Source organism: Nelumbo lutea, chromosome 5 (assembly GCF_056320005.1).
Source record: "Nelumbo lutea isolate HS-2025 chromosome 5, American lotus-T2T, whole genome shotgun sequence".
In the NCBI taxonomy this organism is placed as follows: Eukaryota; Viridiplantae; Streptophyta; class Magnoliopsida; order Proteales; family Nelumbonaceae; genus Nelumbo; species Nelumbo lutea.
The window spans coordinates 16,660,589-16,782,484 of NC_142688.1; the positions used below are offsets into that span (position 1 = coordinate 16,660,589).

Below are 121,896 nucleotides of genomic sequence, written 5' to 3' on the forward strand. Positions count from 1 at the left end.
ACCTCTCGCCGAGGTCGGATGCTAGACAGGTTTGGTCCCTCGACCATGACGCCTGAGGGGCTTCAATCCATACTTATGTCTTACAACCTTCCTGGGGGGTATACATATTTTATTCCTTCGGGTAGCTTTCCTTGGGAACACGGTCCTGATGAGATCGTGATTTTTCGAGAGCAGCTCGCTGCGGGGTTGCGAATTCCTTTCCACCCCCTTCTCGTCGAAGTCATAAACCACTTCGGTGTCACCATTGACCAACTTCATCCGAACTCTATCCGGAACCTGGTGGGGACAGTTTCCCTTTTTTGCGAGCAGAATTTCCTCTTGGACTTAGAGATATTCTCCTCCATCTTGATGCTCAAGAGACAGGCGGGTTCTCTTCCTAGGGGAAGGCGGGCGTATTACCTTTCTCCTCGCTAGGGTTTTAAGCTTCTGCACGATCTTCCTAATAAGGTCCCGGCGTGGAAGCGGGGCTACTTCGATGTGCGAAGTGCACAAGGATGTCCCTTTCAGACCGGGTGGGGTGAGGCCGCTCCTGATTCAGGTGTTACTCTCGATAAAGAGACGGTGAAGGGCCTCCGGCAATGGGCACGACAAGGTTTAAAGTGCCATCACTACTTAAACGGAGGCCAAGCTTATTGCGGCCGGCCTGAGTTCGGGTAGGTTTCTAGCTATGCGGTTTCTTGCTTGCTTTGTTCTTTTCACTTTTTCTGATGTCGGACTCGTTTCTGCAGGTGTGATAGACGCGGAGAGAACTCGTGGGGGGCGTATGTTCCAAGGTATGAAGAGGAGGAAGCGGGTCGCCAATCGAACTCGTACCGAGCTGCCCCTGGATGAGGAGCCCCAAGTTCCAGACCACACGCCGGAGGATCTGCCCAGGGAGCCCGAGGTGACTCCACCGATGCATGAAACTACCGGGGCGCCTTACGCTGAGACCACTCATACGGGCGCTCCTACATACTCAAGTGCTCCTGCTCACTCTGGGTCCGCTCATACGCAGGCTGGGCCCTCGGGTTCGGGAGCTCAAGGGGAGTTCAGGAGCATGTTGACGCCGAACTACGCTCTTCATAAGAGTAGGGAGGCTACTTTCCCTGAGGAGATCGCGGCGTGGACCGGTCTTTCTTTGAATCAGGTCGCCTGCCGCGCCGTAACACATGCTATGGTGGTAAGTTAGATTCCGTCTGCCTTTTTCATTTTCTGACGCTTTTGCTGTTATTGCTCACTTGTTTCTTTCGGTAGGTGAATTCTTCAATTCATGCCTTAGCGGCCCAAGTGGAGAGGAGCTCGCGACAGGCGCGAGCTGCTGAGGCTGCCGCTCATGCTGCTGAAGAAGCTTTCCGTGCTGCAGAGGCGAATACCCGAGCTGCTGAGGCGGCCGCTTATGCTGCCGAAGAGGCTGCTCGCGTCGCGATTGCCAGGCAGGCAAGGTCTCAGCGTGACGCCGAGGCCATGGGGATAGTTGTCAAGCATATGACGGACTTGAAGTTGGATTTGCAGCATCAAGTCGAATATCTTCAGGAGGACATCAAGGAGAGAACACAATTTTTTTCCCAAGGCATTGAAGACGCCAAGAAGAAGGCCTTTGAAGACTACATTGCCTCTCCGTGTTTTGACGATCTGATGGTGGATTCTTACAGGAGGGGGTTCAAACTGAGCAGGTGGATGATCCGGAATACGTACCCCAACCTCGATGTTAGTGACATATCCACTTCACGTATAACTCAGGAGATGGCCAATGCTACCGATGGTGAGCCGGACTCTGAAGGAGAGGCAGGGCCTTCGGGTGTTGTTGAAGTGCCTTCTAATGGCGAAGAAGTAGCTCCGGGCATGTAACAACCTTTTTTTTTGTAAGTTCCTTCTGATGGCCAATGTACTCCTGTTTCTTGCAACGAAATAGATAATCTTTTCGCCCAAGTGTTCCTTTTTCCCGAACTGATTCTTTGTCGAACTGTATGCCACTTTCTTGTCCGGGTTATTATACTTCCGCAACCTGTTTTGCCGCGAAGGCTTTTTGCAGTGAACTGATTTTTTGTCGAGCTGATAATATGCTCGACTTCTTTGCTTGTTTACGCCGAGGTTCCTCTTGGCTCTGCATCGTGGCACATAGGTCCTGATTTCGTCCACTTCGCTTGGCGGTTTATAGGTAGTATCGCCTTAAGTTCATGATGTTCCATGCTCGAGGTACTTGTTTGCCTTCCAAGGTTTCGAGTTCGTATGCCCCCCCCCGAGCGCTCTTTTTACTTTATAGGGCCCTTCCCAGTTTGGTCCAAGTTTGCCCACGCCGGGTTCGGGTACCATAATCTTACGAAGGACCAGGTCACCGACTCGGAAGCTTCATTGCTTTACTCTGTTATTGTAGTAACGAGCTACCTACTACAGGTATGCCGCTGTTCGGATGTGCGCGAGGTCCCTTACCTCGTCCAATAGGTCAAGGTTGGTACGTAACTCGTCTCCGTTCGTCCGATCGTCATATGTTTCTAGTCGCAATGTTGGTACTTCGATTTTCGCCGGGATCACTGCTTTAGTGTCGTAGGTGAGGTTGAAGGGGGTTTCTCCCATGGCAGTTTTTTCTGTAGTTCGGTGAGCCCATAAGACACTTGGTAGCTCTTCGGCCCATAATCCCTTAGCTTGATCCAGACGTGCTTTCAGTCCGCACAGGATGGCTCTATTCATTACTTCCGTCTGACCGTTTGCCTGCGGGTGCGCGACTGATGTGAAGTTTTGCCGAATCCCCATGTTCCGACACCACTCTTGGAACTTGATATCCTCGAATTGCTTGCCGTTGTCGGAGATTAGTATCAGAGGCAACCCGAAGCGACATACTATGTTCTTCCAAAAGAAGTTCTGTATGTTTCGGGCCGTAACAGTTGCTAGAGGTTCGGCTTCTACCAATTTCGTAAAGTAGTCTACTGCAACAACTAGGAATTTTCTTCCACCTGTTGCTGGTGGGAATGGCCCCAGGAGGTCGATGCCCCATTGTGTAAAGGGCCACGGCCTGGCAAGGTATTTGAGGTCGGAGGCAGGTTGATGGTGGATATTGGCGTGCTTCTAACACTTGTCACATTTTCTGACGAGCTCGACAGCTTCTGCCTTCATCGTTGGCCAGTAGTATCCTTGTCGAAGTGCTTTTTGGGTGAGTGATCTGCCCCCCAAGTGTCCGCCGCACAGGCCTTCATGAGTGTCGCGGAGTACGAACTCGGCTTCGGCAGGTCGCAGGCAATGCAAGTAGGGGAGCGTGTACGACCGTCGGTATAACCGTTCGTCTATTATGACGTATTTGGCTGCCTAGCGCTGCACCCTCTTGGCCGCATTGCGTTCTGTAGGGAGGGTTCCTTCTATCAAGAAGCTCGCGAGTGGGTCGATCCAGCTTGGCTCTGCTTCCAAGACGGGAGCGACCTCCTCTGTCCCCCCGAGAATACTAGGCCGAGGTAAGTCCTCTATGTACACAGTTCTCGTGTTGTTGTGACTTGTGTTGGCTAACCGGGATAGAGCGTCGGCCTTAGTGTTCTCTGACCTTGGGATTTGCCTGATGAAGTGTGACTAGAAGTTGAGCAGGGCTTCTTTTACTTTCGCCAAAGATGCGATCATGGAAAGCTCGCGTGCTTCATACTCGCCCGTAACTTGATTGACCACGAGCTGGGAATCGCTGTAGATGACCAAGTGTTTTGCCTTTACCTTTCGTACTAGATCCAGCCCAACTATCAGTGCTTCACACCCTGCCTCGTTGTTGGATGCCGCGAACTCAAAGCGTAGTGCGTATTCTAATTTTGTGCCGCCCGGGCCGCATAAGACTATTCCAGCTCCGCTGCCTTGCCGGTTCGAGGAACCATCCACGTGAAGGATCCAGGGCTCCTCATCCCAATTCGCGTTTCGCCTGACCAGGAGAGATGCCACACTGGTTGCTACTTCACGGGGTTCAGACTCTATTGACTCGGGAGCTCCGGGTTCGCCCGAACTAGGGACTTCGGGCTCGACCTCTGGGGCTTCGTGGCTGAAAGTGCACTCGGCGATAAAATCTGTCAAAGCTTGGGCCATAATAGCAGTTCTTGGCTTGTACTGGAGGTCATACTCGCTGAGTTCGATGGTCCATTTCGTCAATCGACCGGAAACCTTGGGTTTGAGTAAAACTTGTCTCAGAGGTTTGTCAGTCATGACGATGACGGGGTGAGCCTGGAAGTATGGGCAGAGTTTCCGAGCTGCTGTCACTAGTGCGTATGCTAGTTTTTCTATCTGCGGGTACCTTGTCTCTGCTCCCTGCAAAATTTTACTAACATAATAGATGGGTCGCTGGACCCGGTCTGTTTCTTTTATTAGTACCGAACTGACCACCTCGTCGCTTGCCGAGAGGTACAGTTCTAGGACCTCGCCCTCCTCGGGCCGGGCTAAGGTTGGCACACTAGCGATGTAACCTTTTAGCTCGTCAAACGCGAGCTGGCAATCCTGGGTCCACTCAAACCCTTTGCCTTTGATTGCTTTGAAGAAAGGTAGGCAGCGGTCTGCCGATTTGGACATTAAGCGGCTTAGAGCGGCTATGCGGCCGTTTAGCCTCTGAACTTCTTTTACTTTCCGAGGTGGTCTCATATCTAGAATGGCTTTTATCTTGTCCGGGTTGGCCTCAATACCGCGCCGATTGACAATGTACCCTAGGAATTTGCCCGAGGTGACGCCGAAGACACATTTGTTGGGGTTCAATTTCATGCTAAACTGACGCAGGATTTGGAAGGCAGAATCTAAGTCTTGTATTAATTCTTGTGAAAACTGAGTCTTGACGACCATGTCGTCTACATAGCACTCTATCTTCATGCCAATCAGGGGCCGAAACAAGCTATTTACAAGTCTTTGGAAAGTCGCCTCGGCATTTTTTAGTCCAAAGGGCATGACCTTGTAGCAATATAGGTCAAACTCGGTTATGAAGTTGGTTTTTTCCTCATCGGATGGGTCCATCTGGATTTGGTTGTAGCCCGAGTAGGCGTCCAAGAAGCTTAGCAACTCATTTCCCGAGGTCGCGTCCACTAAGCGCTCAATTCTGGGGAGGGGGAAGCAATCTTTCGGGCAAGCTCGGTTCAGGTAGGTGTAGTCGACGCACATGCGCCACTTGCCGTTTGCCTTTTTTACCAACACCGGGTTGGCCACCCAGCTCGGGTAATGGACTTCCCTTATGATGTTTGTTGCGAGGAGCTTCTCGACCTCCTCGTCGACCGCCCTCCCGCGTTCTGGCGCTAAGTTGCGTTTCTTTTATCTAACGGGTCTGACTACAGGGTCAGTATTAAGTTTGTGAGTTATCAGGCCGGGGCTAATGCCGGGCATGTCGGCCGCGGACCAGGCGAAAATATCTAAATTTTGAAGTAAAAAACTCACCAGTTCGGTTCGTAGGGGTTCCTCCACGGAAGCTCCGATCTGAAGTGTGCGAGCTGGGTCCGTAGCCGAAGTCGGGATTGTGACCGTTTCCTCCGTGGGCGAAGCTCGTTCCGCACCTTGCTCCGCAGGCCGCTCCAGTTCGAGGTCGTCGGCCGCCTTGGTTTTTCCCTTCAGGGCGGCAACATAACACTTGCGGGACTCGAGCTGGTCGCCCCGCGCTACCCCCACACCGAAGTCCGTAGGGAACTTCATGGCCAAATAGTAGGTGGAGACCACCGCCCGTAGGATATGCATGATCGGCCGCCCTATTATGGCATTGTATGGGGAGGGGGTCGCGACCACCAGGAAATCATGGTTGAGTCTGACCGCACAAGCCCATGTGCCGACTTCCACAGGTATTGTTATTTTTCTAAGGGGCCTGACTTCCTCTCCGCTGAAACCCACTTGGGGAGTGTTCGCGGGCTTCAGCTCGCTCCTCTGTAGCTGTAGCTGGTCAAATGCAGATTTAAAGAGGATGTCCGCTGAGCTGCCCGAATCTACGAGTATGCGTCTGACCTCGAAGTCGCTGATCCTTAGCTTAATGACAAGCGCGTCATCATGGGGGTAGCGGACCCCTCGCGCGTCGTCCTCCGTGAAGAAGATTGGTTCTTCGGTCTTTGGTCTCTTTGGGGGGTTCCGTTCCTCGAGGGCCGCTACGTGAACTGAAGTCTGGGTCGCTGCCGAGGTACACCCTGCTACCACCGAACCTCCCGCAATTACATGGATGGTTCCCCGAACTGGCCTCTCTTCCGGAGGCTGTCACTGCAACGGTTCGGCAGGTCTGCTGCTAGACTCAGGGGCATCCTTTTTGTGCTCCCCTTGCCGACCTGCCTTATTGTTATTATTGTTGTGTTGTACAAAGTTTCTCAAGTATCCGCGATGGATGAGCCCCTCTATCTCGTCCCGGAGGTTATTACACTACTCGGTACTATGACCATGGTCTCTAGGGAAACTACAATACAAATTCATATTTCTCTCGTTTGGATTTCCCTTTAGGCGAGGTGGCCACTTCACGTACGGGGCGTCTTTGACCGTCATTAAGATCCCGGTCCGCCTTGTGTTTAACGGCGTGTAATCTGTCCGAACTGCTAGGGGAGCTCGGAACGACTGGTTCGGCTTCGGCTTCGGCTCCCGGGCTGGGTTTTTCCTGTCGACCGGGTTGGAGAGCTCGCCTTCCCTCCTTCTTTTCTCGTTCCCGCCTTCAGTTCGTTGGTTGATTTCTTCCTCTGTCCTCATGAACTTGTCCGCGAGCTTGAGGAATTCGGCCACGATTGCGGGCTGGTTAGCCACCATGTGCCATTTGAATTCTTTGTGCGTTATCCCTCTTTTGGCCGCCGCGAGCTGCACTGCGGGGTCCAACCGCGGTATCCGCAAGCATGCTTCGTTGAATCGCTTGATGTAGCCCCGGATGGATTCTCCTTCCCTTTGGACTACTCTGAAGATGCTTTCCTCTGTTCTGGGGCACCGCTGGCTGCTGACAAAGTGTGCGGTGAAGACCTGCGCGAACTGGGCCTAGCACTTTATCGACCCGGGGGCCAGGTTCCTGTACCAAGTGCGGGCTACTCCCCTGAGGGTGGTGGTGAAGGCCACGCACATGCACGATTCGCTGGCCCTGGCGAGGTGCATTTGGGACTGGAAAGCGTCAACGTGGTCGTTGGGGTCGAAGGACCCGTTGTACTTGTCCAGAGGTGGGAGCTTGAAATTTCTAGGTAAGGGGACCGCCAGGAGTTCTGATGCGAGGGGGGAAGGAACTGAGAGAATCGGGGCAGCTCCTACCTCATCCGAGCTAGTCTCTTTGCCTCTAAGTTCTGACAAGACACGGGTGGTGGTTCGGCGACTTCGTTGCTGAGTGGGCCTTGTACTGGCGCTACTGGCCTCCGTGTTATCGAGCTCGATGGGCTCGGAATGCTGGTAGTCTGCCACCAGGGCACCGAATCGGTTTTCCGTGAGCGGGAACTCGGGCTTGGAGCGCCGGGGTGCCGGTCTCGCGGGCGAGGTTCCCGACCCGCCTGCAAATTGCGAGGCGGGGATGATATTTTTCTCTCTTCGGCCTGGGGACGAGGCCTGGCTGTTAGGGGGGTTCTGGGGCCGGGAGGCCTTTCCTCGGTGAGGGCATCCACCCTGAGGGGAAGCCTTAACCGGCTTCGGAGTAGGGTGTCGAGGTGGAAGCAACGACTGGTTCAAGGGCAGTTGGGGAAACTGATGCTGATAGTGATGTTGAGAGAGGTGGTGCAGTACTTGGTACTGCTGGAATTGTTGCATTTGGGCTTGCATTGCCCGCATGCATTGCATCAGGTTGTCAAACTGGTTCTAGCTGGTCGCCAAGGGCACAGCAATTGATTCAACAAAAGTTGTTTCGATAGGGACTGGAAGGGGGATGCTCATGGCAGGAAGGCTTATGGGTGCCCCTGTTTGTGGTGCATTCAAGCTGGGGATCCCATCCACCCAAAGGGGGATGGTGAACTGTCCAACGCACACCACGGGAACTTGAAGTTGTTCCCCGGTGGTGTTTGTCTCCGTGCCACCTCCGGCATTGCTAGAGGAGGCCATGAGTGTTGGGTTTTTTTGAAGAAAAGGGGTTATGAAAGTTTGGAGGGAGGCTTTTTGAAGCGTTCCCACAGACGGCGCCAATTGATGAAGCGCGATCCGGTCGGTCTTAGCTGTCAACGACCTTGCTCTTGAACTGGGTAGCAGGGAACCTGAAATGGAGGAGATGAGGAAGCTCCGGGGGGGAACCCGATGTAGCGGCTCCGAAGCTCAAGTTAGAATCCTTCAAAAGCAAGATAACACCAGATAGCGCAAAGTTTGCATACCTTGTTTGTTGGGGGCAGGGGGCTCTTATAATCACTTCGCGCACTCGCTCCGAGGCCCTTGTCAGGTCGGGTATGATTACCCTTGCGCTTGTCAATTTGGCCGTCATCCTTTCTGTTGGGACAGAACCGTCACTGCCTAACCGTCTCTCTAACTGGAGATGGCGGTGTCAGTGGCGGTGGCAGGTGGCCGTTTAGAGTGCGGCCGCCAAGCGTTAGATCCCAAGTCTGTCAGGTGCGGCGCCCTCAGGCACGGACTTCCTCAGTGTCAGGCATGGTACGACTTGTTTGGTTTTGGTGACCAGAAGGTGATGCGGAGTGGTGAGCGAGGCGAAGTCTTGAGTTCGGAGGTATCTATAGGGCAGGTCAGTTCGGCGAGGTGTATCCCGAACTGTTACAAGGTTGGCCAGTTCGGCAAGGCATATCCTGAGCTGTTACAAGGTTGGCCAGTTCGGTGAGGAATATCCCGAGCTATTACAAGGTTGGCCAGTTCGGCGAGGTATATCCCGAGCTGTTACAAGGTCGGCCAGTTCGGCGAGGTATATCCCGAGCTGTTACAAGATTGGCCAGTTCGGTGAGGTATATCCCGAGCTGTTACAAGGTTGGCCAGTTCGGCGAGGTATATCCCGAGCTGTTACAAGGTTGGCTAGTTCGGATTACTCTGGTTTTGGGCCAAGGGTGAGTTTGGGCCCCACGTAGGGAGTTCGGTCCGCTGGTGTCCCCTTGTTCACGCCTTAGGCTTGGCCCTTTTGCCGAGCTGTTGTTTCTACCACGTGTCGCATAACTGTGAGATCGGGCCAAATCTTCCTTTATCAATTTCCACCCAAGAAACTAAACCTACATTTTAGTCTTTTTCTTTTTTCTTTCTTTTCTTTTTCTCCCATAGTCTCTCGTTTCTCATGCCAGGAAATGTTAAAACTTTATCCTTTCTTGGCCAAAAATTCCTTCAGGCTCAATTTGGAAGGAGTATAAATACAAATATATACACTATAAATACAAACAAAATACAAGGTTTTGCAGTTAACATATTTCTATTTATAACCCTTCCAAATAGAGTCTCAAGATTCAATCTTATTTTTTGTTATTTCTTTTTTCTCAGGCAATCAATCGTCGTTGTGGTTATCGGAATCCATGGCAATTTGGTCAGTGATGTCTTTATCACCATTCAAATAAATAAAAAAAGGACAGTTTAGAGATTTAAAAAAAAATAAACAGTTAAATGAAAATCTTTTTTGAAATTAACTGAGAGAAAGTCTTTATCTCGCAGATAAAGTTCAAAGAGATCAATGTCGCAAATTAAAGTATAGGGTCTTTTTCATTTACCCCATAATACTGGGGGTCTTTATAATTTACCCAAAATTAATAATTTTTTTTAACCCTTCTCATCATTTAGCATGTAATCTTCGCATTGGGGAAGGTGTAGCATGTGTAATGAAACCTGTGTCTCTCCCTAGATAGGACATCAAATTGAAATTGGTAGAGCCGTCAGTGGGTAGACCCGGTGGCGAGTGCCGATGAGAAAGTCCAAAACCCATGTACATCCAGTCTTGAATCAGACCTTTATAATACACGACCCAAAACCTAGCCAATTGTCAACCGAGCTATTTGGGTTTGACCCAATAAGAGCTGATTACACCAAGGCATGATTAAAATTTCAATATTATAATGAGAAATTATAAGCATAACCACCATTTTGGGAATCTGCTGCTTGCACGACTGTGTATCAGTTGCTAGTTGCTAAATCAATCACGAGTGAGCAAATTCTTTCTTTTGGAAAGCGCCTCTTTCAGGGAAGAACGTGGATGGGAGTTTTATATGTACGGGCAGGTTAGGTTTTGGTGCAATGCTAAGGAATGAAATTGGTACAGTAATTGTTGTAGTTTTTGGCAAATCTTCAGTATCATCTCCTATTCAAATTGAAGGTCTGCAGGTTTATTCAAGCTCTAGCTAACCAAGACTTAGTTAGACCTTGACTGATTTTGTCCCGTATTTGATGACTTTGTTTAATTAATGATATCAGCTTGCTTATCTTTATCAAAATAATAATAATAATAATAATAATAATAATACATGATACCTACAGATCTCTGGCGTGTCCATTTCTGATTGGTTATGTAACAAGCGATAACATTGCAAGTAGTACATCCAAGTTCCAAAAGACTTGGCCCATTGAGCTATCTCATGGGCCAATGTGTTCTTCACTGAGGAATATTTCTAAAAGACATAAGAATATTTTACAGATAAAAAGTGGCATGGATTAGGTGCTATGGTTTGGGCCTCTCCTGCTTTTACGTTTTCAATTATGGCATGGATTGAGTGTCATGGTACTTGTTTTCTCTATACCCTTTGAGGGTTTTACATAATGGATCCAAACTCATTTGATAGGGAGACACTTGCTGGCTTCATTTCTATTGAAGGCAGTTAATCGACCTTTTTGGCGTCACTTAAATTTGCACAAGTTGCAGAAATTTCTCAAATCATTTTTTCTCTTAATATTTGTGATTACATTTTTTTTTGTCTCATCACGGTTAATATGCTTTTTTTATTGTATTTTTCATTATTGTTAATTTTTCTACTTTATAACCTGAGTATTTATAAATGAACTTACTTTTAGGCGTAAGAAAAAATGTGTATATGCACTTTGGCTTGTATTTAGTAACAATGCATATTTATGTATAAAAAGTGACAGCTTTCGCAAATCTCAACAATATGCTTGCATCCAAAATGAATGTGACGTTTTTACAAATTTATCAATGCAAAATTGATTAATTTTGCATTTTGTATTTACATTTTTCCCAAACGGAACCTTATGTATTTACGTCAAAGTAACCATCCTCGATCTAAAACAATTTAGTATTGCTTTGGATCATAATTCAAATTATGAATCAAAACATTAGAAGACATGGAATCATCTTGTCATCTTTTTTGTCAAAATGATATTATCGGACTATACTTGATATTTATATCAATTAACGAAGGACCAAAATGCAAATACACAAAAAAAAGTACGTTGAGTTTTTTAAACAATTCGAATGATCGCAAGGTTTGTCTTTTTGGTAAAACAGATAAAAGAATATTGAGAACATGGTAACCGGTTGTACATCAAAACATATCTTGCATGTTTATTTATTAAATTCACGGAGAGATGTTCCTCACGTGCAACAATGCTAAAATGGTTTTTGCTTTTAAACTCCTCATGTTGCAGAGCACTCTCTCAATAGCAAATCTGAATTCTTTAAAAAAAAAAAAAAAATCCCATTCCTTTCCAGCATCCAAAATGAATCAAGATCCCTTAAAATAAGAACTTGAACACTAAGAGAGAATAGGCATCGGTTGGATATCCAGTTCTCAATTTCTCATATTCATAATTTTTAAACCACCATTGATTTGGATGGTCCGATCATTTGTCTCAGGAACCGTAAGGCAATTGGTTCCGTTTTATCTTAAATCTGATTTTTGGTTAAAAATCATTGAATCAGTGAACGATCTGTTGATTCAAGCAGTCGAACTGCCGATCCATTCAACCTGTTCAACGATTTTGAACATTTTTATTTTTTTTTTAATTTATTTTGTCAAAACAGACTATCCATTTGGACTGGATGGTCGAACCATCAACCCAAAAAACAGTGACTAAAACAGTTCGGTTTCGGGTCATTTTTTAAAACATTGCTCATAGATTTGTTTTCAGGAGATCCGAGCTACCATAGTTTTTCTTAGTTTTAATATACTCCCAACAAAATACATTCCAGACACACCTCCAACATGATTAAGGACTAATATTTCATACATCATAGGTCTGTCTTATGGTGAGATGTATGATGTCAAATCATGTTGGAAGTAGGGCTTCAAATTGAATCAAAACCTTTTGGAATCTGATTTTGATCAAATAAGAGTTGGATTCGGATACATCCATTGATCTCAATAAATCGGATCGAATTGGAAAAAAATCGTTCCATTTAATTAATGAATCAAATTCCAATATACCCCGATCTGAACTGCCATGGCCCAATCCAATCACTTAATTATGAATTATTATTATTATTATCATTATTATTATTATTATTATTGATGGAGCACGATTTGGATGCTTCTAGTTGGGGTATGATTTGGAACTTGGTTGTGTGGCGAGCTAGTTCGGTCTGCAAAACAGTGAAGCTCAAAGAACCCGGGGTGGCTAACCTGGCGAGGTCACTTCAATGCTTAAGTTAGTATTGTGAGCTAAAAAGTTGAATGATAAGTGTACTAGTGAGCAATTAATCGCGCGTACTTGGGCCCTGGAGGGGTTGTTGCCCTTATATAGCTGAGTTGTCGTGTGTCTCACGAAACGGTTCCAGGATCTTTGGCCTGAGTGGATGAGATCCGTTTCCGCTTTAGTTGGGGGAGTAACATATCGGTTAACGGAGTCTATCATCTCTGTCCGATCCAAGCGGAGGGAGGATAAGGCTTGCCATCACGCAGCGTGATCCCGTGAAGTTCGGAGTCTGCTGGGAAGTTTCCAGAATCGATTACGTGTCACTTCGATTCTTGGGCCCCGAATTGGATTAGGTGCTGAGGTGCCTTTACGCAGAGTTGGCTTTATTCCGAGGTGGCTTTGTGCTAAGGTGACCGAACACCCGAGCTCTAAAAACTGCTAACTAGGCTCCTTTTGCTGAGATGTCATCCTTTGGGCAGATTGCATTCATGTGACCTTTAGTTACTAGGTCGTGCCAAATCACTCCTTATCAACTATTATTATTGTTGTTGTTGTTGTTGTTGTTGTTATCATCATCATCATCATTATATTATATATAAATAATATATTAATTTTATTGGATTTCAATAGTTGTATTGGGAGAAAATCCAACTTGTTTTTCCTAGTAGTGGGAACTTCCCTTTGATTTTGTTAATGTCCACTATCAATCTACTAGGGGTGGCCATGAGTCGAGCTTCTCACAAGCTATTCGAGTTCAGCTTGTGAAAATCTTAGCTTGGCTCGGTTTAAATCGAGCTTCGAATCAAACTCGAGCCTAATATATAGGCTTGTTTGCTAGTTGAGCCAAGGTTCAAAATATTAGTTATTTATGAAATTTAATTATCCATATAATCATAATATATACTATTATTGCATAATTTCATTATTAATTTTGTAATATATTAAATTATTATTAATTTCAATATTATGTTATAATTAATTTTCTATTTTAAAGAAATTTTTAAATTTATTACACAATTTCGTTATTTTAACTATTACATATTATTAAATGTTTGAAAAACATTTAAATTGATGATAAAAAGCCCAGTAAAGCTCGGCTCGTGAGGCTCACGAGCCTAGTATAATAAATAAATAATTTTTTATTATATACATACATACATACATACATATACATTTAAATATATAAATATATAATAAATATTTTTTATTATATAATATTTTTATTTTTTATGTATAATGGTAAATCATTTTTACAATTTCTAATTTTTTGTATGTAAAATAAAAACATTATTTATATGTATAATAATAAATGATTTTTATAATTCTTAATTTTTTTGTATGTAAAACAAAAAAAAAATAAATGTATACTTTTAATTTTTTAGAAAAAAACCGGCTTGCAATCGAGCTTGAGTCGAGCTGAGCTTGAACTTGCGAGCTTTGAACAGAGTCGAGCTCGAGCTCAAATCTCTATTTCGAACCTAACACAGTTTTGGCAAACTGAACTCGAATAGCCAAGTATTCGGCTTGCCTGAAATTGAGAATGGAGTGGGGATGAGATTTGCATATAATTCTCCAAACCCACCCCAAACTTAATGGTATATTGTTAAAATATTTATAGGTTTAATATTAAATTTTAAAATACCCTTTAATCCCCTAAATTTCAAAAAACCTAAGATCCCATCATCACATTTCTAAAATAACCCCTAAAGTTTAATATATTTTTAGGTATTTTTTTAGAATAAGGAAAATTCCATGATTCCCCATTTCCAATAGGGAAGGATGCCACACCCAGAACTCGCCCCATCATCAATTGATGATGTGCATTTCGCAGCTCCCGGCTGGCAGGTAACTTAGATGCCTGGTTGAATAATCCCTACCAGGAATGTGGCTTGGATGCCTAGCTGAATGGTTCTTATTTGGAAGGTGGCTTGGACGCCTAGCTAAATGGTGACGAGCTGGAGAGGTGGCTCTGATGCGACCTGCAAGGACACAGTGTCAGAGTGCCCGGGTTGCTTTACCTGGGGTGGATATTCCGATGCTTAAGTTAGCAAATCAAAGACTTTAGGATAGCTAAATGTGAGAGAGCTGGAGAGCTGCGAGAACTAAATTGCGCATCTCCCCCTGGAGTTGGAGGTAAGGCCTTTATATAGGCATTGTTTTGCGTGAGCATCACGCAACACATCCAGGATCTCCAGGAGGACGTGCCTAACTGCTCTGAAGTCCTCAGAGGTAGTTGTGCATGTAGGCCAATCTTTGCGCCTTACTCGGTTTCTCCCAAAACATTCGATGTGAGAGCTGACTTCCGAGAGACCTGGGAGTGATGGGATGCATGTAGAAATCGATGACGAACACGTCTCATAGGTTGCCACCTGGACCTCAATCAGGTCGACAAGCCCTCGAGGGAGGTCGCTCCCCACGTCGAGGTCGCTTCTGCCGACTTTCGACCCTAGACGAGGTGTTGCTAGCTGCCCTGAGTCATGGACGAGGTCGCTGGCTAGGTTTCTACTAGGTTGGGGGTGGAGGTAGGTCACCTGGTTGCCGCTAGAGGCAAGTCGCCAAGTCGGTAGTGGAGGCAGGTCACAAAGTTGGCAACAAGGGCAAGTCACCAGGTTGGCGCTAGAGGCAGGTTGCCAAGTCGACACTAGAGGCAGGTCACCAGGTCGGCGCTAGAGGCAGGTCGCCAGGTCGGCGGTAGTGCCAGGTCGCTAGCTGGGACTCCATCGTTTTGGCTAAGGCAAGTTGTCGCCTAGGTGGTTCTGTGTGTCACCCAATTGTTCCGAGATGCTATGTGTCATGATGTTAGTGGAGGGACAAATCTGCCCTAATCAATTGCCCCCCACTCCCGATAAGAGATCAGCTCAGCGAAGGGAGTAGATTTGTGCTTCGTTGTAGGTCCTTAGGCCTATTACCAACATATTTTGAGGTCGGGTTAGGGGCCCTTGATGCTAAAGGCAGTTTGGCTTCCCCTTGTGATATGTGCGTCGATGTTGGAATTTAAATAGCGGGTCGATGTCACAGCTGCGTTGTATCAGTCCTTTAAGGTGTTGGTCATCTACTCCTACGATAAGCCACAAGGAGCTCAACCTGTGGGGGCAGCTTTACAAACTGCAAGTTGTCAGCTCGCATGGGAACCTTGAAAGGTTCAACCCGCAGGGGCGATTGTAGTCTGTTGGCCACTGACTCCTGCAGGAGCCACAAAGGGCTTGACCTGTAGGGGCGACCTCGCGAACAAGGCTGACAAGGCTCATCCAAGCTGATTGCGTGTGTCGCCAGGTCGTCAGAACTTTGACAGTCTAGTTTTGCTCTCAGCACCTCAGCCTATAGGCACATCGTCACCTCGGCAGGATTGACCTGTGAGGTCAGCTCCACAACCTGCTGGCCATCAACTCCTACGTAAAGCATTGAGGGCTCGATCTGCGGCGTGACCTCACAGTTTGTTGGCTATCAACTCCCACGGGAACCACGGTGGGCTCAACCTGTGGGGTGGCCTCATATTCTATTGGTCATCAACTCTCACAAAGAGCACGTGGAGCTTGACATATGGGGGTGGCCTCACAATTAGGGAGATTCTGTCAGGACAAGACTGCGATAAGTCATCTAGGCTAATCATTTTGCTTCTGCCCAGCTAGGGGGTTCTTTCGATCAAGCGTTGTCGTTGTTGCTTGAAGATGTTATTACTTGAGGCTTAGAGAATCGGGTGAGAAAATAGCCTTTTGTAGCATTTCCCACAGACAACGCCAATTGATGATGCGCATTTCACAGCTTCCGGCTCGCAGGTGACTAGGATGGTTGGCTGAATAATACCTACCTGGAATGTGGCTTGGATGCCTATCCGAATGGTTCCTACCTGGAAGGTGGCTTGGATGCCTAGCTAAATAGTGACGAGCTGGAGAAGTGGCTCTGACGCCCAACTGAATGGTGACAAGCTGGAGAGGTGGCTTTGATGCGACCTACAAGGACACAGTGTCAGAGTGCCCGGGTTGCTTTACCCAGGGTGGACACTCCAATGCTTAAGTTAGCGAATCAAAAATTTTAAGATAGCTAAATGTGAGAGAGCTGGAGAGCTGCGAGAACTAAATTATGCATCTCCCCCCTGGAGTTGGAGGTAAGGCCTTTATATAGGCATTGTTTGGCGTGAGCATCATGCAACACGTCCAGGATCTCCAGGAAGACGTGCCTAACTGCTCCGAAGTCCTCGAAGGTAGTTGTGCACGTAGGCCAATCTTTGCGCCTTACACGGTTTCTCCCAAAACATTCGGTGTGAGAACTGACTTCCGAGAGACCCGAGAGTGATGGGATGCTTGCAAAAATTGATGGCAAGCACATCTCGTAGGTCACCACCTAGACCTCAATCAGGTCGGCAAGCACTCGAGGGAGGTCGCTCCCCACGTCGAGGTCGCTTCAGCCGATACTGGCGAGGTACCACAAGTCGGCCCTGGACGAGGTGCTGCTAGCCGCCCTGAGTCATGGACGTGGTTGTTGGCTAGGTTTCTACTAGGTTGGGGGTGGAGGAAGGTCGCTAGGTCGGCGCTAGAGGCAGGTTGCCAAGTCGACGGTGGAGGCAGGTCGCCAAGTCAACAATAGGGGTAGGTCGCCAAGTCAGCACCAGAGGTAGGTTGCCAAGTTGGCACCAGAGGTAGGTCGCCAGGTCGGCGACAGTGCTAGGTCGCTAGCTGGGACTCCATCATTTTGGCTAAGGTAAATTGTCACCTAGGTGGATTAGCGTGTCACCCAGCTGTTCTGAGATGCCATGTGTTATGATGTTAATGGAGGGCCAAATCTGCACTCATCAAAGTAGTAGCGGGTAAAGGATTTTGGTTACTATGTAGGGAAATTCAAATCTACACGTCGTGGGCGCCCCACAACACATCCCAACCCTGTCCGTATTTCTCCGATCATTTTATTCCACAACGGCCATAGAGCGCTCTCCACAGTCCATACGCGCGGCACAATTCTATGGTGCTCTCCACAGTCCACACGCGCAGCACAATTCACCCGTTCATTGGCTGGTGTTGGTGGCGATTAAATTCAGCTAAAACCTTTTCTTGCGAACCTGATTCTGTAGCGAGTCGGATTTGGTGTTCACACCGTTTTCATAGCACTTTTTAGCCGTATATTGGAATTATCTCCTCACGAATAAAAAAGAAAATACAAATATAAAAATATTTCCGATGTATGGCTGAAAGGGGCTGTACATGTGAGAACGGTGTGAAGACAATTGTGTGGGACTTACTCCGCCTTCGGTAGGCAGCGGCCGCGAGTATGCGCTTAAGCCAATACTTCACTGTATACGTATAAATTCAGTAAAAGCGATGCCGATACATACATCAGACCAGACCAGAGTGTAGACCGTAGACAAAGAGGAGATTGGAGAAGGCTAAAAAGAGCTCCACCTGGTTAGAGCTTTGCCGCAACTGTTCTAAAATGGAGCTCTATACCTCTCTCGCCATCTTAAATCTTCCTCCTCACAAATTCTACAGGTCCAGCGCCTCGCTTCTTCTTTCGACGACAACATCTCTACCACTGAAGAAAACCATAATCTCTTACAAGAAGCCAGGTTCATTTCCTTTCCCGCTTACCACTCTCTTTATTACTATTTACGTTCCGCCACAAACCAAAACCCTAGGTTTCTTTCTAAGAAAGAAAAAAGAAACTACATAATTTATCTCCATTCCTCCATTGGGATATATGCCTCTGCACATGCGGTTTTTTCTTCCACTGCAATTGTCTATTACTCTGTATTTGCTTGACGTCGTCTTTCGTTGCTTTTCCTATTTTGTAATGCCTGCTATCTGCAATTGATCCTTATTTTTTCGCAAAATTTCGTTCTGAAAATCATAGGAATGCTTTAATTTGTGGTTTATGCATGAAAACTTCACTAGAAGACGTGTGTGATGAACAATCAATGAAGAAGGTTTTCGAAATTGAGTGTGGTTCACAAGTAATAATCAATCGTTGAAGTGACCGGAAGCAGCTTGTGTGCCACCGAATGACATAGGTCATATTTTGTCAGGAGCAAGGTTGTTTTGATCTCTAACATCTCCTGATTACGAGATTCCTTTTCATAGAACAGTAAGGGATTCCATGTGCTGGTCAATTCCAGTATACTGAGTTTGTTTTTGGATACTATTTGAATTATTCATCTGAATATTCCTAGCATTTCATTTTCATTTATTCCTTTGATTTTGTCGTGCTAATTCAGACATATATCAGAGTTTAATCACAAGTTATTTGTTTTGCAATTTCTCTTTTCTGCATTTTCTAACATATGCATTACTAGTAACTTTATCTTTCAAACTGGGATCTTTTATTTGATTTATTCATGATTTTTTTTATAACCTACCATTGGGCCTTATTACTTGTATGCCTTCTGGAAGGATGGTTGACGGACATGTATATGGACAATTCTGTCAAAATGTCTAGGTGGGCTTGCTTCGAGGCCTTTTCTTTTTCTTTATTTCTCTCTCTCTCTCTCTTTATGCGGCACTTGTTTCTGTTTTACAAAACAAAATCATCCATATTGGTGAACACCCCCTAAATCTATTGTCTAGTTGACAAGCATTCATCATTTGATTTCTGGCATAAAAAATTTCTACACATCTTTTCCAATGCTACTTGATTTTTTTACCTTAATTTAATATGAAACTCAAGATTTTAAAATGCTAATCTTAACCATCTAGTCTCTATAATGATACAGTTGGATTGGGAACTCAATAATGCAATCCAATCTAGTAATCATGGCTTTAGAAGAGATGATCTTTCCTTGTAAGACTCTCCTTTTGTTCTACCATTCCAAGATATTGAAACCCACCAGTCTTGTTGAAATAAAAAAAAAGAACGACCGGTCTTGTGAATCCATATTGATAGCCGTGAGGGGCTTTACTAAGAAACAAATATTCAGGTGGTTGGTGAAGAATCTAGTAAAGACTTTGGAACACATTAAAATTTCAAGCTTCAGAATGTAACATTCTAAAATTAGAAAGTTAGACACATTGTAATTTGGACACAATTTTCTAAAAATAATATTATTTCTAGGACTAGATCATGCGACAATTCTTAAAACAAAGAATGTTTTGTGAAAAAAAAAGAAAAAAAACTTGTAAAAAAATAGAATGTTTTGTGACAACCATACAAAAGTGAAGTGTCTTTATTGATGGAAACATTAGTGTATGCATTGTCCATATTCTGGCCATAAATCACATATATATTATTAATTATATATACTCTTTTGGATAGGAAAGATGTAAGTGGTCTGTGGTTAGAGATGAAGGCAGGATTTGTTCAACCAACTAGCTAGTTGGCAACTTCAATATCTGTTTCATGCATATAATGTTTATATGTGTTTATATATATATATATATATATATATATATATATATAGTGTTTTTTCAATTTATTAGAGAAAACTTTCTATGTAACTTACATCCTTCTTAGTACACAAGATACCCATATGAGCCAAAAATGATGTTAACATGCCATTATGGAAGCTGGTAAGATAATTTATTGTCTGGTAATGAATGATCCTGTGAGCATGATCTTATGTTGTTCCTTTCAGGTTTGCATTATTTTGCTACTCCATTGCTCAGAGCTACAGCATCTGAAGAGGCTCCAACTAGCGTGAATGAGCAGCTCAAAGAAGCACCTGATGGAGTAACAATTGTGGAAGAAACCCCACCAGTCCTAGCAAATGAACAGAATGCACCCAATGAAGCAGCTATGGGTGAACAGCTACAACCTTTGGAATTTCTAGATAAGCTTGACATAAAGGTTTGATTGAATCCTTAGAATTTTATTCTGCCTTTGTAATTGTGTCGTTACATGTATCTAGCATTAATTAGCACAATATCTTTAGCGGCATATGTGTCTAAACCTATATACAGATTAAAAAAAAAGTGCAAAATTTCCTCCTTTATCTGGGCTTGGGACTGGTGGTGTAAGATGAGCTTACACTAGTGGCGTTAATAGTTCCCTGCTTAAGTGATTTTTAACATAACGACTCTATCTTATGCATGTTATTGGAATTCCTTATTAATGATTTTGGAAATAGCTCTTCCACCTTCCACTTTATCACCTTCTCCTTTACCAGATTTTATGGTAATTGCTGCAAATACATCTAGGATATTGTAGAAGGTCAAAGGAGAAGTGTTGAACGAAGATGTAAGCTTTGTTTAAGTTGCATGAAGATTTAACTTGTGTATGGGTTATATACATACATTATAAAATATCTCTACATGTTTAGTGATTCATTTTTGTCACTTTGGCAATGCTTTGTTGACTCCTAGGCAACAGCTAGCCACCTAAGCTATACTTAAAAATAGAGGATAGTCTAAACGTTTTGGGGCATGCAAATAGAATTCCACTCTCTCCTTTTATCAAACCAAGGCTAGTCATCATATTAGGTGCTTTACTCTTTACTTTGCTTGTGGATGCATGCTGGGTGGTGTTCATGCTGTTGAATGTTGGAGGTTTAGTGTCATCTTTCTCTTTGCACCAAAGGGATTCATCTAGAGAGGTAATGCCTTGGCTGCTTTGCAAATGTATTGACTATTAATCAAAAGCTAGGAAAAGAATGAGGAGTGATATGAAGATATCAGAGAGGGAGAGAGAGAGTGAATCCAAAAAATTGTAACATAGGTACTCTCTGTGCTAATCGATCTATCTAACCTTCGTTAAAAACCAAAAAAATGCAACACAAGTACTCTAATCCATTGTCTTCTGCCATTAATAGGGCTTTTGTTAATTTCTCCAAAAGCAGAATTGTGGGAATAAACATAGCAGATGGGAACCTCCTGGAAAGTTTCGAGATAGTTTTTGGTTGCAAAGTGAAGGATCTTCCTATATCCTATTTTGGGATACCGCTTGGAGGGAATCCAAAAAGTGAAAGATTTTGGGAGATGATGGTGGAGAAATGTGAGAAGTTGGTTATGTGTAAAAGGAATTATCCCTCAAAAGGGGGGAGGGTGGCTCACTCTAATAAAGGTTTCCCTTGCTAATCTGCCTATTATCTTCCCTAGGTGTTTCAAATCCCAAACAAAATTAGGAATCAAATTGAAAGGCTTCAAAGGAACTTCTTATGGGATGGTAGAGCCGTGGTGGTGAGGAAAAAAAAAGCCATTTAGGCATTTAGTGAGTTAGGAGCATGTGTTTAAACCCAAGGAGGCTGGTGGTTTGGGAATTGGGCATGTAAAAGAAAAGAACGTATCTCCTTTTGGCAAATGGCTGTGGAGAATCTAGAGATTTCCCCTTGAACCCAGCTCTCTTTGGGTTGTCATCATCACCAGCAAATATGGGATAAATGCTAACAGGCGGGATAGCAAAATCTACTTGAATAAGGTTAAACCTGCCAATCCTTGGTAAAACGTCCACTTATAATATTCTTCTAAAAACTTTTAATGTTTGGTTAGAATATTACCTGCAAAATGCATAGGTTTTTATGAAAACTGGTTTACTGGAGATGGCAGCAGTTAACCGGAGGCAGGGGGGGTCCCCAGCCCCCGATGAGGCTGGGCCAAAAAAGATGTAATCTTTGGGGCTACCGCTGTTTTCTTAGAAAAAATATGCAGAAGGGAAGAATATTTCAAGGACTGAGAAGATCTTCAACACTCCAGCTTTGGCCTTCCCAGGGTGAAGTGCTAATCAAAGCCAACTCCAGATCCTTTTTCCTGGAACTGAACAGGAAAAGCACGCTGGAACAATCCGAGTTCCTGCAATCTTGTTTGGTAGGAAGTTTCGACCGGAAAAAACTTGATCTGGAGGAAGTACGTTCCTGGTCTTCAAGGGTGTGGAGATGTAATCAGGGCTTCGACGTGAGGCGTCTGGATGGAGAAAATTGGCTGTTCTTCCCAATCTCTAAGGAAGAAGCTCGGAGAATTTTGAATACCGGTGCAAGGTGTTTTGGGGGATCACTTTTGCACCTAGAACCCTGGACGGAGTACATCAGGGTTTGGCAGAAAAGAGAGGATATGCAGGGAACTTTTGGATTAGAGTGTTCAGCCTCCCGGTACATTTGTGGAATAACGAAATAGGACGGAAGATTGGAGATATGTGTGGGGGTTTCATGGAAGTGGACGACTCAAGAGGCTTCAGGGAATCTTTCGAATGTATGAGAATAAAGGTACGGTGGATGGGGCTGCCTCCACAAACAGTTAATGTAGTGGTTGGGGAGACGATGTATGCAACTACGATCTGGCCGGAAATCAAAGCTGAAAAATGAAAACCCCAGCGAATTACAAGGAGGCAGTCTCAATAGGCATGGACTGTATCTCTCAGGTTTTAACAGGGAAATCAGCCGAGGAAGAAGCACGGGCAGTGCTGGAATATTCTGAGAAAGAAGAAATGTAGATTGCTCCAGTCTACACTTCTGGTAACCTGCAAAGTGCAGAACTCGCTGGAGGTCAGGAGGAAGGATGGAAGAAAGTGGAGAGGAGGAAAAGAAGAAGATGAAATCCTAGCCATAGACCTTCAAACAAATCCTACGGTTAGGAGTTTTGCGCGTCTGACAAAGGAAAAAGGACAAGGTGGGGTCGGTTTCAAATCTCTTTAGTTTGAAATATGCCGACGTGGCCTTAGTAGATAAGCTGGCTGACACAATAGCGGACTGGCTAAAAAATACACTCAGGAGTTGGGCTTTGAAGCCCGCGATTTCAGGGAAAAGAACAAGCCTGCCCATCCTTTTAACCCAAGCCCAGTCCGTTTTAAAAGCCCAGCCCAAAACATCAATCGGAAGCCCAACACAGGTGGATCTGAAGGAAAAGGCAAAATGTGTTTTCGGCTTCATCCTCAGAGACTGAAGATACTGTATTCGATGGAAAAGGATCAAGCTTTCAGGAGAGATGGGACGCTGTGTATCAATGCAATAGTGAGAGAAGCGGTGAAACTCTGTATGACAATGTGCTATCAAGCTCGGGTGAAGCTGGTGAAGAAGAAGGTTCCTCTAGTAAAAGTCCAAAGGCAAGGGGCAGGTCGATTATTCCGAAGGACCCTGTTCAAGGCAAGTCATTCTCAGATGCAGTCAGAGGCTCGGAAGAGAAGGAAAAGGGCATGACAGCGAGTTTGGAGGAACAAAATAGCATGGCAATGGTAGGTACAGCAGTGGAAGCGTTGGAGAAAAAGAAGATTTTCCACCGCTATGTCAAACACAGTTGCAACACACTCTAGAACCTCTTGCAGTGGTCCTACCAGCTGATGGATACTCTCAGATCCATTCTCAATCAGTAAATCTAAGGTACGTAAAAGAAAACGAAATTTCAAATTGGGTTCTCTCTAAGTTTTTGAGTTTTGGGGATTTTCTGCAAGTTTCTTTCAAAGGGTTAGAGGAGGAAACGAAAGCACTGCTGGCTGCCATTGAAAATAGATTTTTGGTGGAAAAAGGAAAAAAGAACAGGAGGCAGTCGAAAGAACTGTTGAGACTAACCTGGGGTTTAAACAACTCGGCAGGAAGTGGGAGATGTAATAGGAAATTTTAAAAATCAATAAATGGAGAGAATTAAAATACTTTCTTGGATTGTTCGAGGCCTGTGCTCAGGCAGAAGGAGGATGGTAATCGGGGACTTTATAAAAGACAGGAAACCTGATATCCTAATTTTACAGGAGACCAAGTTACAGAATTTAACCTTCAGAGAGGTGAGAAGTGTTTGGGGTTTTGACCCAGTTGATTGGGTCGAACTCCCAGCGGTGAATACTGCTGGTGGAGTAGCTTTATTGTGGAATAATAGTGCCTTCAAACTTTTGGACAAGAGGATAGGTTTGTATTCCATATCAGTCAAACTTCTGTGGGAAGTAAAGAACATACAGCTACTGATAACAGGGGTGTATGGGACAGCGGACTACAGAGTACAGACTGAAAGAAGTTTTCTGGGAAGAGCTGAACTCACTCAATTAGAAGAGATTGGGGAGACCCTTGGGTGATGGGAGGACGGGATTTCAATGCCATAGTAGACCCAGAAGACAGGAAAGGTTGTAAAAGGAGAAACAATTGCATGAGTCTATTCAAGGATTTTATTCAAAATTGGGAGCTAATCAATTTGCCATTCTCTGGAGCTAGGTATACCTGGACCAATAATCAAGATAGGCCTTCATCGGTAAGAATAGGCAGATTCTTTTTTTTGATAAATAGACTAGGCAGATTCTTGATCTCTACTGATTGGGAAGATGCCTTCCCCAACTCAAAGCAGGAAGCCCTTCCAAGATTTGTTTCTGACCACATTCCACTTCTATTAGACACAGGTGGTTTGAGAAAATTTCCACCCCCTTTAGATTTGAACACTGTTGGCTGGAATCAGAGCAGCTGGTTTCCAATATCCAGCAATGGTGGGCTGAAAGTTTCTTCGAAGGCACAGCCAGCCATGTGTTTTTTTAAAAACTCCAGTGGCTGAAAGCTAAACCAAAACAGTGGCAGAAAGAAAGATCAAGGAAAGATGAGGAGAAAAAGGACTTTTGCTGGAAATTAATTGCTGATTTGGATGCAGAGGAGGAAACTGGACCTTTGGATGAGGAGAAGAGAAGGAGAAGGGCAGGAGCAAAGACGGATTATGAATCCTTAGCTTACCAAAATGAAATTAAATGGAGACAAAGGTCAAGGGCTATGTGGCTAAAAGCTGGAGATAGTAATTCAACTTTCTTTCACAAATTAGCTAATGCTAGAAGAAGGCTAAATTCCATAAACCAGGCAGTGGGAGATAAGACTGTATCTCAAGAAAAAGAAATTGCTGAAGCTTGTGAATTCTTCTTCAAAAATCTTTTCAGTAAACCTTGCAACGAAGACCAAAGCTGAATGGTATTCAGTTTGAAACCCTCATGGATCAGCAGGCCAAGGATCTAGAAAAGCCTTTCTCGGAAAGAGAAGTTAAGAAGGCTATTGACAGTTTGGAAGGGGAAAAGGCCCCTAGGCCAGATGGATTTACTATCCTTTTCTGCAAGAAATTCTGGGAACTAATTAACAGCGAATATGGCTTTAAATAGAATGGATTGGCAAAACAGGAGTCATGTAGTTGATCCCATATAATTGGGATAACGCATGGTCGCATAGATGACGATGATGATATTTATATACACTTATTATACACACAGCTTTTTAGAACTTTTTTTATTTTTTGGTCATTTTAAAACAATAAGATGGTTGTGGATTAAATCCAAATCCAATCCAAAATTCAACATGATAATTGGATGTGGATGCGGATTTAGAGGTCTCATAATCGGATGTGGATGAGAATTGCAGATGCAGCTAGATACGGTCCGTTTATAGCCCTATCCCACAGTACTGAGTACTCATAGTTGTAACTTGTGGGTCACAAGCTCCCATCTATTTAAAGGTATTTCTATTAGTGACCTGTATAAGAACATCATCAGGCCCCTATCCATCCCCTGAGTTCAAGGTACTAGAAAGGAAATGGCAATGACTACTAAACTGAATAGAGTATGTGTTTCTCTCGTATCCTGCACGAGGAGGCCCTTTTGTGTCACAAGTACAAAGGATGTGGAATGGGCAGGGGGAGGTGCTAGAATATAGGTAAGGGATTTTAGAGGGCAGTGAGGTACAGAGGGAAGTGCTTGGGGCCAAAATGCATGGGTTGGTTCAATAATGTATGGGAGTGCATGCCGTTGGACATTTTGGTCATTTAAGATGATTATTTGTGATTAAATTCAAGTGATGGAAGGGAATAAGAATAATGGTCATTTTCACTTATTACATTACAAAAACGATTAAACCAACCAAAATAATGACACATTAACTATATATATATATATATATATATATATATATATCAATTTTCCTGATATTTTTCTTTGGCTACAATACAAAACCTGTAGATAGATACCGGCTTTAGAGATTCAGTTCTGAAACCTTCTGCTACCGGCTTAACCTAGCCATATCTTATTAACTTTTGCAGCTAGATTTGGAAGATACGTACTCGATCCTTCTGTATGGAGGTAGTGCTCTGGTGGCCGTGTGGTTAGCATCAGCTATTGTTGGTGCCGTTGATTCCATTCCTCTGGTTCGTACTTCTTCTTACATCTTCATCTGAGAAGTCGAATTCCATTAAAGTTTCTTTTTCTGAGATTACTCTCTTTTATTCTGTAAAACAGTTCCCAAAGGTGATGGAAGTTGTGGGTCTGGCCTACACAATCTGGTTTACAACCCGCTATTTGATCTTTAAGGTAGTGTGCTTTTGTAATGTTTTGATTTTCAACACTTCACTGTTTATAAGGAAGCGAATTTATTGATTAATGCTTTCTCACATTTTTGCAGAAAAGTAGGGACGAATTGGCAGCTAAAATTAAAGATGTTAAGCAGCAGGTTCTTGGTCCAACTGATGATTGATTGATATGTATTGAGATCATTTTTATGTATTGTTTTGATTGCTGTTGCTGCATCAAGCAAACTGTGTACAGTTTTAGTGGAGGAGATCGTGCGTGATCATTTCATGATGACTTGTGATTCATAATTATCTTCTTATGGGGATAGTATTTTGTTGAGGGTGATCTGGTGTTATTTACCACCTTCCCCAGCTGGGAATTGAGAGCTTCATGCATTCCAGTTGCTGATTAGTAACAATGCAATCGATTTTGTACTTCTATGATAGCCAAACAATTCTAACTGTCCATTGTGGGCATCCAAGCGAGAAATATCTGGATTCTGGAGAGATCGTTGAAGGCTCAAGTCGAATGGGTTATCGTCTATTTTGCTACAATTCATCGTCGCCCCTGTTTGGCTCATAATCGAGCGTTGAGTTCAAGCTTTGCATTTGCTATACCAAAATTATACTGTTCATGGATGATGGCGCCACCTACCTCGCTGGCTGTCTCTGTTGTCTGGGAATGAAATTATCTAAAGTTTTGCTTGTAACACGGGCTGTCTCAACACGCCACATCAATTTTGTATCACGTAGGCAGCTGTCCTTTGTTGTTTCTTCTTCACGGGACTTGACTTGGCAGGTTCTGATTGGCCCAGTACCATAAAATTAACGAGATAAATCATATAGGATTCAGGGTGGTTTGGTACATCGCCTTGTTGTAACTCGGTTATCCCATCAGGGCTGTTTAATTGGTGTCACCACCTTTCTCGAGTTCAGTTTTCCTCCTCTCTGCACGTTGCAGCCGGACATCGGGAATATCTCCCGTAGATTATGTTCTCATTCGTGGGAGATGTTTCTCAATGCTCCAGTGCACGTCTGCAGCCTGCAGGTGCTGTGATGTGTGAGCCATTCTGTGAGGAGGAAATCCGGGTTCTATTTTCCTGGACGTGAGAATAGCTCCCGTCAAACTCTCAAAGACAACAGACCTCTAGCCGAGTAATCTAGATTCCAGATGCACACGTATAGCACATTTCATTTTGATATTTTGGTACTGGGCAATAGTTTCAGTTTCTTCTAATTCTTGAATCTGGAAATTTCAGAACTCTTTGAGAAAGCAAACGTAGCATAAAATTTTAGATAAGCCGGTGTGCTTTGTAATCGTAGCGAATGGATGGTTCAATAAAATCTAGAAAATTTTTAATATTTCTGGTAGGAGTTTGGATTGAAAATTTTGTCTCTGTTTCCTCCTGGAAGGAGATCGGATTAAATGTTTTTTTTAAACCTCTTACAGAGGAACGTTTTTTTTTTTTTTTTATACTTTTTACAGAGGAATCGGGGATTGGATTAAAAAGATTACTGACTTGTTTTTTAGCAGGCAAAATTTTACACTAATTAGTGTGTTGAGGGCCGAGTAAATGGGTTGATTTAGATGTATCCTCGCGTATCATATGAACTATCTTGATTTTTATCCCAAAAAAGAACTATACTGATTTGAAGGAGTTCGCCTTTTGAAGTTTGAGAAGTTCTTTGTGTGTTCTTTTTCGGTAATAAGAGAAATTCTTTGTTTTTTTTTGCTACTATTAACGTGAGAAATTCTTGAACCTTCTTCCGGACTAATAAAGGTTGGTTATCTTGCCTTTTAGTTGGGACCCATACAATGGTGGGATTCCATTCATTCAGACTCATCAAAGTCCTGTATCCACGAACTCAGAACTCTTTTCTTTTATGTGGTTTCCGTTTTTGCTAGGCAGTAATATATGCGTAGTTGCATTGCCACTACTAGGGTTGGGGGGTTATGGGTTTGGGGGATGGGCATGGGCATGGGCATGGGCATGGGCTACGGACTACGGGCTACCCCGTTGTTCTGTACTGTGGCTGGCCCCATGAAGCCAAAATATCTGCGTAGGAAGTAGGAAATCTGGGTTCTTGTCGCTTTTTCAAATCCTTGTTTCTATCCGCGCACATTCTTGTTAAGTCTGGCTCTTTTTATCGAACAGTTGACGCGCCAAAATAGCGACTAATGGCTGCCGTCTTTCTCTCAAATGATATCTCCCTTCACGGCTTTACCCTTTGAGGATCTCTCTCAATGATTATTACAGGCTACATGCGAATTTACTTCAAGTGTCAACGCTGTTTCTCCTCCTCCTCAGTCTCGCTTCCATGGATCTCTCCTCTCCAGTACCTCAAACCCACCAGGCCAAAACCAGATCCTCCACCCCAGACTTCCACATTGCTCCAAGAACCCCAAAGAAAGCCCAAATTCATCTCGCACGAGTCCGCTACCAACATGATCAAACGCGAGAAAGATCCCCAACGTGCCCTAGAAATCTTTAACATGGTGTCGTTGCAGCGGGGTTTCAATCACAACCACTCCACATACTCTGTTATCCTCCATAAACTTGCTCAATCCAAGAAATTTAAAGCCGTTGATGCGATTCTTCGGCAGATGACATTTGAAACCTGTAAATTTCATGAGGGTCTGTTTCTCAATCTCATGGCCCATTATTCCAAATGTTCTCTACACGAAAAGACAATAGAGATGTTTTATGCAATCCAGCCAATTGTTCGTGAAAAGCCCTCACTCAAAGCTGTTAGCACTTGTCTCAATCTCCTCGTTGAATCACATCGGATGGATTTGGCCCGGAAGCTTCTCTCGGATTCGAAGAAGAGTCTCAACTTGAAGCCCAACACGTGCATTTTCAATATCTTGGTTAAGCATCACTGCAGGAAGGGAGACCTAAATTCTGCTTTTGAGGTGGTGAAGGTGATGAAAAAGGCAGAGATTTCTTATCCTAATTTAATCACCTACTCTACTCTAATGGGTGGTCTTTGTGACAATGGAAGACTCAAAGAAGCAATTGAATTGTTTGAGGATATGGTTTCCAAAGATAAGATCTTACCCGACACCCTAACTTACAATGTTTTGATCAATGGTTTCTGCCGAGGAGGGAAAGTTGATAGGGCCGGAAAGATAATGGACTTCATGCGAAAAAATGGATGCCAACCGAATATATTTAATTACTCAGCCCTGATGAATGGGTACTGTAAAGAAGGGAGACTGCAAGAGGCCAAGGATATTTTCAATGAGATGAGGAACTCTGGTCTGGATGTCGATGCAGTTGGTTATACTACTTTGATAAATTGCTGCTGTAGGGCTGGGAGAGTAGATGAAGCTATTGAACTGCTGGAAGAGATGAAAGAGAAGGAATGCAAAGCTGATGTTGTCACTTTTAATGTGATACTTGGTGGTCTGTGCCGGGAGGGAAGGTTTGAAGAGGCTCTGGGAATGCTTGAGAAGCTGCCCTACGAGGGTGTTTATCTGAACAAGGCAAGCTACAGGATCGTGTTAAATTTCTTGTGCAAGGAAAAGGAGATGGACAGAGCATCATATTTATTGGGTCTGATGCTGGGAAGGGGATTCCTGCCTCATTTTGCAACTTCAAATGAATTGCTCGTTGGTCTATGTGAGTCTGGAAAGGTAGCAGAGGCAACTGTTGCATTGTCTGAATTGGGAGAGATGGGTTTTAAGCCAGAGCCAAGTTCATGGACTCGGTTGGTTGAGTCAACCTGTAGAGAAAGGAAGCTAGTAAAGGTATATGAACTGCTTGACGAGTTAATTATTGCAAGAAGGTGAATTTTCTGAAACATTTTCCTTTCAGCATTTAGATTTCAATGCATCTAGGGGAAAGTATGCAAACAATAGAGTATTGAATCACAGAAGGATGAAGAAGATATTGAAGTAGAGGGGAATAATTGTGAGAAGAAAATTTGTCTAAATGGTCACGAGGAAAGGAAATTGTGGGATTTTAGTGTGTGTATTTTAGGCCATAAGCTTCATGGTTACTGCCTTACTCCTCAAAAGATGGTGAATGATGAATAAGATTGCAGAAATCTCTCCTCAATAGTGGAGATTAGTGGACAGAACTGGTTAACTGCTTGTAGTCGCATTATGAGTTGTATTTCTTCAACGGAAGTCTCTTTGGGTTAATTGCGAGTCACTGAACAAAAATTAGCAAAGGTCTCTGATTTGGCACTGCTGCTTGAGAAGTAGGCTTTGAATTTTTGTAAGCAAAATATCATCATGAAAGGTAAAAGGGCAACACCTGTCTGCAGGAGACTATTGAGCAACAACAGACACATGCATGAACTACTTGTGATCCTGCTTCTTGCATACATCAGCATTCTTCAGTTGAACAGAACAATAAGTGGATTTGCTCAAAGTTCACCTTGTGATGAGAGCTTTGTTGCCTCTGGGCCAAGCAGCTATTGCAAATGAGTTAAAAAAATTGAGGATTCGTGCCTACAATTGTGACGTCTTCCTCTATGCAAGTATGAGTCCAAAAAATTGAGGACTCGTGTCTGGTTGTCTACAAGTCTAGGTCATGCATGTTTCGATTAAGAACTAGTTGGCTCTGTCATCAACTTGCCATCATCAATCTGCACCACTGAAGGTATATGGTTAAATAGCACATTCATCAGTGCAGCTTGGGACCTTCAGGGTCTGGAATTATAGACTCTATAAGGAGCTTTTCATGCTATGTGGTGAAGGTAAAGAGCTTCATTTCCAATACCACCATGCCATCTTTATTCTCAGCAAAGAAATTGGTAGGCAATGTCCTAGAATTGAAAGTCGCATACTATGGACTTGCAAATATTACTTCTCTTCTGTGGATTCTGTAGTCTAGCCACTTTGTGCATTATTTTGATTATACTTGGATATCAAGATTGACAACATGCTACATGTGACGTCTTCCTCTATGCAAGTACGAGTCCAAAAAATTGAGGACTCGTGTCTGGTTGTCTACAAGTCTAGGTCGTGCATGTTTCGATTAAGAACTAGTTGGCTCCGTCATCAACTTGCCATCATCAATCTGCACCACTGAAGGTATATGGTTAAATAGCACATTCATCAGTGCAGCATGGGACCTTCAGGGTCTGGAATTATAGACTCTATAAGGAGCTTTTCATGCTATGTGGTGAAGGTAAAGAGCTTCATTTCCAATACCACCATGCCATCTTTATTCTCAGCAATGAAATTGGTAGGCAATGTCCTAGAATTGAAAGTCGCATACTATGGACTTGCAAATATTACTTCTCTTCTGTGGATTCCGTAGTCTAGCCACTTTGTGCATTATTTTTATTATACTTGGATATCAAGATTGACAACATGCTACATGTGACGTCTTCCTCTATGCAAGTATGAGTCCAAAAAATTGAGGACTCGTGTCTGGTTGTCTACAAGTCTAGGTCATGCATGTTTCGATTAAGAACTAGTTGGCTCCGTCATCAACTTGCCATCATCAATCTGCACCACTGAAGGTAATGGTTAAATAGCACATTCATCAGCGCAGCTTGGGACCTTCAGGGTCTGGAATTATAGACTCTATAAGGAGCTTTTCATGCTATGTGGTGAAGGTAAAGAGCTTCATTTCAAATACCACCATGCGATCTTTATTCTCAGCAATGAAATTGGTAGGCAATGTCCTAGAATTGAAAGTCGCATACTATGGACTTGCAAATATTACTTCTCTTCTGTGGATTCTGTAGTCTAGCCACTTTGTGCATTATTTTTATAATACTTGGATATCAAGATTGACAACATGCTACATGTGCAGCATCATGCATTGAGAGGTTGCTTTGTATCCTTGTTGAGACATCTTGTAGGTGAATCAAAGAGTGCATTGGGACATGATGAAACCAGTGATGGTGAATGTACCATACAGAAGTTGAACTATTGTAATGCCAATATGTCATGCAATTATTTAGAACATACTGATGACGTTATGTAACTTAGATTACCAGCAAGATCTAAGTATGATGCACATCAGTTTTCAGGGTGGGCAATACACGAAATACTGAGAATTTGGGAGAGTGAAGATGTTCAAATCTTGATATTCATTAGGGAAAACTAAGATTTCAAAGCTTGTTATGAAATTCTGGCATTTTCAAAGAGTATTGATGTTCAAATCTTGGTTGCCAGAGCACCAACGGTAAAAACTCAAATCAACTCAGCCTTTAATTACTTGGACTCTTGTCGGCCTTATTCAATTGTTTGGCTCCTTGCTATACATACAACCCACGTCCTTTTCTCACTCACTCCCCTTGACTCTGTTGAAACCCTTGTATCATCAGTTATTAGTGGCACAGTGATGATGTATACTGTACCAACTTGTCTGGATTCGAATTTAATTAAGTATAGCAGAGTCTAATGCTGTTCTAAATTTAACAATTAAAATATCATAGGCAGGAAGAAGCCGCACTCTGAAACCTGCATATTCATGTAAGCGTATTCAATAGGCTATATTGGCACAAAGATTTCATGCTAAAAATAACCATTACAAACAGGAGAAGGGCCAGAAGGCCTGATATTTTACTTATACTTTATACCTATTGAAAAGCCAGAAAGAAATACACGATTTTCACTATCCTATTACGATTAAATTTACAGCCATCATCACATCATCCATCATCCCATATTTTCACTCTTATCCAATTCTACTAGTTGCGACTTGCGAGCACCAGCCAATCCTAAAGATCTTTGCTTTCGATGTTTTAACTGTCACTTTTGAATCTTAAATCAAGACTTCCAAGTAAAGGCTTTGAAGATGAATTTGGTAACATTATTTTCATTCTTGGATGAATCTAATGCTGTTTCATTTGACAGTGATGTGATTCAATCGCAACAAATTCCATTGCAGTTCAGACTTCAGAACGAGTGAACAGAGTTGGGGCTTAAACTTTAAAATTTAAACTACAGTTTACTTCAGCATCCTCGCATATTCCGGTCATTCCCCCTCACAAGACAAAGCACGTGCACACGGGCAGTTGGGCACAAACTATGGTTTTAAAAAACAACTCGGAAACAGAACCATTCTGGCCATCTGTTTTCAGGTTAAAAGTCCAACCGTCTTGTTCGAATGGATGGCCCATTTTGACAAAAATAATAAAAATAAAAACGGTCAAAAACCATTAAACGAGTCAATAGATCAACAGTTCAATCGCCTGAGTCAACTGGTTTTGGCTTTTTCAACAGTTTTGTATCAAAGACCAGGTTTAGGGTAAAACAGAACTAATTGCCTGGATAATTCCCAGGCCGAACTGTCCAACCGTCTGGATCAACAACAGTTTGAAAACATTGGCACAAACACTAGTCCTAAAACGACCATATGCTCTATTCATCTGTAATCATGCTCCGTTTAGGAAGACGGGAAGAGTGACGGGAAGAGTGCAAATAAGTTTGTTTGGTTTTGCATTGATCTTACTAAATGGTTTTTGGTTGTTATGGGCATATACACGAATTCCAAGACTAAAATCCAACTTTATTTATCATTGATCTGAGAGCAGAAGTTTGTATCATTTTTTAGATGTGAATTTTGCTCTTATGATGAATGCAAACATGTCCAGGAATTCATGATTGCCAACACATGTATTCTTATCTAACACCTTTAAAACTGAACCAGAGTACAAACATGTACCAAACTGACATTAAAAACGACAGTAATCACGAATTCCACAGCATATTTGCATTAAAAAAGAGTAAAATCCACATCTAAAAAAAATGAATGCAAACTTTTACACTCAGTTGGACAATTAATAACTGGTCAAAGCCTTTACCCTATTATAGATTTTCCCTAATAAAAAGGTGAATTTCAGTCTTGAAATTCATGTTCATATTCATCACAACTAAAAATTGTTTGACAAGGAGTACGAAACTATCATTGCACAATAAAACATATTTGTAATTGCACTCTTCCCTAGCGGAGCGTTTGCCTCCTTTTACACCGATAACCTAAAATTTGATTTGAAACAAGCACCTGTAACCAAATTTACCAAAAAAACAAACACCCGTAACCACAGAGCACTCAAGGTTCGATGCCTTTGCATCAAACCACAGGAAACGAGTGAGAAAGAAATGGAACATCATTCCATATCATAAAATATTGGGAAGAGTGACACATGCCAAGATCTTCAAAAGATTAGTTACATTTGTGAAATGCCAATACAAATATTTGGCTGTTCTGTCCTCTTGATCTGTTGTAATAACTTATAGCCTGGTTTACCTCAAAACTCCAGTGACTCCCGAGTCTCTAGTCTAAGGTATCCACAATCAATTTCCTCATCAACAACCCTTGTATGCTCCCCATTATATTTGCCAGATCGAATTTCTGATTCCAAGGCCGTTGCATGTTAAGATCAATCCTTTATATCGGTTAAGGTACTCCTGTAAACAGAAAACCACAGAAATGGTTGAATTGAGAGGAACAAAAAAACGGAACATTAACAATGAGATAAGAGATGGAAGAAATCTTACAATGATGTTGTAATCATACACACGTTCCATCCCTTTACTATCATATTCTCTCCTTTTAACAGGATCACTTAGAACTGTGAGAAAGGAAAGCATCCATAATGTCAAATACAGATCTATTTCACGTTATTGTCCATGCAAATTAAGGAGTCTAACAAACTCATATCTATCCGTTTCAATATATAGACCAATAGCAAATAGTAGAAAAGAAAAAATACTTAGATAAAAAAGGTGCATACGGTTATATAAGAATAAATAACAACAACACACCCTTACAAGGAAAAGAATGAAACCATGTGATAAATGTTATGCTTTCCCCATTACTCAAGTCAAATAAGATGGTTTTAATCCCAACTATTTGGATTTTGTTAGACAAATCCTGTCCCACCATTGCTATATGCTCCACCCTCATATATGCTTATTTTTTCATTGCTAACCATAAGTGGAACATTTTAGTTAATTTCAGTCACTTTCTCCCCATTCCTTTTGGTCTACATCCTCATGGTCATGGTTTGAATGTAGAATGCAAAAACTGAAAAACCTCTCTGCTTTCGCAGTTCAAGCGTAATCCTTTGCATGAAGTGATAAGATATATCTAAAATAAGGTGAAAGTAATACACTAATACTAACCTTGGTAAGCCTCATTTATCTCTTGAAATCTAGAAGTTGCGCCATCCTGATCCTTCCTTTTATCTGGATGCCATTTCTGTAAAAAAGAAGATGATGTTGATGAGATGTTCTAATGCATGGGTTTTCTCAACAGTAGGAATTTAAAAAAAAAGAAAAAGAAAAATGTATAAACAAACAAACAAATAGGATAAAAGGCTTCTTTATGTTTTAGTTCACACGAACTTGAACAGAGCTCCACAAATGAATAATAAAGTTAAAATAATGCCATAAATGAAATCAAATTGTGGTATTTAAAGTATGGGCACATAAAATATACGAATATTCACCAAAGGATAATGAGACAAAATTAAATACAAACCAATGCAAGACGGATATAGTTGGATCGTATGGTGTCTTCTGTAGCATCATAAGACACTTCCAGTATTTTATAGTAGTCCTACATGGGAAATTCCACACTGATGATTAGAACTATAAGCCAAAAAATTGAGTGAAATGTTTTCAAGTACTTCAAAAATATGAGATACATAACACAAAATACCACATAATAAAATCGTACAAGCAAAAATTGTATCTCCAGGTAATATCTCCTCATGCTTTCTCATAATGCAGGAGGTATTTTAAAGGCTTGCACATTAAAGTACTTCACTAGCTCAGATGAATACTTTCATGTCATAAGAAGTATACTGAGCAGCTATATATGCCTGAGGTTTCTGAAATTGACTTCCAATAACCTCTTGCTTCAAAAATTATGTGCCGACTCTTTAATTGAGTACAAATTTATTCTCTCTATGCACAATCACCATATTCCTCCCTTTCATGCATCTTCTGATCTTCTACAATGATGAAATTACTTCCATACTCTAACCCCCTCCATATTCTTCCGGCAGGGATAGTTCTTCCTAAAATACATCTCTATTAAGTTTTTTACACGCAATAACCAGAAATCAGTTTTCAGAATCAGGCAAGGTACCTACTGATCTAGGAATGGCAAGTGTATGGCAATCAGAATCTGTTATGTGCCTTATGGGAACTCACCTCTAAAAATCTAGCTGTTAGAGGGAGGGAACCCAAGCACATATATACCCCACAACAGCATCCCATGCTACCGATGTAGGATACCTTACATTAGCATTCCATACTACTACCAACATGGGACAAATGGACCGTAACAAAATCTATGACCTCGAGGAAAACCTTATTTGAAACATTTAGGTGAAAACTCATCGGAAGGAGAAAAGATTTTCTAACATTTTGTCTTCTTTTTTCGTTAGAGGAGGATGGAGTGCCGCACAACACCAAGGTAGCCAACCCCAACAGATCCACGAGAATCTGCTGTCTATGGCTATGCTATGACAGTCTTTAATCAGGGTTTCCGAGTTCCGTGGAGGTTCGATTTTCCCATTCAAGCAACCCAGAACTTAAGATCTTCTGTAATTCAGACCAACTGTTTTGAGCAGTATTTCCTAGCTGTCTCCATAAACACATAAGCGCAGAATGCCTCCCCCGTCCAGCAGTATTTTGGTAAGAGATATTTAACCATTTTCCTGCTCCCACCACCAACCACTCCATCTTCGTAATTCCAATTGGTCTTATTAAACTTCCTAAACACCCAACCAAAATAACCATCAAACAAATGTCTGAAGAACAACGAAACTCGCTTCAGATATTCAATCAAATAGTACATAAACCCTAAGACGTTATTGTTCTTCTTCGTGGCAAGTGTTTCATCAAAAGTTGAACACAAAAAGGAAATAGAAAACAACTGAATTAACGACAGAGACCATACCTTAGGCTTAGGTAACAGCGAAAGGAAATCGAAATCAACGGGACCGTCTTGCTCCACTTCCTCTTCTTCTTTGTCGTCCCCTGCCTGATATTCCCACTCTTCCCACATCATTTTCTTCACGTAGGAACGAGTACACCCAAAAACCAAATAACAACAGACGAAAGTACACAGATAGCGTTTGAGGTAAACCCCGGGAACACTTTCTGCTTTTTTTACTTTTTTGTCCCTTTCGCGGTTTCGTCTGTTGAGCATTTTCACCCGCTGAAGAGTGAAGAGTTCGGATTGGCTGCCTCACAAAGCTCGCCCCACTATCTTAACCGTGTATGGGGAATATCTCCCGTACTTGTCATTGGGACTTATTCCAGTATACGGTTGAGATGTACTATAGAGGCACGTGTGAAGCGCGCTCTGTGAAGAACCCGTGCGCTCTCGGAAAATTCTAGATGCGTGCTTTTTTTTAGGACATAGACATGGATATTGAAGGAGTTTTAAAAATTAATAATAACAAGAAAAATCGTGAGTTCCTGTTGCATTGTGTTTGGGATTCTGATTGCTCTAGTTCTGTCATTCTGATTGCTCTGGTTCTCTCATTCTCTCTTTTTGAAAAATCGTGAATGTTTAATTGCGGTAGGGTTTTAATCACCGGCAACTTCCTTTCTCCCTCCTTTTTCCTCTTTCTGCCACCGCTGCTGCAATTCGAACGAGCGGCGGTAGCAATTTCCTCACTGGATGACAATCGGATTTGAGTACCAGCATATCTGAGTACCTACATCAAAACGGCGAATGAGAGATACTCAGATCTGGTTTCCTTCTACGATTTGGGCTTGTCGAACATTATTTCTACTTTGCTTCTTAGACCCTTTTGGACTCAAGGGAAATTGAGCTCAGATGAGCTTCTGTCGACAATGGTGGCGGAGAAACACTGTAACTGCCGCCGGGGAGAAAGATGATGAAAAAGAAGGGAGAGGAACGAAGGGCAAAATTGGGTTTTTAAAAATTCATACATCACGTGGTGTCACGTGTGTATGAATTTCGATGGAACAGTAACGGATATTAAAGATACGAGTAGAATTAGTCAATTGTAACAAAATTAAGGGTATCTAAACACTTGGAGGTGGTTTAAGATGTTTATCCTTTAAAAAATGACATGGAATAAAAAAATAAATTCTAGACTGCTTTATTATGTATATATGTATATAGATATAGATATAGATTATATAATAAATATAGATGAAGATTTTAAAATTATTATTAATAAATATTAATTTTTTTGAAAATTATTTTCTTGAATTATTATTTGATATAAGTGAAATTAGTTATTTACAATATTATGTAAAAAATTAAATTATTATTAATTTCAATATTATGTTATAATTATTTTTATACTTTTCAAACAAAATGTAAATTTATTATATAATTTATTTATTTTAACTATTTAAAATCTAGTTATGTTAAATATTTGTTATTTAAAATATCCAGCTATTTAAATACTTAAATAATATGTAAAATATTTAAATTTTGAAATGTTAGTTATTTATGGAATTTAATTATCCATAAAATCATAATTTATACTATTATTACATAATTTCACTATTCATTTTGTAATATATTAAATTATTATTAATTTCAATATTATGTTATAATTATTTTTCTGCTTTAAAGAAAATTTTAAATTTATTACATAATTTTGTTATTTTAACTATTTAAAATCTAGTTATGATAAATATCTAGTTATTTAAATATTTAAATAATATATAAATATTTAATTTTCTTATTTGAATTTTATTTATTTGAAGCTATGACATATCATTAAATGTTTGAAAAACATAATTTAAATTGTTAGTACATAATTTTGTGATATATTTTGTAAAAATATAAAATTATTTAATAAATTATTTCGTTATTTTAACTATTTAAAATATAGTTATGATAAATATTTAGTTAATTGAATATTTAAATAATTTATAAAATTATTTAATTTTTTGTTATTTGAATTTTATTTATTTAAAGCTATTACATATTATTAAATATTTGAAAAACATTTAAATTGATAATCCGGAAAAACATAATTTAAATTTTTAGTACATAATTTCGTGATATACTTTGTAAAAATGTAAAATTATTTTTTGTGTTTTTAATAAATACTTTAAAGTTATTATATAATTTTATTATAATATTAAATAATTCTTAAATTTTTTAATCAAAACTTTCTTTAGATAGATATAGATAGAAAGTAGGGGAGAGGATAAATAGGAATTAGAGATAATTTAGAAGATAAATAGGAATTAGAGATAATTCTGGAGAAAGTAGGGGAGGTAGTTTAGGATAAATTTTAGGATAAGATATTATTTAGGATATTGGGAAAGTGCATCTCATTAGTTATTTCAAAAGTGACATGAAATAAAAAAATAAAAAATTCATATATATATATATAGATAGATATATATATATATAGAGAGAGAGAGAGAGAGAGAGAGAATCAATCATTTGATGATTGGGGGAAGAAGAGAAGAGAAACATTTGACTTTGACCATGCTCTTGAAAAATTGATAATACATAGTCGTAGGTAGAATCAACCATTTGGTTCGAGACTTCGAGGAGACATAACATCATCCGTTGAGATCCATCCAGGCTCAATTGCATCTTTACCCTTTTTGATTGGTCAAAGTTGTATGGGTATCATACCTTTTAGGCATCGTAGAATCATAGTACGCAGCGATTCCGAGGAGATACATGTTGGGCGGTCCCATTCTTCTCAAAGCCTCCAAAAATCTTCTCAGACTGGTGCTATGCTGAAATGTCAGCACCGGAGGCATGTTTTAATCACTGGCAACTTCCTTTCTCCCCCCTTTTTCCTTTTCTTTTTCTTTTTCTTTCTCCCCTGTTATGCTACCGTTGCTGAAACTCGAACGAGCGGCAGTAGCTACTTCCTCACTGGATGACAATTGGATTTGAGTACCAGCATATCTAAGTACCAACTTCCTTACTCAGATCTGGTTTCCTTCTACGATCTGGGCTTGACGAACATTATTTCTACTTTGCTTCTTAGACCCTTTTGGACTCAAGGGAAGTTGAGCTCAAATGAGCTTTTGTTGACAATTTACAGACAATGACAGTGGTGGCAGAGAAACAGGGAGTGGTTGATCTAGAAGGTGGATGCTTGTAATTTTCTAGTGCATGTTTTTCATAAAGAATAGTGTGCGAAAGGGAAAATAAGTTGGACAATTCAGACCTTTTTTGTGAAGATTTAACCACTTATAGTGTGATCTAAACCAATAATCATGAATAGTGAAGACTCAACCACCTCCAGTGTTTCCTTAATGCAGAATGAACTGAGTGGGAGTATGGATTTATCCTTCCATATGGCTGTCATACCTCTTGATGGGCTAAATTACTTAGAATGGCCGAAGGGGATCAAGCTATACATTAATGCAAGGGGAAAAATATGCTATATAAATGGAAGAATTAAATAACCTAATTATGAGAGTACTAAGCATGACAGATGGAACCAGGAGAACAACATGGTAATGTCATGGCTCTTAGTGCCTATGCAATCTCAAGTGAGAAGAAATTTGATGTGGGCTGAAATAGCTTATGAAATTTGAGAACAAGCCAAGTCAACCTATTTTGAATTGAGACACTATGCAAAGATCTATCAGTTACATGCAGAATCCTCTACGTGCAAACATGGGAGAGGAGTCTCTCTATGTATTATTCAGACTTGTCTTCCATCTAGAAAGAGTTGGATCATTATCAAAGTGTACATAGGAAGTGCGATGACGATGTGAAAGCATATAAGTCTCTTGTTTCTTAGCAGAGGGTTTTTGCCTTTCTTTTTGGTCTAAACCCTATATATGAATCCATTAAAGTGCAGATCCTTGGAAGCAAGGATCTCTCATCTGTCAGAAGAAAGTAGAAATTTGATAAATAATTATGGGGGAGATGTAGTTGTGTTGGCATCAAAAGGAAGTATTGTTACAAGTGACGGAAATCCCTTTTAAAAAGGGAGACTCTAAAAAAAAATGGTGGATGACAATGAAAATTTGTGGTGCACCCATTGCCAGAAGCCTCGACACACTTGTGACACATGTTAAGTTGAAATAGGCTTAGAAATTGAGTAAGAAACAAGGTTCAAATTTGAATAAGAAGTCGAGACAGCAAGGTTCAAGAAAATTCACTACATCAAACATGGCTACTCAAGAGAACCAGCCCCCTCCTACTACTTCTATTCAGACATACACCTTTGGTTTTGACCCTAGGGAGGATATCGTTAATTCCTTTTGTGATCGTTTAGAACTTCATATGCGTCTACATTAGGTAATTTTGCCACAACTCTCCATGTATCGTCTCATTCATCTCTCTCATTGGATAATTAATTATGGATCGTCAAAACATATGACTAGTAAGTCTACTTATTTTCAGACCTATCATCTTCTCTCTTCCTTTTGGTTCTACACTTTCTAATGTTTTACATGTTCATCAATTCCCAGTTAATTTGTTTTCTGCTAGTAGTATAACCAATTATTTAAACTGTTTAGAAACCTTCTCTTATTATTATGTGTTTCAGGATTTAAACTCGGGGAAGATGATTCGTAGAGGGTGTATAGTGGATGGTACCTACTTGTTGGAGAATAAGGTTGACCTTGTAGTTATCAAATCTAAGAATTGGTCTAGTAAGAGTTATGCCTATTTATGGCATAGTCGTCTTGGTCATTTATCCTTTAATTCCTTAAATATTGTATTTCCAGAGTTGTTTAAGTCAGTGTCAATGTTAGATTTGATATGTTAAATTTGTTAGTTGAGTAAACATTGTAGAACTCATTTTTCTTCAAATAATAATAAATTTGAATTTCTTTTTCATATTGTTCACTCTGATGGTTAGGGCCCAGTTACTTTACCATCTAAAAGTGGCTACAAGTATTTTATTACCTTTATTGATGATTATTCCAGGTAGACATGGGTATATCCTATGTGAAATAGGGATGAAGTACCAAAAATTATCCAAGATTTTCATATAATGATTTTCACCCAATCTCAAACTGAAATCCAAATCTTCCAATCTGATAATGCCAAATAATACTTCCATAATGATCTTACGGAGTTCTTTGCTTCATGTGGACCACTCCACCGTAGCTCCTGTATCCGAACATCACAAGAAAATGGTGTTGTTGAAAGAAAGAACCACCATATTCTTGAAATAGCTCGGGGATTATTGATTCATATGAATGTCCCCAAACGTTTTTGGCTTGAAGGTTTCCCTTATGCTGCCTATCTCATTAATTGCATGCCCTCTTGGTGGTTAAAGTACAAAGCCTCACATCATCTTCTGTGTTCCCAAGGCTCATCTGTTGTCTATTCTTCTCTATGTTTTTTGTTGTTGTTGCTTTGTTCAAAACCTGTCACCCATTTGAGGGAAATTAGATCATTGTGCTATTCTTTGCATATTTTTGGGGTACCCTACAAATCATAAGGGGTACTAGTGTTTTGATCCCATCTCTTAGAAATATCATGTTTCTATAGATGTCTCCTTTTTTTAGAGTAAACTTTTCTTTCATGTGTTTCCTTAGGGGGAGTGTAGGTATGAGGACAAATGGGTTCAGAATCCTCCCCTACCTCAGATTTAGCTCCCCCCTCTACCTGATCCTCCTCTCGCCCATGCTTTCTATCATCATCATAAAGGCTAACCAAGTTCAAGAGCTATGCAGTATCTAGAAGTTGTACCACCAATGCCATCAAATTCTTTGGGGATGGATCCTACCTAGCCAGGTACCTTAGTTCTCATTCATATTTCTAACTTTATTGCTATCGATACCTCCAGTGTTGATGATCTTAATCTTCATATTGCTCACTGGAAGGGTGTTAGATTTTGCACCACCAAATACCCAATTTCCCACTTTGTTTCCTATGAAAACATTTTACCTTCCTTTTGGGCTTTTCCTCTCTTCCATTGATAGTGTCCCTATTCCTAAAAATGTGGAAGAAGCTCTATTGGTGCCTGAATGGACATATGCAATGAAGGAAGAAATTAATGCATTACATAAAAATTGTACATGAGAATTGGTGGATTTTCCAGAGGAAAAAGAACTATTTGGATGTAAATGGGTATTTACAATGAAACATAGGGTTGATGGCATAGTGGAAATGTATTTACAATGAAGGGATGGGAGATCCATCATATGTATGGCCGAACCATGCAGAGTGGTTGGGCGAAATTTCAAAAATTTCATTCTCCCATCCGGGAATCCTATTCCCTAATTTAGAAAACTACATTTTCAATGTTCGTTTGTTGAAACAAACCGGATCAAATCTGAAACAAAAAATAAGTAAGGATGTACCTGATACGGAATAACAGTAACTCCCAACGTGGGTGTTCACGCCCAAAGAGGTGGCCAAAACCTGCCTTCACTAAAGATGACACAGCTTATGGTGAGGTAGATCCACAAAGTGGTTCTTCAGCAATAACCCTAATTTTTCAGCAAGAATCACGCAAGGGGCTGGTGAGCACGACTTTAGATTATTTCTTATAGCAAGGAACAATATCAAGAACTATTCTTGACCAGATCCAAAAGTGAAAATCGAATTGGGTAGGGGCAACAAGAACTAAAGGAGAATTCTGCAGATTGCTGAGTGCATAAACTAGTGAATTCACCCCTATTTATAGTCTTCTTTGGATCAACTTCCTAATCCAATTAGGAAAGAGTTTCTTGATCCAAATCTAATATTTGGATTTGGACTCTTAAATGGATAAGACTTATCTTATCCTTTAGCTAATATTGATTAGATTATTAATCAGAACTCGCCTCATTTTAATTAACTCACTTAAGCCTAGTTCAAAATGGGCTTTAGGCCCATTTAGTCACATAGCTCATTTTCCCTTTATGTCCTGGCTAGTTATGGTGGGTGACCCTAGCATTGATCTATACATCAGCCACAAGGGTTCAGCCCAGCATCTGTTACAAGGCCTTGCTGAATTCACTGCAGAACACAGTGAACCCCTGAGTCCATCAGTATGAGCTCTTAATGGGCCCAACATTTACACTAAATGGTCATTGGGTCCAGCCACCTTATGAAGGCCCAAGGACTATGGGCAAGTGCAAGATTAGCTGATCAGTATCACCCTCAATAGTTTTACACTTAACTTCTCAGCCTAAAATGATCAAACACTACTCGATAAGAGAGGACCTCTCCCTCGGCTGCAAGGTACAATGTTGCACTCTCTACTCACATAGATCATGGGAATTAAAACATTTGCAAACATTTTGTGAAATCATAATATATAAGTATATATCTATATAAATATATTTTGCAAAACAAATTTGAACAAGTTTGAAATCAACTGCCGGCAGGTTAGGTTTCCATTAGAGAGAGTGCATCCCCAATCATTCACTTTGTTCGACAAAGGGACTGATCCTGTCACTACAATCACCCACTCAGGTGAATTCTTGGATTGTCCCAACATACCCAGGTTTTAATCCCTATTAAAGATCTCACTGATTAGCATATCAAAGACAGTCCAATCTAACACTTAGTGTAATACCATAATCAAGTCTAGGGTCAGGTGTAACATTTCAATTTTGCCCATATGTCTCCAAGGTCTAGGGCAATACTGGAATTTGGTCCGGTTCGAGGTTTCAAGGAAACCCACACTACATGTACCTCAAGTCTCGTCCTGTTAGCTAAGACAAGCCACCCAAACCCACTTGGTGGCACATCAGTATTAGCATTGGCAGGATAAATATTCCCAAATCTATCAAACGACTATGAAGAATCTGAACTAACACGAATCTCGTAAGTGTCCAGTTTAAGGGTATTACACAGAAACACACCAAAATAACATGAATCAGTTATGCACTTTATTTATTTACAACAAATGTTAATAAGTACATCAATCTGATTGGAGCTAAGGGCATAACTGTCTAACAATTTACAATGAAACATAGGGTTGATGGCACAGTGAAAAGGTATAAAGCTCGTTTAGTGGCAAAAGGGTTCACTCAAGTGTATGGGTGGATTATGCAAAAACTTTTGCACTAGTTGCTAAGATGAACTCCATTAGGATTCTCTTCTCTTTAGCTGCAAACTTTAATTGGGACCTTCACTAATTGAACATCAATAATGCATTTTTAAATGGTGATCTAGAAGAAATAGTGTACATGGTACAACCTCTTAGTTTTTGTGCTCAAGGTAATGAACAAAATGTATGCAGGTTAAAAAAGTCATTATATGGCTTGAAATAATCACCAAGAGCTTGGTTCAGCAGATTCCAAGTAGTTGTATAATAAAAGGGCTACAAGCAATGTCAATCTAATCATACATTGTTTGTGAAAAGATGAGAAAGGAAAATTGCAGCCCCAATAGTGTATGTTGATGATATAGTTATCTATAGTGATTGGAAATATGAAATTCAATGATTGAAGGGATTTCTTGCTACTTAGTTTGAGGTGAAAGATATAGGTCATTTGAGATACTTCCTTAGAATTAAAGTTGCCCGCTCGCAAAAGGATATCTTCATTTATTAGAGAAAAAGTATGTCCTAGATCTATTACAGGATATAGGAAAATTGAGAGTGAAACCCGTTGATTCTTCTGTTGATCATAATAAGAAAATAAGTGATTGTCCATGTGAATTCATCAAATTTGTGAATCAATTTCAGAGGCTTGTAAGAAGATTGCTATATTTCTCCATGACTCAGCTAGATATTGCTTATGTAGTGAGTTTTCTAAGTCAATTCATGCATGCCCCTAAGACCACCCACCTTGAAACAGTTGAAAGAATTCTCAGATATCTTAAGAAATTCACAGGTACAGGTTTATTGGTCCAAAAGCATGAACATTTGAAGGTTGAAGTGTATACTAATGCAAATTGGGCAGGATCACTAGACGATAAGAAGTCTACCAATGATTATTGTACCTTTGTGGGAGCAAAACTTAGACACTTGGAGAAGCAAAAAACAGAATGTGGTGGCTATATCTAATGCTGGAGTTGAATATAGAGCAATTTCTCATGGAGTGGCTAAAATAATGTGGCTAAAAAGTCTATTGAGTGAATTGGGATTTATAATTGATGGATCTATGACTTTATATTGTGACAACAAGGCAAAGATAAACATTGTTGTTAATCCAGTACTGCATGATATAACCAAGCACATTGAAGTAGACAACCATTTCATTAGAGAAAATATTGTCAAAGGGAAAGCGTGCACCCCCTATGTTGAGCCCAAAGATTAACTTGCAGACATCGTCATAAAAGTGCTACATCATTTGCAGCACAATGATCTATGTGACAAGGTGGGCATGATTGTCATCTATGTCCCAACATGAGGGGGAGTGTTAAAAGGCTGGTTATAAGTTGTTTTTATTTTTGTTAGTGTCACAGGGATACTATTGTAATTCCCCTCACTTTATGTTATGATTTGGTCACCCTAATATAAATACTAAAAAGCCAACACCCCAGTAACTCTTCTATCTCTCAAATCTCTCTTATCTCTTTCTCTCTTTTCTCTTCTCTTCACTTCAGCTTCTGGACAATATTTTGAATTTTCAAATTATGCTTCCACCTGTGTTGGTTTCTCAAACAAGTCTCCAAGCCACAAAGAGATGAGAAATAGATTGAGATGGATGCCTCATCGAGTGGTGATCGTCTCTATTTATAGGTGTTCTTGAGGCAATCCCAAGGTCCACCCATCAAGGACCTTGATGCCCCTAAACATTTCAAAATGCTCAGATCTCTAACGACTCAATAAATGTATTTAATCAATAACAACATGACCAACTATGTTACTTGGTCAGTCTAACACCTGGTCCTTACTTGCAATCCCTCCTTATTATAGGAAAACAAAATTAAAAGATAAAGCAAACCATGATAATAAACTAGATTTTTATCTGAAATAAGCAAAAGAATATAAATAATTACCCAAATAAACAAAGCAATATGTGATGCATGGGCACTATCAAGAGAAAATTGTGGCAAAAGGAGCCTTGTGACATTCACAATTAGGTAAAGTGGTACCAAAGTCCAACCCAAACACGTGGTTACATATTGTTAGATGTGTGTTACTTTTCATTATCTATCTTAATTTTTATTGTTTTAATACATTGAATAAATTTATTACTATTAAATGGGTTTTCGATTATTTTTTAGATAAAACTTATTATTTATTTGTAGTTCTATTAAATTGTTTTAATTGTCATTGAACTTTTATTTAGTGATGTTAGTTTTCTTACATTATCAATTCCAAACTCGGATAAATTAGGGTTGCATTAGGTTGGTTGTTGACACTAAAACTTTTGCTAAACCTTCATGAATATGGATATTGCTTTATCTTTTTGTACTCATGATAAGACATTCTTCAAAAACTACACGCTACGCCCTAACTCGAGTATAGTGTTTAGTGACAAGGGTTTGCTAGGATGGTCCTCGTAAGTGACATAGCACAACAACACCCAATTGCGGTGTCAATCAAGCAATGATTCCCACATCATTATGGACAAGAGCAGATAAAGAAACTAATCTAAGAAACATGACTTCCTTCATCCACTTTAAATGTATGAACATTAATATAAAAGCTATGGAAGTAGTAGACATTCTGAAAAATATAAGGGTTAATGTTGTATGTTTACAAACAACTAAATGGAAAGGTAAACAAACTAAAGAAATTGATGGCTACAAATTATGGTACACAAGAGAAGTGAATAATGGAAATGGCGAGGCAATAATAATAAATAAGTATTTAAAAAATGATATCATAAATGTTAAAATAATTAAGGATGGAATTATTACTTATTTTACATGAGAAAATCATTAACATAATTAGTGCTTATGCATTTTAAGTGAGTTTAGAAGAAAATATTAAAATACAATTTTGGAAAAACTTAGAATGATTAATTCAAGAAATTTCAAACAAAGAGATGATTTTTATAGGAGGGGACTTAAATGGGCATATAGGTAAGAAAAGTATTGAATATGATATTGTACATGGAGGATTTGGATTTTGGGAAAAGAATGAATCATGGGGAACAATATTAAATATTGTAGTAGTTAATGGTATAGTAAATTTAATAACTTATAAAAGTTGACCAAACATAAATAAAATAAAAATTTTCCTAAATAGAAGAACAAAACAAATGATGCATGTAAAGATTGCAAAGTTATTCGAAGAAAAGGTTTATTAACACAGCATAGATTAGCAATAGTGTATATGTGTGTGTGTGTGTGTGTGTGTGTGTATTAAGAAATAGAAGAGAAATAGAGAAAGAAAGTAGGTGTCCATGTATTAGGTGAAAAAACATAAAAAGGAAAAAAGATAGCTCAATTTAGAAATAAGTTGATAATAAAAAAGAATTGGCCTAGCCCAATCTAAGTCAGGCTTGGACAGGATTTTAGGCCTGCAGGCTCGGGGTTGACCTTTTTTGGGCCAGGCTCATTCTTTTTCAAAATATCCTGGCCTGAGCCTAAGCCCCACTTGATAATGTATTATATAATAAAAATATATTTTTATATAATAAATAAATATATAATATTTTTCTTTCTTATTATTCTCTTTTTTCAAGTAATAGTGAGATCTTTCATTATTTTTTAGGTTTTGAGGTATTTTAATATAAATAAAAATATTTTTTAATTGAATAAAAAATAAAATATTTCTAAATTTCTGGTTGGGCTTAGGCTTGGGCCTGGGCTTCAGGATTTATATGAGGTTCGGGCTCTGGCTCAAAACCTAGGCCCATTGGTCAGGTCGGGCTCGAACTCGAACTCGGGCCTGAGCTTATTCTATTAATATAAAGGCAAAAGCTGCTCCAACCCGTGAACAGGTCTGACATCCTTAGTGAAGTCGCAAAAATGTTAGGGTTGGATCCTACTACAATATACATGATAGGATCTAAGAGGCCAATTAACCCAAGACCAAAGAGGGTGACTTGACCTGGTTCTTCTACAATAGAAAACTCGCATTGACTAACCCTGAATATGAGAACCGGGCTTTAGCCTAACTTTCACCCCAAGAGAGACCAAAATTTCTCCATGACGGGATGAGGCATGTTTTGTGGACCATTCTTAAGTCCCTTTTCACCTACCTCCTCTAATGCCCTAAATGGTGTCTCCAAGGGGGTATTTATAACTGTCATTACCTCCTTCCCCCTTTGCCCCCTTGCACACGCCATAAGGGAGGAGAAGTTTGAAGTCCTTATTACGCCTACTCCCCCAAAGGGTCCTCCTTCATACCTAGTTTTGCCTAAAATTATCACTTTTAATCACGCATGTCACCTCAACTTAGCGATTAATAGATCTCGTACTAGTGTGGTTACACTGCATTAATTCTTATCATAAATGAGTGCCACTAACTCTACGCCTGTCATTAATTGTGGATTTTCGTGGTGCTTCACAATTACGACAGAATGGTAGTAGGCTGGACAAATTGAGGGGTGCATTTGGACTTTTGTATAATAGGAGAATAGCAAGGAAAATTCTATAAAATAATTGTAAGACCAACTATGTATGGAGTAGAGTGTTGGGCAATCAAGAAAAGACATGTTTAGAAAAAGTGAGTATAGCATAAATGCAAATGCAAAAATGGATGAGTAAAAAACCTAGAAAGAATATGATCAATAATGAAACTATCCATAGAAACCTAGGAATAACTCAAGTAAGTGAGAAAATGAGAAAGAATAGGGTAAGATGGTTTGCTCATGTGCATAGAATACCACCCACTCTAGTTAGAATAAGTGACTTGTTACAAGTGGAGGGGGCTAGAAGATGTGGGGGTAGACCAAAAAGAACATAGTAGAAGTAGTAATAAATGATTTAAACACCAATAATTTAAAAGTGGATATGATTTTAAATGGAATAAATTGACAAAATAAGATTCATATAGCTGACCCCATATAGTTGGGCTAAGGCATGGATGATGATGATGATGAATAATTAAATATAAAACTAATAATTTTGTTAAATTTTAATTTTATTAATAAATTTACAATAGTATTTAGTCTCATTATTTTTTACTTATTTTTATTATTTTATATTATCTAATATTTTTATTGAAATTGAATTTAAATAATTTATTATTTGTTGTTTATTTTTAAGATGGCTGAAATTGAAATGCCATGTGGATGGGGAAGGAGAGAGAAAACCATTAAAATAATAGTAAATTATAGTATTAGAGTTAGTTAGAGAAGGGAATGTGCAATATAAATATAAAGTTTAGAAATATCATATACAATAGAAATACATGCATTAGGCTCTAAAATGCAAAACCTTGTATATTATATATTTGCACTATATATATTTGTATTTGTAATCCTTCCAAACTGACGTTTAAAACCAAAACCTTAATACGGGTATGCCAATGGCTGGTGTGACTTCACTCCAATTACTTTAATCTTATCCACTATATTCATCTCTCTTTATATCGCTCATCACATGGCAAATGGCTAGGGAGAGGTTGTTGGAATGGTGGAAGATGAAGAGTTCACATCCTATGAACTTGTGGGTTTACAGAAAGCCTGAACCCACCAATTAGTAGCGACTACGTCAGTGTATTAAAAAATGCTTAATGCTGACGGGCCTTTACGTGTTAGCTGAAGGTATTTGGTTCAACCAGATACAAAAGGACAAAAAAAAAAACATAACTCATTTTTAATTAACCTGGATGTTCGATCTCCCTCGCCTACAAGCATCCACCGACGATCTCACTACACACGGACAAAATGGTGACTTATTGGAGGAGTTTGAGGAGCTTCACCGATCGAAGTGATTCAGAACATCCGAAGCCAATTGGGGCGCGATCGCCAAGTGGTACATGATGTCGTTGAAGTTGGCGATCTCCATCGTCATCATCTGGAGCTGTTACGTCTTCTCTTCCGTGAAGCAGCCCGCATCAAATCGAGGTCTTAGCTGTGCCATTGCTGACTCGAAATCAGATTTTGCCCTTGTCTTAACATATACTACACATAAACACATGGATTGAAATCCCTCTCAGCCATCCATTCCCGAAATATTTCCAACACCTTACACCTTGCTGCTCCATCCCTTATTGATTCCAAGAATAGCCTCAAGTTGAGCCATGCTCGTTCAGTTAACACCAATCATTCGTTCAATCAGAGTAATAACGAACTAACCTTTACCTGGTTTGCAAGCTTACGACTCTACCCACATCCAGCCTCGCCCACTTGCGTTGGCCTCCCTATAATTTCAAGCAATGGGGACAACCAATTCACCACTTTGTTATCCCCGCTAGCGAATATGGCCAACTTTTCCTTCTACCTTTTCTTTTTTTTTTTTTTTTTTCTTTTTTGGTTTTTCTATGAAGTTTCACAAGGCTGTTCCCTACTTATTCTTGACTCCACTTCTACAGATTGATTTACTGGTAACAGAGTTTGTGTTTGTAGGCAAAAATATATACTTCTTTTTCCCTTCCCTCTCCGGTCTCCACTCAAACTCCATTCGCCTAATACGGTCAGAGCAATAGAAGTGAGTTTCTGGTATGGTCTTCTCATATCTCTCTCTCTCTCACACACACATACACACACTCTCTCTTTCTCTCTCTTTGCTATTGTTTTATGATTTTGTTGTGTTTGTTCTGTAATTTCAAGTATTTGATTTTCTTGTATTCGTCAATGCCCTCTGGTTCCCAAATCTATTCTTCAATCAGTGGTTATTGATTAGTTTAACCTTAGATCTAGTTCTCTATTTTTCTTTGTTTCGAAGTTTTTCTATTTAAGTTGTTAGATCACCTGCTGATCTACGTTTTGATAACATTTTTCCCCTCGATCTTTGGTTTGCCTTACGTTCAGTGGTGCATTTGTAGATAAAACGTGTTACCGGTGTCATTGTGATCCTTTGTTTTAAAGCTGTTGCACTTTACTTTCTATGGTGTCACCTCACTTTATTTTCTCATGTTTCATCTCTTCTCTTCTCCTTGATTTTCCCATATATTTTTATTATTTTGGTGGCGGTTCAACTAATTGGACCGCCGTTAATACTGCACCCCTGCTAAATTTATTAAGGTGATATAATCAATTTTTATTTGCATATTTATGCTTCCCGTGAACCCACGTAGGTTCACAGAGAGAGTTCGGCTTCAGTCAGGCATGTACCACATTCGTGCAAATGGAGGACGCACCACACGTCTTTTCTCCCGTGTAGCCGTTGAAAGGCGTTGATAGTAAGCTCTGTTAGAATACATTCGAAAAAACTGCTCGTTGCCGCTTGCACCGAACTCTGTTCCCTCCCGTTTTCTCCCTCTCCAACCGGTGGCGACCGCAACTATCAGAGGAAAAACTCAGGTGTTGTTTTTTTTATTTCTAGTTTTTCTTCCCAAAACATTGCATTAGGCATTGTATTATTCTTAACTTTTGTTTCCCAAAAACCTTGTAGTTTATTTTCTTTGTGCGGCAAATGGCAAACGGCGAATGGTAACCGATGAACATTTCCTTCGTTTGTTCAAAAGTTAAGAATAATGTAATACCTGATGCAATGTTTTCGGAAAGAAAAACTGAAAAAAAAAAACAACACCCGAGTTTTTCCTCCGGTCGCCGCCGGTTGGAGAGGGAGAGAGTCAGAGAACAGGAGAGAACAAGGTTCGGTGCGAGGCGACAACGAACTATTTTTTTCAAACGAATTCAAGCGTAGCTTACCATGACCACTAAGGGAACAGGGTTCGGTGGAGCTGCCCTGACTGAGGCCGAACACATTCACGGAATGCGAACTCGAAGATGGATGGTGATTGGCAGGTGCTGAGTAATGCATTTTTACATTCAGTGGTCATGATACGAGTTATTTGGTGGGCACGTAATAAATTAATTTTCTTTAGCAGCAATCTGCTTGACCTTTTCTCAATTCTCACCCAGGCCCAACCGTATGTTGAATTACTCTTTCAATTTGGATTTTGGAGAGTTAAGGACTGTGTGGAGGGGAGTATTGAAAGAGATGCTGTCATGCATTATTAACTATTGACTCCAGCCCAAGCGGCCAAGCTTGATATTATCAAAATTAATGTTGATAGAGATCTGGTGATGTATCAACGCTGGAATCGTCATTCGTTCTCACTATGGTCACCATATCTGTCTTTTTCTGAGGCCGATGCCTTAGCATTCATTCCATCTTGATATCAAATTTGGTATGGAATCATCATTTCACTCTCTTGTTATCATGAAGCTGCAGTTGCAGTTGGTGGATTCCATTGAACGAATTAACACCGTCTGTTTCCTTTGGTGTAGAAAATTATTTTCTATATCAGATCAATAAAACATTACAACCTGCCCCTTCAACCTGTTTTTCTTCGTTTCAAAATTAAAAATGAATTTTCATATATTTGCCTCGCTTTCTTCTTAATTGATAACTTGTATTAGACAGTCTGCCAACATGGCTGCCAAACCGGATTAAGTCAGCGCAAAGCCATAAAGCAAGAAGTGCGAAGATGTTCCAAATCCAAGCCTCTAAAGACTGTTCATCGTAATAGGCCTTGCACGGACTGAAGCCGATTTCTCATCATATTGCTACATTTGCTCTTAATTGTTTCTAATTATACACGTGGTTAACTTTATGTTGTGTTTGGTTTGAAGGAAAAGACAAAGAAAAAGATAGCTTTATTGTCCTGATTTTCTTTATAAACCTTATATATATATATAAGTTTCTTTATCTTTCCCTTTCTTTTATTACTTTTTCCTTTGAACCAAACATGGCTTTATTGTCCTGATTTTCTTTCTAGCAAGCATTATAGCTTTAACTACAGTACACCAACTAATGACATGAATGGATAATGTTATGCCCTTTAGCTCTATTCAGATTGATGTAACTTTTTGACATTTATTGTAAATGAATAAAGTACATAATTGATTCACGTCATTGTGGTATATTTCTGTGTAATACCCTTAAACTGGACACTTAATGAGACTTGTGTTAGTTTAGAATCTTCACATCTATTGGATAGATCTGGGGAGATTTATTCTGCCAATGATGACATTGATGTATCGCCAAGTTGGTTGGGGTAGCTTGTCTCAGCTGCCAGGGTGAGACCTAAGGTACATGCATGGGTTTTCTTGAAACCCTAAACGGGACCAAAATTTCAGTATTGCCCAGGACCTTGGAGATAGATGGGCAAAACTGAAATATTACACCTGGTCCCTAGACTTGATTATGGTACTGCACTGGGTGTCGGATTAGGCTGTCTTTGATATGCCAATTAGTGAGATCCTTAGAGGGGGTCAAAACCTGGGTATATTGGGACAGTCCAAAAATTCATCTGAGTGGGTGGTCATAGTGACAGGATCAACCCCTTTGCAAAAGGTTTTAATTCCCGGGATCCATGTGAGTAGAGAGTGCGGCACTGCACTTTGTAGCTGAGGGAGATGTCCTCTCTTGTTGGGCAGTGTTTGATCATTATGGGCTGAGAGGTTAAGTATAAGACCATTGAGGGTAATACCTGATGGATTAATCTTGTATCTGCACACAGTCCTTGGGTTTTCATAAGGTGGTTGGACCCAATGACCATTTAGTGTAAATGTTGGGCCCGTTAAGAGCCCATGGTGATGGACTCAGGGGTTCGTTGTCTCCTACAGTGAATTCAGCCAGGCCTTGTAACAAAGGCTAAGCTGAACCCATGTGACTAATGCATAGATCAATGTTTGGGTCCCATGCCATACAAGGGTAGCCAACTGGGCAACATGTTAAAAGGTTAAGTGAGCACATAGACTTAATGGGCCTAAAGCCCATTCGAACTGGCTTAATGAAATTAATTAAATAAGGGGTAGTTATGGGATTTGGATCAGCTGATAGAATAATGGACTATCCCTATACACTCAAAGAGTTCATATTCAAATAAAGATTTAGATAAGGAAAACTCCTAATTTGATTAGGAAGGCTGATCTTTATCTGCATATAAGAAAATGGATTATCCTTTTCTCTTAAAGAGAGTCCAGATCCAAATATAAGATTTGGATTAGGGAACTCCTAACAGGATTAGGAGAACCTTTCTTTAAGACTATAAATAGAAGAGCAATGCGAACCTCCAAAATACACTCACAGTCTGCTGAATTAAGAGAGAAGACAACACATAGTTTGACTGCTCATGTCTTCTGCTCTTTTCTCCCTGTTCTTGCCGCCCCTACCTAGTTCGATCTCTACCTGTGAGAGTGATCGAGAATCATTTTTGATATTGCTTCTTGCTAGAAGAGGCAATATGAAATTGTGCTCATCAGCCCTTTACTACATTCTTGTTGAAGAATTCAGTTGTTGCTGAAGAGTCGTCCTACTGATTCTGCTTCACCTCACACTGTGTCAGTTAAGTGGAAACAGATTTTGGTTTTCTCCTTAGGTGTGAACACATTCGTTGGGAGTTACTGTTACTCCGTATCATGTATATCATTCTCCTCTCTTTTTGGTTTCAGCCCTGATCTGGTTTGTTTCAAGATTGATAATTGAAAATGCAGTTTTCTAAAATAGGAAATGCGATTTCCATATATAAGAAAGAAAAATTTTTAAAATTTTGCTCAACCTTCCTGCATGGTCTATCTATCCATATGATGGATCTCTCATCCCTTCGTAATAACATGTCAACACCAAGTAATAACATGAATGGATAATGAACATGTGAGATGGCAGGGTCAATTCGTTTACTTACCAATCGCTCATAAGAGTTCACATTGGATCGTGTGTATATGTATGTAGTTTGTATTTACCCGATTGAATGTACTTTTGATTGTAGCAGGATATTGAATGGTGCGATAAAGGAAAGGAAGAGAAGACAGATCAGTCCATGTTTAGCGTGAAGAGCCTCCTCTGGCATGGCGGCTCCGTTTATGACGCCTGGTTCAGTTGCGCTTCGAATCAAGTAAAACCCACAAAGACCCAGATAATAAAAATGAATTCCATTAGCTCCTTTGCTCAATGTTGTCTGAGGAAATTCAATCTTGCCTTTCATTACAGGTAGCTCAGGTGCTGTTAACGTTGCCATACTCGTTCTCCCAGCTGGGAATGCTCTCAGGCATATTATTCTAGATATTCTACGGCCTTGTCAGTAGCTGGACTGCTTATCTCATCAGCGTCCTATACATTGAGTACCGAAGTAGAAAGGAGAAGGAGAACGTGAGCTTTAAGAACCATGTGATACAGGTAACCTTCCAAAATAGCATATCAAAGAAAGCGAAAAAAGAAAATCAGGAGTTGCAGAAAGTTCATGCTTCGCCTTCTTAATTAATTCCACTAAAGCATAGCCACTGACTACCATTTGTCATTTCAGTGGTTAGAAGTGCTTGACGGATCACTGGGTCCATACTGTAAAGCTGTGGGACTGGCCTTCAACTGTACATTTATCCTCTTTGGGTCCGTTATACAGCTAATAGCTTGCGCAAGGTGAGCTTTTTCTGTTTTCATTTCTTTTGCACAGTTCCAAAAGCCCAGCAAAGAACAAGAGCGTTGATTTGATTAGCTGATCTATGGTGGGTTCGATGATGAGAGCAGCAACATATATTACATAAACGACCGACTGGATAAGAGGACATGGACGTACATCTTCGGAGCTTGCTGTGAGACGACGGTATTCATACCTTCCATCCACAACTATCGGATTTGGTCTTTTCTAGGGCTCGGGATGACCACTTACACCACCTGGTATCTGGCCAAGCCCCATGCTTCTCTCAGCCGCGTATTAGTTCATCCACTGTTAACAGATCTGTTCGTTCCAAGACCCTGACCCCTTCAAACCTTGAGGATCACTTTACTGCTGAAATCTCCCCGTCGTCCCGGTATTCAGATCAGGCAGCGTCAGCGGTCTTTTCCCCATCTCACAAATCAGTGGTTCTCAACCAGTTCCAGCAACAACAGAGCATGCCATCGCCAATCAACACACGAATGTTTTCTCCCCCAAAATCGTTGTTCATTCACTCTTACAGGCATACTTTGGTGATCCATTCCCGGGTAGGATGTCACCTCGAAGCATGGAACCTCTCTCCGATGAGCTCTTGACTCTTGCATTTGCTCAGTGTGAGAAGCAGCAGCAGGGTACCTGTCGGGAATTTTTCTCCCACTTGAAGAGAAATTATAGTAGTCATTTTTGTAATTTTGATCGAAAATCATGCAGTAATCAGAATAGATGATGGGTAATTAAGTCTTTTTTGTTTTTTAATTATGATGAAATCGTGGCAAAATTAAACGTCACATACTAGATCATCGCATTTTAAAATTGGGATACTAAATTGATACTCAACCTAAATTACAGGGTAGAATTTGGCAGATTCGGAAATGACGAGTTATTTTGGTAACCCTGGTCAATCCAACCCTTAATGCTGCTGTTTGGCATGCGTGGGCAGGTGACAACCTTTCGCGTGCATTACAGCCTAGCATTCCTCTTAAATTGTCATTGTTAACGTTAGGTAGATACAAAAAACCAAAAAAAGCGTCGTTATCTAGCTAGGTGATGCTTTAGACTTAATTATTCAAATGGAACTTGATGGGACTCTCTCCCCACGTTCATTTGTCAAGTTCAAAGTCTGCGTTCCATCTCACTTGGGATCATATGTTTGTTACGTCTTACGTGGTATGAGTCCAAATTTCTCTATTTTCGTTTACGATGGTGTTTGGTATCGTTTTCTTTCCCTCATTACAGCGTTTAATACAAGTTTGCAGTATGCCGGTATCAACATTTCAACATAGGTGGAAAAGAAAGTCGTTTTTGTTCAAATCTGATCAAGCAAAAATACCAAACAGTGCATACATTTTTGTACAAGGGATGATTGCCAGAAACACCATCGCACATGCCTCTGCCAAAACATGTTTCTGGTAGGTATCGTTTATCGTTATGTTGCTGATTAGGTTCAAACAGAACTGTCAACGGTTCAGGGACGGATAGAAAGAAAGGGTTTTCACGTGTTTCCTGCACCATCATCTATTCAACTGTTTGTGGACAAATTTCAGCCGCTGCCTAACAACCCCTGGCCCTGATAAGGTGGGTAAGTTAAAATATCTTCCTTATTATCATCAATTGGGAGGAAGGTCGATACACGGACGGATAAAGGAGGGCATATATACAATTATACATATACCATTATCATCCCTTTGTTTGAAGGTTTCCACTTCCTGGGTGATCCGATCAGAAACATCCAAATTAAAAAGGGTGTAGAGTGAAACCATATTGACTTCAAACGGCCGCACTAGAGGGAGGTAGGTGGTCCGTGGTCGATACCGATTTCGCCTGTGATTGTGAGTCGACGACGACAGTCGAGAGGCGAGAGCCGAGAAGACCTCGGTCATTTTCGTTTCCTAGAAGAGTACAGGCTTACATTAACTGCGGACGCGGACGCGGACGCGGACGTTGAGGATTGGTGTCCCAAGCTTCGAATATTCCTTAAGGCCATTACGGCAATTTCAATGTTTACCAAGGTTATATCCGACTCTTCACCATCACCCTGGAAAACAAGAGAATAAAGTCATAAACTACCTAAAATAACAAAGTTGCATTGGAGTCAGAGGAGTGCGATCTCTCTGCTCTCTTGATCAGTTGATCTTCGTCCCCACGGGTACGCGGGTAACTACTGAATCAGGATTCCGGAAAGATTTGAACAGTTATCAGCTTTTAAAGTTTCTAGCATCAGTCCGGAGAAAGAAAAAGGGGGGAAATTCCAAATTAATGTAAGAGACTTATTTCCGGTTACCAAAAAAATCTTGTTCACATTTCGTCGTCTCCGAGCAGCTCCGATGGCGTCCGTCTCGGGCGTCTGTACTTCATCTTCGTCGACATTCAAACCCGAACGAATCACCTCTAGAGCAACAAGAACAGCAGCTACAGCATCAGCTTCTCTTTCTCCATCTCTACGATTTCTTCGAAATGATTCTGCATCATGTCCGAACCGTTCCAAACTTGTCAGCCGGCCTTGCGATCGACTTCTTCATCTCAGGCCGACTCAGTCCGTTGCTCGAGAAGCTCCAGCGAATTTCTCGAGTTCGGAGGTTGTTCCTAAAGAGAGTAAGGGATTGGAGAAGGACCCAATCTCTCTGTGGCATCGATACGTTGAGTGGCTTTACCAGCACAAGGAACTAGGGTTGTATCTTGATGTGAGTCGGATTGGATTTACGGACGAGTTCTTCAAGGAGATGGAGCCGAGGTTCCAAGCTTCTTTCAGGGCCATGGAGGAGCTAGAGAGGGGAGCAATTGCTAATCCTGACGAGGGGCGAATGGTTGGCCATTACTGGCTTCGGAGCTCTCATCTTGCTCCTACGCCCTTTCTCCGCTCGCAGATTGATAAGACGCTCGACGCCATCTGCAAATTCGCCGATGATGTTGTCGGCGGTAAGGTCAGGTTTTTCTTCTTTGTTCTTCCTTTTGTTATTTATTCGACATTGTTTCGTTTGTAGACTAAGGAAGTTTTCTAGGCTACAGAAAAAGACTGATTATCTTTCGCCTCGATAAGCGAATGGTATTGAGCACTTGTGCAGTGTAGCTGACCAAAAATGGTTTTCTATATACTCTAACTTTAGGCGAAACCACGAAAGATCAAGTTCGCTTGTTCGAGCCTCATTGCAAGGGTTGGCTTTATTGTGAATTATGCTTGACAAGACTAAAAAGAATAACAACTGAAATAGTCTATGAATCATAACATTGGAAATAATATATGGATTATTTATTCCTCTCTTTGTATTTTTTTTTTTTTCAAAACCTGAAGCCCAAATGTCCAAAGAGGTTTACTGCAAACTCTCCCTCTCTTAGGAAAGAGAATCTCAAAGAAGCAAGCAGATGCGACTTAAAAACATTAGGACATTCTTAATTTGAGTACAACGTATAGGATCAGGTGCTGAAAGTTCTTGGCACCTAGTTCCCTTGTATAGTGACCGGCTTTATGCAATAGATGCAAAATACAGTCGCCTGCTATAGCAAGTGGGTTTTGCTGGTAGGAATTAACATTTACGCTTTATTTATGTTATTGCACGTTTTATTGGCAAAACTGCTGTTTCTTTTATCATCACCCTCCTCCCACATGCCATTTTAGAATATGATTTTGAGTGAAATTAGAACCTCTAAATGTGTGTATAAGGTTCAAAGTATGTGATAAATCATTCTTAGTCTGGTTGTCAAGTGCAATTTGTTATCATCTGCAACAATACTGCATGGTGAAAATTCTTGGTACTTGTTAATTATCAAAAAAAAAAACTTGGTACTTGTTAGAGTTCTCCCTGTTTCTTCTGGTTTCCCATTATTCTATATTTAACATTTTAAGTTTTTGCAGATCAAGCCTCTATCATCTCCAGCGGGCCGCTTTACCCAGATACTTTCTGTGGGGATTGGAGGTTCAGCTCTGGGACCACAGTTTGTTGCAGAGGCTTTGGCTCCAGATAATCCTCCTCTTAAGGTATGCCTGCAAAGTTACAAGACACGGTTTGCCATTCAAAGTGAAAATTTTGACCCTCCTTGTAAAGATAAGTTTGTGGAACTGTTGTAGAAATAGTACTTTTTCTTCGTCAAAGGTATCTTTCTTAAGTGAATGGATTTTTTCTTATTTGATATTAGACTTCTTCTATATATAGTCTCAATTATCTATCTTACAAAGTATAGACATTGTGATTTGTGATTGATCATGATCATGATCATCATCTGAGTCTTTTCTCTTTCATTCTGAGTCGGTTACATGAACCTGTCCTGCCATCCTCTGTATCTAGGGATTTTCCAGTGTGGCATTCTTTCATTTCTCACTATCTCAACTAGTGTCCTTTGCAGAGCTTTCAAACAATGGGACATTTCTGGTACCATTGGATTTCTAAGTTTATTATTTTACCTTTTGTATTTTTAGTTTTTATCTATTTGATTATTTTTATCCTGGTTATGCTCATTTTGTGACATTTCATTTCTAAATTGCAAACATTTCTCTTTAAAACCTAGATACTTGATATATTGTTAACTTGTAAGTTGAGTGAAAGGTTTGTTTTTTCTTACTTTGTCAAAAAAAGGTATGTGTTTTCTTTGGTCTTTTCAATCAGCTGCAACTGGTGTTAGAAATCAGTGAAGTGGTAAAACTTTTTTATGGTAATAAATAAAACAGAAAATTTTATTAATAAAAGGAATTTAGTAAGGGTGACGAGGAATCACCACCAAAATCTTACAGTAAAGCCATAATTCAAGTACATCAAACAAGAAAAAAAACTCACTACTTGATTCCAATTCAAGAAGAAACTATAAGTTAGTGACAAGATCTTCCTTTGAGATTCCTTCAAAATCTGGGAGAATAAGAACCCAATCCATTATCCTTTTCCGACATAAGGGAGTGATCTGATCCCTTCCTTGAGCTTTGTCTCTAAAAATTCTTCTATTTCTTTCTTTCATAATTTCCCAGCAAATGGCAACAGAAATGCAGCTCCACACACTATTTGCACTTTGAATTTTCCTCTCATTATAGGCCAACAAGCAAAAATGTCTGCCAGGGTCCTTGTTTCCACCATATTAGTTTTGAAGAGTCCAAAGAAGAATCCCCATATGAACTTTGAGAAGGGACGACCAAAACATATATGCAAACATTCTCTTCAGCCACTTACGTAACATCTTTCCGCCAACTGAATACCCTAACCCCGACATTCAATGTGATCCAATTAGTGTTTTAAAAGCGCAAGGAGCATTTTGTGCCTAAGGCATGAGCCTTTTCGAAGCAAGGCGTAAAAATGCAAAAAAATGCTAAAAAAATCCAAAAAGCCAAAAAATTAAAAAAACGAAAAAAAAGCATAATATTAATTAAAAACATAAACTATAAAACATATTAATATTAATTAAAAATATTAAATATGAAAGTAAGCATAACATGTAAAAGTAAAACATATTTAAAATGAAAATTTAAAAATAAAATCAAGCATGACATATAAAACATATTCCAGCATGTAAAACTCTCTTTACTCTTTTCCCAATTGCATTACTTCAAATAGCTAATGTGATGTTTTATACAAATTACATACCGCCTTTGTATCAAGCCCCTCGAGGCAAGCTCAAACAAGTCCATATTAGGGTCTTAAATTCTTAATCCCTATAAAAAAGATTTTATAACTTTGATGTCTTTTTTAAAATATCTTTTATTAAGATGAATGAATGAGTAACATTAGCAAATATGGGGTTTTCGGAGCCACTAGGCATAAGAAATAACAGAAAAAAATAAAAAAAGGGCACAAATTTTCAAAAGGTGTGTGCTTGGGCTGAAGTGCAAGGCACACCATGCGCACGCCTAGGCGCACTAGGCATGTGCCTTTTGAAAGTGCTTTGCCTGTGGGCTAGGCGGCTTGTGTGCCTAGGCGTGCCTTTTAAATAACTGGATCCAATGTGAAGTGGTAAAACTTCTGTTTTGCATTGTTCTTGTTTTTGGTCCTTCCCTCCTGCCTAGCAAGCACTTTGAGTACATATAAGAAATAAAACAGAAGAAGATTACTTTGTAAAGTTTTTAATCTGCTATTGCCTCTCTATGATTGTTGCTATAAAATCTAGTTGGTGGGTTAGCAGGGGTGATAGAGTGGAGGGTAGTTGTTCTTTTCTAAAGTTTTCACCAGGTTTCACTTTACTTTTGGTCATTCTCTCTTGTTATTAGGTTATTTATTATTTGTCTTTCACCTTATTATTTTTCCCTTAATTCCTTTTTGATCATTGCATATTCTGTATATGGACAACAACTAGGTTCTCTTGACCAGCAGTTAGAATGTTTATTCAACTGAGTCCTTAGTGGTTCTGTAAGTTTGCTGATTGACAATCTATGTTTAGATTAAGATCTAAACAATGAGCTTTGTTTCATTGAGGGATAATTCTCTCAATTTCTTGCTGATTAAGAATCAATTTTGTTAGAGTTTTCTAGCTCAAGATTTTCCTATCTGCTTTGATATTTTTGGTGGTGCAGGCAGCTTCAATTTATCTATTTATTTATTTGTTGTTCTTGGGGCAGATACGATTCATTGATAACACAGATCCGGGTGGAATTGATCACCAAATTGCACAGCTTGGATCTGAATTGGCTTCAACACTTGTTATAGTGATTTCCAAGGTAAGTTTCATGGATATTTTCAAAGTTTAGCAGTATTTATTTGTTTTTGGTGAAAATATAATTCATTAAAACTCAAACAGGTATATCTTTCACTGAAGGGGCAGATGGTCCCTCAAGGGTTTTCAGTTTTCTAGCAATTACATGAGCAGAGTGTTTTGCTTTGTATGCCATTCTTGCATGCATATCTTATGTTAAGTTGCATTTGATATTTACTCAGAGTGGAGGTACCCCTGAAACTCGAAATGGTCTGTTGGAAGTACAGAAGGCATTTCGTGAGGCTGGCCTTGATTTCTCAAAACAGGTTTAACTCTTATTTTTTCTTTTAGTTTTAATTTTATTATTTTGTACTTCTTGGCTTACAAATTGTTCTCCGTTAACAAAGTGGCAACCCAAATTGTGATTAGAAAGTGCTCACCATACATCATGCTTCCAGGATCTTTTTTTTTTTCCTTTTTTGAGAAAAGGTAACTATTATTTTCAAATGGGGCGTGTACCAAATATGCAACTTGCAACTTTATTGTGTAGTAGAGGCATCTTGTGGACAACTTGTCTTGTGCCTAACACCTCACATGATTCTTGAACCACTCTCATGTTGGCCCTAAGTTGAAGTTTCATAAACAGGGAGAATTACAACCTCATTGATGTATTCAAAATGTAGTCTGTTAACTGCACACCCTTGGAACTAACCCACTGAAATATAATTTTGTTGTATTTGAACTTCTCCTTTTCATGCTTTTAAGATTGCAGAAATTTAATATTTTTGTTACAATGGATCTATGTGCAGGGTGTTGCTATTACACAAGAAAATTCTTTGTTAGATAATACAGCAAGGATTGAAGGTTGGTTAGCAAGATTTCCAATGTTTGATTGGGTGGGAGGTAGAACATCTGAAATGTCTGCAGTTGGTTTACTTCCTGCAGCACTCCAGGCATGTCTTTGTTAAACTAATTGGTGCTTGGTAAATTTAATTGTCAAGTCTCAACACCTATTCTTATTCTTAAAATATTGTAAATATTGTTATTCCAGGGAATAGATATTAAAGAAATGCTTGCAGGCGCATCCTTAATGGATGAAGCAAATAGGACCACCGTGGTAAAGTTTTGTCCTTTTCTCTTCCTTCATTATAACTCATATGATTTCCATTTTGTTAAGGCTGTATTTGGATCAGGGGAGTGGAATGGAAATGAGTTTCACTCCTAATCGAATTGCATAAATTTCAAATGACCCCCTGGGTTCCAAAATTGTAAAATATGTGGTTTTATGTTTAATTGTAACACTACCAGAATTGGCCTCCACCTGCATTCAATTTCCATTTCTGCTCTGATTCAAACCCAGCCTTATTAACTGTTGGATGTGAATAATGAATCAAGTCACAGACTCACAGACCAATAAAAAAACACAGAATCATGTCACAGAAAATACAACTGATCTTGATTTTTTTGGGTGTTTGAATTGATCTTGATTACACATAATCTTTGATGTAGGGTGGTCTAGGAATGATTAAAAATTATCACAAATAGAATAATGAAGGAGAAAGAGTCAAGTATGTAACCATTGCAAACTCGATACCATGCCTTAATGGAGTCATACCAAAGAAGAAAAGTTCTTGAGCATCATACCCCAAAGGAAGAAACTATAAGGCAAAGTTTTGTTTTCGATCTTATCACCCTCATTTGTAACAATTTATGAACCTTCTGTAACTTATTTTTCCTAATTTAAAGACTCTTAATCATTCCCAGCTCATAGTTGAAAGTTTGACTATGATACCGGAAAAACATGTAATCAATGAACCAGTATCATAAAAAGTGGTAACTCACCAGGTGTTATTTATCAGAATCCACTGGGGGTGGGTTGTTTGGTTAAAGCCTTCCTATATCATGTTTTTCCGGCAGCATAGATTTTCCCGGCTTCAAAACTACTGTATCTTAAAAAATCTTTTAAAATTGACTTTTTGACCCATTACAAGTTAGAGTCAAATTTCCAATAAGATAACGACTTTTAAAATTGACACCTATCAAAAAATAAATCCTAAAACTACCATATCTCTAATTAAAATTCAAATATAAAAACAATTTGTTAGTGTCAACTGTATAGGGGCAGTTTGGTCTTTTTATTTATGTTTTGGTGTGAGGTGTAATGTTTAATTGATGTGTCTCATACTTAAGTAGGGGCACAACAGTCATTTTGCTTATATTATAGAAAACTATAAATATAACCTGGCCGACTAGAGAGAGTTGACTTTGCTCTCTAGTTCGAACTGCCCTTTTCTCCTTATTCTCTTTTCTTCTCTTCTTCTCTCTTCTCTCTTTCTTCTCTATTATTATTTTTTTTTTATCAATAACAGCAGCACTTTTATTAAAAGAGATAAATAAGATACAACCAGAAAGGAGGGGTAAAGTGTCTTTCTTCTCTATTATTAACAAACTAATTCTGGTTCAGATCTGAGTTTTATAACAATCCTTTAAGAGACTCCATGGCTGTCTGTGAATTGGCCATACTTGGTGCAATTGGCCGATTTGGCTCATTTGCTGTATGGAATGTGCAATCTTGGTCTTGTTTAATAGCTAAATGTTCTATCTAATGACACCAAAATCAAGTCAAATGGGCAAGTTTTGACTCTTCAGGACATGAGTTGATCAGTTGAGTGATAGGGCTGAAATAATTTTCTCTTCGGTTTTAAATGAAAAATAATACTGGCTCCTTTATATCCTTTGTCAATCTTCCTCCACTATACAGTATAATAACCTTGAAGTGCATATGCCTTCAAATAAGTGCTTCGATTGGGAAATGCTTCAGAAAAGCAAACTGCAAAGGTGCACTAAAAATTATTTTGAAAGGGATATTGGGAAAACAATAGATTAGGTGGAGGATAAGGACGTAAGAAGGTAATAGATGTCTGAAGAATCTTAACTTGAGGGGATTCATTAAAGTTGCAGGAGCCCCGAGTCCTTAGCTATAGAACATCATCTTAGAGAACCATTGGTTGGCAAAAGAAAATTGTTGTAAAGCTTATTTAATTGTTACTTTGTAGTTGCTGCTAGTAGGCTGACTTCTTAAGATATTGTCAGTTAGTTACTTTTCTTTTTTCCTTATTAGTTTGGTTCTAGGGTGTGCCGCCAGGGGCATACTTGTAATTTCCATTCTTTTTATTAAGTTAATATAAATAGATAATTGGCGGCAGCCAGTAGTGAGTTTTTTTTTCCTCTCAATCGTATCTCCCTTTTCTTCTCTTTCTCTCTCTCTCTCTCTCTCGTCTCCCACTCTCCATGAATGATTACATGGTATCAGAACAAGGTTTTCTGGGCTGTAAAAGACCTTCGATCCCTCTTGTTTTGGACCTGCTTCGCCTTTTTATCCTTCTTCAAATTCTTGGACATGGAAGACAGAGAAACCCTAGCAGATTACTGGCGGCACCTTCTATGGTTTTTTCCTTAGTCGTAATATCAAGGAAACCCTAGTCGGAGAAGGGTGATGCTGATAGAGGCTCTCTTCCTTCTGTGTTCGATGCTGTGAAGTTGATTTCAGGTTGGCACCTTCGTATAGGTGCTGGACAAGTGTGTTCTTGTTTTTGTCTTTTTTATGGTGTGAATGGCTTATTCCTTGGTTCTATATATTTGTTTGGATGCTGGACTGTTAGACTGTATGAGCTGCAGTCGGACTGATAGTAATGTCTGTCTTGGCTGTGTTGGACTGATTACTGGGCTGGTTTAATGATTGAACCATCTCAAAGTTGATTTCAGCAGTGTCTTGTTCTCTTCCTCACATCCTAGAAGTAAATTCCTCAAGAGTGGTATTCTACTTGTGGCTGTTGTGTAGTTGTGTGGTGTTTGGATTGTTTTTAGCAGTGTCTTATGGCAAATTATGAATCAACTTCATCGGGGGTTACACCGATCCGTAGCACAACTGGTATGGGAGGTGAAAACATGATGTTTTCCATGCCAATTACCCCTTTAAATGGCCTGAACTACCTGGAGTGGGCTAAAAATGTAAAACTCAATGTAATGGCAAGGGGTAAAGTTGGTTTCATAAGTGGAAGGGTGAAAGAACCAAGGGTGAGAATCACATTCTCTGTTTTAGAAAACTGCATTTTCAATGATCAATCTTGAACCCTAAACTGGATCAGATCTGAAACCAAAGGTAGGAGAGGGTTGTACCTGATACGGAGTAGCAGTAACTCCCAACGGAGGTGTTCACGCCCAAGGAAAAACACCAAAGACTGATCCCACTGAAGATGACACAGTGTAGGGTGAAGCAGAATCAACAAGTGGTTCTTCAGCAAGAACCAAACTCTTCAGCAAGAATTCGATGGAGGGTGAGTGAGCACGACTTCGGGTCAGTTTTTTCACCACAAACTGATATCAAGAACGTTTCTTGATCGCTTCTACTGGTGGAGAACGAACTGGCTATGACGGCAGCAATAGAGGGATGCAAGAGCAGAAGATGGCGTCAGTCTAACTGGAGCTGTCTTCTCTCTTGAATCTGTAATCTTGTTGGATGAACTAGGGTTCACCCTCCTCCTCTATTTATAGCCTTAAAGAGAGCTTCTCCTAATCATATTAGGAGTTTCCTAATCCAAATCTTATTTGGATCAGGACTCCCTTTAAGAGATAAGGATAAACCCTTATCTTATCTGCAGATAAAGATCAGCCCTCCTAATCTTATTAGGAGTTTCCTAATCCAAATCTTTATTTGGATCTGGACTCTTTGAGTGGATAGAGATAACTCCCTATCCTATCTGCTAATCTGAATCCCAGGAACCGCCCCTCTTTAATTAATCAAATTAAACCAGCTCAATTTGGGCTTTAGGCCCATTAAGTCCATGTGCTCATTCAGCCTCCAAACTGCTGCCCAGTTGGGTATCCTTGTATGGCGTGGGACCCAAACATTGATCTACACATCAACCACATGGGTTTAGCCCAGCCTCTGTTATAAGGCTTAGTCGAATTCACCGTAGGAAACAGTGAACCCCTGAGCCCATCACCATGGGCTCTTATGGGCTTTTAATGGGCCTAACACTTACACTAAGTGGTCCTTGGGTCAAACCACCTTATAAAAACCCAAGGACTGTGGGCAGATGCAAGATTAGCCTATCAGGTATTACCCTCAATGGTCTTACACTTAACCTCTCAGCCCATAATGATCAAACACTGCCCGACAAGAGAGGACCTCTCCCTCGGCTGCAAGGAACAATGCTGCACTCTCTACTCACATGGATCCCGGGAATTAAAACCTTTTGCAAACATTTTGAAACCGTAATATATATATATATATATATATATATATATATATATATATATATATATATATATATATATATATATATATATTTGCAAAACAAATTTCAACGATTGAAATCAACTGTCGGCAGTTTTGGTTTCCATCAGAGAGAGTGCATCCCTGATCATTCACTTTGTTCGACAAAGGGGCTGATCCTGTCACTATGATCACCCACTCAGATGAATTATCGGACTGCCCCAACATACCCAGGTTTTGACCCCCTCTAAGGATCTCACTAATTGGCATATCAAAGACAGCCCAATTCGACACTTAGTGCAGTATCATAATCGAGTCTAGGGGTCAGGTGTAACATTCCAGTTTTGCCCATCAATCTCCAAGGTCCAAGGCAATATTGGAATTTTGGTCCGGTTCAGGGTTTCAAGAAAACCCACACTGCATGTACCTCAGGCCTCACCCTGGCAACTAAGACAAGCCACCCCAACCAACTTGGCGGCACATCAGTGTCAGCCTTGGCAGGATAAATCTCCCCAGATCTATCCAACGACTGTGAAGATTCTAAACTAACACGAGTCTCATATGTGTCCAGTTTAAGAGTATTACATAGAAACACACCATAATAACATGAATCAAATATGTACTTTATACATTTACATTAAATGTCATAATGTACATCATTCTAATTGGAGCTAAGGGCATACACTGTCTAACAAGCTGAACATGATAGGTGGGACCAAGAAAACAGTATGGTGATGTCTTGGCTCCTAGCAACCATGGAACCTGATGTGAGGAACTTTATGTGGGCAGACACCGCTAGTGAGATTTGGGAACAGGCCAAAACTACCTATTATGAGCAAAGACATTATACCAAGGTTTACCAGTTACAAGTTGAATCTTCAACCTGTAAACAGGGAAACTGTAGTTTGTCTTCATATTATTCAGCCCTTACCTCCATATGGAAAGAATTGGATCATTATCAGGCTATAGAGTGGAAACATGATGATGATGCTAAGGCCTATGGGAAGCTGGTCTCTCAGCAACGTGTGTTTGCCTTCTTGTTGGGATTGAACCTTGCATATGAACCGTTGATTGTTTAGATGCTAGGAAGCAAAGAGTTGTCGTCGGTTCATGAGGTATATTCCCTTGTTCAATCGAAAGAAAACAGGCAGAGTTGATGGTTACAGTTGAGGGGGAGCAACAAGTTGCTTTGGCTGCAATGAATAATAACTCCACGGGGAAGAAAAGTGACACTAAGAAGACTGATGATAAAGATAAGTTATTCTGTACCCACTGTCGGCGTTCACGGCATACACGTGACACTTGTTGGGACATCCACGGGAAACCCAAGTGGGCAGTGAAGAATCAAGAACAGGGTAAAGGTCAATGTCAAAAGAAGATGAACACAACACAGAATGTAACACATGTGGCAACCCAAGAGACTCAGGTTGCCGGTAGTACCCAGGACCACCTTAATAATTCTGACCCCAAGGAAGATATAATGAATTCCTTCAGAGAAAACCTAGAATCTTATAGTAGGGCTTTGCGACAAATGGACAACTTAGTCACTGATACTCCCTCTACTTCATTTGCATCTACTTCAGGTAATACGACTTCTGCATTCCATGTCACTCCCACGGATTCCCCTTGGATCATTGACTCAGGGGCTTCCAACCACATGACCGGTAAGCCAAACCTGTTTCAGACTTGTAGCCTTTTGTTAGGAAGGGATAGAGTGAGACTTGTAGATGGCTCTTTTTCCTCCATTGCAGGCCAAGGATCAATATCTCTTTCTCATGGCCTAAACCTGAATTGTGTATTGCATGTCCCTCAACTTCCTATAAATTTGCTTTCAATTAGTAGTACTACAAGCTCTTTAAACTGTAGTGTAACCTTTTTTGCTGATTCATTTGTTTTTTAGGACCTAACTTCTGGGAGGACGATTGATAGAGGGAGCCTAGTGGATGGTCTCTACATTCTCGACAACAAAGCTGGTCTCTCGGTGTCATCCTCAGAGTCACATAGTCAGTCAAATAAGAGTCAATTTTTTTCTGTGGCATAGTCGTTTAGGTCATTGTTTCTTTTGAAATAATAAGTCTTTGTTTCCGGTTTTATTTAAGTCGTGTTCAGTGTCAAAGTTCCAGTGTCAAACGTGTCAGTTGAGCAAATAATGTAGAACAACTTTTCACTCAAGTAATAAAAGATCAAATGTTCCTTTTCTTGTTGTGTATTCTGATGTATGGGGGCCTACTAATGTAATCTCTGAGGGCAGATATAAGTACTTTATCACATTGATGATGATTATTCTCGCTACCCATGCGTAGTAGAGATGAAGTTTCAAAGATTGTGAAAGACTTCCAGAGGATGGTATTTATGCAGTTCCATGTTGAAATACAGATCTTCCAATCCGACAATGCAAAAGAATACTTCCATGGGGAGCTCAATGAGTTCTTTGTCTCCCACGGATCTATTCATAGGAGCTCATGCGCCAGAACACCACAACAAAATGGTGTTGCGGAGAGAAAAAACAGACACCTCCTTGAGGTGGCTCGCGGGATGATGCTACACATGAATGTTCCAAAAAGGTTTTGGGTGGATGCTATACTTGCAGCTGCTTATGTCATCAATCGCATGCCCTCCAAAGTGCTGAACTACATGGCCCCTCATCAGTTATTGTACCCTCAGTCTCCTTTATTCTCCATTTCTATGAAAGTCTTTGGTTGTCGTGCCTTTGTCCATGATTTATCTCCATCTCGAGGTAAGTTAGACCCTCGGTCCATTCCTTGTATCTTTCTAGGGTATCTCTCCTCTCAAAAAGGGTATCAGTGCTTTGATCCCGTTAGTCGTAAGTTTTTTGTGTCTATGGATGTTTCCTTCTTTGAGTCTGAGCCATTCTTCCCTGCTTTTCCTCAGGGGGAGAATAGTAGTGTGGAAGAGGAGAAGCAAGTTCAGGTATCTCTTCCTTCTATTCCGGACCTTGCTCCCTTTCGTGTCTTCCAACGTACACGCCGTAGAGATCAGTGATGTGATAGAGATGTGGAGCAGTCAAACACTGGGCAACCGACACCGTTAGACTCCTAGGAGGAAAGTCCACTCCCTAACCCTACTCCTACTGTGGATGACCTTGACATTCCTATTGCTCAACGAAAGGGAGTCAGGTCATGCACTACCAAACACCCCATTACCCATTTTGTCTCCTATGGTCACATTTCCCCCTCATACCAAGCCTTCTTATCTGTAGTTGATTGCATCCCTATTCCTAGAAATGTTGCAAAAGCCTTAAAATGCCCTGAATGGACATATGCCATGAAGGAGGAGATTAATGCTCTTCACAAAAATCAAACTTGGGAATTGGTGGATCTTCCAAAGGGGAACGACCCTGTGGGGTGTAAATGGGTGTTCACGATTAAACACAAGGCAGATGGAACAGTTGAAAGGTACAAAGCAAGATTAGTAACCAAAGGGTACACACAAGTATACGGGGTTGACTATGATGAGACTTTTGCTCCAGTAGCTAAGATGAAATCAATTTGGGTTCTCATGTCCTTAGCTGTTAATCTTGACTGGGAATTGCATCAACTGGACATAAAGAATGCTTTTCTGAATGGTGACCTTGAGGAGGAAATTACATGGTTCAACCCCCTGGATTCTGTGCCAAGGGAAGTGAAAATAAGGTGTGCAAGTTGCGAAAGTCTCTTTATGGCTTAAAACAATCTCCCAGAGCCTAGTTCAATAAGTTTCACACGGCAGTTCAGCATATGGGCTTTAAACAATGTTAGTCTGATCATACACTTTTTGTGAAGAGATGTCAGGAACAAGTTGTTTTATTGATAGTGTATGTGAATGATATCATCATTACAGGAAGTTGGAGTTTAGAGATACAAAAATTGAAACAATTCCTTGCATCTAAATTTGAAGTGAAAGATCTAGGTCCCCTGAAGTATTTCCTTGGGATTAAAGTTGCCCGCTCAGAAAAGGATATCTTTATCTCTCAAAGGAAATACACCCTTGATTTATTACAGGACACAGGCAAATTAGGTGCAAGGCCGACAGATACTCCCATGGATGTTGACCACAAGTTAGGTGACTGTGATGGTGAACCTCCGAAAGATGTGAAACAGTTCCAAAGGTTAGTGGGAAAGCTGATTTATTTGTCCATGACCTGTCCAGGCATTGCGTATTTCGTTGGGGTTCTAAGCCAATTCATGCACTCTCCTAAGAAACCACACATGGAGGCAGCAGAGAGAGTTCTTAGATACTTGAAAAAATATCTCGGAACAGGTCTACTATTCAGTAAACACAATCACCTAAAGGTGGAAGTCTTTACAGATGCTGATTGGGTAGGTGCTGTGGATGATAGAAAGTTCACAAGTGGCTATTGCACATTTGTGGGAGGAAATCTAGTGACCTGGAAAAGCAAGAAACAAAGTGTGGTAGCAAGGTCAAGCACTGAAGCTGAATATAGAGCTATGGCACATGGGGTGGCTGAAGTCCTTTGGCTAAAGAATCTTCTAGGGGAACTTGAAGTTGTTGTTCATAGTCCTATGTCTCTTTACTGTGACAACAAGGCTGCAATAAACATCGCCAGCAACCCTGTTCTACATGAGAGGACCAAGCACATTGAGGTGGGCAAACACTTCATAAGGGAAAAATTGGAAAAAAGGGAAATTTGCATCCCCTATGTCAACTCCAAGGAACAACTTGCTGATGCCCTCACAAAGGGGCTTCCATACTCGTGGCACAATAAGTTATGTGACAAGCTGGGCATGATAGGTATAGTAGAAAGCCTTATGTGCTAATTCGGCCAAGCTTCTTATGAAAGGAAGAGGAGAAAGTTGTAGATTTCAGCAATAGACAGAGGAGAGGAAGAAAAGAAGAAGATGGTCAACTAGGATTGTGTATCATAACCCTAGCCGCCAGCCCCTCATTCTATTTATAATTAGCATAAATATGAGATATTACAAAGATGCCCTTAGTAGGGCGGCAACCCAAACTAAATAATTACAGTTCTTTAAAAAATAAAAGACTAATGGGCTCAAGGCCCAACAACATCTTAATTTAAAAGAAAATAAACTAAACACAAGTCGGCCCACTCAACACTCCCCTCAAGTTGGGAGTAGATGTCACACATCCCCAACTTGCGTAGATCATGCTCCAGCTTATTCCTTGCAACGCTTTTTGTGAGGACATCAACAAGCTGCAGATCATAAGAAATGTATGGAAGACAAACTTCTCCAGAAGTTACCCTTTCTCTGATAAAATGTCTATGTACTTCAATGTGCTTTGTTCGATCATGCTGGACTGGGTTATGGGCAATATTAATTGCTGCCTGGTTATCGCAGTATAGCATCATAGGTTCTTCTGCCTGAACACCGATTTCTTGTAACAGGGAACGAATCCAGAGAAGTTCTGAAACTCCATGTGCCATGGCCCTATATTCGGCTTCTGCACTTGATCTTGCCACATCTGTTTGTTTTTTACTCTTCCATGAGACTAGGTTACCCCCAACTAGGGTGCACATTCAGCTGTCCATGATCAGTAAACAATATGCCTCTGCCTGGATGTCCCTTCAAATAAGCAAGGATCCTGTCAATTGCCTTCCAGTGCTGGTCTCGTGGAGCATGCATGTATTGACTCACTACACTTACTGCATTGGAGATGTCCAGTCTTGTCATACACAAGTATAGTAGCCGACCCACAAGTCTTTGGTACCTCCCAAGGTCCTTTACTGGTTCACCTTCTGATGCACTGATTCTATGGTTCTGATCAATGGGGGTACTAGCTGCCTTTGTTCCAAGTTTCCTTATTTCTTGGAGAAGATCCAAGATATACTTCCTTTGAGAGATAAAAATTCCATGTTTTGATCTTGCAACTTCGATGCCTAAGAAGTATCTCAGTTCTCCAAGGTCAATATCAAATTCCTTATGCAGGTTCCTCTTCAGACTATCAATCTCACTCAGATCATTCCCAGTGACAACAATATCATCCACATAAACAATTAGGATTGACACTAAGGATCCCTTGCGCTTCACAAACAAGGTGTGATCAGATTGAGTTTGAGTGTAGCAAAAAACAATCAGGGCTTTTCTGAATCTGTCGAACCATGCTCTGGGAGACTATTTCAAGCCATATAGTGATTTCTTCAGCTTGCATACCTTTCCCTTTCCGGCATTATCATAAAAACCAGCTGGAAGATCCATATACACCTCTTCTTGTAGATCCCCATTTAGGAAAGCATTCTTCACATCCAGTTGAAACAAGGGACAAGAGTATGAGGCAGCAAGAGAAAGGAGTATCTGAACAGATGTCATCTTTGCAACTGGTGCAAAAGTCTCTAGATAATCAATGCCATAGGTCTGTTTGTATCCTTTTGCAACAAGTCTTGCCTTGTACCTCTCTATGCTTCCATCTTCCTTATACTTTACTGTGTAAACTCATCTGCATCCAGTTGTCTCCTTGCCTTCTGGTAGGTCCACAATCTCCCATGTCTAATTCTTAATTAAAGCCTCCATCTCTTCCTGCATAGCTATCTTCCACTCAGGTTTGGAGAGAGCCTCACTAACACCCTTGGGTATAGACACGGAATCAAGAGAAGAGAGAAAAACACAGTAGGAAGGAGAAAGTCCACTGTAGGATAAGTATTGTGATATGCAATGAGTAGTGCACTTCCTCTTCCCTTTTCTAAGAACAATAGGGAGATCTGTTAGTGGGACCAATGGGAACTGAAATAGTAGTGGGGTCAAGAGGAATACTTGGATCTGTATCAGCCGAATCTGGAATCAACCTCCTTATAAAGTCTCTGCCATGAGTAATATTGTGAGACGAAACGCAAAGGGGGTGGCAAGGTAGGTGACATCGGGTGGTTGTCAAGTACAGTAGTAGACACAGGAACTGGAACTAGGAGAGGGATAGATTGTTGACTTACTTCCCCAAAACACTCCCCCTGAGAAGGATTCCTTGAGAAGAAGTATGTAGATTCGAAAAAGGTAATGTCCATAGTAACAAACTGCTTCCCAGAGACTGGATCATAGCAGCGATACCCTTTCTGATTCTCTACATATCCAAGGAAGACACATTTCTTTGCCTTGGGATCAAGCTTCGAACGGTAAGGACCAAGAATGCGCAAAGCAGACACACCCAAACACCCTTAGAGGAATGTGAGGCATCTCCCCCTGAGGAAAAAGAAGGCTGAATGGAGTGTTGAATCCAAGTATACGAGAGGACACCCTGTTAATCAGATATACTGCCGTGAGAACAACATCACCCAAAAAACGAATCGGAACTGTAACTGTGATCATCATGCTTCTTGTCGTCTCAACAATGTGTTTGTTCTTTCTCTCTGCAACACTATTTTGCTGTGGATTGTAGGAGCAACTACTCTGATGGACAACACCATACTCCAACAGATATGAGGCAAGATGTCTCTCAAAATATTCCCTAGCATTGTCAGATCTAAACATCTTGATTCTAGTTCCAAATTGTGTTAATACCATTTGGTGGAATTGCCTCACCAAGGATGGTACCTCATCACGTGATTTCATCAGGTAAATCCAGGAATATCGAGAGAAATCATCCACAAACAGGAGAAAATAGCGATAGCCGCCCATAGAGGGAACATGATAAAGGCCCCACACATTCGAACGAATAATATCGAAAGGAGAAGAACATCTTTTATTACTCGGTTTAAAAGAGTGTCTACAATGCATTCCAAGTTCACAACCTTCACACTTCAACCTTGACAGACTCACAGACTCAAACAACTTTGGAAATAAAGAACTTAAAGAAGGAAAAGACAAATGACCAAGACGATTATGCCAAAGTATAATCTGATCCACAGGTTTTGACTCACTGTCCTTGCAAACGTGATGACTTTGGTAAAACGGAGGAGTATCCAAGAGGTAGATTCCATTCACTTCACGACCACTCCCAATCGTCCTCTTTGAATCCAGACCCTGCAAAATACAATGTCCAGGAGAAAAAATTACTGAGCAGTTCAAATTCTTAGTCAAACTACTAACAGATAACAAGTTGGTGCTCAATCTAGGAACATGGAGGACAGAGGGTAAACAAATGGAATCATTAATCTTGACAGATCCCTTCCCAGGAATAGGAACATGGGATCCACCAGCTGTGGAGGCCCTATCTCTGCCAGAACTGAGCTAGTAAGAGGAGAAAATGGTGGACCAATGGGTCATGTGCTTTGAGGCTCCAGAGTCTATAATCCGAGGAGATCTCTCCTTACCTGAAGCAGAAACATAGTTTGCAGTGACATGTGGACTACCTGTGTGGGCAAGGGAGGTAGAGTGAGCTCCACCTGTGCTACCTGTACCTTGTCGTCTGGTCGCGACTGAATTGGAACTAGCTGTATCCCTCTGATTCAGAAGTAACCCAAACCTCTCAAGCTTGGCCCTTACTGCAGCAGCTGCAACGGATTCCAAGGCAGCTGTAGTAGGGGGGCCCGGAGTGTCACTAGTAACAGCCATGTCATTTCCTTTCTTATTCTTCAATCTGGTCTTCACAAGATGTGGGTGAAGCTTCCAACAAGTATCTCTTGTATGCTTCGGTTTTTTACAGTAGTCACAGACTAAGTCCCTTTTGTCTTCTATCTTGTTCTCATTGCCATTCTATTTAAATTTCACAGCACTTACCATAGCGGACTGATCAGACATGAGATTCTTCATCATTACATCCCTCCTGCACTCCTCTCCTGACACAAATGCATATGCTTGGGAGAGAGTGACACTATCTCTGGAAAGAAGATGCTGTCATGCAATGTCATACTCAGGGTTAAGGCCAGCAAGGAATTCGAACACCCTATACTTCTCTAAGTGTCTTCGATAGGTAGTTGCATCCTTGGTGGTTTCCCAAGCAAAGGTATCTAGATGGTCAATCTCCTGCCACAGGGTCTTAAGGACTGAAAAATAAGCTGCAACAGATCTATCTCCTTGCCTAGTAGCAATAATCTGATTTCTCAGTTGATAAGCCCTAGCAACATTCTCCTTCTATGAATAGGTTTCTGCAACCCCATCCCATATCTCCTTAGCAGTATTTGCCCATAAAAAAAATTTACTTATATGTGGCAACATGGAATTACACAACCATATCATCACCATATAATTTTCCTGCACCCACCGGGAGTTGTCAGTTTCAGGTTTCACCTCTTCACCAGTAATATGCCCCAATTTTCCACAAGCCCCAATGGCCATCTTTGCAGATTGGGACCATTCCAAGTAGCTTGTACCATCCAACCTAACCGTAGTAATGGTTCCAGCTCTGAAGGGGTCTCCAACACCTCCTCCCACAGGTCCCATTTCATTCCCGGGCTTATATTCAACTTTGTGTCCCTCCATGCTTCTCAAAAGGATATAGAAAACAAATAAAAAATGCAGCAAAAACAAACAAAACACCTTCTGGAACCAACGACACTTCTTTGGTGTCCTGAACTTTCTCCCCACAAAAGATTCCTTTTCTGTGGGGTAGGAGAAGAGAGAGAAAAAGCAACCACCCTCTCTAGAAGCCTCCAAACCACGTGGGACTTGAATCGCCCCTTATAAACTCCAAAGAACCCTAAAAAAATAGGGCGCCACTACCTAGGTCAAAATTGAAGAGTCCAACAAAAACATGACTCTTCCCCTTTTTCCAGTTTTTCCTGATTCTAATGAGAAACCCTAGATCAGCTACAGGGCATATAGATCCATCAAGAAAATCCAAAAACTGGGCTTACCTGAGAGCTTCGATCAGCCTCTTAAATCTCCATGCAGTCGGCCGATATAGGGCTGCATGAGAGATTCAAGAACCTTCAACCTGCTCTTATACCAAGTAGAAAGCCTTATGTGCTGATTCGGCCAAGCTTCTTGTGAAAGGAAGAGGAGAAAGTTGTAGATTTCAGCAATAGATAGAGGAGAGGAAGAAAAGAAGAAGGTCAACTAGGATTGTGTACATAACCCTAGCCGCCAGCCCCTCGTTCTATTTATAATTAGCATAAATATGAGATATTACAAAGATGCCCTTAGTAGGGCGGCAACTCAAACTAAATAATTACAGCTCTTTAAAAAATAAGACTAATGGGCCCAAGGCCCAACAACATCTTAATTTAAAAGAAAATAAACTAAACACAAGTCGGCCCACTCAACAGACATATTCAGCCCAACTTGAGGGGGAGTGTTGTAAGGCTTATTTAATTGTTACTTTGTAGTTGCTGTTAGTAGGCTGACTTCTTAAGATACTGTCAGTTAGTTACTTTTCTTTTTTCCTTATTAGTTTGGTTCTAGGGTGTGCCGCCAGGGGCATACTTGTAATTTCTATTCTTTTTATTAAGTTAATATAAATAGAGAACTGGCGGCAGCCAGTAGTGAGTTTTCTTTTCCTCTCAATCGTATCTCCCTTTTCTTCTCTTTCTCTCTCTCTCTCTCTCTCTCATCTCCCACTCTCCATGAACGATTACAAAAATCAACTGTAGACAATTAGCCAGAAAACATGGTTTACCTTCTGGTATTCAAATATCAGATTTTGTTTCCGTTTTTACTCACTTATTTAGAGTCCATTTCGTTTTCTTTAACTTGGTCACTATGGGTTTCTGTAATTAGGCATCTTACCAGAATGCTGCAGACAATTACACAGTGAAGATAGTTTCTTCTACTTCCATTTTCAAAATGCAACTGTTTTTTTAGGAATTATCTAACTGTATTATAGGCCTTTGTCGAAGGGACTAGAACTTGGTAAAAAAGACATCAATTATTACTTTTTGTTCAATAAAAACCTTTAATAATTGTTCAAATTTAGTGTCTTAGTCTATTAGAGTAATTTAGAATTGGTTCCTTGATTTAAACACAGAAACAAGGAAAAAGATCCACGGGGAAATAAATCTTCTTCTTATTCTTGCACTAGTGACAAAATTGTAATTTTAGGTGTTTGGGATTCTGGTCAACTTGAGTATTTTACAAATTATTTAGCTTGTTAGTATCTTACTATAGAGTTAACCTTCTTATAGGGTTAAGGCCAAACTAATTCAAAGAGTTACTGTGGAGGTATTAGAAATTTGAAAAGGTTGCATCACTTTTTCTTCCCTTCGAACTTATTTTTAAAGAGGGAAAACTTGTGATTTTGGTATCATCAGATAGGTTATTGAGTTATCTTTTAAATGAGACCTGTTTCTTCTAAATGATACATGTTTTGAGAGAGCTATGGCTGTTTTTTTGTTAGGGTTGTTAGTCTATGATGGGATTTGGTTTTTTCTATTTCTTTATACATCAATTTTGAAATTGTTTTTTTTTCCAATTTTTATTTCTTTAGTTTTGTTAGAATTGACAATGGATATTTAGAGTTGCTTTAGGAATTGGATTTCTTATTTGAGTGTTGATAATAGGTTACCTATGGATTTGCCTTGGTTCTAAAGTAATTAGAACTCAGAAGTTGTTTTTGGTTAGTTTCCTAGGTCCTATCCCAAATTGGAGTTTGTAAAGGAAGATCCAGGCCATTATGTAGAGTCTATACAGAGTTAAATGTGATTGAGATTTAAGAGTTGTTTTGATGAACAAAAGCTATGTTTTAGTGAATTGTGGTTGTGGGAACATGCTCCAAGTACCTCCTCTTCTTCTTTTTCTCCTTTTCTTCTAAAGGTGCAGTCTTTCTTCCTTTCTCTTGATCTGAATATTTTTTTTTTCATTTTCAGATCTTTAAGTTCATGAGAAGAAAAAGAAGAAAGAAAAGAAAATTCAGAAAATAGAGGGGCTGAGCCCATGCTTTTGAGGTCTTTAAGTTCTTCCTTGCTTATTGATTCATGTTTTGTTGATTGAACCCTAATGAAGAACAAAATAATAAAAAGAAACTAGTGCAATGCAGTGTTTTAAAGGCACAAGGTGAGGCATGCACCTTTTTTAAAAGATAAGTAAAACTAAATTATACAACCAACCTTTTAAGTGGGGATTAAGAATTTAAGACCCTAGCATGGACTTATTTGGGCTTGCCTCAAGGGGCTTGGTTGGGAGTTGCCATGCTTAATAAAAGTACAAAAGGCGCCAAAGTTAACAAAGGCACGTGCGGGCTGAGGCACAAGGTGCACCAGTGTGTCTAAAGCGGCTGTGCTTGGGCCTAGGTGAGGCACAAGCCTTTAAATGCGCATCACCTGTGCACCTAGGTGTGCCTTTTCAATCACTGGTGCCATGTTCAAAATAGCTATGCACTTAATCAACATGACCTTCCATGGGTGACTTGATGCCTAAATGAATCAGATCTGACTCATTTGCAGCCCTAGTCCTGGTTTGCATCAATTGGGACTGTATAAATTTTTTGAAGTACAGAAGAATATTTCTGCCTGGTTAATGCAAAGAGACTTGGAGAAATAAGAAACATAATAACACTGGGAAGTGAGCATAGCCCCAAAATATAAGCCAGTCCTGTCACCTCACTTTTGTGCAAGGTTGTTGAGTTGTTCACCAATGGCCAACCTAAAAATCCAAGTGAACAAATTATGTTATCTGGAAGCCAAGTTATGGCTTTCTCTAAGTAGAAGCTAACCTTCACGAGATCATGCGATGCATTTTAGCTACACAAAGCATTGCTTGAATCTCTGTTTGCAGAAATTAATAAATTTATGCCCTTTCAGTAAAGCCAATATTTCAGATTTAGATGACCATCCATTTGTGTTTAGAGCTTACAAACAGTCAATTTACTCCATCACCATCTCTGAAAGCTTCATTTAAAGGCATGGTTGTATCTGTACTTTGTGGTGGCTCTAGACAGTCTCTAATGGCCTAGGCTCCTTTGTACTGATTTTTGTTTTAATAAATTACCTTACCTTTTCAAAAAAAAAAAAAAAGGCATGGGTTGGTTCCCAAAGAGCAGATTAAAGTTGATTTTGATTGCTCCTTCGCTTGATTAGGTGGATAACCAAGGCATCCTGGCCTTGATTATCTGATTGACCAAAATGCCTCTAAGCACAGAAACTAGATGCACTAATTGCTTTCTTGTTGATTGTGGCTGCAGAAATTCATTACAGATATTTTTATTCCTGACTAATGTGTAAAGTTGCATTCTTTTATTTGGAGTTGTAACTTCCTTTATGATATTGATAATGCTTAATATTCATGCTAAAGTTGACGGTTACAGTTTTTACCCCTTTTGCTTTGGCTTCTGTATCATGCATCACAAATATGCAAGATGCATACTAGGTGAATTGTAGAAAATTCATGCTCAGGTGTGACTTTTTGTCTCTGCTATGTACAAGATCTAGCAATTAATATCCTATTCATACTGCATTTTTTCTCTCTTTTAATTGATATTCTTTTCCTCAGGTAAAGAATAATCCTGCAGCCTTGCTGGCTTTATGTTGGTATTGGGCTTCTGATGGAGTGGGATCAAAGGTTTGCATTCCATTTTTATATTGATGCTTCCAATGTTTGAAATGTTTCCTTTCTTTGAATTTGTCTCATTGATGGGTATGCTTTGGCTACTTTTGGCTTTTCACAGGATATGGTTGTACTTCCTTACAAGGACAGTCTCTTACTTTTTAGTAGGTATTTGCAGCAGTTGGTTATGGAGTCACTTGGGAAGGAGTTTGACCTTGATGGCAATCGGGTATGCATACAAGGAACCATTATCAAAACTAAGGCTTGTTATAATTGTTGGTTTGTGAATTCTTGGATACACTTTGGATGAAGTAGTCTGGACTAAGTTAATAGAGCCTCTTGATGCCCTTTTGTCAGGAAAGAGTACTCTTAACTTGATAATTGCCATGTCCACAAAGCAGAAAAGGGGGCATTACCCAATGTGGATCCTTGGTATCTAGGGTCTTGTGAGGGGTGAACTGGATTTGCAGATCTAACCTTTGACATTTTTAACATGAACTGGCAGCCCTCAACTCGTACTCACATTCTCACGCTTGTCTGCAATCAACCAAGCAGTGTCCCCTTAACTACAAACACAATGTAGATAGTATAAAAATACAATGGATATTTAAGCTTCAAGTCCAAGTTACCCAAGTTGGGAAGAAGTTTGTGTCAAAATTTTGGGTGAACTTTGTGGTAAAAAATTGTCGAGCTTTGTGTGTCTCTAACGAGAGAAATTTCATTAATAGAAGGCAGAAAAAAATCCAAAGAAGGAAACATACAAATGGTGACAAAAACTGCACAAAATATAATGAGAGCATAAATTGAGGAATCACCAATACACTGTTTTTTTTTTTTTTTTTTTTTTTTTTTTTTTTTTATGAATGCAATACTCACTGGATTTTCAAAAATATTGGATTTTTTATTTCAACTAGGAGTCTCTCTGTCTCTGGGCAATTTCACAAGTCAACTGGGAAGGCCAAAAGCATCTCTTAGTATCAAGATTAAATGTGGGATGGAGTTGTTCTTCATTCCAAAATATTTATTGTAGTCTTGCAGGTGAGGGGAAAGAAAGGTGGACAGGCAAGCAATCTCTTTAGACTGTAAGAGGGGAAAATGTGAAAACAAAAAAGAAGGAAAAAATGTTGTAGGCAGCAGGGATTGTGTGCTGAATTTCTGATATACAATTATACATGGGTTCCTTTCCTTTTGTAGTTTGGGTCTGTTAAGGCCTAATGTTTGATTTTCTGGCTGATAAATTTGCACTCTTGTCCTTAAATCCCTATATGGATTAACAAATGAACACCATGGCAATAGTCTTGGTGGTGCTTCTGGATGCTGTTGCCTTTCCTGAGAAGGGAAAAGATGAGGAAGTTAGAAAAAGGTCATGCAGCTAGGTGGGATTGTTCCCGACTTTCATGTGATTGTCTGCATCCATATGATGTGTGGTTCTGATCAAAGACCTTTTTCTTTTCTTTTCTGTTCTTTGATTTTAGTAAATCGGTAGTAAGATGTTCACAATATAGAAATTTGATAGTGTGGTGTATTCCTTGGAACTGTAGGCCTTAGAGATACTGCAAGTCCAAGTTTCATAGTCATAGACTTCATATTTGGAGATTTCTAAGTCAAATTCTCTGCTATGGCAGGTGAACCAAGGACTTACTGTTTATGGGAATAAAGGGAGCACAGATCAGCATGCGTAGGTTCTCTTGCATTTTTATTCCTATAATATGCATTTTTTTATTTCTTTTTGAAGGGCTACACAACAGGGGGTAGCCCATCCCCCAAGGCCCCAACCCATAACCCCCCCCCCCCCCCCCACCCCACCCCAGGTGCAGGCGGGATTTGATCCCAAGTCTCTGCTATGACCAGCTGGAGGCCTTACCAACCAGCTGGTTGGCACCTTGCCATAATATGCATTTTCACATGTTAAGAATGATTAAGTCTAACACACATATAATGCTCTTGTTCTGCAGCTACATTCAACAACTGAGAGAGGGGGTGCACAATTTCTTTGTTACTTTCATTGAAGTATTACGTGATAGACCCCCTGGTCATGATTGGGAGCTTGAGCCAGGTGTTACATGTGGTGACTATTTGTTTGGAATGCTACAGGTTAGTTTTCTAATTTGCCATGGTTTAACTGTAATTATGTGGATCACATCTGCAGTAATGCAGTTGCATATTTGGGTACCTCCAGAAATGGTGGTATGCATCAATAGATTTTTTTTTTGGTAATAAAATAAAAATTTATTAAAAGAAAGAAGAAAATACAGAGAAGGGTGACCTAAGATCACCCGAGAGAAGAACGAGAAAAAGTAAGAACTTCAACTCCCACCTGAGCAACCAAACCAACCGAAGCTCAACAAAACCATTACAAACTCAGAAGCCTAGCAAAACACCAAAACAAACCCCCTCGATACCAGAAGAACAAAAGAAACCCAACAAACAACTCAGACTCAAAGAAGAAGTGAAAAACACAAAAGATTCAACTCTCACTCGCAAGCATAACTAGCCCAAAAACACCCTCACAAAAATACAGCTTTTAGATCACTAAAGCAATTAAGATCTTCTTGTGGGCTTCTGGATCTTCAAGATTTTCTTGTTTGGTCTAATCCCGAAGAGATTCCCTTTTAGTCTAGCAAAAGGCAGCTATTGGAACCAATCCTTTTATATGATTGTGACCTTACCTTACAGTTCCATATTTTTTACTACATTTATTCTAGATTTTCCCTATTTGTTACATGTTTTCCCCCTGAAGTTTTTTTACAAAACTTCTTTGGATTACTTTTGTTGTCTGTTTTCTCTCCCTCCTTAATTTTGAGAAATTCCAAAACCAAATAGTTGATGTCACTTAGAATTTTTTTGGTTGGTCTTGTCTTGTGCTCTCTACCCCTCTATTTTTTGTAGAAATTCTCAAGTGAATTGTTTATGCAACTTGGCATTATACTGGTATACTACCTTAGGTTGTTGTAAAAAACAGTATTTTTAGGTAAGAATGCCATTAACCAGTAGAGTTACAGGATGGACTTGTTTTCTCTTTCTACAAAATGTAGTTGTCTATTTGTTGGTGTCTTGGTGAGACTGTATTTCTTTATGGTTGCTTTGAACACAATTAATCTGGTACTTCTTGTGGGGCCTGATGTTGAAAACCAGAACCCAAACTTGTTGACCTCTGCAAGATGTACATCTTGTAATGAATGGTATGGTATTATTATGATTTGAATCCTTTTCCACTTCCTACTATACAAATTTTCTTCCTTTATTTCTCAAGAGGGAATTTTCTCAGCATGATGCAAATGCAATTCACAAATTTCTCAGTAATCACTATTCCTAGATTTTGGAGTCTGTTCAGGATCTTGTATGTCATCATTCAACTGTGGCTTGGATTATGGATATCCATGTACGATCAGTCTATTGCCTCTTGCTAAAGATCCAGATTGGTTGGGGAAGTGAAAGTGCATAATCTTGCTATCATACGTAGGCTGATTTCTTTGGAACTATGATACCCAGATGCCACTACAAGGGTGCTGTATAATGTTGGATATTTAAACTTTTAGTGTAAATTCCGTATCCAATACTATATCCAGCCATGTCCTTGCCATATCTGGGTAACATAGCTGTAGAATAGTTCACAAGCAATTCTGCTGCCACATGTTACATACTAGAGTGTTGCCCAGGCTTATGGATTTTACAATACAAGTTTTTATGAAGTCATATAACCATTAAAGTTTATGCCATCTATAATACTAGAGATTTTGCATGTGCATTTTGAGTGATAGTAGGCTTAGAGGGATTTATATGGTATTTGAATATTGTCGTAAATGGTGTTTTTTTTTTCTTTTTTGATAAAATTTCATTGCCTTCTTTGAGAGAAAATCTGATTTTTTTGTGTGGTTTTCCAAACCCTAATAAGTCCATTTTTTATTGCTTCTGATTAATTTAATTACCTTCATTCCTTCATGGTTTAATTATTCCAATTTTACTACTGTATCTAGTTCTCTATCTATTCTATATTGCTAGACTGATTATTTTTGCTACTACTTGTTCTCGGATTCTGTCTGTGTTTTCTCTACATCAGAGCAATAAAAGGAAAGTTTCTTAATCTAGGGTTTTAGCTTTAAGGTCTCTAAACTGCGAAGTGTATGTGTTGCTAGTCTAATTATTAGGTGCATAATAATTATAATACGTTGTAGTAGTTAGACTGTAATGTGTATGAGGAGTGGCTGTGCTTCAGGAAGGAAATTTATATTCAAGGACTTTAATGTAATATCAACTCCATTATGCTTTGTTTTGTAATTAGGATAATTTTAATGTTTAATACAAAGTGTCTCTCTAATTAGAGAGATTTATAGTCATGTGGTAAGTGGTATTGTTATCCCTTGAGTTTTCTCTTATTTCTTCTCTCGTTTTCTCTTTTCTCATTATTTATGACAATATAGTATCGGAGCTTCAAGACTCTGAAGGTGATGATGATTTCAACAAAAATGATCTCCTGAAACCTGTTGAATTTTATCCTTATGTTCTGATTATCTGTTTATTCCACTGCTTTTTGGTTCAACGTTTCTATTTATCTCTTGCTTCCTTGGTTTGTCTTCTATTGCTAAGCTATGTTTTATTTGTGGGTTGCTAGTTGCTATCAGCTTTCCCTTCGTTTTTTCTTTTCTTTTCTTTTCTTTTTTTTATTTATTTATTTATGGTTGTATTGAGGTTAACCGTATGTATCTTGTTGGTCCATTGGGTTGCCTGCTGCTTATCTACTTGTGCACCCTTCTATTTTTCTTGTTGAGTGATCTAAGTCAATTTTGCTAACTTTGTTTCTATTCTAGCTTGTTTGTTTACTAATTATATCTGCACATGTCTTTTATTTTTTATTTTTTGAAAAATACATGTCTTTTCGGTCATCCTTTTTTTCCTTTCTTGAATTAGTTGCCTTGCATTTGCCCCTCTTGAAGTTAAAGGCTTAAGGTCAGTAGGTAACAGTTTTTGGTGCTTTCCAAGGGGAGGTGGAAATTTTTTGCTTCTTGAATGTTCACCTAATTTTCTTTGTATGAAGTAGCCTTCAAGGTTTCTTCATAGCTAGTGGAACTTTAGAACTGAACCTAGGACAGGGGGATGTTCTTTCAGAACAGCAGTTGCTTGCTGACCTTTTCAGCCAAGTTTTCATGTAAAATGGTGTGCAATGTGGTTGCTCAATAAAATGTATGAGAGGCTGCTGCACTTTCCAATGCTTACATTACTCTTTTGTCTGGATTTGTGATGCATGCTACAAAACAGATTTTGGTTGAATGTCCAAGTGTTTCAAGCACTCAAATACATTGTGTCACGTATATGTTTGATGGAATCCCGATTTATCAAAAAAAAGTTTGACGGAATCCCCATGTGATTATAAGTTTGTTAAAGGGGAGCCTTCTTGTCTTGTTCAAGGGCCATTTTCTTTTTCTTTTTCTTTTTTTTTTCTTGTGTGTCATTGCAGTATTTGAAGGGGAGTGTTGGAGTATTCAGGTTGTAAATTGCATGAAGAATGATGGTACTTTATGAAGACAATTGATATTTATGAACTTAAATGTAATATTAGTCCCATCAGGGTCTGTTTTGTAAGTTGGATAGTTTAATATAAACCTCATTAAGGAGAGATATAGGTTGTGTGGTATTGTTAGTTCTGACAGTTTCTCTTCTTTCTTCTCTATTTCTCTTTTCTCGCCTGATTTTTGACAAGATAATGCATTAGTATTCTAGCTGAAACAATATGCATTCGAGTAATCTCTTTCTGAACCATGAATTTCATGCCTTACCAGTTACTAGAAACTGGTCACTAGAATGTTTGGCTTCCTTTTTAGAGACCCAAACATGGTTATTATTTATTGATGTTGACATTATCTGTCAGTATGGGCTCATGATTATAGTAATGCATTGACAACTTTTTCTTTTGGAGTTAATCTGTGCACAAGGAAGCAACTTTCTGTTCAGTATGTGGACTTAACAATGTTTCCTAAGAATAAGCAACAGTTAAATAGTTGGTTATGGAGCATTACATTGTTCTGCTTCTACTACTAGTCAATGTTATGTGTCTTTAGCAAAAATGGAAAACTTACAAGGTTTTCCTACAACTCTTCTGTTAAAGTTGACATAAAATTTTACAGGGAACAAGGTCAGCCCTTTATGCCAATAACCGAGAATCCATTACAGTCACTGTGCAAGAAGTGAGTCCTAGATCTGTGGGGGCTTTAATAGCACTTTATGAACGAGCTGTTGGGATCTATGCTTCACTGATTAACATCAATGCTTATCATCAACCTGGTAATTCTGTGCTGCATTTTGTCTCATCATCATTATTCTTTTGGTACCAGCTTCTCCCGTCGAACTTCATTTGACTAGTTTGTCTGCTGTTTCATTCTTTAATATAAATTTCAGGTGTAGAAGCTGGGAAAAAGGCAGCAGGGGAAGTACTAGCTCTACAGAAGAGGGTTTTGGTTGTACTAAATGAAGCTAGGTATGCTTCAAATCAATTACTAAATTAGGATTCAAGTATATTTCTTCCGAATGACAAGCCTCATGTTTTCCGTGTGTGTGTGTATGTGTATTCTTCATTGTTCATTTTCATGAAAGTCAAATTCCACAAAATTTAGGAAATGAGCCATACCATCATTTGCAAAGGCTATTGAATGACTTGATGTAACTGTAGCTCTTTCTATTTTCACAACATTCTAGAACTTGAAAAAAAATGCTTCTTTTAAATACATAAATGTTCTTAGGCAACTTAAAATAGAATGTTGTTCCAATTGGTTCTGTTTTCATGGGGAAAAATTCTTTAACATAATATTCTTGTTTTTAAAAATCAAAGCACTTTATAATACCAAATTCAGTGGTTTTGGATGAAATCTTTGGTTCAGGTGGTGAGCAATTATTTTAGGTCCCGTATAACAGTGGATATGACAGTGAACAGAGTAGAATCCCGGAACTAGATTAATGTAGATGATCCCATATAGTTGCGACAGGGCTTAGTTTAGTTGCGTACCATTTATCTTTTCACCTTTTACATGGGTGGGGTTCATCCTCCACCTGACTGGCCTTCTACAATTGGCCCTGACATTAAATTCTAGGGTATGCTATTGAATTTGATGTTTCTGCATATACTGGCCTAGGCATACATGATTTGCCTGTTTATGCAAAAATTCTGAAATTGATAAATGTAAATGCAACGACAGATAAGCACCTTGATGCCAAGCATCCTCTTCATCAGTTCCTGATCAATTTCAGCTATCCTATTTGTGAAGGATAAGATGAGGAATCCACTAATAGATCCTCAATTTTCAGTTTGGTCAGATGCTTGGAAATAGCCTTTCAAGGAAGATCCGCACAGTTGAATTCAAGCAATCAGCAATTTGATTGAACTGGTCATTGACTAGTTGACCATGGCTTTCATTTAAATACTTCTCAGCCTAATGGATCCACAATTCAGTTTATTAACTTTGGGGGGAGGGAAGTGTCTAATGTCATCTGATATAATAGGTTTTTTTTTTTTTTTTATTTCATGTCAGGTCACTTCAATTAGCTGTTTGGGTATAATCTTGTTTGTACTTTAGTGGTCTTCAAGGTTTAGTCCAAGTTTGTATAATTTTTAAGTGCATTAAATATGGGAACTGCAAATAGTGACATAAACAGTGACGTTTTTTCTTCCTTTTTTCAACAACAAACTGCTTTGCTTCCTTAGTCTCCTCTTTCCATATTTTATCTTCATCTTTATTATTCTTGGGGTCTTTCTCAGTTATCATGTTGCTCTAAGTACTTACTGCTTGTACTTTTTTTTCTGCTTTCAGTTGCAAGGAGCCTGTTGAACCTTTGACGCCAGAAGAGATAGCAGACCGTTGCCATGTTCCTGAAGATGTATGTGTTGAATCCTTTTATCCAGTTCCATGCCTAGCACTTGCGTGTATGATTGTGCTATGTGGTGATTGTTTCTTTCTTTATTGTTGCAGATTGAAATGATATACAAGATTGTTGCACATATGGCAGCTAATGACAGAGCAATTATTGCTGAAGGCAGCTGTGGTTCACCTAGGAGCATTAAAATTTACCTTGGGGAGTGTAATGTTGATGAGCTGTAAGCCTGAGCTGTACAAGGAATTTTTTTTTCAGTTGTAGGAAGGGTTCCAATCAATGGTCTCTGGCAATGAAATAAAAATAACCCATCCGTATGAAACAAGGAAATTTTCAGTTGGAATCTGCCAATGTTTCTAACCAACTGCACCATTCAGAGAGAGAAGGCCAAGTTTTGAGTATTTTTTGGTGTAAATTATACATCTTTCAGTCTGATATCTCATTGGCTTGAATTCTGTAATCTGATCTCAATAAATTGGTTACGTTCACACAACTCGTGTTTACTTTAGTACCTGTGTGAATCTTGTTACTTTCTGGTCCTCTCATTGTTCTATCATTCTCATCTCTTTGGCGCTTTACATTCACTTGTTAGTTATTACTTTGAGCATTTTTTTTCTCTGATGTCAATGGTAGAAATGGTGTTGCCATTGATTTTGTGACCTGTATCGACTGTTTCCTGCATTTAAATCTGATGCCCCAATTCTTGCCACTGACCTGTAATGTTCAAAAGGGTATAGATAATCTTATGAGAAAAATGTAAGTACCAGTACAATATAGGAACCTTATAGCCTGTTGGTTTGGTTCGCATCTTAATATACAGGTTTTGGTACGAAATAGCAAACATTTTCGTCATTTATGAAAGATATCATCTCTAGAAATGTTCGTAGCAGTAGGTGAAAGAAGTCATTTTGAATCCAATTTCTATTATTGTTTATCATATGGCAGGAAACCTGCCTCCTAATACTTGCTAGTCAGAAATCTATTTGGCATCCTATCTCATCTGTATAACCTTCACTGTAGAACTCAGTGGTTAATTAATGATACAGCTACGTGGTCCCCGCCCTACTGTGTCTGGATACAAATCATTATAGAACATAAAGACTCAAGCATGCTCAATGATACCATAGAGTCATAGATAAAAGAAAAAGATTCTATAGTCTTATGGTTCTGTTGCTAAAGACCATGATTCTCAATGCAGCAAGAAGGGGTCTCGTCCTTATCTGACCATAGAAGCCAAGGTGATGGCTCTTGTGTTAGCTATTATTCCATTAACTTGGTGCTTTTGGAGACAAAAAGACTCGTTGGTAGGAGTAGCAGCTCTTCAGGATTAAGCCAACTTGGTGACTTGGAGACTTGCGCACTTAATGATATTTTATAATTCTGTTACAATCCAAGTCTTTTGATGATTTTGTTTTTTTTTGTTATACTAAGTAGAAACTTGAGCCATCTTACAGACAGAATTGTCAAGGAGCCAAAATTTTTTATAGTAGATAGATAATGAATGGTTTAATAATCACCCTCTCTCTAGAGGGCATTTGCATTGAAGATTTCTGATGCCTTGATATATTGTTCTGTTGTTTGGATGGCATACATACAGGAGAGCCTTATAGATGCAGAATATGCTTACCTTGATCTACGGATCTGTTTTCACTTCAGAATCATTTTGTTATAAGGTGTCTCTAAATGCTACTGGTTTTTACTCTTCTACATACGTGCCTACCGCTGATATATCTTTGATGGAGTGGTACTGACCTAACGTGGCTATTCTACCTAACTTCTGCCTATTCTCTTATCTGTTGCATTTTCATTCTCATTTGCAATTTGCATATGGTCGTAATTTAATAAAAGCCTCATCTCTTGTCGCCAGTAGGGGTGTCAATGGACCGGTTTTGGGTTGGACTCCATCCAAATCAAAATCCATTTGGACTGATTGGATGGACCAATATGACATATTGGATTGTACATGATCCGTCCATAATGAATTTATATTGGATTGAGCCAATATTTGGTCCATTGATAGAAAATAAGAATATAGGTGTCAATGGACCAGGTTTGAGTTGAATTCAATCTAAATTAACAGGAATTTGAACAGATTGGGCAGTCTCTGAACTGGTCGAAAATGGTCCAAAATATTCATTGGATTGGATTGGACCAGGTCCATTTGTAATGGACTCACATTGGACTGGACCGGCTTGGACCAACTCCAGTCCAATTGACACCCCTAATCGCCAGTAGTAAGCGGAGTTTCCTTCAACCTATGCTGTAATGGGGGTTGAATACTGGAATGTTTCATAACAAGTGCTGTTGTAATCTGTTCCTCCTTGAATTTGGGATGGTTTCCACCTACCTTTAAAATTATCTTTTCTCATTCAGATTGTGATACCCCTTTGTATTGTTCAGATTGTCTAAAAGACAAACTCTCTGAAATCTGAACCCCGTTCTTCTTCCACAGAATCCTTTAGATTGGCCATGCGTTTACTCTCATTCTACGTGAGCTATCGCCCCATTTGTTGCACCTTTTCGTTTAGTGCTGTTAGCAGTGTACTTAGCCCTAAAATTTACAGAATTCTGCATTTAGCTGCAGTGTACTTAGCCCTAAAATTTATCCATGAATAGAGGGTAGATGCAGAGTTATGCGATTTCCTTTTAGCACGCTGAAGACCACAATAGATCCTGTTATTGAGTTGATTATGTGAGTGCTTTTTTCAATCCTCTGGTGAAGAGCAGCCAAACTTTCTAGGGAAAGACTCGATTGAACTAGACGATTATACCAGTTTGTCCGTGACAATAAGGGACATTGACCGACAACCATTTCAGTGCAGTGATGCTTGCTGGACCCAGATCGGCAACCTTCCCTTTCACTGACTTTCTCTTCAGCTGTCCAGCAGCAGAATGTGGACACAGAAAGGTAGCAATGTGACTATCAAATCTAATGTTTTCTTTTCTTTCCTGAGGAGCAGCAGAACGTGGACCAGGAATAGCGGATTTTTTTTCGGGTAATTAGAATTGTAGACGCTGGACAATGCGATGACTCTTCTTTAATTTAATCCAATCAGAGCTGTCCAGCAGCAGAATGTGGACACAGAAAGGTAGCAATGTGACTATCAAATCTAATGTTTTCTTTTCTTTCCTGAGGAGCAGCAGAACGTGGACCAGGAATAGCGGATTTTTTTTTCGGGTAATTAGAATTGTAGACGTTGGACAATGCGATGACTCTTCTTTAATTTAATCCAATCAGAGATTGAATTGGTAGTAAACCCATGTGTTCCGAACTGAGATTGGATGAAGAAAGTGGTCGGTAGGTCACCTTATTCTAAGACTAACCCAATAAAACAACTAAAATCAAGTAAGATGACACTTTGATTAATAAGAGTAGAGAAGGATAAGGGAATAAAAAAGAATAACAGAGACCAGACATGTGAACTAGCCATCTTGACTTACTTGGCAAAACCTAGATGAGGGAAAACAATGTCATTTATTTCCATTCCCATCATGCAAGTATGGGACTGATCTACAAGCGTGATCCTATCCATCTGTAACCATGTTTGCCAGGTGGCAACCCAGAAAGGCTTGTTATTTGTAAACATTTATTTATGATTCGGTAAAAAGTCGAATAATGAACACTCGGTCAATCGCTAGCAGTATAGAAAACCACTCCCTCTCGTCCTTGAGATGATTCTATGTAATGACTAACGATGATACTGATATTAGTATTTAGAAATTAAAATCATAATGTTCTTAAGTTCTTTCTCTTTCTCTACACGTACACTCCTTTTTTATTTATTGATATAAAATTATAAATTATAAACAAGTTACTTTGGCTTTGTTTATTTATTTATTTATTGATGGGGATGGAAAGGTGGAAAGGTAACTAAGCTTCTTCAAGACAATATATCCCATTACAGCCACGTGGAAAGATGATGTGCCCAATCTGCACCATTTTATTAATTAATAAAACTAATCTATGGTCCCTGGCGTGGCTTAGGAAAAACTGAAACCACTTTGCCCCTGGCTTTGGGCAGTGACAAGATAAAGCAGTTCTTTAGTGTCGTGTTAAGTCGTATAAACACCATCTCTCTCGCTGAACTGGGAAAACTTTAGATGGGGTGATTGGGCTCGAATTTGATCTGTCTGATGGCCCATTAACTTGTTAGAATAAATATTTGAATTCGCTGTTCCCTCGGGCCCAAGACGTCCACGTACTCATTTACCGTAATGCAGAGTTTCAAAAATCAACATTTCAAACCTCTTTGTATTTCTCTCTTGACTCTCTCCTCCGGTTGTCGTTACTTGTTAGAGAAGTGGCCCCTGGCCGTTCACCACGAGTCACGAGTCTTCTGAAATCTGAATTAGGAGGAGCATCTCAATGTCTCTCTAATGTACATGAGGACCCAGAATTAAAAGGAACCAGATATCTTTTTAGCCGTTTGATTTATACACATATTTTCGTAAGTCACGTTCACGACACTATGAATCTGACGAATATCTATTTTTTTCTTGTCCACCTGGCTAAAAGCCTAATAGGGCAAACTTGATGAGCTGGTGGTACGTTCAACACGTGGAATTTAGGTGATCCAACTCAGCTTCCTCCAGCTAACTTTCCTTGATCGCGAAGAAATATAGGGGTAATTAAGACATTTCATCAGTCATGGAAAACATTAAACATCTCTGTATATGAATTTGAACATGAGAGAGAGAAAGAGACAGAGAAGACAGAAAGCGTTGGAGGGCCCACATGCCATGTGATCGTGACCGCGTCTTGTTTCGCGGAGCACTGTGTAGTGTTCCCGCAGGGACCGGCCCCACTTAAAAAACGTTCGACTTCTGCCCTCCACGTCATCTTCCCGTTACTCTCCACACCGACGGCGATCCTTCGTGCGCTTTATTTTCGGATTATTTTAATTAACTTAATTAACTAATTGGATTTTTGGAACGAAAAGAACTAAAGAAGAAACGAATACCTTACTGCTACTAACATCAGAAAAGTGGTAAATGACTAAATTCTAGCTTTGTACCTGAAATTTGCCAAAGAAAATTTGAAATATTAAAAAGCAGAGGGAATGGGAATCCCAATTCCTAAACTTAGAAAATGAAGGGTTCGGAGTTCGTACTCTGAAGAAGCGAGAAAAAACAATTAAACCACAGTTGTGCACGTAAGGAAGAGAGCAGCAGAAGACTAGAGCGTTTTGGGGGCCAAGTGACGGACGAATCTGACCGACTTTTCTTCTTCTGAATCTCTGGATCGTTCCTTTATTTTTTTCTACTGTATGTAGTATAGTTGTAGTATTCTCCAATCGATCTGCTTCTTTCTTTTAGCCATTTCTGTAAGCAGTTGTTCTTTGATCAAGGGAAACCCCTTTTTTTCATAATTTTCAGTAGATTGCTGAGTTGTGTTTTTGGGTTTTCTGATGTAGGTGAAGACGAAGAGCGGGTAATAATGTTCACAGACGGCCTGGATAACAATGCCCTTAGATGGGTCAGGGAGGTAAGCCTGAATTCAAATTTACGTATCTTCTTCTTCTTTGAATTCCTGCCCTTCCTTTTTTTCAATTTCTTTTTCTTTTTTTTTTCTTTTTTTTTTTTTTGCGTTTTAAAGATGGATGAAGGCTTGCACTTATGATTTTTCTTTTTTTCGCTACTCACATTTGTGAAAATTTTAAATCAGGGGACTGGTGGTAAGCAAAGGGAAGTGCCTTCGTCAATTTCAAATCAGAGGCCTCGGATCGACCCAGTGACCAACGTCAGGAACAACGGCCGAGGCTTCGGATTGCCTCCTCCTGCTAAGTTCAGAAGTGGGCATTTGCCGTCAGGGGTAATTCCGGTGTCTCGAGCTATCCCTGGTGATGTGGATGATAGTGGATTTGGGTCTGACATGGACGAGACGACTGATTCTGAGGAAGAGGTATACGGGGGGCGGTACTCACTGGATTCATCTCCACAGGACGACCGGCGCATGCCTAATGGTGTTGCTCACAACAGATACACCACTCCGGTTCAAAGGCAACCTCGTTACGCCAGTGAAAATGGTTACTCTGATTTTAGTTCATCAAGGGAAGCTGTTCAGCATAGACAGGGCCATACGGTGGAGAGACCTGGAGGGGTAGGTGGTAGATATTCGGCCGCGCAGCATGAATATACGGAGTATGAGTCTTCGGATTCTGCTGCAAGCTCTGAATTTGCATCGACACGGCTTGGGAGCAACACTGGCTCCTTGTACCGAGGAGGGACTTGCACTTCAGAAAGCTATTCTTCCAGTGTTCCTTCACGGGCCAATGTGGAGATTACTACTGAAAAGGTCGGTATCGCGTTGCTTCTGAATGTTCATGGCTCATAACGGTATGCGTTCATTGTATTACTATTCGTCCTCATTATAAACCCATGTTTATTGTTCCTGGGGAATTAGAGAATCGGATGCTAACTTGAGTTCCCAACTTAAAGATGGATGATAATATTTGATTAAATAGTTAGTTTTTGGTAAATTTTCAGGTCCCTTTACCTTATTTAGGTTGCCCCTTCTTACTGATGTGATCATAGCTGGGCTGAGAATTGATAATTTGATATTGGATTTTCCCTATTTTTCCATAGAAGATAAATTTTCTTTTTCTTTACATGTGTTTTTAATGATATGGACACTTTAAAACCTAAATAACCTGTAAATAATTTCCAATTTAGTACTCCGATTTGCTTCATGGTATCATTGGTTTTAGTTGCCTAAAAGTCGGAACACTCTTTTGGTTCCTAAAGTTTAATTTTTGTTCAATACATTGGAATTTCTACTCATTGTCAAAGAGATGTAGTTGTAAGTGCAAATCAACAGTTCACAAGAAGATATCCAAATCATCTCTTTTATACTTGTTGTTGCTGATTAAAATATCCCATTTTTACACATTAAAGAGTAACAACACATTTGCTCTAGTTATTACTGTAATCTTGGTCATTTAAGCCTAAGATTAGGGAGTTCCCAGCCAATTATATACTTACTAGCAAGAATGGGGAAATTGTTCATTGAAGCCTATTAAATGGTTTAGTACAATTATCGTTTCTTGTCAGGGAGTTTTTTTCAGAGTATAATGGTAGAATGCTAAGTTTGTCAAAGAATGCCTTCTTTGAAAAGAGTATTTTAAATCTTTTTAGAGTAGCTTTCATTCTTAATTGGTTCATCTCTGACATTCTGATGGATGCCAAGAGTTAAGACTTGAGGGTCCTTAATGTACCTTGACATGAACAACCAATAAATTGACCTGAAAAATTCAATCATTGAAATTTTCCTTGATGGTCTAAACCCTAACAGCATCCAATTCCAATCCAGAGTCTTCCTGATCCATCAATGATTTAGATTTGTTAGATAGCTTGTGAATATTCTTAATTTCTGGGGAGAAAGGCAGACATCATATAGGTAGGATTTGTTTGTTTGGGACTACTTTAGGTATGCCAATTAAATCATAGTTGTCAAGGTGACGCCTAGGCCACAAGGCGCCCTTTGAGGCTCGCCTCGCCTAATCGCCAAGCAGTTTTGTACTATGTATTGTAAAATACTTTTTTATTCTTTATTTTTTGACATTATAATTATAAAATAGGCACTATTAAACTAAAATATTCATTTTGTGTGTTTATATACTAATTTGTTTTTATTATTTTCTTATTTGTTAGGATTTAATCAGTACAAACATTGCTAAATGCTGTATTGAACCCTCAAAGACTTTAAAACCTGAACCAATAAGTAAGGAAGAACTTAAAATTTTGTCTAATCAACACATTTTCTGTTCTTCTTTTCCTATAACAAAAATAAGGGTTCAGCCCCTATATTTTTTTAATTTTCTTTTCCTTCTTTTTTTTTCTTCTCATGAATATGTTGATTTTCTATACTTTAACATGAACTCTATACTTTTCTTATGAAAATTATGAATAATTATTAAGGAAATATGGCTATGGTACCTAGGGAACTACCCTAGGATCTATATTTTCTATATAAAAAAATCCATCCCTAGGTGACTAGGCGACAAGGTGCCCCCTGACGCCCACCTCGCCTTGGCGCCTTGAAAACTACGAATTAAATGTTTACTTTCTATTGGAAAGTTTGAGCCAGTGAACGGAAATAAAATACTTAACCATTTCACAATTTATCAAGGATGAATGCTTATCCTCTTTGCAGCATAGGATTAGAGATCTACTTTCGCTCTTTGCTTTACATGACATATGTTAGTATCCTTAGCATGAATGCTTGAAAAGCCAAGGGAATTGAGTGTATCTTTAGTCCTACCTTTGAGTGCAATTAACATTCCATCTTGTCACATTCATAGTAGTAGTGATACCCTTATACTACGATTTTATTCCTTGCACTTACAGGGTTCACAGTTACACACTTACACTATGGGTTGAAAATTGTACTTGCTATGCCATGCTTACTGGGGTATAGTGTTTGCAGGAATACCATGTCAGAGGTGTCGGAGGTATGCAAAGTAAGAAGCTCTCTGATGATGATGTCCCTAGTGCACCTCCATTTCGTGGCCCTGTTGTGGAAATTAGCCAAGATGCTGAAAAAATTCAAGCTCGTAGTACACAGGGTACACCATGCACCACAGAAAGAAATGAGCCAAACACCTTAAAAAGCAATATTTCTGGGGTCTCTGCCCAAGGAAATACTGGGAATAGGATTCCAGAGCAGTCTACGAGGTCTGTGAAGTTCTTTTTCTGTTTTTCTTGAGCTGATCTAACATTGTAATCATTAGGTTTCCTTGTAATTTGAATAAACTACACCTTTTATTCATGACTCCTCTTTTGCTTCAAACTGTTCTCTTTCAAAGTTAAACAAATAAACTAAAGCTTTTATGTTTCATAGTGCTACTGTTGGTGTGGAAGCTACTGTCTCTACTGCTGCAGTACCAGCTCGCCTTCCTACATTTCATGCTAGGTACATTCTTTTAGACCTTTGATTTCATCTCAGTTCTTGATTCTGGCATTTAGTTGATATATTCCATTTCACTTCTGTCATTTTTCATCTCGTTTAATAATCTCATACCTTGTAAATTGGTTTCAGTGGACAAGGGCCCTGGTGTTCTGTGCTCTCTTATGATGCATGTGTTCGGCTTTGTCTTCATGCATGGGCCAGGGGCTGCATGGAAGCTCCTATGTTTTTGGAAAATGAATGTGCACTGCTGCGAAATGCATTTGGGTAAGGGGGATCTTTTGTTTCTATTATTCTTCTAAAATGCCATCTTTATTTAGGGTTTATTGCATTCTGGAGAATGACTGAAATTAGCAAGAGAATAGTGGAAAATGCAAGAAAATGCAAGTATTGGCTTTAGGTAGAAAGTGAAAGAAATTGCAAAGAAATAAACTTCCTGGAGTGAAGAAAGTTTGTTCACTGTGGTAGATAAGTTCCTGAGGTACTTTAGGCAGCAGAAAAATATTAGCAATTAAAGAAGGCAAAGTTTTGTATATAATGTTATAATAACTTTTTAGGATTTTTGCAATGAATTTGACTACAGGATTTGCTTTTATTATCTTTCAGTGGCCAATCTGGTATTGTAGTAAAAAAACTTGACTTCTGTCTGTGATAGCTTATGGCTCCTATGAATTTCAATTTGTAAATTTAAGCTGCACATGGCACCTGGTAACAAAGACATTCTATGTTCTGAAGGTTATCATGTCAGAATCTTATCACTGAGTAATGTGCATTTACATGGCATAACATGTGGCACTGAATGTAGGTTCGTGATTTCCTATAACTCCTAGCTTACTGTTTTTATGTTTGTTTTATAGTTTACAGCAAATTCTTTTACAATCAGAGGAGGAATTGTTGACAAGACGATCTTCAGACCTTGTCAGTGAGGGAGCTGCACCAAAACCTAAGAAAACGATTGGCAAAATGAAGGTGCAAGGTAGTGCAACTTCTTATCATATGGCAATCATTGCATCAGTTTCTGTCAAGATGTGCATGGAAAAACTACTATTAGCCTAAGACTTTCTTGATATGCAGTTCGTAAGGTGAAAATGGCTCTGGATCCACCCACAGGCTGCAGTTTTTCATCTTTAAGGGCACCAGTGAAAATGGAATCTCTTCGACATCGTGTTTCCAATTTACAGTCAACTCTCTCTTCTGGATGGGAAGCACTTCGGAGAATTCGTGTGGTGCCTCGTGTACCTGCCAATGGCTCTTTTTCACGTCATAGCTTGGCTTATGTCCATGCTGGCGCTCAATATATAAAGCAGGTGTCTGGACTGCTAAAAGTTGGTGTGACTACACTACGTAACAGTTCAGCATCTTATGAAGTAGTGCAAGGTATTTGGACTATGTATTTAATCTGGATTTGATTTTTTAATGGGTCTTAAATTCTTAATAATGTCCTCAATACCATTAAGGCCTTGTTTATTTTTCGGTAAATTTGAGTGGGTAAATTGGTCAGCACAAGAGTTGACCAATTTATCCATGTTCATTTTTCAGTATTAGTGGGTCCCATGGAAAAGAATGATTCCTGAATGTGGCAGTTACCTGGGTAAGTATTACTCTCCACCACTTGGGTAAATAACTTTTCCGCCTGCGGGGAAATTTGCCAACACGTGATGGGACAACATTGTCACTTTAATACTGAAAAGTGCACTTACCCGGGTAAGTGTTTCCCAGGAAACTATTGCTTGGGTAAGCGCATTTACATAGGTAAATGGCTTCCTAAAAAGCGAACAAGGCCTAAGTATATTGTATATCTCATATTAGCCAAACAACTTAGTTGTTTGGGATGTTTCACGTCACCGCTTTTTGCTGCCCACCTGGGAAGCCTCTGTGTAATGTTTGGTGAAAAAACCAGGGAGCCCAAACTGACTGTAAGCCACATACATGGCTCTCCCTTGAAGCTTCTTTTAGTTTCTTCTCCAAAGTGGTTGAGCTAAAACAACTCAACCAAAGCTAAACCCTCCCAAATGGGGTCTTATCATTGTGCTGTCGATTCACACCTTAATTGACCACCTCACGAACAGATCAGGTTCCAGAAATTAGAATTCGTTTTTTATGGTCAGGGGCATCTGGTAGTTGTGATTTGGCAACCTATGGCCCATTATTGACCTTGTCCCATTGATTTCTTTGGAAATGTGGCAAACCAGCTTTTGGATATAATATTTGCATACTGTTATTGACTTGCTTTTTTTTTCTTTTTTGGCTTTTAAAATTTTGAACTTAAATGTGACATTGAGTAAATTTTGTCAGAAACATACTCATGTTTGTTGAGGTTGAAAAGTTCAACTGAAGAGGATGCTGTTCGGATGCAACCTGGATCTGGTGAAACACATGTATTGTATGTAGTCTTGTGCCATATTTCTGTTTGTTATAACTTTATTCTCTTTTTAGGTTTTTCAAATAATTTTGTTATGTCATTATGCAGCTTTCCAGATAGTATGGGAGATGATCTAATTATGGAGGTCCAGGATTCCAAGGGAAAGTATTATGGTCGAGTCCTTGCTCAGGTGGCTACCATTGCTGATGACCCGGTAAGGTTTTCTGGATCCTCTCAGTAGTATTAAGAATTAGGAAAACAGACTGTATAGGAAACTTATATATGCACTCATTGTAGGGAGACAAGCTTCGCTGGTGGCCTATTTATTGTGAACCAGAGCATGAACTTGTCGGTAGAGTACAGCTCTATGTAAATTATTCAACTTGTCCAGATGAAAATGGTTTGAAGGTATGATGTCCATATTCTCACTTCCAATGAGCTTTTCTCCACTTGAGTTAAACTTCAGTTTCCAAGTTGTAGTTCAAATGAAATCCTCTAGTTTAGATTTCTTTTAGACACAACACAAGACTGTGACATCATCAATGACCACATTGGAATATGACTAAGTTTTTTTTTTTTTTTTGTTCTTTTTTTATTTAAGACAAGTTATTACTAGGGCCCATTTACTGGGGTTTATAGCTAAAACAACTTTCACTTCTATTCTGATAAGATCATTGATTTGAACGAAGTTGTTGTAGATCTTTCAATTTAGTAGTATGCTTCTTGTATTCACCTTGTTAATTCCCGGTTCAAGATGACACTTCTAAAAAACAAAGAAAAGCATAAGTATGAACCAACCAAGTCCAAATGTGATATTAGTTGGTAATTTTCTATGTTATTAAATTATTGATATGAACTTTAAAATCAGAACTTTAGTAATTCTTTTTTGGTTTGACTCGATGTTTCAAAATGTGGAGGCATGACATAAGAGGTGTAACACTTGGTGGAGCTCGCTGAATCAGAGGAGGATGATAAAAAGATGTTGGGGGGGGGGATCTGTGGGGTGAAGCCCCCTAGCTAAGGGGGTCGCGGGTGGAGCTCTCGGCTCAAACTTTCTTTCTTTCTCTCTCTCTCTCTCTCTCTTTCTTTCCCGTCCCTTTTCTTTTTTTTTTTCTTTCTTTTTGCACGAGGTGTGCAGGATGCATACCTCTAGCATGCCTCAGGGTGTTTTGGGGGCGCCTCACCTATCTTTTGGAAGATGCCCCTCCCCATGTCCATTTGTTGTTTGTATGGATTTAGTGCCATTTCTAGGCCGTGAAAAGTGATGTACCAAATGACACCTAAAATCCAGACAATCAAAATGGCCTTCTGAGATCATCATATGTATTACCAAGATTTCATCTAATCTAATCCATTCAAATAATGTACCCAATCAACATAAAGATATAGACCATTAAAGTAGTTGTCTAAGATTGATGAAATAATCTCACCCATGAAGGTGATATTACTAAGGTTTCAACTAAGCCCAGCCATTCAAGTAATGCATGAAATTTTCTATAGAAAATCCAGGCCATGTAAAGTGGAAAATCAAATAAAAACTAAGAAATGGACCATCAAAATGGTCTATCCAGGGCCTTGGGAAGGGTGAACTGGATACCAACCTAAGCTTTGGCACTTCCTTGTTTGAAGTTGCTTCTCCTCTCAGACCCAAACCTGTCTTCTCACTCATACATTTCAGTTTGAGATTTTACCATTTTTCTCTGCAATTGTCATTATCTCTTCAGTACATATATTTACAAAATTAACCCCTTTCTTTCATTTTGTAGTGTGGCTCTGTTGCAGAAACTGTGGCATATGACTTGGTTTTAGAAGTTGCAATGAAGGTTCAAAATTTTCAGCAGAGGAATTTATTATTGTATGGCCCATGGAAGTGGTTACTGACTGAATTTGCATCATACTATGGTGTTTCAGATGCTTACACCAAGCTAAGGTAATGGAATGTGGTTAGCTGGAGACCTTTCTCGCCACATCAAACATTAACATATGCCAATATTTCTTGTTTTAGCAGTTAATATGGGTAATATTTTTGTTAATAGTTTCTTAAATTTGCAATGTTTTTTAGATATCTATCCTATGTTATGGATGTTGCTACACCGACAGCAGACTGTCTCTGTTTGGTGCACGATTTGCTATTACCTGTAATAATGAAGGGCCACAGTAAGGGCACATTGAGCCATCAAGAGGTATGTGTTTTTCATAAAATTCTCTCACCTGAAGTTTGTCTTAACATAGTGCTTGTCTATCAATTTCTTTTGACTTCTAAAGGGACTGTCAAGATTTCTAGGGAAATACAAGCGATTTACTTCTGTTTGTTCAATAACATGAATGCATTCATGTTCTATCTACCTCTCTCCCTTGTAATTCTTGTCTTGTTTGTTAGCAGTTCAGTTCTGCTTTCAGCACAAAATATGACATTTTTATTGTTATCTCTCAGCCAATATTAATCAATCATTTTTTCTTGCTTTTCTATATAAAAAAATTAGAACTTAATGAGTGGTTGTTGTCTGCTGAACCAGAACCGTATCTTAGGAGAAGTTGAAGAGCAACTTGAGCAGATTCTTGCTCTTGTTTTTGAAAACTATAAATCCTTGGACGAGTCATCACCATCAGGCATGATGGATGTTTTCAGGCCTGCAACTGGTTCTGCATCCCCGGCTTTGGCTCCTGCTGTAAAGCTATATACTCTTCTTCATGATGTATTATCTCCAGAGGCACAGTTGAAACTATGCAGCTATTTCCAGGTCAAAGTTTCTTTTTCATGATGATTCCCTTCTTTAGTCTACTATCTGCTTCTAGTTTTGAAGCTTTGGTGTCATTGCAGACTGCTGCAAGAAAGAGATCAAGGAGGCACTTGGCAGAGACAGATGAATTTGTTACCAACAATAATGAAGGAACCTTGATGGATGCTGTAACTCTTTCTACAGCTTACCAGAAGATGAAATTTCTTTGCTTGAATATTAGAAATGAAGTTTTCACTGATATAGAAATCCATAATCAGCATGTTCTTCCCAGGTATGCATTATAGGATGTTGTAAAACTTTCTTTTAGCTGCAATTGGTTATTGGAATCATGTTTGTTTGGTCCTAGTGAAATCCATTAGCATGTTGGGCATCTATGACCATGTGACACAGAACTCAACAATACGAATTTATCACATGATGTTAACAAACCAATCTGGAAGAACTATGACTTCCATAAGGACAGGAAGCACAAATATGGGAAGAAGTAACCATGATCTTTTGAGTTCTGAATGAAGGGGATGGGAACCAATCATTAGTATCTGCTTATGGTTTTCCTTCTGATTTGTTTTTCTATTTATTATCTTTTACTTCCCTATCTAAGTTTTGGATGATAATCACATTCTGTTAATGACCTATTTTCTCTGTCTGCAGTTTTATAGACCTCCCAAATATTTCTTCGTCCATCTATAGTGTGGAGCTTTGCAGTAGATTACGTGCATTCCTTGTTGCATGTCCTCCTACTGGTCCATCACCTCCTGTTGCAGATCTTGTGATTGCAACAGCAGATTTCCAAAGGGATCTTGCTAGTTGGAACATTAAGTATGTTCTTTTTTACTTCAGTCCATGTCAAGAATATAACACAGTATTTTGTTAGTTTGCTTAATCTCCACTGACCAAATGATATTTTCTAGTCCTGTCAAAGGAGGAGTTGATGCAAAGGAGTTATTCCACTTGTATATCATCCTCTGGATTCAAGATAAACGCCTTTCATTGCTCGAGTCCTGTAAATTGGATAAGGTATTATCAATCCTTCTGTGTCACTGTATGCATGCTTTTTACTCCTTGTGCTCCTTAAACCTTCATGGTGGCATTTTTCATTCTATGCTATTATAGAAGAAAACTTCCAGGGTACTTGAACATAATATCCTTTTTAACTATTATCAATAACTTTTATTTTTGAAATGGTAGTATAGTGTGGCATTTTATGTACCAAAAGATGTTTACATCAGAAGCCATATACAAGTATAAAACAAGGGACTGTGCAATGGGGACATAATAAATGTAAATAAGCAAAGATTGCAATCTGTTAACCTATCAGATTTTCGAATACAAATATAATGTTAATTGTTATAGGAAACTCCCCTGAAATCTTTGTGTATTGCTAACCATGTGTATAAGGTACCTGTTGCCTTTAAATCATCCCAGCAGGAGTGTTCGCTTTCAAAAAATTAGTTGTTTCTCCCACAAAAAAAAAAAAAAAAAACTGTCCAAAGTATTGCAAAAGAAAAGAATCTATTGGATTGAAGTCTTTATATGTATGAGTATTCGGTTGATAAGAGTTCTTATGAGCCTATACTTAAGTTTAAGTTGTCCTGTACTGGGCCTTTGTTAATGGGCCTAATCCTGTTTAATGTTTTAAGTTGCCTGGGTGTCCCATCACTAATCAGGGGCATTCTAATAACTTCCTGTATCATTGTACTACATCATAATATAAATAATAGTACTGTCGACTGAGCAATGCAGTTCGACATTCCAGCATCTCTTCTTCTTCTTCTCTTTTCTGCTACTTCGGCTACAGTAATTTAGCTTTCATGGTATCAGAGCATTAGCTTCTTCCTGGTTTCAGCCAGCACACACTCTCTTCTCTTGCTGTCTTTTCATCTTTTCTCTTCCTTTTCTGGGTTGCTGCAGTGAAGACCTAGGGGTGTAAGAGAGTAAAGCAAGTTCGAACCTAGGGTTTCTCTTGGTTGTAGGACTCAAGGGAAGTAAGACCCAGAAGTAGATGTCCTACTAGGTTATTTCCAGCAAATAGTAGCTATTTGGCTACTAAGAGAGGTCTGTGTAGGACAGACCGAGTTGAGGACTGATTTCAGCAGTCCTAGCACTAGCTGAAAGGGGCTTAGCTACTTCTACAGTTGCAGCTTCGGTGCTCCAGCAAGACTCGCACAGACTTAGCTTCTTCTACAGAGCCACTGTTCACTTGCTACTGTTGCAGCCTCGAACTGTTCACTCGCTACTGTACCCGAACTGTTGCAGTTTTTAGGTTCAGCCCAAGTGAAGTCTATCTAGTGTTCTACCAGCACTGTGAACACTTCTACCAGCATAGCAATGTGGCAAACAGATCCAAGCTCAGGGTGGTTATCAGTCCGAAACCCCTCACCACTGCTGTGAGATTACCTAGGGAGCTGCCAGCTCCAGATCGTTCAGCACTGTGAACCCTAGTTGAGGACAATCTCTTTACAAGGAAGGGCACTCTCTTTACAGTCCTAGTATTGGCTGCAAGGAAGGGCACTCTCTTTACAGTTGCAGTACTCAAAGTTCAAGTGGAGTCTGCATAGCACAATAGTTGAGAACCCTTAGCTTCAGGTTGGTTACCAGCCCAGAACTCCTTGCTTCTTGTTGAAACTGAACTGTTTCAGAACTGTGACAGTCTCGGGAAGTCTGAAACTGTGTCGAGTGCTGTCAGAACCTGCTGTGATCATTTCAGCTAATCAGATCTGCTCCATAACTGGTTCAGAACCTTCAGAACTGCTTCGGCTAGTCTTAATCAGTGTCACCTACACAGTGGCTGCAGTCAAGATGTCTTCAATACCCAGAGATGTTTCTTCTAGAGATAACAAGCCTGCGGCAAGTGGGAATTTTGTCACCAGCAACAATGATGACAACTCACAAAATACTCCAACAGTGTCTTCTTCTCCTATGGGATAGGTTCCTGATTCCTCTGGAACTGGTACTTTGGGCTTCACTGCTAGTGAGGTTGAGGTCCTTAGCATGGCATTACCCCGTCTAAGAAACAATTCTTTTTCTTCTACATCTCTGGTTAGATCAGGTACAGCTTCTGCCTTCAGTGCCACTGGCTCTATTGACTCTACTTCTTGGGTTATTGATTCCGGTGCTACTGACCATATGACACATATGTCTTCCCTATTCTCTTCATATCATTTGTTGTCTGGTCAGGATAAGATGAGAGTTGCTAACGGGTCTTTCTCCACTATCTCTGGAAAGGGAATTGTTGACCTAAGCGAGGACCTCTCTCTTAAATCAGTTTTACATATTCCTAGTCTTACCTCAAATCTTTTGTCTGTTTCAAAACTTACCAAAAATTTGAACTGTAGTATAACCTTTTTTCCTACTCATTGTGTCTTCCAGGACAGATTGACAAGGAGAATGATTGGGTGTGGTCATGAGTATGGAGGCCTCTACTACCTTAATGCAGACATCGGCTCAGCCTTACAAGCATCTGTTGCTAGTAATTCGGAAAGTGTGGAGCCAATAGCTAAGCTGCATCTTTGGCATGCTAGGCTAGGTCATGTGTCTTTCTCCTCATTAGAAATGTTGTTTCCCGAATTGTTTAAGGGCATTCCAAGACAGAGTCTAACCTGTGAAGTATGTCAAATGTCAAAACAATGTAGAACTGTGTATCCAATTTCCAGCAATGAAATTTGTGCTCCTTTTGATTTGGTTCATTCTGATGTCTGGGGCCCTTCACCCATTGTTTCTTTTGATGGCTTCCGGTACTTTATCAGTTTTATTGACCACTACTCTCGTTGTACATGGATCTATCTGTTAAAAGGACGGGATGAAGTACCACGGATAACCATGGCATTTTGCAAGATGATTGAAACACAGTTTAATAAGAAGATTAAGCAATTCAGGTCAGACAATGCTGTCGAATACTTTGAAAAATCCTTGAACTTATTCATGGAAGATGCTGGCATACTACATCAGTCATCATGTGCTTATACTCCTCAGCAGAATGGGATTGCTGAGCGCAAGAATAAACATCTATTGGAGATAGCTCAAGCCTTACTATTCTAGTACAAAGTCCCCAAGCAATACTGTTCTCAAGTTGTACTTTCTGCATCATATCTGATAAACTGGATGCCATCTAAGGTGTTGGGTATGAAAACCCCTTTCTCTGTTTTGTGCCCCACTCTTCCAGACTTTCCCCTTCCTCCTCGAGTCTTTGGCTATATATGTTTCATACATGTGAAGGATCCAAAGAAGACCAAGTTGGATCCTAAGGCTACAAAGGGAATATTCTTGGGGTACTCTCCTACACAAAAGGGTTACAAGTGTTCTGACCCTGTCTCCAAGAGAAAGTATGTCACCAGAGATGTAGTCTTCTTTGAGTCTCAACTCTATTTTCAGTCTCCTCAGAATCCTCTTCAGGGGGAGACTAGTGGGATGGAAGAGGATTCTCATTCTCCCTCCTTTTTTGTTCCCCTATCTGCTTCGGGTCTTCCATCCTCTCCTCCTACTCCTTGTTGCGACATTTCGGGTCAACCCAGTGATGCTCCCACTGTGCCGGTTACCTCTCATGATGCTGTAGATGTTCCTGAAGGCTCCAGTAGGCAACAAAAAGAGATACATACAACAGAAGAAAAAGGGGCCCTCAACCTCATGACAGCAACCAGTTGGACTCGGATCAATCTATCTCTACAATCCAAGGTAATTTCAACTCTCATGCTTCTGATTTGGATCTTCCTATTGCTCTCCGTACGCCTATCCGCTCTTGCACCACCCGACACCCCATTGTTGATTTCGTTTCTTACTCACATTTATCTCCTGCCTATCACTCCTTTGTGTCTGCTCTTTTCTCTGTGCGTGTTCCTTCTACGTACTCAAAGGCTATGTCTGATCCAAGGTGGAAAGAAGCTATGAATGAAGAGATGAAAGCCCTAATGAAAGCAAGAACTTGGGAATTAGTGGATCTGCCAGAGGGGAAGACCACTGTTGGGTGCAAGTGGGTGTTTACTGTAAAGCACAGGGAGGACGGGTCCATTGAAAGGTACAAGACCAGACTTGTGGCAAAGGGGTTTACTCAGAAAGAAGGGATTGACTACAAAGAAACCTTTGCCCCAGTAGCAAAGCTCAACACAATTCGGGTTCTATTGTCACTAGCAGCAAATTTTTCATGGGAACTTCATCAGCTGGATGTGAAGAATGCCTTCTTAAATGGTGACCTTCATGAAGAGGTATTTATGGAACCTCCACCAGTCATAGAAAGGTGTGCAAATTGAGGAAAGCATTATATGGGTTGAAGCAATCTCCCCGTGCATGGTTTGAGAGGCTCTGTGGGGCCATGAAGAAAGTGGGGTACACTCAGAGTGGTGCAGGCCATACCTTGTTCATAAGGAGACAAGATAGCAAATTTACTGCACTCATTGTTTATGTGGATGATATGATAATTACCGGGAATGACTTGGAAGAGATAAAAAGACTGAAGGAGTTTCTAGCTTTTGAATTTGAGATCAAAGACTTGGGTCATTTGAGATATTTTCTTAGGATTGAAGTTGCCAGGTCAAGAGAGGGAATCTACATATGTCAGCGGAAGTATGTTCTTGACCTCCTAGAGGAAACAGGCATGATGGGGTGCAGGCCAGCAGATACTCTAATGGAACAGAATCATGGCCTGTAGGAATCAGTAGGGGATGACTACTGTGATAAAGAGATACCAAAAATTGGTAGGGAAGCTGATATACTTATCCCTCACTCGGCCAGATATTGCTTATGTTGTGCATGTTGTCAGTCAATTTATGCACTCTCCAAAGATTCCTCATATGAAAGCAGTTGAAAAGATTCTCAGGCACTTGAAGACTTGCCCAGGGAAGGGAATTCTCTTTAGGAAAAGCAATAGAATTGAAATTGAAGCCTACACTAATGCAGATTGGGCTGGGTCTGTTGGAGATAGGAAGTCAACCTCGGGTTACTGTACATTTGTGGGAGGAAACCTGGTCACATGGCGCAGTAAGAAGCAGAATGTAGTGGCTAGATCAAGTGCAGAAGCAAAGTATAGAGCTATGGCCCACAGGGTTGCTGAACTCTTATGGCTCAGAACTCTTCTTAATGAACTTGGCATTAAGGCTGAAGGTCTTCTCAGGCTGTATTGTGACAATAAAGCTGCCATCAACATTGCCAACAATCCCGTGCAACATGACAGGACAAAACATATTGAGATTGATCGGCACTTTGTTAGAGAAAGAATTGTCTCGGGTGAACTCTGTGTGCCTTATACTCCATCTGAGATGCAAATTGCAGATGTACTGACTAAAGGGCTGGCAGTAGCAAAGTTTAGGGACATGCTTGGCAAGCTAAACATGATTGATATCCATGCTTAGCCTGAGGGGGAGTGTTGGATTGAAGTCTTTGTATGAGTATTCGGCTGATAAGAGTTCTTATGTGCCTATACTTAAGTTTAAGTTGTCTTGTACCGGGCCTTTGTTAATGGGCCTAATACTGTTTAATGTTTTAAGTTGTCTGGGTGTCCCATCACTAATCAGGGGCATTCTAGTAACTTCTTGTATCATTGTACTACATCATAATATAAATAATAGTACTGTCGACTGAGCAGTGCAGTTTGACATTCCAGCATCTCTTCTTCTTCTTCTTCTCTTTTCTGCTACTTCGGCTACAGTAATTTAGCTTTCAGAATCATGCCCCACACTGCCTTTCCCTTCTTTCTTAACCCTTTCAGCTGCCAGCAATGAAAGAAATCCTCTATGATGGCTGGAAAGGAAAAGAGTTGAAACCATAGAAAAATAGAATAGAGATAAAATATGGCACATTGATAAAAATAATAAATAAAATATGCCACGACCTGCCTGAGATAAGCTAGCTGATGTAGGACCAGCTCAGTTCTAGTCCTTAGAGAATGTTGAATGGTCTTCTTTGATCAGAATTTTATGGCTGTTGATGGCTGTAATGGCTTCTTGAAGGAATATGAGAGAAAATAGGGAGAGAAAGAACCTAGAATCACTCAAAGGGTGCCTAGAATCACTCTAGGGCATGGGAATCACTCACCATAGCTAGAATAAGCTGAAGAAAACTCAATAAACTCCATTGCCTTTTGTGTAAAACGTCCATACATATTTATAGATTCTAAACTCATAATAATCCTAGGAGTCAAACTGTTAGACTCATGATAGTCTTAGGAGACATTGTTTAACTCAATAGGACTCAAACTAAGCTGTCATATCCTATTTCAATTCAAAGAAGACTCAATAATTCTAATCCTAGTTATGCAATGACTCTCAAATTTTAAACATAAACAGACTATAAATAGACAATCAAATCTTATTATTAGACCCTTCAGAAAATTGCAAAATGACAAAAATACCCTTGGTGTTCAATTCAGTCCAAATCCCAAGTACCATCACTATGCCATACTGTTGTAAGGACTTCTTTCTAGAATAAGTTTTCAAGGGTGCTGTTCGATTCCTATCACTAGCCAAACCAAGGATGTCATCAGCACTAAAATACCAACCCTGATGCTCAGATCCACACAATAACTCTTTGTGGTGAAACTCTTCCTTGGTCAACATATCAGCTATAGTTAGCCTCAATAATTCTAATCCTAGTTATGCAATGACTCTCAAATTTTAAACATAAACAGACTATAAATAGACAATCAAATCTTATTATTAGACCCTTCAGAAAATTGCAAAATGACAAAAATACCCTTGGTGTTCAATTCAGTCCAAATCCCAAGTACCGTCACTATGCCATACTGTTGTAAGGACTTCTTTCTAGAATAAGTCTTCAAGGGTGTTGTTCGATTCCTATCACTAGCCAAACCAAGGATGTCATCAGCACTAAAATACCAACCCTGATGCTCAGATCCACACAATAACTCTTTGTGGTGAAACTCTTCCTTGGTCAACATATCAGCTATAGTTAGCTGGACTTGGCACCCAATTGTATAAGGCGTTTATCTTGAATATGTCTCTTTTAATAGATACTATAATTAAATATTTATATCTCATTTCCTTTCCACTTTATTCTTTAATGCAAAATATGAAGTATGCACATTTTGGTGAACAAACTTCATTTGCCAAGTCTTATCCCAACTATATGCGGTCAACTACATGAATCCTGTTTCATCATTCCATTCCATTCCATTTAATGCAATATCTGTTGTTAATTTATTAGCACTTATCATTTCTTACTACTTCAACTCATGTCCTTTTTGGTCTACCCCTACCCTTTCTAGCCCCTTAAACTTGCAATGGATCACTCTGCCTTATGGGTGATGTCAAAGGTCTTCTATGCATATGACTGAACCATCTTAGTCTACTTTCTCTCTTTTTATTACCTATTGCAGCTACACCCAGTTTCCTTTGAATGACTTTTGTAAGCAGGGAGGTAAGGCGACAGTAGGGGTCTACCCCTACATGGCCTGAGAGAGGGGAGAGGAAGATGGGGAGAAAGGAAGGGGATTAAGGAACGATGCGCCTTGCACTTCAGCCCAGGCGTGCGCCTTTTGAAAATTTGGCGCTTTTTTGCTTTTTTTGGACATATCCTAATAAAGTGTCTTCTTAAAAAGCTAAAACTATAAAATCATTATTTTGTCTGAAAACTAAGAATTTAAGACTTAATGTGGACTTGTTTGGGCTTGCCTCGAGGGATGTGGCACAAAGGCGGCTCATAGAATCAGGAATGTAAAATTTTTTACATTACATTAGCTATGCAAAGTACTGCAATTGAGTGAAAAAAGAGATTAGAGGTTTTACATGCTTGAAAACGTTTTATATGTTTGATTTTATTTTTAAATTCTCATTTGAATATGCTTTATATCTTATGTTTATGTATTTTAATTTTAGATAATAGGTTTCTTAAAACATTATTTTAAAATTTAACTTTATATTTTTTTAGTAATATTATGTTTAGTTTTTTTTTTTTTGAATTTTTTGACATTTTCTTGAATTTTCTAACTTTCTTGTTATTTTTTAGCATTTTTTTGTATGTTTGCGCCTTGCTTCAAAAAGGTGCACGCCTTGCCTTGCGCCTCAGGCACAAATTGACCCCTGCGCCTTTTTTGCACCTCACGCTTTTAAAACATTGCTTTAATGTAGGCTAAGAGTGCGGCTTGGCAGAGCTTATGCACAGAGATGATTTCAATGTGTGAGAAGAGCTTCGGGTCTCCTCTATTTAAAGAAAAAACTCCCTGACAGAATAGGAAGTCATGTAATATAAGAGGGAACTTACCCCAAAGCGGGAAAGTCTATTATTTTGTTAGATCTGAGACAGAGACCACAAGTAGGGTTTTGCTACATGTCACTGCGGAGATCCTGAGTTTTGGGTTCTCGCCCTTTTTCTTGGGGTTTGCACATGAGCACAAACTCAGCTATAGCTCTGCTTCTAGAAACTTCTCATGCCTTAGATGTTTGGGTTGAAGTTTTGATATGCTGGTTTATCACCACGACTTTCATGAGTATTACATAACTGTGCTGTAGCGCTTAAGTGGTGCGTTGTCACCAACCTGTATGTTATCCTGATGCACTACAGCACTTTTGGTGATACACCACCATAGTGCAAAAAACTACCATGCAAATGAGATCACGGGGCACTAAGGTTGATGTGTCCTATGCTGTTACGACATTTTGCCATGTCTTACTGTTTGTTCATTGTGGTTTAGCTGCTAAGTGAGACTGCACATAGGGCATCCTTCAACACAGTTTATTTGTTTGAATGTGGGGGTTTAACTTTGTGATGCGATATGGTTGTGCTATGGTCACTTAATTGGGTGTCTATGGTTCTATCTCTATAAAGTCTGAATTAATGTACTTACATTAGCTCCCCTGCTTATTGACAAAAAGTATTTTGTCTATGAGCAAAGTTTGTTTCCACGCTAATTGGAAAAAAATCGGTCTGGTCATTTTGCGATTTACCCAATGTAAGATAGCCCCCTGTTATTAACAAAAGTATTTTTGTTGATAAGCATATGTGATAAGAGAGTTAGCACTAGGTCACTGTATTAAATTGCGCTGCGCTAGGAAGGTTTCAGTTTTAAATTTGGATTGTTTAGTGTCGTATACTTGTGTTTGTAACAGCTATGTATTTGGACGTAACATTTCATTTAATGTGACATGCATGGGGGCATGATTGATGCATTATAGTGATCACATTAATGCAAAACACATGATTAACCATTACTGCAGCAGTGCATCAATAGCACACCTATTAAATGCCTAACATGTAATGATAAGATTTATAAGGAGTGATGGGTGAATACTGGAAACCTGAAACTCCTTAAAGTCAATTCTTTCCAAACACGGGATTAACCCCATTACACCACGTGTCAACACATGCTGGCTTTCCCTCTTTTATTTAAGGATGGTGGTTTGAAGAAACTGCTTGGGCTTTCAAATTCCCAAACTTTACTGGTCATCTTCTTCCCTAAACCCTTGGTCACAGAGTTCTCCCTGCTTCCATTCTCTTTCTTTGTTATCATTTTCACTGTGAAAATGTCTCAGTCTACCTCATCATCTTCGTCCGTTGTCTGTGAGATCCGTTCTTCTGAAATGCACCCATTTGAGGAAATTCTGAACCAGGTAGACCTCAAATACTTGTGGAACCAAGCCACTTAAAGCAGATAGCAACAGTGTTTTGTCTGCCATTACCGGTTAGTTTTGACAATAACAGTCAGTATGATTCAATTTCTTGGGACTCTATGCTTTGTTTCTACAATGTTTTTGGGAAGGACATTATCTATTGCTGTCGTGAGTCTGATGGGGAGGAGACGAGTACACCAAATCGGCAAACTGGATTCTCAATTGCCCCATTTTCTATAAATTTCTTAAGTCTGGCTGGATTATTGATGGCCATAGATTGTTTTAGAGGGATGGCCAAGAGAAGAGGGGTAGACATGAAACCCCTCTTAGCTCAGAGTCTAAAGGCTCACACTTTCCTGGGTGCCTTCGGGGAGCTTGGTATCTCCTTGGAGAACATATACTCTCTTCTTTCGCTGAATCAAGAGGGGATTTCACTCCAGCGCAATTGGCTAATGCCGAGTGCCACCCGCAGGAGTTAACTCCTATGTTTAAGGAGATACAAGATGAGATCACATTCAAGTTGTCCCTGCCCAGTACTGGTGTGTGGGCAAAGGTTCCCCTGAATAAATGGTTAAAGTTTTGGTATGGCGCAAAGAAAGACAGGATTACAATTAGGGGTGATGGCGATTAGAAACACTCTGTTGCTTTTAGGGGTGTCAACAGTATTCGAAAATCCGATTTCGAATTCGATATTCGATATAATCGAATCGAATTCAGATAATTCGAATATCTAATCGGTCGAATTTGGATATCCTATTCTTACTGAATAGTTAGTCAGATTCGAATTTGGATGACGTGATTCGATTCGATAAATATCCGAATTCGACCGATTATTTAATTCTCATATATTATATATAAAATATTTTATATAATATATATAATAATTAAGTTATATAAATAATTTATATATTTATTTACTTTATATCAATAAAATATTTATTTTATATATTTATTAATTATCTAAAATAATTAATTAATCGAATTCAAATCGAATCGGATATTCAAATATTTAATCGGATTCGAATTCGGATATCGGATTTTCTAGTCAAATTCGAATTTGGATATTGCCTGAACCGATTCGAATTTGATCCGTTTACACCCCTAGTTACTTTTATCCTTTACTTTTTATCGCAATTTCCTTTTCCTGGGAAACCGGACTTTGGCATATGGGACACTATGCTTCCTATGGCAGTATTGGCAGCAGTTGGATAGATGGCCTGATAGGTAAGCGAGGATTGTAGGGAGAAGGTGACAGTAGAGGTCTACCTGAAAGATGAAACTGGCCCGAGAGGGAAGAGGGAGACAAGGAGAAAGGAAGGGGGGTTGCAGAAAGCTTTTATGGAGACTGAGTGCAGTTTGGCAGAGCTTACGCACGGAGATGATCTGAACGTGTGAGGAGAGCTTCGGGTCCCTTCTATTTATAGGAAGTCAGGTAATACAAGAGGGAACTTTCCCTAAAGCGGCAAAGCCTGTTATTCTGTTAGATCTGAGACAGAGAGACCACAATTAGGGTTTTACCACGTATCAGTGTGGAGATTCTGAGTTCTGGATTCCATCCTTTTCCTTGGGGTCCGCACATGAGCATGAACTCATCTATATCCCTGCTTCTAAAAACCTCTCATGCTTTGGATGTTTTGGTTATAGTGTTGATACGCTGGACAGCGCTGTAGCTCTTAAGTGGTGCCCTGTTGCTGTCCTGTAGTTGTACTGTTGCGTGACAGCACATTTGGTGATACGCCACCGTAACGCAGAAGACTACCGCGCTGATAGGTTAGATCACAGGTTACTAAGGTCGTTGTGTTCTACACTGACAACAATTTGCTATGTCTTACTGTTTGTTCGTTGTGGTTTATCTGCTAAGGAATTGGGCTGAAATAGCACAAACAGATGTACTCAAAGTTTTTGTAAGCATGGAATGGAAGCCATCAGCATGGAACAAACTAAAACTGGATTTCGATGGGAGTTCTCTTGGCAACCCTGGAAGGGCAGGCATGGGGCGTATGTTTAGAAATTATCTTGGTGTGGTGGTGGCACTCTACTCTGGACCAATAGGTTATGGTGACTCAATACAGGCTGGATCTCTAGCCCTACTTCAAGGTCTAAAGATGGCTGAGCAGATAGGAACAACAGACTTAGAAATTGAAGGAGACTCTCTATTGGTCATCTCTTGGGCCAAAAACATCACATCAGCACCTTGGAAGCTCAAGTTTATTTTCAGAGAAATTGACACACTTGCAAGGAAGTTCAACTCTCAGTTTGGTTGGGTTAAAAGGGATGCAAATGGGGTGGCGGATACCCTAGCAAAACAAGGGGCAAATAGATCTTCATTGTATTGGGCAGAACTGTAACTAACTGCTGGAGATTGCAATTTCCTATGCAATCTTTAGCTATTGTATCTTAATCTCTCTGTTATTAATGAAAGATTTTTACTGATAAAAAAAACAATAACAATTAGGGCATCCTTCAGCACAGTTTATGGGGCAAATAGATCTTCATCGTATTGGGCAGAATTGTAACTGACTGCTGGAGATTGCAATTTCCTATGCAATCTTTAGCTATTGCATCTTAATCTCTCTGTTATTAATGAAAGATTTTTACTGATCAAAAAAAAAATAACGATTAGGGCATCCTTCAGCACAGTTTATTTGAATGTGGGGATTTGAGTTTGTGATGCAATATTGTTGTGTTGTGGTGACTTAATTGGGTGTATACAGCACAATCTCTATATTGTCTGAATCTATGTACTTACAGCTTCATTTTTTACCTTGTCCTTTCTAGTTTTTCCACTAATACATTACATTGATACGAGCAAAAATTTTAGTTGACTTCAACTCAATTCAGTGCAGTTCTTTTTGCTGCTTTGGCAACATTGTGGTATTGCATAACTAGGCCAAAAGAACTGCTCTGAATTGGAGCTTTTGGATCTTTTTTTTCCTTATTTGCATTTGTAGATTTTTTTTGCTGCATTTCAAAGACTATTCCACTGACATTCATCAGGCACTACAAAGGCTGCACATCCTATTATGATTTTCTATCATGAACTTTTTGTTTTAATTAAATTCATGCTTCAAATTTGCAGGTAAAATGGTCTGGAGTTAGGACACAGCATTCTACAACTCCATTTGTTGATGATATGTATGACCGGCTAAAAGAGACTATGAATGAGTATGAGGTCATCATTTGCCGCTGGCCCGAGTACACGTTTGTTTTGGAGAATGTATGTTTAAACATGCTTTTCTCTTCCTAAAGAGATTTTCTTTTTCAATTTGGGTAGTATTACTGAGTGTAGGAGCTTGTACTGACAAGAGGTTGGATCACAGTATTGGATGGGTCCAAACTTCAAGATCCCCTAGGTCTAAGATCCCAATATTTGCTAGCAGTAACATGGAACAATATAAACCTTCAGATAGCTGCTTTTGATTGGCAGTTTAATAACAATTTTGGCACCTTATATTTCAGTTACTTAGCCTTTGACAATTCATCAGGACTTTCATTAATTTGTTTTTTTTTTTATGTTTTTTGCTTGAATCTATAAAAGGCTATTGCTGATGTTGAAAAGGCAGTTGTGGAGGCTTTGGAGAAGCAGTATGCTGATGTTCTATCACCATTGAAGGACAATCTGGCCCCAAAGAAATTTGGCCTGAAATATGTCCAGAAGCTTGCTAAACGTTCTGCAAGCATGTACACTGTCCCTGATGAGGCAAGCTATGCATCTTTGTTTCTCATAATTTGTAGTTTTATTTGCATTAGATTTTGAAGATGTTGACCTGATATCTGGCTGTGCTTTCCAGTTGGGAATTCTTTTGAACTCCATGAAGAGAATGCTCGATGTACTTCGGCCCAGGATAGAGACCCAGTTGAAGTCATGGGGTTCTTGTATCCCTGATGGTGGAAGCGCAGTTCCTGGAGAGCGTCTGAGTGAAATTACAGTGATGTTGAGAGCCAAGTTCAGAAATTACCTGCAAGCAGTTGTGGAGAAACTTGCAGAGAATGTAAGTGCCTTTCCAAAAGGAATGCTCTTGTACTTGAAACTTTATTGTGTCATGCAATTTGTATTTTGTCTTAACAATTGAGGAAATCATATATTCATATGTTTTGAAGAAGAGAATAAGAAATTCTGAAGAAAACAATTGTGAAATAATAGTGGGAATAGATGTTAAACAGCGATCTTGGAAATACAGTACTATTATTTATCAAAAAAAAAAAAGAAATACAGTACTATTGATTCTGCAGGTTCAATCTCATCTTCATTACCAAAATAGGTACCTAAGAGTTAAAATACGTGAAGTTCTAAAGTAATGGTTAATAAATAGGATGGTGATCATAATCAGGTTGTTTTTCAGAATTAAAGATACAGTTCCAGCCCCCCCCCCCCCTTCCTTGGGGGTGTCTCTTTTGTATCACTTCTTCTGTTTCTAGTTCCCTTTCTGTTGTAATGAAAGTTATGTCTGTATTTGATTTTAAAAAAATAAGGGAAATAAACCGTTACCTTGAAAATTGAAACTCATTATTCTTGGCCACATTGTTTGTGTGTATAAAATGTTTGCATGCATGAATTTCATGCCCTAGGGAAATTAATTATTCTTTCTGCTAATATTTGGAATATAGTAATTTTAATGCTTAAAGTGATTGATTTATGACTTGATTTTTCTAATCTTCAGACAAGAGTGCAGAGCACAACAAAACTGAAAAAGATCATCCAAGATTCAAAGGAGACAGTTGTAGAATCAGATGTTCGAAGTAGAATGCAACCCTTGAAAGAGCAACTAACAAATACAATAGATCACCTCCATACCATCTTTGAGACTCATGTGTTCATAGCAATCTGCCGGGGCTTTTGGGATAGAATGGGACAGGTAATTTTCATCTTGATATATCTGTTACATGCTTACATTTTATCTCATATATATATATATATATATATATATATATATAAACTTGATGCAGGTTTACATTTCTGAATGTCTTACATGGGTTTTATGTTTTGTGCAGGATGTTCTTAGTTTTCTGGAGAATAGGAAAGAGAACAGGTCCTGGTATAAGGGTTCACGTGTTGCAGTTGCTGTAAGTAGTAGCCTATTCTTTGGTTCATTCTAAAACACATATTCTAAGTTCTAAAGTAATAATTCTCTTCTAGTGACAAAGTTGTCCGCATGGTACCTATACAAGGACTTGTTTACCAGCTCTTAAATGAAAGTGCATCTCGTATATCTAACAACAAAAGATCGGAACTGAATCATCGGATCAGACATATTCTTGGAATGCTCAGCAGTCATGGTTGTTTGATGTCTGCTTTGGTTTTTGAAACATTGATAATCATTCCCAGTGTTCCTGTATACTGCTTTTACTTTTTGTACCTTTTTCGTCTAAACGAGTATGATTTATTTAAATTAGAAGGGTTTTCAAACATCAAATTTCGATAATATAATTATGGTCGTTTCTGTTCTCTATAAGACCTTCAGGTGTTTACCCCCTCGTTTGTTTTTGCAGATCCTGGATGATACTTTTGCATCACAGATGCAGCAATTGCTTGGGAATGCACTACAAGAAAAAGACCTGGAACCACCAAGATCAATCATTGAAGTACGCTCAATGCTGTGCAAGGATGCTCCAAACCACAAGGACAACAGTTATTACTATTAGATCACAAGATATGTATATATGTTCCAAAGAAGTATCAGTTTTCAAAAGAGATCATTGAGAAAATGAGTTCTTCCAATTTTTTGTACAGGGAGAGAACAGCTTGGGTTAAATTGATTAAGGGTTACCCTCCTAAATGGTCCTTGATGCAGGCGCCCATCAGTCCTGTTTCTCTTTTTGCCCCCTTTATATCTTATCCTCAACACAAAATATTGTAGAGCACTGAAACTGATCCTGCCATTCGTGTTCTCTATAATCAAATGTCATTTATACATCTCTATAATGAAATCAATAGTTTTTTTCTAGTCAACTCTTGTTGCATGTTTGTCACTTTTGGCAGTTTCATCAACGTTTCTCGAATTCCCCTGCAAATTAAACATAATAAATTTATTTAAAGAAGCCGAGAAACAACCAAAGTACCTTGCCATCGTGAAATACTAGCACAAACTGTTGCGGGATCCCACTCTTTACATGGTCTCCTGATGAGATTCAAATCTAGTTTGTGGTGTGTTCTTTGTGGATCTACTCCAAAAGAAGAAAGCCAATACTTGTTTGTCACCTTAGTGGTGTGTTCTTTGTAAGGCAGATGAGGAGATTGGTTTTCACCTACTGGTGTCTTGCCATTTTGTAAAGTCAATGTGGAAATGGGCTTTGTCCTTATTTGAATGTAGTTAGAATCCCCCATCAGACTTGTAGGACCTTTTTTCCCCTTCTCTTTTCAGGTGGTAGATAAAAAGGGGAAGGACAATGTGGAAAAGATTAAGGACTGCAGTATGTTGGACACTTTGAGAAGAAAGAAAATCCAGGATATTCTCAGAAACTCTGAGAGGAGCAGCAGATCTGAGGGCTATCATTCATATTAGGGCGGTACAATGGTTGAAATCTTTGAAACTTTTCATAGATTACACTGTGGATGACATGTAGAGAAAGGGGTGAAATTGCAAGTTGCACACAGACTAAGTCAATAATGAGTGGTTTGGACCCCTCCACTTGGTGGATTCGTGAAACTAAACTTTGATGGGTGTAGCAGGGGAAATCCGGGACAATCAGGGATTGAGGGTGTTTTTAATGATGAAAATAGGGTCATTTCTGCCATGTTCTCAGGCCCAATTGGAGTGGGTGATTATTCCCTTAGAGTTGAGATCTTTGCAGTTATGGAAAGAGTCCAGAAAGCAAAGGAATTGAACATCAGGAAACACTTAATTGAAGTGGATTCAGATGTGGTGATAGGGTGTCTAATTAAATATCACAATGGCTTATGGAAGTACAATAATGAAAGGAGGAAATTCAAGTGGCTGGTGCAGGAGATGAAAGTTAAGATATATTGGGTTAAAAGATCGGCTAATTTCATAGCTGACGGTTTAGCTAAACAAGGGGCAGAAAGGGATTCACTATTTTGGGCTAACCTGTAACTATAGTGTGTTTTCTTTCTTTTTTTCCTTTTCTCGGGGTTCTTTGTTGTTCTTGGAAGATAAATGTGTTTGTCTTCCTAACTATTTTGGGCTAAGCTGTAACTATAGTGTGTTTTCTTTCTTTTTTTCCTTGAGGTTTTTTGTTGTTTTTGGAAGATAAGTGTATTTGTCTTTCTAATGTAATTCTTCTATTGATGAATTAATGAAAGCGTTATTGATAAAAAAAAAAAAAAGACTCAAATCTAGCTTATATAAAAAAATAAAATAAAAAATTTGCCTCAGCCAACTAGAAAATTATAAAATGGCCCATGAAAGTACCACTAGAAGGTGGGAAACCGAGAACCACTGAACTATGATGACGTTCTAACGAGTAACGAGCATCCACCAGACTCAGGCGCCTATTATGGTAATTCCACTATGAACCTCTCTCTCTCACAGCTTGAGGA

At 39.5% G+C, this 121,896-nt stretch overlaps 5 protein-coding genes and 2 long non-coding RNA genes across 9 annotated transcripts; 6 read left to right on the forward strand and 1 right to left on the reverse strand.

Moving 5' to 3' along the window:
• Positions 1 to 17,448: 17,448 nt before the first annotated feature.
• Positions 17,449 to 26,967, forward strand: LOC148850629 (protein CURVATURE THYLAKOID 1D, chloroplastic-like). The gene is made up of 5 exons (XM_088942840.1): positions 17,449 to 17,950; positions 19,949 to 20,160; positions 26,283 to 26,387; positions 26,479 to 26,550; positions 26,642 to 26,967. Exons 1-5 carry the CDS (start codon positions 17,818 to 17,820, stop codon positions 26,711 to 26,713), a joined length of 594 nt encoding a protein of 197 aa, XP_088798966.1. The 5' UTR covers positions 17,449 to 17,817; the 3' UTR covers positions 26,714 to 26,967.
• Positions 26,968 to 28,479: 1,512 nt separating this feature from the next.
• Positions 28,480 to 32,637, forward strand: LOC148850630 (Pentatricopeptide repeat (PPR) superfamily protein). Its single transcript, XM_088943254.1, has 2 exons — positions 28,480 to 32,102; positions 32,303 to 32,637. Exon 1 carries the CDS (start codon positions 28,774 to 28,776, stop codon positions 30,319 to 30,321), a length of 1,548 nt encoding a protein of 515 aa, XP_088799380.1. The 5' UTR covers positions 28,480 to 28,773; the 3' UTR covers positions 30,322 to 32,102; positions 32,303 to 32,637.
• Positions 32,638 to 34,589: 1,952 nt separating this feature from the next.
• LOC148850631 (Chaperone DnaJ-domain superfamily protein) lies at positions 34,590 to 37,700 on the reverse strand. The gene is made up of 5 exons (XM_088947593.1): positions 37,412 to 37,700; positions 35,984 to 36,061; positions 35,626 to 35,701; positions 34,999 to 35,072; positions 34,590 to 34,908 (listed from the first exon to the last, which is right to left on the reverse strand). The coding sequence occupies exons 1-5, from the start codon at positions 37,661 to 37,663 to the stop codon at positions 34,831 to 34,833; spliced, it is 558 nt and encodes a 185-aa protein (XP_088803719.1). The 5' UTR covers positions 37,664 to 37,700; the 3' UTR covers positions 34,590 to 34,830.
• Positions 37,701 to 51,670: 13,970 nt separating this feature from the next.
• LOC148850632 (uncharacterized) lies at positions 51,671 to 57,509 on the forward strand. The gene is made up of 6 exons (XR_016099245.1): positions 51,671 to 51,885; positions 52,464 to 52,689; positions 56,112 to 56,234; positions 56,330 to 56,515; positions 56,643 to 56,755; positions 56,864 to 57,509. It is a non-coding gene; the product is annotated as an uncharacterized LOC148850632 (long non-coding RNA).
• On the forward strand, positions 53,002 to 53,448 carry LOC148850633 (uncharacterized). Its single transcript, XR_016099246.1, has 2 exons — positions 53,002 to 53,136; positions 53,254 to 53,448. It is a non-coding gene; the product is annotated as an uncharacterized LOC148850633 (long non-coding RNA).
• Positions 57,510 to 58,374: 865 nt separating the features above from the next.
• On the forward strand, positions 58,375 to 90,330 carry LOC148850634 (glucose-6-phosphate isomerase 1, chloroplastic-like). Its single transcript, XM_088944737.1, has 14 exons — positions 58,375 to 59,692; positions 60,622 to 60,744; positions 63,301 to 63,399; positions 63,617 to 63,700; positions 64,184 to 64,327; positions 64,426 to 64,491; positions 81,924 to 81,992; positions 82,099 to 82,206; positions 83,603 to 83,655; positions 83,933 to 84,071; positions 88,100 to 88,256; positions 88,371 to 88,449; positions 89,777 to 89,843; positions 89,936 to 90,330. Exons 1-14 carry the CDS (start codon positions 59,096 to 59,098, stop codon positions 90,062 to 90,064), a joined length of 1,914 nt encoding a protein of 637 aa, XP_088800863.1. The 5' UTR covers positions 58,375 to 59,095; the 3' UTR covers positions 90,065 to 90,330.
• Positions 90,331 to 94,766: 4,436 nt separating this feature from the next.
• On the forward strand, positions 94,767 to 120,348 carry LOC148850635 (pesticidal crystal cry8Ba protein). Of its 3 annotated transcripts, XR_016099247.1 has the most exons (24): positions 94,767 to 95,102; positions 95,252 to 95,322; positions 95,503 to 96,132; positions 98,263 to 98,510; positions 98,677 to 98,748; positions 98,875 to 99,009; positions 99,600 to 99,718; positions 99,817 to 100,119; positions 101,038 to 101,125; positions 101,213 to 101,318; positions 101,402 to 101,512; positions 102,871 to 103,034; positions 103,167 to 103,287; positions 103,621 to 103,845; positions 103,926 to 104,116; positions 104,497 to 104,664; positions 104,757 to 104,862; positions 117,478 to 117,615; positions 117,937 to 118,098; positions 118,190 to 118,390; positions 119,060 to 119,254; positions 119,391 to 119,462; positions 119,536 to 119,675; positions 119,889 to 120,348. XR_016099247.1 is itself a non-coding variant. In XM_088944739.1 (23 exons), the coding sequence occupies exons 2-23, from the start codon at positions 95,275 to 95,277 to the stop codon at positions 120,039 to 120,041; spliced, it is 3,756 nt and encodes a 1,251-aa protein (XP_088800865.1). In that variant the 5' UTR covers positions 94,767 to 95,102; positions 95,252 to 95,274; the 3' UTR covers positions 120,042 to 120,348. The 3 variants fall into 3 exon arrangements, 2 of the variants coding, with proteins under 2 accessions (XP_088800865.1, XP_088800866.1); XM_088944739.1 differs by lacking the exon at positions 119,536 to 119,675; XM_088944740.1 differs by lacking the exon at positions 119,536 to 119,675 and having other exon boundaries at positions 95,101 to 95,161.
• Positions 120,349 to 121,896: the final 1,548 nt, after the last annotated feature.

Excerpts from the sequence above, each read along its gene's own strand:
- LOC148850631 (XM_088947593.1), bottom strand. The coding sequence starts at position 37,663 with ATGCTCAACAGACGAAACCGCGAAAGGGACAAAAAAGTAAAAAAAGCA. Across the intron at positions 35,702-35,983 it reads ACTATATCCGTCTTGCATTG|AAATGGCATCCAGATAAAAG; the intron begins GTTTGTATTTAA and ends TCTTTTTTACAG. Across the intron at positions 35,073-35,625 it reads GATAAATGAGGCTTACCAAG|TTCTAAGTGATCCTGTTAAA; the intron begins GTTAGTATTAGT and ends CCTTTCTCACAG.
- LOC148850634 (XM_088944737.1), top strand. The coding sequence starts at position 59,096 with ATGGCGTCCGTCTCGGGCGTCTGTACTTCATCTTCGTCGACATTCAAA. Across the intron at positions 59,693-60,621 it reads ATGATGTTGTCGGCGGTAAG|ATCAAGCCTCTATCATCTCC; the intron begins GTCAGGTTTTTC and ends AAGTTTTTGCAG. Across the intron at positions 88,257-88,370 it reads CAATGCTTATCATCAACCTG|GTGTAGAAGCTGGGAAAAAG; the intron begins GTAATTCTGTGC and ends TATAAATTTCAG.
- LOC148850630 (XM_088943254.1), top strand. The coding sequence starts at position 28,774 with ATGATTATTACAGGCTACATGCGAATTTACTTCAAGTGTCAACGCTGT.
- LOC148850629 (XM_088942840.1), top strand. The coding sequence starts at position 17,818 with ATGGAGCTCTATACCTCTCTCGCCATCTTAAATCTTCCTCCTCACAAA. Across the intron at positions 17,951-19,948 it reads AATCTCTTACAAGAAGCCAG|GTTTGCATTATTTTGCTACT; the intron begins GTTCATTTCCTT and ends TGTTCCTTTCAG. Across the intron at positions 26,551-26,641 it reads CCCGCTATTTGATCTTTAAG|AAAAGTAGGGACGAATTGGC; the intron begins GTAGTGTGCTTT and ends ACATTTTTGCAG.
- LOC148850635 (XM_088944739.1), top strand. The coding sequence starts at position 95,275 with ATGTTCACAGACGGCCTGGATAACAATGCCCTTAGATGGGTCAGGGAG. Across the intron at positions 117,616-117,936 it reads ACACGTTTGTTTTGGAGAAT|GCTATTGCTGATGTTGAAAA; the intron begins GTATGTTTAAAC and ends AATCTATAAAAG. Across the intron at positions 119,255-119,390 it reads TTTGGGATAGAATGGGACAG|GATGTTCTTAGTTTTCTGGA; the intron begins GTAATTTTCATC and ends TGTTTTGTGCAG.